Raw genomic sequence first — 103,424 nt, 5'->3', positions numbered from 1 at the left:
CATAGTAATAGAGTCATTTTGTCATATTGGTACGTTCCACAGTAATAGAGTCATTTCCCTTTTCAGTAAAAATCAACACATTTTTGCACACCTACTTTACTGTCTCTTACCATTTTCTCTTTTCATCTCTCTACCATTTTCATTTTTCACTTTATTCACCATTTATTTAACTTGTTAGAAATTTGGGCTTCCACATGACTAATTTAATGTGTATGGCTATCTTTCAGTTGTCCAATTAATGTGATCTATTAAAGATTAAAGTTTGGGCTAAAGTGTATTTATTTGTTATGGAAATAAGTGTAGATACCATAAAGTGATTTTCTATTTGATGAGGGACCGAATAGAAAATAAAGGGGTTTATATTTAATATAAATATAAGCTAGGGTTATAGTCCCCAGACGTCAGAAGAACATTCAATATCTCTGTATTCTCTCGGCAGACTATTGCGAAGAATGTCTTTGATCGTTTGGAAGATCCATAACCGCTGCAAAGCAATTCCACCGTTCAATTCATTATGGATCAAGGTACGACAGTTTATCTCCTTCTCCGTTGTTCTTGGTTAATCATCATAGAGAGCTTTATGTAATTGTCCACTCAATTATTACAACAAGTGGTATCAAAGCCACTCTATTGATGATATTTTGAGAATTTGGAAAAGGAGAATTAGGGGTTTTTTGTTCATATTTATTTTGTGAATTCATAAAATATAAGGTTTATGTTTTATGGATTCGGTTGTAAATTTTGATTGAATGTGTGCGCAAATATGCCGATGAATTCATGAATTGATTGTTAGGATTTGTTATTCAGTTAATAAAAGTCCTATTCTTTAGGATAGTCATCATATTTGATTTTATTGTTACCATCTTTTTAGCTACTGCTATTTCAATTTGAGTCGTTGTAATGCTATTATAAATAGCCACTTTGCACTTCAATAAATTATTCATTCCCTCAGATTCAATATCATATTGTGAGAGCTAATATTCCTACATTCTGGTATCCAGAGCCCCCACTGGGATCTGAGAAAAGAAAGCAGCAGCTTTTGAGTGAGTCACGAAAAAAATGAGTGAAGAGAAAAACTTTATGCAGCCCGCCATACCACGATTCGATGGTCATTACGATCATTGGAGCATGTTGATGGAAAACCTTTTGAGATCTAAAGGTTACTGGAGTCAAGTTGAGATTGGTTATGAAGAACCAAATGCAGGAGCATCGTTAAGTGATGCTGATCGGAAGAAACTGGAGGAATTGAGGACCATGGACCTCAAAGTAAAGAATTACCTGTTCCAGGCGATTGACAGGACAATTCTTGAGCAAATTTTGGAGAAAGGCACCTCGAAGCAGATATGGGATTCCATGAAAAGGAAATTCGAAGGAAATGCTAGGGTGAAGCGTGCATCCCTACAAGCACTGAGAAGAGACTTCGAGATTCTGGAGATGAAAGTAGGTGAAACCATCACCAACTATTTTGCACGGGTCATGATTGTTGCTAACCAGATGAGGAGTTATGGTGAGCAGATGAGCGAAAGCACCATCGTCGAGAAGATTCTTAGGACTTTGACCGAGAAATTCAACTATATAGTTTTCTCGATCGAAGAATCTAAGGATATTGATTCACTCACAATTGATGAACTGCAAAGTTCACTGATTGTGCATGAACAAAAGTTTCACCGGAGTCATGGAGAAGAGCAGGCACTCAAAGTAACAGATGAAGAAAGGAATGGTGGACGAGGTCGTGGGAGAGCTGTGTTCAGAGGAGGAAGAGGCAGAGGAAGAAGTCCCCAATTCTACAACAAAGCCACTGTTGAGTGTTACAAATGCCATCAGCTTGGACACTATCAATATGAGTGTCCAATGTTGCAAAAGCAGGCCAATTACGCGGAGATAAATGACACTGAAGAAATGCTTCTCATGGCTTATGTAGAGTTGCATAAAGCAAGTCGAAATGATGTATGGTTCCTCGACTCAGGTTGCAGCAATCATATGTGTGGAGATCGATCAATGTTTTGTGAGCTGGATGAAGATTTCAAGCAGATGGTTAATCTCGGAAACAATATGAAGATGAGTGTAGCTGGAAAGGGCTATGTGAGATTGTGTCTCAATGGTGTCACTCACAGAATAAGTGGAGTGTTTTATGTGCCGGAGTTGAAGAATCATCTTCTAAGTGTTGGGCAGCTGCAGGAGAAAGGGTTAGCCATTCTAATTCAGTCAAATGAATGCAAAATATACCATCCATCAAGAGGTTTGATCATTCAAACCAAAATGACTGCAAATAGAATGTTTGTTTTGCTATCTGGAGTTACTAATAAGGAAATGAAAGAGGAAGTATGTCTTCAAGCAACAACAAAAGATTTAGCTCAGTTATGGCATTGTAGATATGGTCATCTCAGCTATAAAGGCCTCAAGACTTTGCAGCTCAAAGAAATGGTGAGAGGTTTGCCTAAGTTCTCTGAGTCCAGCGATGTATGTACTGATTGCTTGAAGGGAAAACAACATCGAGACTCAATTCCCAAAAGGAGCACATGGAGAGCATCCCAGAAACTGGAACTTGTTCATGCTGACTTGTGCGGACCAATATCTCCGATCTCCAACAGCCATAAAAGGTATCTGATCTGCTTTATCGATGATTTCAGTAGAAAAGCATGGGTGGAGTTCTTAGCTGAAAAGTCAGATGCATTTGCTGCTTTCAAATTCTTTAAAAATTCTATGGAGAAAGAAACTGGTTTGGGCATTAAGTGCTTTAGGACAGATCGTGGTGGTGAATTCACTTCAAGAGAATTCAATGACTATTGCAAAATGAATGGGATAAAGAGGCAATTAACCAATGCCTATACCCTACAACAGAATGGCGTTGCGGAGAGGAAAAATCGGACAGTACTGAACATGGTGAGATGTTTATTATCTGAAAAAGGTATTCCAAAGACCTTCTGGCCCGAGGCTGTGAATTGGACCATCTATGTGTTGAACAGGAGCCCCACACGATCAGTGAAAGATGTGACTCCAGAGGAAGCTTGGAGTGGAGTTAAACCATCTGTAGAGCATTTCAGAATTTTTGGAAGTATTGCACATGCCCATGTTCCTGATGCTCGAAGGACCAAACTTGAAGACAAGAGCTACAGCTGTGTTCTATTAGGAGTAAGTGATGAATCAAAAGGGTACAAGCTTTATGATCCGGTATCAAGAAAGGTTGTGATAAGCCGTGATGTTGTATTCGAGGAGGAGAAGAAGTGGGATTGGGATAAGAGTTATGAAGATCAAATTCTGCCAGACTTGGAATGTGGAAATGAAGAAGAGCAAAATGTATCTTTTGGGTCTGGAAGAGAAGATGCAGATTCTGATGACGAAGTACTTCCAAGTGCAGAAAGTTCGCCAGAAGCATGTGTAGAAACTTCTCCAGAATCTGATAGCTTAGAAGCAGGCAAAAATCGAAGAGTTCCGGCATGGATGAAGGACTATGAAACTGGTGATAATCTTGGTCTCTCTGATGAAGACATTAATGTCAATATGGCTTTCTTTGTTAGTACAGATCCAATCATTTATGAAGAAGCAGTAAAGGCTGATAAATAGAGGGAAGCCATGGATTCAGAGATGGAATCAATTAAGAAGAATGGAACGTGGTCTCTAACAGAGCTACCAAGAGGAGCTAAAAGCATTGGGCTCAAATGGATATACAAAACGAAGTTGAATGAGCTTGGAGAGATTGAGAAGTATAAAGCTCGCTTAGTTGCAAAGGGGTATGCACAAGAATATGGAGTTGACTATGAGGAGGTGTTTGCACCAGTTGCTAGAATGGATACAGTCCGTATGATTCTTGCCTTTGTTGCACAAAAGGGCTGGAATATTTATCAATTTGATGTTAAGTCAGCATTCCTCCACGGAGAGTTAACGGAGGATGTCTATGTTGAACAACCAAGGGGCTATGAAGTGAAAGATGAAATTCATAAGGTTTATAAGCTCAACAAGGCGTTGTACGGACTCAAACAAGCACCCAGAGCTTGGTTCAGCCGGATTGAGTCTTATTTCCTAAGAGAAGGTTTCAGGAAATGTGACAGCGAGCAGACATTTTTCATCAAAACTAACAAGCTAGGTAAACGTTTGATTATTAGCTTGTATGTTGATGACTTAATTTATACAGGAGATGATGAGGCTATGATCTGTGAGTTCAAAGATTCAATGATGAATGAGTTCGATATGTCAGATTTGGGAAAAATGAGGTATTTTCTCGGTATTGAAGTGGTGCAGTTTGGTGAGGGGATATTTATAAGCCAAAAGAAGTATGCTCTGGAGATTTTGAAAAGATTTGGGATGGAGAGCAGCAATGAAGTTCAGAATCCTATCACTCCAGGGTCCAAGATATTTAAAGATGAAAATGGTGTGGAGATTGATGGCACCCATTATAAGCAGCTGGTGGGAAGTTTGATGTATCTAACAGCCACTAGACCAGACATAATGTTTGCTGTCAGCCTGATCAGTAGGTACATATCAAAGCCAACGGAACTTCATCTCATGGCAGCCAAGAGGATCTTGCGATATATACAAGGAACAACTGCATTCGGGATCCTTTACAGGAAGGAAGGGAATAAGGAGCTAATTGGCTTTACTGACAGTGATTATGCAGGTTGTTTGGAGGATAGAAAGAGCACGTCGGGTTATGCCTTTGTTCTTAGCTCAGGAGCTGTTGCTTGGTCTTCGCGTAAACAGCCAATTGTAACTCTTAGCACAACAGAGGCTGAATTTGTAGCTGCTGCAGCGTGTTCATGCCAAGCTGTGTGGATGAAGAGAATATTGAAGGAACTTGGCTATGAAGGCAGTGAAGGAACTACCATTTTTTGCGATAATAGCTCAACGATTAAGTTGTCCAAGAACCCGGTGATGCATGGTAGAAGCAAACACATAGATGTTCGTTTTCACTTTCTGCGAGAGTTGGCTAGAGAAGGAGTCGTGCAGTTGAAGCATTGTGGAACACAAGAGCAGATTGCTGATGTGTTAACGCCACTAAAGTTAGAATCTTTTCAAAGGTTGAGGGATCAGCTGGGAGTGTGCAATGCACCAGTAAACTAGTTTCTTTGGCAATCTAGTTTAAGGGAGGGAATGTTAGGATTTGTTATTCAGTTAATAAAAGTCCTATTCTTTAGGATAGTCATCATATTTGATTTTACTGTTACCATCTTTTTAGCTACTGTTATTTCAATTTGAGTCGTTGTAATGCTATTATAAATAGCCACTTTGCACTTCAATAAATTATTCATTCCCTCAGATTCAATATCATATTGTGAGAGCTAATATTCCTACATTGATAACTAAAGTAATTCTTAATTGTTGCGGAGAATCAATGGTTTATTATTGAGAATTAAATCGAGAATTTCCTTTTACAATTCGCGGTAGTAATATATGCCCTACTGCCACCGCATACCATGGATTATATATAAGGAATTGAGAATTGCTTCAATAAGGTATTTATGGAGAATGGATAGGTCACGCATATCTAGAATTTTTATGTGTTGAATTATGAATGAATTGAATTCTTGATTCTTGTATTCATGCGTATGCGAGAATTGTTATTTGGTTAACTAATTGTTTTTTTTTATGGAGCATTCATGAGAATATTATCTTTTATGCACAATTACGGAGAGAATCAATTGGTTGGGTTTTATTGGATTTATGGCAATTCAAATCTTGCTGAGACTTTGGTTGGGTTTTTTGCTATTGAGGTTTTCTCCCACTGTACCATTTGTGAAAATTGTGTTGCACGTACGTGTGGCTATTTCGGTAGATTAACTGAAAATTAAGATTTATGCATACGTTTATATGTTCTGTTGATTCGGATTATGTTGAGGATTTGCAAATTGTGTATTCTTGTTTGGAGTATTTGGAAGTTTGTTCTTGCTTATTTTGGTGAATCCATAAAATCTAGATTGTGTTTTATGGATTTGTTTGGCTATTTTTTATTTTGTTTTTTTTTTGGTTGTTATGTTCGTTGGTTACTTTCTTGGAAACATCAAAATTTGGATTTTGTCGATTTTAGTGAAAATCGGATTTGGAAAAATTATATGGAATCCCATTAGGAGTCAGCAATTTGTGATTTGCTGGGGAGCTATAGGCTGGCCGTCAGGATTCAGCGACTTGCTGAGTTCGCGAGGTGCGCGAACCCAGTAACTCGTTGGCTAGCCACTGTATTCCGGAAAATTATCAACGACTTGCTTGCAAGCGTTTGTATTCAGTTTTAAAATTTTAAATTCAATAATTTTGGTGCATCTCATGTTCCTTTTATTGATGTGTGTATTTTAATGCGGATATTAGGCGGCCCAAAGGAAGATTAATATTTGGCATGAGATACACACATACATTTGGTGATAAATACGTGACAATTATTCAATTTTCGTGTAAGTAGTGTGATGCCCAAAGGTGGACACTATTTGATATGATTTTATTGTCAGTATTTGATCACTATAAGGAGGTTACCACTTGCAAGTTCACATTACTGTCAAAAGACTTGATGTGGATGTTGTGCTCGGAACCTCATAATGTGTTACTAATATTCAAAATAGATTAGTCAAAACATGGCGTTGCCAAAGTAACCTCTCTTGTCTAGACTTCTTTATTGTGAATATTAGGACGGTGAAGTGTGTGTGTATTTTAATGCGGATATTAGTCGGCCCAAAGGAAGATTATTATTTGGCACGAGATACACATATACCTGTGGTGATAAATAGGTGACGATTATCCAGTTTTTGTGTAAGTAATTGTGATGCCCAAAGGTAGACATTACTTGACATGATCTTATTGTCAGTGTTTGATCACTACAAAGAGGTTGTCACTTGCAAGTTCATATTACTGTCCAAAGACTTGATATGAATGTTGTGCCGGTACCTCGAGATATTACCATTTTACTTGAATTTTATGATGTGAGCATGACAATTTATTTGATTTTGTTCTCTATTCAATTATGATGTTTACTTCTGTAGTTTCTTCCTACATGAACAATATGTCAGTGTTGAATGGGTCAAATTTTAAGGATAGCAAAGTTTATATTTTGATTGCTCTGGGTTGCATGGATCTGGATTATGCACTAAGGATTGAGCATCCTACTTCTCCTACAGACGATAGTACTTCTTATCAAAGGAGAAACTACGAGAAGTAGGAATACTCGAATCGTGTAAGTCTACTGATCATTAGGTGTAGCATGGATCTGGATTATGCACTAAGGCCAGTTAAGACCTTGCCAAAATTAAGGAACGTTTTGCGAAAACAATAAGGTTGAGACAAACATGCTTGATCTCAATAAAGTATATAAGGGCAAGGGCAACATAAGGGAGCACATTATGAAAATATCTCACGTTGCTTCACTCAAGCTTGAATTCTAAAGACTTGTTTGTGCATTTGGTGTGGCACATCTGGTCGACCAGTATCTCAAGAAACAAAGTAAAGGGTGTTAAGAAAAAATATATTGAGAATGCTTCTATGGATGTAGGTTAATCACAAAAGTAACAACAAAGATAATGATAGTTGTTTCTTTTGTGGTAAACATGGATAAAAAAAAAAAGAATTGTAAATATCACGCATGGCGTGCAAAGGAAGTTACAATTCTTGTTTTGGTCTGTTCTAAAGTTAATTGGATTTAGTCCCTAATGATATTTAGTGGGTAGATTCTGGTGCTACTACTTACATAAGGTTATCAGTGCAAGGCTGTCTGAGCCGCCGAAAGTCAATTGATGGTGAAAAATACATCTATCTGGGATGTGACAAATCGGTGGAAGTAGAGACTATTGGGCATTGTAGATTGTTATTAAAGACTTGAATTATTCTGGTTTTGAAGGATACTTTATTGTACAGTCATTTAGACTGAATTTGGTTTCTCTTTCTGCTTTGAACAAATTTGGTTTCTCTTGTTCATTCAGAAATAGTAAAGTCCTTCCTTCAAATAATTCTAGTATTGTGGGCACTGTTTCTTAAATGCATATAACAATTTTTGTATGCTCGATTATGTTACTTCATATTCAGAAGCTTTATATGTTGAATCAAAAGGGACTAAGAAAATTAAATAATTAGAATTTGGTTAATTTATGACACAAGTGTTTTTGTTATATCTCAAAATAAAGGATTGTGAGACTTGTGTCATATGTTGTATTGAATACCCTTATCTTTTCAGAACTTGATTTGTGTGTTTAATGTATCGAAGAAAAGCAGACCAAACTTAAGAAATTAGGTGCCAATAGAGCTATACATTTTAGAATTGATATATAAGGACATTTGTGGTTCATTCACTTCGGTTTCTTGGAATGATCAACAATATTTTATATCATTCACAAATGAATATTCTTGTTCTGGGCACCTACATTTAATCTATTAAAAGTCTGATGCTTTAGACAAGTTCAAAATATTCAGCCCCTGATGTTGAGCTCCAACTCAACAAAGGCATTAAGGAAGTCAAATCTGAACGTGGTGGCGAATACTAGGACAGAAATGACTGCTTAGGTGAACAATGTCAAAGATATTTTGTCTTCTATTTGGAAGAGTGTGGGATCGTCGTTTTGTATACCATGTTGTGATCTCCTAGCATGAGTGGTGTAGCTAAAAGACGAAATAAAACTCTTAAAGATATGTGAAGGAGTATGATTTATTATTCTTCGTAGTCGCATTCACTTTAGGGAGATGCATTAAAGACTGTAGCATATATTCTCACTTTGGTCTTCCAGAAAAATTTAGGGGTTTTTAAATTTTATGATCTCACAAAAGGAACTAATTTTTGGGACGAGAAATATAGTATTCCTTGAGGATATTAAGTTTGGGGGGAAGAATGTGTTAAGGAACATTACTTTTGAGGAGGAGTCTGTATAGACACCTACTACTACTTCTGACAATGATCAGGTATCAATTACTATCATTGAAGAAGAAGCATATTAAGAACCTCAAGATGATATTGTTGTAAACATTCAATCTCATGCGGATGATATCATTTAAAGTCAATCTCAACAACCTCAATTAAAACTCTCGTCAATGGTACCAAAATTTTTATGAAGTAGTTCTTTCATTTGGATCCAGAAAGAATGCTATTGATAGTTGTGTGTATCACAAGTTCAGTGGGAGCAAATGCATCTTCTTTTGTATTTGGAATCGAAAGAAATAATTTTCGATAAGGATATGTTGCACTAACACCAAGAATTTTCTCTTGAAGAAATTTGAGATGAAAGATCTTGGGGAAGCCTCTTTTGTATTTGGAATCGAAAGAAATAATTTTTCGATTGTCACAGAAAGGATATAGTGAAAAGGTGCCTAAAATATTTGAGATGCATAATTGCAAGTAAAGAAATACCCCTATGACTAAAGGAGACAAACCTAGTCTCATTCAGTGCCCTAAGATAAATCTTGAGATTTAGAAAATGCAGAAGGTTCCATATGCTTCGGTGATGGGAGCCTAAAGTGTGCTCAAGTGTGTATTTGACCCAATTTGGTTTTAATTGTTTATATGTTGGGCAGATATTTCAATAACCTGATATGGATCATTAGAAATCAACAAAACGGGTTATGAGATATTTATAGAGAACTAAGCATTACATGCTCGCATACAGAAAATCAGATCATTTGGGGAGATCTTTAGGCATTTTGATTCTGATTTTGTTAGATGTCAATACAGTAAATGATCCATTTTAGGTTACGTGTGTCTGTTGGCTGTAGAGTCATTTCGTGGAGAAGTGTTGAGCAAACACTTGTAGCTACTTCTGCCATGACAACAGAATTCGTAACTTGTTTTGGGGCATCTAGTTAATGAATATGACTGTGAAATTTTGTCACTAGGCTACATATTGTAAGGTATTGAAAGACCACTTAAATTATGTTGTGACAATAACTCTGCAGTATTATATTCTAAAACAACAGGAGCTTCCTGGTCGTAAAATAAAGGGTTCGGAATGGACAAATACATATAGAGCATAAGGGAATGGATTTGATTATTACAAATCCAATCATTAAGGGACTATCACCCAAGGTGTTTCATGGGCATGTAGCCCAAATGAGTGTTATGTTGTTTAAGGATACTTCCGTTCAGTGGGAGTAGTTTTGGTTATTGCTCTATATTGTGTTTTGAACATGTAGTTATAAAACTCATGTTATTCTCTGCAGAAATAAAGTGTTATATTTTGTCCATTATTTTTGGTTTGATCTCACTTTGGGAGGACCAGTTGGAAATAGGCATGTATGATCACATTGCATGAAATTTCCATGCTACACTCCATAATTGATCTGTTGTTGATTGTATTTGCATATGTGATTACTGATGGGTTTAATCATGAAAAAATATGGTGACTGCCCCTTTAGTACTATGTCGATATGCTTGATAATAGGATTGTTCGGAAATACACTATGTGATAGCACTTTTGAGCGCTCATTCGGTTTATACACATTTATTTGGTGTCATGTGTTGCCCAAGTGGGAGATTGTTAGAAATTTGGGCTTCCACATGACTAATTTAATGTGTATGGCTATCTTTCAGTTGTCCAATTAAAGTGATTTATTAAAGATTAAAGTTTGGGCTAAAGTGTATTTATTTGTTATGGAAATAAGTGTAGATACCATAAAGTGATTTTCTATTTGATGAGGGACCGAATAGAAAATAAAGGGGTTTATATTTAATATAAATATAAGCTAGGGTTATGGTCCCCAGACGTCAGAAGAACATTCAATATCTCTGTATTCTCTCGGCAGACTATTGCGAAGAATGTCTCTGATCGTTTGGAAGATCCATAACCGCTGCAAAGCAATTCCACCGTTCAATTCATTATGGATCAAGGTACGCTTCCGCTTTACAGTTTATCTCCTTCTCCGTTGTTCTTGGTTAATCATCATAGAGAGCTTTATGTAATTGTTCACTCAATTATTACAATATAACTCACCTAACACAATTTTTCTTAATCTCCGTCCGTCTCCATTACTATGGAATTGAGGGGAGTATTTGATTAAAATATGACTAATGCTATTATTGCATCACAAACTGGTAACGTTAGACCACACTCACTCGGTTCGCCTGAATCTCATTCAATGCCTGTTTTCTTGCCCGTTTCACCTGTATTCTTAGAGCATTCTAAACAAACTCATTAAACTCCCAAAAGTCATATAATTGGCCAGAAACAATAGATTTAAATGAGTAAACTTCACATGACCAATTGAACCTATCAAAACATGAGTTTATCAAGGGTCCTCTCCTTGTCCCCTACGACGAACACCATGTCTACTTCTCTCATACCAATTGTTGCCTAGTCGCTCTCAATAATGACCGAACATATGAGAGAAACGAAGCCAACACATACAAAATCTAAATTTCTTAAACGTCTAATTAAATAAAATATCAAAAAAACCATCATTCAAACTAACAATAAAGCCTAGACAACAAAAATCATACTCCCTCCGTCCCAAGATAAGTGAGCACAAACTTTTCGGCACGAGATATAAGGAAATGGGTTTTGAAAGTGGAAAGTGAATAATGTAAGAGAGTTAATAAAGTAGAGAGAATGCCAAAAAAGGAAATGACTCAATATAATTGAGACCTCCCAAAAAAGAATGTGAATCCCTTACCTTGGGACGGAGGGAGTATTATAAATTGTATCAAAAAGATAATTTCAATCTCATAAGGACAATATCCAAATTCAACTTCTCATTCGAATAGGAAACAACCACAAATAAAATCAATCCCCATAAAACTCAACTCAAAACAAAATAACTAAAATTAAAACTACAAAACAACCAAAGCACACCTCTCTTACTTGAAGCCTTCATCATACATCTTCTCGATTTCGCGCGCAAGCGCAAACGTTTCACACAAGGACGTCGGCCTTCGCAAGTGAAGTTCCCACTGGATCGGATCCTTGAAGCCCGATTCACATATGGAGACGAGGTGATTCTCCGATATCGACACACCCTTAATCTTGACCAAAAGCCTCTCGAACTCAGTCTGATATTCCATCACCGTGTTGCGTTGTTTCAGTTTACAGATTATTCCGAAATGATTGTCATGATATGTTGGATCAAACCTCTGTTTCACTGCTTCCATGAACTCAGGCCATGATTTCAGCAATTTGTGTTTTTTTTGGTAAATGATCCAATCCAGCGCCGGCCGCTCGAAGAGTAGTCCGACAAAGTGTAGACGGTGTTCTTCCGACGTTTCGTAATAGTCGAAATACATGTCAACCTTGAAAGTCCATCCCCACGGATCGTCTCCGTTGAATTTCGGAGGATCGAGCCGAAGATAGGATCGCTGCTCCGAATTGTTGGACTTTGAACTATCAGCATCAGCCATGGCTGAACAATTTTGATGAAGGAGAAGATTAGGGTTTAAAAAAATATGAAGAACACTTAGACTACCCCAGACATTGTCGGGCATTTCGGCAAACGGTTGGAGTGCCTCTTATGAGGTCATGTGAAATATGATAAATAATGAAATATAAAGATCTATTTAAGCACAAATGTTAAAAGGGAACAATCGTACATAGAGTTGGTGACCGGCGACGGCGGGTAGGTGGCGCAGAGGAGGTCGCACGCCGACGACCGAGAGCTGGATCTGATTTGTATGTGTGTATTAAGGCACCATCTTATTCTCTGTAGTTGGGCTTTCTTTTGGGCCAGTTCGTTTTGTTTAAATAATTCAGTTGGGCCTGTTTGTCTAGAAGAAGAAAGATGTTTTGGGCCTTTTTATTTGATTTGAGATTGCTTTTGAGAGTATGGCCCTTTTTTATTTTAAAACTGATTGAGCCTCTTTGTACAAAGAGGTCTCCATGATTAATTCTTCGGATTTATTTATGAAACTCAATAAATTAATCTCGTGAATAATTTATCCAAGTAATAAGACTTCTCGATTTATTTAATTAATTAATTCCAAGTAATTGAATCTTTTTGAATGTGATTGAAAATCCAAGCCTTAAGTCGAGATTTTAAATTCTCTGACTTAATTATCATGTAGAATTGAAGTCCTCTGATCAAAATAAGAACATAGGATACATAACTTCATTAGGATCATTCATATCATTCTTTATGAATGTTCTTTAGCTAATTATCTTTTAATATTCTTTCAAAAAGGAATTTGTTGAGGAGTTTTTTAATCTCCTAAGTGAATCTTTGCTTAGAGATTTTGGGTAAGTGATAAAGATATTGTTTTCTAATAAATATTTTGTTATATTGAGATCCCTATCTGCTTGCTATTCCGATGATTGAGGAATTGAAATCGGGCTTTGGTGCAACAAGGCAAGAAAATAAATTATTATTCCGTTTGGAGGTGGCGGAGGTGGAGGAGAAGCTCCGTTTGGAGGGCTTCCGCGAGCCGTTGCTGATGGGAATATTCCGCAACGTGCCGCCTTTCGTCCAGTAGTGCTTGCAGCTCCGGCAGAAATTTCCACACCCAAAGATTGATTAACGAAAATTTAGCAAAAAATTTGAGGGCATTTTTGGAAGATTGGGCAGCAGGCTCCTAATTATTATTCCAATAAAAAATAAAATAAGTGGGTCCCAGAATTATAACTTGTTTCATGAACACCCGAACAAAGAGCAATAAATATGGACAAAACAGTGAAACTAATGACTCTTATCACATTGCTATTTAGTTGGTAAAGTAAGAGAGAGAGGTACAGAGAAAAAATAATTAAAGTATTGTTAGTGGAGAATGGATACCACCTTATTAGAGAGAGAAAACTTTCCAAAATTAGAAAGTTCATATTCTTGTGGGACAAACTAAAAAGGAAAGAGTGCATATTCTTGTGGAACGGAGGAAGTAATTGTGAAAAAAAAGAGTTAGTAGAATATGAGTTCCATTTATTAATAGTAGTTAAAGTAAAATGAAATATTTATTGGGGAATGTCCAAATAAGAAAATATGAGACATTTAATAGGGATCGAAGGAGTACTAATAATATGGACCCACAATCCACTAACACAAATTTCACCCCTTTTTTTTCACTCTCTCTTACTTTATCAATTGCACATTGAAACTCGTGTCATTTATAACTTTGTCGTGAACGAAGATAGTATGTGTTGTTGACACTTCATTCCAAAAATCAAGTTTCTGGCTTAGCACAAACTGATCAAATCTCAGGAGGCTTTGGGAGCTACCTTTTTGGTATGAGCGAAGATATCAGCAATCAAACTGCTAGGGATAATAACCCTCAGAATACTAAGAATCCTAAACTTTCATGGATGATTGTGTTCTTGTTCAGCGTTAGCTTTTTGGGTCTCTTCACTATTGTACATCTTCGGAAGGTAGCATATTCTTATGCATTTGTTGAACAACTGAGAATCAAGTCGGTTCTTGACATACTGACTGAATTAACGTTGCTTCTGGTATTGGTTTCAGATCATGATCAATGATTATAGACTTACTTTTCCAAGTGGTACGGCAACAGCTCATCTCATCAACTGCTTTCACACTCCTAAGGGAGCCAAGTTAGCCAAGTTAGTCACTTTTCCATATTCTGTCCCATTAATTGTCATAAAATCACCAAATTTGGTGAAATTTTGGTTTGTCCCACATCTTTAAAAATTTGATATAGAAATGGCCAAGTTTCGAAATTTCGGAATTGTGCCACCATGATTTTTGTTGGGCAAATGAAATGTGGAGTTGGCACACGTGTAAAACTTTAGTGATATGGAATTGTTGGCAATTGAAACTAAAAAAAAATAGTATATTACAACTATCACACATCTATGTACAAAGAGAACTAATGTAAAAGAGAACTGAAATCACTATATAAGTCTCATGGGCCCCTACTCCAATCACCCATTGAGGTGGGTCATACTCTGGATTCATAGGCTCTGGTTGCATATAATCGGGATGCTACTGCGACATCCTTATATGTTTTGTGTAACCGTGTCCAACCAAGGACGGATCAAATGAATAGCTAGGTGGGGCATATGCCCCTCCTCAAATTTTTCTAGTAACATATAAATTTCTATATTTTTTGCTAATTTACACCATTTACTCACTAAATGCCCCTTCTAAATTCTTCAAAATTTAATCTATATATATATTTTGCCCCTCTTGAGATTATTTTCTGTCTCCGTTCTGTGTCCAACAGTTCGAGCACCCCCCACTCTATGACTTCGACGTGGTGGAATGTCTTGTGGTTCAAAAGGTATGACCACATCGCGGTGTTGGGAAGCCGGGTACTCCATGACATCGGCGTGGTTCGTAGACTGAAGGACATGCCTAGCGATTTCACGAAATCGTCCTATTCTTGGGTCTATTTCTTGTTCAGTAGTCATATGCCAAATCTCCTGAAAACCCTCAACCTAGATAAAAAAAATCATACAAATATCAATACGTATCTAACACATGAAAGCATATAGTTTAATATCACAAACTTACAAATAATCTCATCGAAGAAGCCGGCTAGTTCATCCCAGCAGTTGACCGTACCCTCCAGGTTGAGTTAGGTACGTCACTGTAATCCTGTTATACCACGCCATATATCCCGAACTCAATGGGATATTTATGGACATCGCCGCGGCATCTACGGTTGCGTGGAACCTTTCATACCTCATGTCCCACTCCCCAATGAAGAACTGATGCGTCTTTTCCCAATCATTACCCTTCTTACCACGCCGATCATTTTTACCCAAATGATCAGCGTTTTTGAGCAACCTATCGACTGATTGAGGAATCTCCTGGTACCGATTGAATTGTCTGCGCACGCGCCCAGCCTCATGCGCCTCGACATAGGCCCAACACACTAAATAAGTGTCACACATGGAGCATTGGTTCGCATCATTGCAGTAGTCAGGCAGTATGCGATCCACATATGGTGTCCACAGAAACTACGAACCAACAATGCAAACGCCAAATTAACAAAATAATAAATTCATAAATTAAGTCAACATAAAAATAAAATTCACTTGGCCAGGTGTAATCAAGGATATTTGATAACAATAATGCTCCACCGAAAATCTAGGAGCATTTCCTATTTGAGTAGTTCCTTTCCACCTATAAATAAAATTAATGTAAAAAAAACCCAAGATGCATAAACAAATAAATGTTTAAATACATCACCTAGCCCCACATGGTGTATACGGCTCGTGCACAGACGCTACTACGAACGACGACCTCAATGTAGGCATTCTTTCCCACGCCCAAAGCTGCAGAAGAATCATAGGCCCGCCCAACTCTTTCCTCTTGTGAACGGAAGCCTCACACAGATAACGATACAAGTACGATAAAGCTGCACTTCCCTAACTAATGGTGATCACTTCGTCCGGATCCTCAAATGCATTGAGCCACATAAAAGGAATCTTACACCCCGTGGTGTCTGGTAGAATTAGTCCTCCTAACAAGATTAAAGCATGGATATGTGCCTTTTGGATGTAGACATAATCAGGTAGCCCATCACCCAAAGGTATCCTCGTTTGATTGATCAGAGCGGTCATTAGCATACCGCCTTGCTTTGTCTCGTATGTTGCATCGGGTATCCATCCCAACAAACATCGGCACTTGTTGGGTCGATCGGGATATCCGACATGATGATCACGACCTGTGAAAACACGACCGTCCGCTCTCAAGCCCCACAGGAGTACTTGTACATCTTCTAGGGTGACTGTCGCCTCTCCAACCGGTAGATGGAAAGTATGTGTCTCCGGCCTCCAACGCTCAACCAAAGCAGTTATAAGCTCGTTGTCAACCTTCATCGACTTCCCACATTAGATCACGCCTCCAAAACCAAACATGTTAAGCCAATGCCTCACATTGGCATGAATATCCACATCCCATGTCTTACTTTCCATACGGCGAACTTTGAAAATATGTGATGTCCCTTCCGTTAGTAGTTTATTTGATATGTGTTATTTTTGAAAATATAGAACTGATGGATCTTCAGGTCCATATAACAATTGCCCTCTAGAACTTGAAGTTGCCATATAATCCTACAAGATATTCACAAAACAATAATTACAAACAAATCATATGCTAATTAAGCCTTGTTGCAGCAGGCTGATAATGCCTCCAAATGATCAATTAACAACAAGATGGCTAATAATGCATTTTAGGCCATACACTAATTTTATTAAGCCAAAATACTATGCAAATAAAGTGTGTTAAGGATATCAATCAACGTCAATACTGAAAAGGATGGTTAGGGGCCTATCCCAAAAATAAAAATTAAGAATCCACCCAATTTAACAATCCAATGTAAGGTGAATTACTCACATTAATTTCTGAATTTCGTTCAAAAATTGGAGACAAAAGACTTACCAAAAATCTCAAGATTCAACAATTTTTCTTCACTAATTGGATAAATTTCACAACTTCAATAATTGGATAAATTTCACAAACATATAGAATCAATTGCTTGCATATCATCAACAAAAATCCGTTACAATTAACAAAACAACAAATCATCGGACTAATTGAACAATTTCATCAAAAACCCTAATTTACAAAATCACCTAAAACCAAAACAAAAAAAGTCTATTATCAACGAATAAGTGAGGAATGTTGAAGGATTAAAGAAAACTTACCGAAATAAAACGGAAAATCGGAAGAAGTCGCCGGAAATCACCGCTAATTGCCGGATATCGTCGCTGCGCTTCTGCCTTCTCTACGCTGGGGTTTAATTCAAATTAAAGACGCGTGTGTGTTATGGCGTTTTAAGTATCGACGCATTAGCGTCATGCGTCTTCAAAAAAATTAAAAAAAAAATGAGAAACGCATAACTGTGATGCGTCTTTCTTTAAAACGTGTAACTATCATGCGTCTCATTAACGGAAGACGCATGATCCTCATGCGTTTCTCCCAAACTGGGAAGCTATAAAAAACGCAGTATTAAGATGGAATGGGAAATGTATCCTAGAACAAAAATAGAATTAACCCGTATAAATATTCTAAAGGTCCACAACTTATTAATATTAAAATTTTTACACAAAATTCATTAATATTTAAAATGATGGCCAAAACTCGCCTTTTATATATGTATAGATAGATAGGATTATTTTCATTCAACAAAAATCGAATTCAATATTAGAGGCCCAATTGTAAGCCCATTATAAATTAAGAGAGAATATTGTGAATTCAATAGATCATGATCGAAATTGAAGATATAGATGAATTAGGAAGAATGAATTGAAAAAAACAAATATAAAGAAATAATTTTTGTACACTGATTATGAAAACTAAGAACTTATTTTGAATATTATTTTTTAAATACTTTTTGAAATTATATAAACCATTAAAAATAGTGTTTTTGAATTTATTAAAAAATCTCAGTTAAATTAAACACCTACTAATTTATTTTTTCTAATTTTCCCTTATATAAAAATATAAAAAAGACCAAGTCTTCTCTGTATTATTATAAAAAGACATAAATGAGAAACAACTAATTTTTCAAGAGAAATTAATGCAACTTTTTTCCAATAAGTTGAATTGACGACTTTGCATACAAAGTCTTTGCCAAACTTCATGATCCACCACTGATAATTATTCTCTTTATTGTCATTAAATTATCTTACTTTTATTTTTTATTTATCCTTTAATAAATATTCTACTTGACATTATAAGTATGCACAACATAATCATCCTTGTTCTTCTTCATTATGTCCAATCAAGTTGCCGTGAAATCGGATATTTAAATCGAGAAAGTTATATGCATTTCAAAGTTATGAGATATTTTTCAAAAGTTAGTTACAACCAATTTGTTGTAAATTGACCTTAATATCCTTATTGACGTTTTTTTTATTGTATTGACATTTTGGAGTTGATGATCTAGGCCGTTGATTTGATATCTAATGACTAGTATTTAGTTACAGTTAGCAATTAAATATTGAATTAACAATATAACAATCTCCTCTATAAGTCAGATTAAAAGTCAATTTCAGGAACTAAATCAAATAAAGTCATATTTGGTGTCTCATTAATGGGAAGCTTCTCTAATCAACCTAACTTTTTGACTTGTATGTGAAAGTGATTAACCGTGAATTTATTTTCTGCATGCAACGTATAAGCTATAAAATAATGATTTTATGAATAAGATAAAATCCATATAATTAGATTACAATAAATACATAAATGTGTTTGAAGTTTGAGCACAGAAGTCTCAACTTTAATAAAAAATGAAAAAAAAACTGGCTACTTTAGTCAGCTTCCAATTGCAGAGGAGTGGTGGTCCAATTATTTTGCAAAATTATGTGAAATGAGTAAATTTTAGAGGAAAAAGAGACAGAGACTATTCACAAGGCATATAATATCGTTTTTGAGTAGCCATAATTGGACCACGAACAGTCCCTTGCATAACAGTAAGAGAATGGACTTTGACTTAAGCACAAATTCATATAATGTCGCATTGGGCTCATCTTAAAATCCTAATAATTTAAGATAATTCATCTCTTGTTTTAATTTTGGGACATTCATATCTTATTTCCCATTCATACATTTTGAAAATTAATTCCTATATTTATACTCAATAATTTTTAATGGGAATTTATAACTCATTTACCTACACAAAAAAGAACTTAGTCCCATACAAAATAATCAGTAATCAGTATTGATTTGATGAGTAATAAGGCTATGAGCCTAAGACAAAATAATAATATAATTTGAGAAAGTAGCAATTAAATAAAATCATCCTGACCTTATTGTGGGACGGATGAAGTATTAAATCTCTTTCGGTTTATTCTGTGTCGTGCTTTATTTTAACTCATCTTATTTCCCATTCTCTTAGTCATTATTGATAGAAAATGAAATAAACCTCGTTAGAAAAGGAATCAAACAACAAATGGAAAAACATGACCATTGGTTATTAATTAAGGGAGTAAATTAATTTTTTTTTTATAATTTTAGCCATCAACTATTTTCTGCAGGATAGGTTATTTTTTACAAAATTTAGAACACACTGTAGCTTCATACCTGAATTTATTTATTATAGATACTAAGCGAAACGACAGAAGTAGAAATTATAAAGGTAAAAAGAAATACAAAACACAACTCAAACATAAGCAGCAATTCAAGAAATCGCACAACTGAATTAACTTCCCCTGCGTGTTGGTGCAGCTCGGTTGCGTCTCTTCTTCTTCTTCTTCTTCTTCTTATATTTATATCCAACTCCAAAAAAGAATTCCACTAACCATAATGGCCTTCCACTTCTTATAATCATGTAACCAATTCCAATCCCAACTATGAAACCACTTCCGTATCCAATTACAACACATCGCCAACCAAATCCATCTATGAATTCATATTCATATTCATCATCATCTTCTTCTGCAGGCTGCATCGACTGCCCATCATCCTCTTTGCATTTTTTTGTCAATGGAAGTCCACACAATGCCAAGTTTCCAATGTATGAATCATTCTCGAATGTGGAAAACTGTTTTGTTTGTGGTATTTGTCCAACAAGATTGTTCATTGAAAGGTTAAATTTCGCAAGAAATGTCAACCTTGTCAATTCACTTGGAATTTTACCATCCAATTTGTTTGTTGACAGATCCAACGATTCGAGATCACTCAAGTTTCCAAGAGATGAAGGTATATGTCCTGTGAGGCTATTGTGTGATAGGTTCAAGTATTTGAGAATCTTAAGATTTCCTATGGAGGGTGGAATACTCCCAGAGAATCTATTGGAGGAAAGATCAATTGTTGTGAAGGTTTCCCAATAGTCTCGTAATTAACTGTTCCTGACCTTTCAAGCTGAGCCTCATCTCCACGTACCTTAGAAACTCATCATATTCATTTTCTACCGGCTCAATCATTGCATTGAAATTGTTGAAATATGTTTGAGGTAGAGAGCCTAGAAATTCATTATGGGATACATCTAAAACTTGCAACCGAGGAAACGGAAACTTGGTTCGTGAAGGAAACGACATGTTACCACCAAACTTGTTTGACCTCAGCACTAGCACTCGAAGCTCGCGTAGGCGTTCCATCCAAAAGGGAAATTCGTCCTGTATACTATCATTTCCAATGTCGAGACCCCTTAGATTTCGGCAATTGACTAAGAATTTGGGTAATCGTCCGTGGAATTTGTTATTACCCAAATTGATGGATATAAGACTACAATTCTTAAGAAAGGTAGATGGAATGGGGCCACTAAATTGATTTTCATTTAGATGACAGATGGTCAAAGATCTGCTCAAGTTTCCAAAGCACTGTGGCAGTCTTCCTTCCAAAGTATTATTTGAGAGAACAAGAATTCTAAGCCTAGACAACTTGCAGACGGAGAATGGGAGCTCACCTACAAAAGATGTATCTGAAAGATAAACAAGGATTTAAATCAAATACATTTATATCGGAAAAAGGCACATGTCTATCATCTGTATATGTAACATTTTGCAGTAGAGAGCCCATAAATGCAATACGAGCACATGTCTAAGGCATTGTTTTCCTACTCTATCGGTATTTCACCTGAAAAGTTATTGGTTGAAAGGTCCAGCTCCAACAAATTTTGTAGGTTTCCTATCTCTGGTGGGATGCTGCCTGAAAACGAATTATTAGAGAGATACAGATAGTCTAGGTTTGTGAGCAAGCCTGTTTCTGATGGAAGTTCCCCGCTGAATTCATTGTGTTGAATTTGTAGTGAGATTAGTTTTCTCCAACTCATGATGAAACGGGGCAATATTTCACCAGTCAGGCTATTAGCAGATAGTCCCAACTCAGATAAATTGCCCAGATTTGAAAAGGATGGCGGCAATGGCCCCGAGAGTGAATTCTGGGATAAATCTAAGTAGGTCAGCTTGTTACATAGGCCGAGCTCTCGAGGAATGGAGGAATTGAATCTGTTCATTTGAAGGCCTAGAGTTCGGAGATTCGTGAGTAGGCCTATAGAAGGAGGGATTATTCCTACAAATGAATTATTGTACAGCTCTAGATTTTGCAGGCTTGGAATAAGGCTTACTGAATCAAGAATGTTGCCAGAGAAAAAGTTGCTGACGAGGCGAAGATCCTTCAACTTGGAGAGGTTAGTGATATTTGGTGGCAGGGGGCCTTGAAAACCATTTCTAGTGAGGTTAAGATATTCAAGTTTGACCAAATTGGTGAACAATGATTCAGGAATTTGGCCTGTGAAGGCGTTTTGAGACAAGTCAAGAAAAGTAAGGTTGAGACATGTGGTTATGAAGTGTGGGAATTCCAAGGTGAGTTCATTGATACCAAGATCAAGGTGAGTTAGGAAAGGGAAAGTGGGAAATCGAGACCAGTCAGGAGTTTCAAAGTAATTGAAGCCCAAATCCAAGAAGCGCACCTTCTTCATATTGCCAATCTGATATGGGATTTCTCCAACCATCTGGTTCATGGAGAGGCTCAGGTATCGAAGCTCTGTCAAGCGCCCAATCTCTGGTGGAATGGCGCCGGTAAACTGATTGTCGGAGAGGTCCAAGAGAGTGAGGCTTGTGAGGTTGCCAAGAGCAGCTGGTACGGAACCGTGGAGATAATTCCCGTTGAGGCTGAAAGTGGTGAGATTCAGCAATGAAGTGAAATGGAACAGATCCAATGTCCCTGCAAGGCCTGCACCGTAGATATCAATCCCAGAGACAGATCCCTCGTCGTTGCAGCTAATGCCGATCCATCTGCAGTGGTTGCTGATGTTTTTGACGGACCAAGACTCGAGTGAAGCAGAAGATGATAGGCTGGATTTCCATCTCATCAAAGCCTCTGCTTCACTTGTGGCTGCTCCTGAAGGACACACATTTAGACACAGTGTTAGGAGAAAAAGATATTTAAGGAAAAGGTATGCTGTTTTCATGGCTGATGTTTTTGTCTATCTACTCTGCTTCATTTGCCTATTTATATGCAAACTAAAGAGTAAAAACTATAAACAAAATAAAAAGTTAAGACTAAAAAACACGGCAGAGTTTGGCGTGTTGATTGAATGGGAGACATCATTCTGTACAGGATTTTAATTTGAATCACATATTCTTTTCCATGGAATAGTCAAGCTCTTATATTGGTGATATGACTAAAAGTTGTTTACATACAATGATTCAAATTTGTGATTTATTCCTATATTACATTTATATTAAGACCACATGAGGTCTAATACTACAAATACTTTATTAAAACCATTTATAGTTTATGTTCAGATCACATGAGGTCTAATATATTATTCCCATATTACATTTATATTTAGAAAGTCTAATATTCAACAATTTTTTTGTAAACAAATTATAGTTTATTTTGAGAAGGCGTTAGGTGATAACTTTATAATAACAAATAAACTTTTTGCTCACAATTTTCAGATTAAATTTTTTTTTAATGAATGTGATATGGTGAGTTAAAGGAATTTTGTAAAAATAATATTTAATTTCTCGCGGAGTGAGGAAGTGAATATTTTGGGATTCGCACCAATAATATTTTTGGAGCCCCGTGAGTTCTTTTAGTTTCGTATGAACTTGAAATACGAACCTTGAGTAAGTAATCAAATGGATGTGACGATGAATTATTGTAGTACTTGGCATAACACCAAGGGACTAATTATTGTTGATTGCGTGATGGAAAGTACGTACATTGATTAAATAGTCATACTAGTGTAGTGTAATTTGTTTTGTCGAGAGAAATAATTTCTTCTTGTGGGAATTTAATTAAAGTACTATACGTAGTACTTAGTGTGTTTAAATCGAGGATTAATCTTGATAAATTTAGAACAACACCAAATATTAGTGTACTGCATTGGGCAAATTTAATACTCCCTTTGTTTCAAGATAAGCGAGCACAAACTTTTCGGCACAGGATTTAAGGAAATGGGGTTTTGTTAGAAAAGTGGAAAGGGAATAAAGTAACATAATTAAAGAGAAAAAGTAAGACAGAGAATACCAAAAATGGTAAAAAGGCACCACACTCCGCTCACATATCATTTAAAACTAATATATACACGTGGACCCATATTTCACTAACTTTTGTGTACCCACTTTTTTAACATTTTTAAAACTCGTGCCAGAAAAAAAATGAGACTCCTATTCGCGGACGGAGGGAGTATAATTTGAAATATTATAATGCTATATGAACATGTACTAAATAATATGGATTTGATTCATGTAGGTGATATTCCAGAGGAGATTGGTCGTCTAACAAATTTAAAAAGATTAGGCATGAGTTCCAACAAATTAAAAGGCTCATTGCCTGCAACTCTTTTCGGCATGACATCCTTGCAATATGTTGACTTTGCTTCCAATGAACTAAGTGGATCATTATCACCACAAATTGGAAACATGACATCCCTTCTCAGAATAGGCCTTGAATATAATAATCTAACCGGTATGAGCAAATCACTTGTTGATGCTTAATTTGAGCTAAGTTTATGATTTCTATCGTAATCCTATAGGTGAAATTCCAAAAGAGATTGATCATCTTACTAATTTCGAGCGATTAAGCATGTGTTGCAACAACATTAGTGGTTTAGTGCCAAGAGAACTTGGGAACTTGAGAACTTGATAGCCATGGTTGGTGTATACCTTTCCTATAATGCTTTAAGTGGTACGACCCCAACCCTTCATGACTTACTTTATTGTAAAGTTTTATTGCTGTTGTTGCTACTAAAACTAGTTTAAGTCGTTCAATTTTGTGTCAACATGAATGCGTCACATTTTCCCATAATATGATACTCCTTCCATTCCTTATTAATAGAGCCACTTTTTTTAGTCAGAGTTTAAGAATAATGTGTTAAACGGATGGTAAATAAAGTGAGAGAGAATAAAGTTAAAGAGAATGTTACTTTTTTCCAAAAATAGAAACTCAATTATCTTGAAACTTCTCAAGATAGAAAATTTACTCAATTAATATGGAAAGGTGGGAGTAACTACTACCATGTGTCATCCATCGGATCAATCAGGTATATTGATGTTAACTCGGTATAAATGAAAATTAAAGTTTATTAGTTATAACTAAATCATTATCTTGTCTCAAGGGGCCATTCCTATGTTTATAAAGCTTGCACAATGTTTTTTGTATATTCTCGCAGGTCCTATACCAAAAGAGATAGGTCGCATTTTTAATTTATGGGAGCTGCAGTTGCAACACAATATTCTAATAAATGGATCTATACCGAAGGAAATTGGGAACAAGACATCTCTTTCCTACTTACGGCTTTCCAATAATACATTAAGCGGTATGATATTTTCTCTTTCATTGTTCCACAAAGTTATATAAAGTACTCCCTCCGTCCCGCAATAGTAGAGTCTTATTTAGTTTTGACACGGGTTTTAAGAAATATAAAGAAAAGTAGGTTGATTAAGTTAGTAGAATATGAGTCTCACTTATATATATTAGTTTTATAATAAAATGTGGGTGAAATAAGTGGTGGAATGCAGGGCGTACTTACCATTTATGGTAAAAGTGAAATAAGACTCTTATTGTGGGATGAATCGAAATGACAAAATATGACTCTTATTGTGGGCGGAGGAAGTAATACATTGTGTCATGTTTTACTGAACCCTAACTCGTTTGATACAAAAGATGGGATATGAGAAGATATGTAAAACAAGATAAGAAATACGGGCTTCATGTCAAGATATGCAAAGATATGATTTTTTTCTGTTGTTGTTTGATAGAAAAGAAATTATCTAAATTTGTATTGTATATTAAATAACATGGCTTAACTTGACAAATTGGTGAGATACATAAATAAACAAGGTTAATGTTATAATTTTGGTAAGATTAGATAGGGCCCTGGTCTTATATTGGGCTTTGAGTTAAGCTTAACTATGATATCAAACAATTAGAAATGTCCGTATATAATTCTCTATCTTGGTATTACTAACTTATCAAACATGCCCTAAACATACATATATTAGTGTCACAACTTCCATGTTTTAAGTAGCATGATTTCATGTCTCTTTATATATTTTTGGATACAAAGTTGTACTAACTCATTGGATGTTATGATTGTCATTTCAAAATTTGTACGAGTACGTAGGTACAATTCCAAAAGAAATTGGAAACCTGAAACACCTCATTGAGTTATGGCTTCACGACAATAATTTAAATGGTATCATACTCTCTCTCTCTCTCATATGTCAATATGTCATTCTTGATCCCTGTTCAAAATCAATTTTCAGGTCCAATACCTTCCGCCATTGGGAATATGTCAGAGCTGGATTATTTAGTACTCCCTCATAACAAACTAATTGGAGAGATTCCATCATCCATTTGCGACTTGAGATTACTGACACTCCTCCATTTAGCAGACAATCATTTGGAAGGACAGATTCCAAAGTGCTTGGGAAACTTCAATAGTTCATTGTTGGCTCTTAATTTAGGTCAAAACCAAATCACAGCCCTTCAATCCACATTTGCAAAAGGTTGCAGTCTTCAGTCCCTTATTCTGTATGGCAATAAGTTGGAAGGAATAACACATTCCCTAATCAACTGCCAACGCCTGGAAAGCATTGATTTTGGTGATAATGAAATACGAGGTGCATTTCCTTTCTGGATGGAAGCATTCCCTCAACTTCGCGTCCTCGTCTTGATGTCTAACAAGTTGAATAGTACTATGTTGGAGGCTTCAAAGACCGAGCATCCGTTTCCAAAGTTGCAATCAAGAAATGCATTTGTTGGCTATTTACCTGATAGATATTTCAAGAATTGTGAAGGTATGATAGATGCCAAGGATAATCTGACACGCGTTTGGATCAGGAATTGAAAAGATTGTTAGATACGTTTACAATGATTGACTTATCTTCCAATAGATTTTCGGGGAATATTCCAGTTTCCATCGGCAATCTTAATTCTCTTAGATACTTGAATTTGTCCAGTAATACTCTCACGGGAGAGATTCCTGTGTCTCTTGGGAATATAAGTATTCTTGAGTCATTGGATTTGTCATGGAGCAGATTGAGTGGAAAAATTCCAAGTGATCTGACAGGTTTGACGTTTCTTTCGAAATTAAACCTATCAATGAATAATTTTGTGGGGCCAATACCACAATCTAAGCAGTTTTCTACGTTTCAGAATGATTCATACATAGGAAACTTGGGATTGTGTGGAGTTCCATTGGCAAAGCAATGTGAAACAACTGATGGAAAATCAGTGTTTCCTCCACAAGAAGATGATGATGATGAGTCAGGATTTATAGATGGATTTGGTTGGCGATGTGTCATGTTAGGGTATGGATGTGGATTTGTGGTTGGAATTGGAGTTGGTTACATGATTATAAGAAGGCCAAGATGGTTAGTGGACTTCTTTTTTGGGGCTGGATATAGTAATAGTAAGTTGAAGAGAAGAAATAGAGCAAAAGCAACAATAAGGAGAAGGTGATTCGAGACAAACAATTGTGCTTTTCTTGAGTTTCATTTGGAACACTAGCTGGTTGTGTCTATGATGTTTTGCAAATAATGTATCTTAAATTGTGCAATGTTGTATTTCTAAGTTAGGCTACTTTTGTTCATAAAATTGTACAAGCAACCCTTGCATGCAATCTGCACAGATGCTAAAAACTCAAATATTTCAATGCTCAAAATTGTTTTCTAATCGTATGTCTTAGACTTTGGACCAAAATATAACTCTGATATTTTGTTTCTCTTAAACAGAAATATCAGAAGTAATTGTTCAGAACTTGATGATGATTCTAACAATACTAGCCACTTCTGTTAAACTTTAATGTGGACTAATATGACTCACGTATTCTTGCCTTTTCATGCCCGTTTCACCTATATTCTTAGCACGTTCTAATCAAACTCATTAAACTCCTAAAAGTCATATAATTGGTCAAAAACTATAGGATTTAAATTGAGTAAACTTCACCTATCAAAACATGAGTTTATCAGGGGTCCTCTCCTTGTCTCCTACCACGCATACCACAATCACCATGTCTACATCTCTGATACCAAATGTTGCCTAGTCGCTCTAAATAATAACCGAACATATGAGGGAAACGAAGCCTAACACATACAAAAACTAAAGTTTCTAAATCTTCTATTTAATAAAAAATCAAAAAGGACCTCATTCAAACTAACAATAAAGCCTAGACGACAAAAATCCTATTACAAATTGAAACAAAAAGATAAATTCAATCTTATAAGAATTATATCCAACTTCAACTTCTAATTATAATTGGAAACAACTGCAAATATATTCAATCCCCACAAAATTCAACTCAAAACAAATAAAACAACCAAAACATACCTCTCTCACTTGAAGCCTTCATCGTACATCTTCTCAAATTCGCGCGCAGGCGCAAACATTTCACACAAGGACGACGGCTTTCGCAAGTGTAGTTCCCATCGAATAGCATCTTTGAAGCCCGATTCACATATGGAGACAAGGTGACTCTCCGATAGTGATGCACCCTTAATCTTGACCAAAAGCCTCTCGAACTCGGTCTGATATTCCATCACCGTGTTGAGTTGCTGCAGCTTGCAGAGTTTCCCTAAGTGATTGTCATGATATGTTGGATCAAACCTCTCTTTCACCGCCTCCATGAAACCAGGCCCTGATTTCAGCTAATTGTGTTTTTTTTCGGTAAATGAGCCAATCCAGCGCCGGCTGCTCGAAGAGTAGTCCGACAAAGTGTAGACGATGCTCTTCCGACATTCCGTAATAGTCGAAATACATGTCAACCTTGAAAGTCCATCCCCATGGGTCGTCTCCGTTGAATTTCGGAGGATCGAGCCGAAGATAGGGTCGCTGCTCCGAATTGTTGGACTTTGAATTATCAGCATGAGCCATGGCTGAACAATTTTGATGAAGGAGAAGATTAGGTTTTAAAAAATATGGAGTAATCTTTGTCATTGATGGTATGAAGAACACTTAGACTACACCAGACTTTGTCGGGCATTTTGGCAAACGGTTGGAGTGCCTCTTATGATGTCATGTGAAAAATGATAAATAATGAAATGGTGACATGTTATGATCAAATAAAAAATAATAAAGATCTATTAAAGCACAAATGTTAAAAGGGAACAACCGTACATGGAGTTGGTGACCGGCGACGGCGGTTTGGTGGCGCAGAGGAGGTCACAGCTTTTCTGACTTGTATGTGATAAGGCACAATCTTATTCTCTGAAGTTGGGCTCACTTCCAGTTTGTTTTGTTTAAATAATTCAGTTAAGCCTATTTTGAAAAGAAGAAGAAAGAAGTTTTGGGCCTTTTTATTTGATTTGAGATTCCTTTTGACATTTATGTCGATGTAAATTGAGATTTCAAGGTGGAATAAAGCAGAAAAATTGAAATTTTGTTATTTAATTAGCGGATTTCAAATTTTATGGAATATACCAAATTTTGATATGGCTATTTACCTTTAAAAAAATCGAGTCCCCTGTATAAGTCAAATTGTATATATTGATCGCTGCCCCATTTGTAAACCTTGGCCGTTTAATGTCAAGAAAACATTACCTTCAAACATTTACTTTCCACAATATAGGTGTCATGCCCCAATTGTTAGTTAGTCATCATGACTAACGACAATGGGAAATATTCAATCACAATTCTTCCTTCTGTTCGCCATTTATAGTTCCATTTTGACTTGACATGGATTTTAAGAAATTGTTTAACTTTATAAAGTAAAATGGAGAATTGAGTTAATGAAATGTGGGCTCAAATTTATATACTGATTTTACAATAAGACGTGAGTAATTATTTGGTTGAGTGTGATCCACATACCTAAAACATTTTTTCACTGATGGAGGAAATAATATATATAAAACTGATCCATAAGTAGATAATACATCAGGATTAATCAAATTTCAATAACTCTAAAACAAATAAAAACGAAATCAAATCCAAACGTACTTCGAATAAAATAACAAGCCAATGATTAGTCCAATATCAAAGAAAGATAGAAAATGGAATAATAAATCAACTATGACAAAAATGGAAAAATGAAGAATTGAAGTCCTCTGAGCTAAATAAGAATATAGGAAGCATAACATCATGGCGTAATTAGCTTTTAATATCTTTTAGAAAGAAAGATAGAAAATGGAATAATATCTTGGGAGATGGAATAATATGGAATAATATCTTAGGAGATGTCATGAGATTTTAATAATCTTTTAGAAAGGAATTTTATGGGGGTTTGATCTTTGATATAGAAAAGCAAAAGATATTATTCCACTTAAAAGCTAATCACGTCATGAAGAATCTCATGACGTAATTAGATTTTAATAATCTTTTAGAAAGGAATTTTATGGGGGTTTGATCTTTAAAATGGATCTTTGCTTAGAGATTTTGTGAAAGGATATTATTTTCTCATAAATATTTTGTTTTATTGAGATCCATCTACTTGCTATTCCAATGAGTGAGGAAATTGAATTCGGGCTTTGGTGGAGCAAGGCAAGAAATTAAATGACGGATAGCTTCAAAATTAATTATTTTGGATATATTATTTTGTTGTTGTTTTGAAATCTAGAATCTTTACTACTACTATTTAAGATAAGCATTGTTGTTAATTTTCTTGAGCTTAATTCGGCAGTCTCGCATGCTTGGGGCAATTAATGTGTGATGTTTTGCAAATAATGCATTTTAAAATTTGCAATGTTTGGGGTGTGATCATTACTAACTTTCATAAAGTAACAATAGATAGGTAACAAACCCAAGAAGGTTATCTTCATAAGCAGTCTTTCATATAGACAGCCACAATGTAGAAATGAACAGAACTAAGACTATAAATGGAAAGAGATTAATTTTTGTAAATGGACAGTTTTAACGTAAAATTAATAAATAAAAGAGATCTGGAGAGAAAATAAATAGAAAATGAAATCTCCTTTGGAGAAAGAAAATACTACAAATGAAAATAATAGATTAATTTAAAATTACGTTTTGTTTAACAATTAATACGAGCTTACATTACTGATTTTTTTAAGGAAAAAAAATTATAAATTATTTTAAAGCAGTTTCTACTTAGTCTAAAATGCAACACGAAAAAGTTGAATATGCTTAAACTTAGGTTCTGCCATAGTAAGAAATTTTACTAGTAAAATCATTGTTATGAAGTCGTAAATTTTTGTTTGCTTTCATGTTTCCAGTCTCCGAAGGCAATTCCCCACTAAATTTGTTATGATGTAAGTAATACCCTTCCAAAGAAGACAAGTTGAAAATGATTGCCGGCAAATGGCCAGTCAACTTGTTATCATTCATTGTTAACACTTCTAAATTATGAAGATGACCGATCTCTTGTGGAATAACTCTTAAAAATTATAATGGCTTGACAAAACCAATTTTTAAGAAAATATATTTTGGGTTACACTCGTATGAATTTGTTTTTGGGTCACTTCCAAAAGACCTCAAACTAATTGAGGTTGGACATGAATTATATGCACCTTCCAACTTCCCTCTGACACCCGATGTGGAATAGGTTTGTACTCATCACATATTTTGGAAATGAACTAATCACATACTCCCTCTGTCTCATAGTAAATGTCACACCTGGGAGATGTCATGAGATTTTAGGAGGTATTATTTTGTGTGTTAAGTGATGAGAGAAAATATAATTTTATAATTGACGTGAGAGGGAACTTTTTCAAAAAAATAAAATGTGACATCTTTTGTGGGACAAACTAAAAAGGAAAGTGTGACATCTACTATGGAATTAACTATTTTCAACCTCTTTTCTTTTTACTCCCTCCATCCCGTGATAGGCCATTTGAGTTTGACACAGGTTTTAATGTGTAATTGGTAAAGTAAAAGACAAGAAGAAAAATGTTAGCATAAATGGATATGACTATTTGTATGGGAACGGCGAAAAATGAAATATGGGCTATTTCTATAGGACGGAGGAGGAATTATATAACTTGACTATAGGTTGTTTATATACATAGTGTCAAGTTTGATATTTATTCGTATATGATATTTATATTAAAACGAAAAAAGAATTTTCAAAAAACGGGATTCCACACATACATGCTATGATGAAATGTTACGTGTACTCGTTTTATTTAACTAGTGGCTAGAGTTCTTTGGTTGTCTCATCAATCTGTGAATTATATTTTTAATTTATTTGGAAGACCAATATATTAGGGAATAGTATGTGAAGAATAATACCGTAGATACTAATAATAGAAATTCATATAGAGAAGTATGATAAATAAATAAATGGGCTGAGAATTGCATTGGTGAAACCCATCTTGGGTTTTAATATTGGGCTGAGATTACAATGGTGGTGCCCATCTTGGGGTCTTAATATTGAGCTTTTACTTTTGGGCCTCTGCCTTTATGGAATTATGTTAGTGAAAGTTCATTAGTACTTTGCAAAGTTTAGATTTTATAAGTATTATGATCATGATGTAAAACCTAGTTTGTAATTTTATCCTACTCCTGGTTGTTTTATAGTTGATTTTAAAAAAAAAACAGTACAAAATGTAACTTAGAAAAAAAATTTATATGGTGGGTGTATTTTGAAATTTGAAAATGGAATGCTTCTATATTTTAAAATTTCCAAAGTTTATACTCATCAATTTTCCTGCACGACAGATTTTATATTTCAAAATAAAAAATATTATAGCTTAATAATTCATAGAACTAATTATAAATATCAAACACAACCACAGAATTAGCAAATGAAAAGGTACAAAGAAATTGGAAACACAACTCACACAGAAGAAATAGTTCCAAATCAAACACAAGAAATCACACAATTCTCTTTGGCTTTGGATCAAGTTCCCCTGTGTGTTGGTGCAGCTCGGTTGCGTTTTTTCTTCGTCTTATATTTATAACCAACTCCGAAAAAGAATTCTACTAACCATCTTGTCCTTCCACTTTTTATAATCATGTAACCAATTCCAATCCCGACTACAAATCCACTTCCATATCCCATCACAACACATCGCCACCCAAATCCATCTATGAATTCATATTCATCATCTTCTTCTTCTTCAGGCTGCATTGATTTCCCATCATCCTCTTTGCATTTTCTTGTCAATGGAAGTCCACACAATCCCAAGTTTCCCATATGTGAATGTAAATATTGTATTTGCATTGAGAATATTCATCACACACTTCACAATATATACAAGGATTTCTAAACTAAACTAGGAAGGAGATAAATCAAGGATTGATACAATCCCTTGATAGAAGGCTATTAATAATACAATCAGAGACTTAAATCATTGCATTATTTTATGCTATCATCCCCCCTCAAGCAAGATGTCGGATGAGGTCCAACGCGTAGCTTGTCTCTGAAAAATTCAAACAAAGGACGATGGAGAGCTTTCGTGAAAATGTCTGCAACCTGTAAGGCTGATGATACGAATTTAGTCTCTAGCTGACCATTGGAAACAAGCTCCCTAACAAAGTGGAAGTCAATATCAATGTGCTTAGCACGTTTATGAGAACTCGGATTCGGACTGAGAAAGATAGCACTATTATTATCTGAATAAAGAGTCGGGCAAGAAGACAGCTGGACTTGAAGCTCACGAAGAAGTTGGAGCACACACACCATTTCAGAAGCCGTATTTGCAAGAGCTCGATACTCGGATTCACAGCTGGAGCGAGAGACCGTGGGTTGTTTCTTGGCACTCCATGATACTAGATTACCGCCAAGGAAAATAGAATAGCCATAAGTAGATCGTCTAGTTTCAACACAACGAGCCCAGTCGACATCAGAATATGCAACAAGAGAAAACGAAGAGCTACGTGTAAAACTTAAGCCAAAGGCTGGAGTGTGTTTTACATAGCGAAGAATTCGTTTTACCGCTTGAAAATGAGCAACGGTAGGATGTTGAAGATGTTGACTAACAAGATTTACTGCAAAAGATAAATCAGGACGTGTAATTGTCAGGTACTGCAGCGATCCAACTAATGACCGATATAAAGTAGGATCCTCAAATGGCTGGCCGTCCGTTGAAAGTTGGCAACCTGCAACCAAGGGTGTAGAGACAGGTTTTGACTCTTCAAGAGATGCTCGTTGAAGGATATCACGAGCATATTTAGCCTGGTTCAAGAAAATACCAGAAGAAGTATAAGTGACTTCAAGACCCAAAAAATAACCAAGTTTTCCAAGGTCAGTGATGGCAAATTCTTGATGAAGGCGAGAGATGAAAGATTTCAAGTCATCATAAGAATTTCCTGTCAGAATTATATCATCAACATAAACCAAGAGATATATAGTGGATGAGCCACGATTATAGATGAACAGTGAGGGATCAGAACGACTACACAAAAATCCAACATGTACAAGAAAATCACTGAGTCGTTGATACCACGCAAGAGGAGCTTGCTTTAGACCATATATCGCCTTTTTAAGACGGCATACATGATTTGGAAATTGAGGATCTATAAAGCCAGGGGGTTGTTCCATATATACTGGCTTAGATAGAACGCTGTTCAGGAAGGCATTTTGGACATCCAATTGATGTAGAGGCCAATTATTGGAAACAGCAATGGATAACACGACTCGAATTGTAGAAGCACGAACAACTGGACTGAAAGTATGACAATAATCAAAGCCCGGAAGTTGTGTGAAGCCTTGTGCAACAAGACGAGCTTTATAGCGATCAAGTGAGCCATCCGCCTTTAATTTCGTTCGAAAAACCCATTTGGATCCCACAACATTTACATCTTTTGGATGAGGAATAAGATCCCAACTGTCCTTGAGAGCCATGGCAGAAAGTTCCTGCTTTAGAGCTTCAACCCATTCTTGTCTTTTTAAGGCAGACTTGATTCCACGAGGTGTAATCACCGTCATGAGAGCCTGAAATAAACGAGTACATGCATAATTTGGTATATACTTTGGCTTGATGATACCTGCCCGTGCTCGAGTTTGCATAGGATGAGTAGAAGATACTCTTGGTGGAGGAACATGTGGATTCATCTCAATTGGAGGACCTGGCTCAATGATAGGATCGAGAGCTGACTCATTAACATGTTGATCGTTGATATCGGGCTCTTCTTGGTTGGGCTGTGACTGTGTCTCATGTGGAATAGCAGGCAACTCATGACTTTTTATTGGTAAACTCTGTGCCTCCCAATTTTATGTAAAAAAGAAATTACATCAAATGCAACATGACCAAGCCGAGAGTGCCACAGTTCAAAAGATGCTTTAGGCGTACGAGCTGCAACCAGAGCTGACTTTGTGTCATCCAACACGTACAAACCATCGACTGTCTTGAGCCAGAATGTGTTGATTTTCCCGATGCTGAATTTTGAAGCAATTATCAGTAAAAACCACATCAATAGGTAAATCTGTAGTTAATTTGCTCACTGAAAGCAAGTTTTTAGTTAGTCCGGGAACAACTAACACCTCAGACAGATGAATAAAATTATTCAAATAACAAGTGCCAATATGAGAGATAGGTAATAAGGCACCATTACCGACTACAACTGAATCTGAACCTGTGTATGATGTAGATGAGTGGAGTTGTGCCGGAGTAGGAGTCATGTGCGCTGATGCACCCGTGTCTAAGTACCAATCAGAGATGGGAGGATCAGAGGCAATACTCGATGCGGAGAAAGCCTCAGCAATGTTGGCCACAGGTGTGGCAGTAGCAATCTCACGATTGAATCGATCGGGACAAACGTTGGCATAATGGCCGGTTGTCCTGCATATTTGACAGTGAGGCTGGCGCTTTTGGCTAAAACCACCACGACCACTCTTTTTCGGACCTGAACCGCGACCACGAGACATTTGGTTATTAGAAGACCGAGAGTATGTGTGTGCGGTGAAAGCAGCTGGGGATGATATGTTTGGTTCAAGTGTTTGTTGAAACATGTCCCAAGCTTCAACATTGTTGAGAAGATCAGAAAATGATGGTAATGGGGACATAGCCATTTGAGTTGCTGAGAAGCTAGAGAAGTCAGAGCCAAGTCCTTTCATAAATAGATGGATTTTGTCTGTTTCATCAACGGATCGCCCAATTGCAAATAATTGATCGCAAACGAGTTTGAAATCTCGTCCAAATTCAGAGACCGAGCGACCTCCTTTCTTGATGGACTGAAGTTTTCCTTTTAGACGGAGTTCTCGAGCCTTAGATTGATGACTAAAAGTGTGCTCTAGTGCGAGCCAAACAGCGCGAGCGGTGGTGCAGCCGATCACCACGGACATTGCTTCCTCAGACAAGGAAGAGAATATGAGACTGACAAGTCTCTGATCATCAACACGCCAAGATTGGTATGCTGGATTTGGTGTTGAGTTTCCGTCAGCGACCACGTAAGTCGGTGGTGCTGGACGTGATCCATCAATAAGGCTAATAAGCCCTTGACCAATGAGAAGTGGGTAGATTTGGCTTCTCCACAACAAGTAGTTTGTTGATGATAATTTAATAGTGAGAATATGGATCAAAGTACCATATGGCAATGTATCAGAAGAGGGGTTTGAAGAAGCAGCCATGGCTTAAGGCCTATGAACTGAAGGAGAGCAGCAGAGAAGGTAGAGCGAGAAGAGATTTGGATTTCAGTATCCTAGGCTGATACCATGTGAATGTAAATATTGTATTTGCATTGAGAATATTCATCACACACTTCACAATGTATACAAGGATTTCTAAACTAAACTAGGAAGGAGATAAATCAAGGATTGATACAATCCCTTGATAGAAGGCTATTAATAATACAATCAGAGACTTAAATCATTGCATTATTTTATGCTATCACCATATATGAATCATTCTCAAATGTGGAGAATTGATTGGATCGCGGTATTGGCCCAACAAGATTGTTTATTGAAAGGTTTAATTTCGCAAGAAATGTCAACCTTGTTAATTCACTTGGAATTTCTCCATCCAATTTGTTCATTGACAAGTCCAACGATTCGAGTTCTGTCATGTTTCCAAGAGATGAAGGTATATGTCCTGTGAGGCTATTGTGGGACAAGTTCAAGTATTTGAGAATCTTAAGTTTTCCTATGGAAGGTGGAATACTCCCAGAGAATCTATTGGATGATAAATCTATTGTTGTAAAGGTTTCCAATAGTCTATTCAATAACTGATCCTGACCTTTCAATGTAAGCCTCATCTCCACGTACCTTAGAAACTAATCATATTTAATTTCTACTGGCTCAATCATTGCTAGGAAATTGTTGATATATGTTTGAGGTAGAGAGCCTAGAAATTCATTATCAGATACATCAAAAACATGCGGCCTAGGAAATGGAAACTTGGTTCGTGAAGGAACGGAAATTTTACCAACAAACTTGTTAAACCTCAACACTAGCACTTGAAGCTGGCGTAGGCCTTCCATCCAAAAGGGAAATTCATCTTGTATTCTATTATTTCCAATGTCGAGACCCCTTAGATTTCGGCAATTGATTAACGATTTAGGTAATCGTCCATGGAATTTGTTATTACCCAAATTGATGGAAATAAAGGTAGATGGTATGAGGCCACTAAAATGATTTTCGTTTAGGTGAAAGGCGAACAATGATGTGCTGAAGTTTCTGAAGCACTGCGACAGTCTTCCTTCCAAAGTATTATTTGAGAGAAGAAGATAACCAAGGAATGACAACTGGCATATGGACGATGGGAGCTCACCATTTAATTTGTTGGAAGATAAATATAAGACCTCCAGATTTGAAATATTTCCGATTGTGGATGGAATTGGACCTTCAGACAAATTATTTGAAACATAAAAGAAAGATATAAATCAAAATTTATTTATATTGAAAAATACGCATACATGAAATATTACACATTGTAACAATATGGCAGTTATCTGCATTAGATATTAACATTTTACAGTAGAGGGACCTAGGGGTGATCATTCGGGTTTCGGTTCGGTTTTTTGCCCAAACCGAACCGAACCCGAAAAACCGAATTTAGTTCAAAACCGAAACTGAACCGAAACCGAAAAATTGAAAACCGAATTTGAAAAATCGAACTAAACCGAAAAAACCGAAATTATATGAAAATACCGAAAAACAGAACAAATCGAAAAAAAAATATATACATGTATAATATATTTTATTTTATATATATATAAACTATATAATTAATAGAATATATGTATAATACATTATTATATAGAATATATTAAAAGAATATAGTATATATTATATATAATGTAATACATTAAATTAATAGGATATATATGACAAACACTGATTTTGCATGTTTTTAAGGGCTAAATTTGACTCGTTTTAAATTCCAATCATACAAATTATGTTATTAAATTGCATATGTTATACATTTGGTATTTTAATGTGTTTGTTGATAAATGATAGAAAAAGATAGAAAAAAAAAGGTGCAAAAAGGCCAAGGTGCAGCAGCCTTTGTTCGAGCCCATTCTTCCATCAGATTTGGAGTCCAATCAGTGATTTATGCATATCATTCTATTCCTCTTCGAAAGAGCTTCGCGTGGATATCTTGCAGGTCTCAATCGGAGTTCTATGGAGAAAGTTATGACTATTCTACGAACGTTGCGCAGTGCAGTAAAAGCTGGCGGGAATTTAGGCGGAAATTCACGGAAGAAAAAATAAATTATTATATTGTGAAGCCAAATCTCTCCCATATCTTGTAGACCACGAATATTATCAAAATAAACCTTTTTTCCACTCTATAAATACCTCTTTACCTAATTCATCATTCTTGATTCAGAGCCTCCAATCCTTCTCCCTCTCTACACCTTCTTCCATCACACAATCCACACATATAATCATTCATCTTCCATTGGAGCAGAGCTCTGCAGATCCAGGCAAGAAAGACTAGAGATTGAAGATTCAACCTTGGGTTTTATCTATTTCTTTCATGTCTCGTACTTTATTTGTAGTTTTTACTTGTCTATGAGTAGAACATCTTTTGTGGATTTTTTGGTGAAAATATTCAATTGATTTTCCTTGTTAGCTCTTGCTGAAGTTTTAACCCTGCTAATTGAGAAATGAGATGCAATCTCAGCCACTAATTCACAAGATTAACTTAATGTCAACAACTATCACATTATGTCAACACGAGGATATAATTGTCATTTCATTAAATTGTATTTGAAATCATTTTCTAAAATCCTCTCCAAAACTCTAGCTTCAAATCTTCAAATCTTCAACATTCAAATCTTCAAATCTTAACATTCAAATCTTCAAATCTTCTATTCTTCAAATCTTCAACATTCAAATCTTCAAATCTTCAAATCTCTTCAATATTCAAATCTTCAAATCTTCAATCTTCAAATCTTCAAATCTCTTCAACATTCAAATCTTCAAATCTTCAAATCTTCAACATTCAAATATTCAAATCTTCAAATCTTCAACATTCAAATCTTCAACACTCAAATCTTCAACATTCAATCTTCAAATCTTCAAATCTCCAACATTCAATAAAGTAACACTTATTAAAATGTCAACAACTAAAAAATAACGCTTATAATTCACATATCAATTCAGAAAATATCGAATATCAACAACTCGTATTAAAATGTCAACAACTAACAAATAATACTTACAATTCACATATCAATACCGATAATATCGAATGTCAACGACTCGTATTAAAATGTCAACAACTAAAAAATAACACTTATAATTCACATATCAATATCGAGAATATCGAATGTCAACAACTCTTATTAAAATGTCAACAACTAACAAATAACACTTGTAATTTGCATATCAATACCGAGAATATCGAAGGTCAACAACTAAAAAATAACACTTACAATTGACATATCAATACCGAGAATATCGAATGTCAACAAATAAAAAAATAACACTTATAATTCACATATCAGTACCGAGAATATCGAATGTCAACAACTCGTATTAAAATGTCAACAACTAAAAAATAACACTTATAATTCACATATCAACTACGATGTCAACAGCAAACATTATTCATGTCAACTACGAGTCAACAACAAACATTATTCATGTCAACTACGATGTCAACAACAAACGTTATTTATGTCAATTATTATGTCAACAACAACATTTTACAAATAATTAATGTCAATAACAAATATTTTCATGTCAACGACCTATATTATTTATGTCAACAACAACGTTTTACATATAATTCATGTCAACAACAATGTTTTACATATAATTTATGTCAACAACATTTTTCATAAAATTTATGCCAACGACCTATATAATTCATGTCAGCAACAAACGTTATTATGTCAACGAGCTATATAGTTCATGTCAAAAATAAACATCTTCATGTCAACAACTTATATAATTTCTGTCAACAATAATATTTTAGGCAATATTACAAACACCTTATCTACACAACTCGAAAATTCAGCAACACAATCGAATTAAAAGCTGCATCCATATATTTCACAAATTAATTGTAATTTGCTTTCGATTTTAGAGAAATTGAATCCACAGAATTAACAAATAAATTCACAAATTTTGAATTAAAATGGCAATCAGTAATTCGAACAGTAACCACTTCAAATCCTACCCTATCACACGCTTCTCTTACCTCACCTACGTAAATCAGTTACAGTCATCAATAATATACTCTATTATCTAACTCCTTTGCCAAAGCGAGATTCAATAATTTTCTCATCAATTAACTAGTGATCAATTGCAGTTATTTTAACTCATTTTACTTCATATCACTTCAAAGCAATTCCAGTAACACACCAAACAACATCACATAATAGCAACAAAGATATCAAAGATAAACACGGTGTTACTAGCAACTTACGTGCCTTGTGAATCTGGACAGACTGAAGCCGAAGAAGGCCCAGTTGCAGAGGGAGGCAACAAGGGAACTGGAACAGAGTATTTCAATGGTCAAAGCTCCAGGTGCTCTTCTACACGATCTGTCACTCACCTTACCTATCAAGGTCAAGGTTTCCAAACCGGAGACAGTGGAAAATCGTGTGAAGGAGTGAGTTCAGCTCACCTTCACTTTTGTTCACAGTTAAATAAGGTCCTTTGTACTCGAAGAGGTATTCGTATCAGTAGAAACTAATGATTCGACATTGCAACTTATCAGAATAGGAATTAATTTTGTTCATTACTGAGAAAATATCTCGTTTTCTGCATCTTCTTGAACTCACTGCAAGTTTTGTGATATGTTTTATATCTTTTAACAAGATACGAACAACTAAAATAGCGAGATTAGCGACATGAATTGTATATGTAGTTGACATTATATGTGTGTAGTTGATATTGATTATATAAGTAGTCTTAACTGAGGAATATCATCAAACACCTAGAGTGCATAGCTAGTCGGATAGAAATCCAAAATTTTCTCACCAAATCACATGCTCTGTACCTAAATCAAACAAAAAAGGACACATATACACTAGCCTAAAACTTAGTCCAAATCCAAAAACGAAAATCCTGCATACACCTTAAAACACTAAACATCATTGCTAAGATTTGCACATATAACAGGTTGGAATTTCAAACATACAATTGCTTCCACGAAATTTAGATTTCAGTGAGAAAAATAACAAATTGCATCACGCTATCATCGGAATCAGCAACTCCATGATGATCACAGATCTGACCTCGCTTACGCTCGCGATTCACGCCGGAGAAGGTGAATTCCCCTCCACCGCCGCTCGATTCAACAATCGAGATGATCTCCTGCTCCGGCGGCGGAGATTTCTAGGGTTTGCGGCGTGCGATTCTCCGATTGGAGATGAGGAAACCACCAGAGCCGTCACCATTTGTGAAACCACCGGCACCTTCGCCTTTCTGCTTCTTCGCCATTTTCTGATCATCGCGATGCAGCGCCGCCGCGACTTCGCCGTCATCGTTCGCGAATTTGATGGAAAATTTCTGAAGCGTATGTATCTGGTTTTTTGACCATTATACCCTTTCATAATAAATTAATCTAAAAATATTTTTTGTGTGGCAAAATCTGGACCACTCATTTAATAAAAATGAGTGGCTGTTATTGCATCTCATTTCTCATTTAGCCTAATAAATCTCATTTGATCACAACCCTATATATATATATACAAACTATATAATTAATAGAATATATGTATAATACATTATTATATAGAATATATTAAAACAATATAGTATATATTATATATAATACTCCCTCCGTCCCAATAAATATGAAACATTTGGTTTCCGGCACGAGAGTTTATGCAGTGTTGTTTTGTGAGTTGATGGAGAGAGTATAAAGTAGGAGAGAGGAAAAAGTAGAGAGAGTAATGTTTCCATTTTAGGAAACGTTTCATTTTTAATGGGACAACCCAAAAAGGAAAACGTTGCATTTCTAATGAGACAGAGGGAGTATAATACATTAAATTAATAGGATATATATAAAATATTTATATTTAAAATATAATTCAGTTTTTCGGTTATTCGATTATTTTTCCGCCCGAAACTGAATCGAACCGAAAAACCGAAATTTTGTATTTTAAAACCGAACCGAACCGAATTTCAAAATTTCGGTTTGGTTTGGTTCGGTTCAGATATTCGGTTTCCGATTTTTTTTCTCACCGCTAGAGGGACATCATAAAAATCAAAATGTCAGTTGTCAAGATGACCAATCTATCATGAAATAACTCTCATAAATCAGAATGTTTAAATAAAGTTAGCATAATTTTCAAATAACTCCCGCAAATATAACTATTCACCCTAATGTATGAACTTTTCAATGTCCGTGTTCAAACATATCTGGATTATTCATGTTAATATCCAGAGTAATGAAATTCAGGTCCAACTATAACATTATAGGAAATCATTACAACAAAAACAATTATAAAAATGATATAATATGCTATGTATTCTGAGAGTTATAAAAATGCCCAACAAGATTATTTTGATGAATGTCAAGTTAGATAGGGGATGAGAGCTCACCATTTAATTTATTGAAAGAGAGATCTAAGGAATACAGATTTGTAAGATTTCCAATGATGGATGGTATTGGACCTACAAACAATTTATTTAAAGTTAATTAAGGATATAAATCAAAATTCTCTACTTTTAAAAACGTAGATGCATAGCATTTTAATAGCAATTTATGAGTGCATTGCATTCTTTTTGAAAAGTATTTAATTCAAACTGATCGTTGCAAATTTATATATTGCCAAGGAATATAAAGCATTGTTTTCCAAGTTCCATGTGAAATCGGTTTATGACTTGAGGTATTTTACCTGAAAAGTTATTGATTGAAAGGTCCAGCCTCCACTAATATTGTAGGTTTCCTATCTCTGGTGGGATGGCGCCTGAAAACGAGTTATTATAGAGATCCAGATAATTGAGATTTATGAGCAAGCCTATTCATTGTTGGAGAGGTCCAAGTAAGTGAGGCCTGGGAGGTTGCCAAGAGCAGTTGGTATAGAGCCGTTGAGAGCATTCCCATTGAGGTTGAAAGTGGTGAGATTCCGCAATGCACTGAAATGGAGCAGGTCCAATGTCCCTGCAATGATGCAGTTGTAGAATATAAAACTTAGTGGTTAAGAAAAGTATATTTTTGGTTTTATTTATTTCCTAGTTAATAGAATTAGGAGATGGAAAAAATATTAGTTATTTTTGCTTATTATCTTTTTAGTTATTTTCTTTCTATAAGTTTAGGATTTTTCTTTGCCTATATAAAGACTTCATTGTTGATCTTAGACAGACTTTGAATATATATTTTTACATTGAGTTTTATACTCTGAAGTTCTCAATTTGTTGAGTTCTTTTTATCTACCAGTTCAGTCATTCTCATACCTCTCCGTTCATTTGCATCATGCAAGGTCTGCACCAGAGAGATCAATCCCAGAGACAGATCCCTCGTCGTTGCAGCTAATGCCAATCCATCTGCAGTGGTTGCTGATGTTGTTGACGGACCAAGACTCGAGAGAAGCAGAAGATGATAGGCTGGATTTCCATCTCATCAAACCCTCTGCTTCACTTGTGGCTGCTCTTGAAGGACACAAACAAAGTGTTAGGAGAGAAAGATATGTAAGAGAAAGGTATGCTGTTTTCATGGCTGATGTTTTTGTCTATCTACTCTGCTTCATTTGCCTATTTATGATCAAAATTATAATAATATATTCCACAAATATATCTGAAAACCTCTCCATTAACATTTTCTTAGTCAACTTCAAAGTGTATGATTTTCAGAGTGTTAATTGTAATGATGTGCTAAGAAGAAAAAACTGGCAACATTTAAATTTAAAATAATACTCCCTCGTCCCAATAAATATAAAACTTTTCCGCACGAGATTTTATATAGTGTTGTTCTGTGAGTTATTAAAGAGAGAGTAAAGTAAGAACGAAGAAAAAATAAAGATAGTGTCGTTTCTATTTTAGGAAATGTTTCATTTTTAATGGGACAATTCAAAAAGAAAAACATTTTATTTTAACGGGACACATGGAGTATTTTTATAGTCAATTCAAGTCAACTGCAAAGTGTAAAATTACCAAACTTTTGTTGCCCCACTGGAAAATGAGGGCAGTTGCAACTTGAACGCATGCCTAATTTTTATTTAAAAATCATTACAATTAGAGGAAGAATTACGACATAGTTTGTCGTGTGGAATGGTTAGTCGATGATAATGGGATAACAACTTTCTTGGAGAGAAATGATTTAATTTGAAACATAATTGACTTTACAAGACTTTAATGTGAATCACATAACAACTCTCGGTCCATGATTACTCTTTTTTTTTCAATCGACTTTTTACTATTTTTAATAATGGACTCCATGTTCCACTAACTCATCCCATAATCCACTAATCTTTTCTATCCACTTTCAATTACATTTCATAATACTCGATCGAGTCAAACGGTGTCAATCAATCGTGAAGGGACGGAGTAACCGTGTAAGTATGTCATAAGGTTTAGAACAACTCAACTTGATTTCTACCCTACAAGATTTGGACAGAAGGTCTTAAAGAATTGTTCAGTTCTCTGCCTATGATACGGTTGAATTTTGTTCCATTTTGAAATTGAAAAAAGTACACAATTTTCTTTCTTGCACTTCTTATGAAAACAATTCAAATCCCAATTATTAATCGATTTCCATATCTCATCACAACACATCGCCACAGAAGCTGATGGAGAAAACACATAACCCTAGCTTCTTAAATTCTAAAATGTATCAATAATATCTGAAACCGATTGAAAAACAATGCAATCCATTATTTATAAGTGGTTTGAAACCCTGATTCAGAAGGAAGTAACAAAATTACAAAAAAATAAGCACGCAAAACAAATAAAAGGACAATTTAGTAACTTAAAGGACGTCCGATGGTCCATCGAACATCATAGTACAACGATGACTTTGATTCCTCAACCTGTTCTGCCAGCATCACGTGAATTTGACGCCATAATTCAAGTCCTTCCAAACACAATCAACGTTTTTGGCATCATTTGCTGGAACTGCATCAAAATGCATCAACCATGTTTGCACAATTGATATAAAAGGGACCAAAATGGTTCAAAATTTTCTTTTTAGTACCTTAGTTTAGGTCCGTCCCCATTTGGATACAAGCATGAGACCCATAACGTAGAGCCAATCTCCAACATCATCAAAGAAGTTGAAGAATGCGAATCTCCATGATTTCTTTAGTAAGAAAGAACCAATAACTCCCCAGAATCCGAAAATAAAACCAAAGGCCATTGATATGCCAACTTCTTGCATAAAAGATAGGTTGTTGCTTTTCTCATCTGCGGGGTTTATCGTTGGCCCATTCTCATCTTTGCATTTTCTTGTCAATGGAAGTCCACACAATCCCAAGTTTCTCATATATGGATCATTCTCAAATGTGGAGAACTGATTGGATCGCGGTATTTGCCCAACAAGATTGTTTATTGAAAGGTTTAATTTCGCAAGAAATGTCAACCTTGTCAATTCACTTGGAATTTCACCATCCAATTTGTTTGTTGACAAGTCCAACGATTCGAGTTCACTTAAGTTTCCAAGAGATGAAGGTATATGTCCCATGAGGGTATTGTGGGACAAGTTCAAGTATTTGAGAATCTTGAGATTTCCTATGGAAGGTGGAATAGTTCCATTAAATTTATTGTAGGATAAGTCAATTACTGTGAATGTTTCCAATAGTCTCTTAATTAATTGATCCTGGCCTTTCAAGAAGAGCCTCATCTCCAAGTCATCTAGAAAGTAATCATTTTCAATTTCTACCGGCTCAATCATTGCTTTGAAATTGTTGAAAAATCTTTGAGGTAGAGTGCCCTGAAATTCATTATGAGACACATCGAAAACTTGCAACCTTGGAAATAGAAACTTGGTTCGTGAAGGAAGCGACATATTACCACCAAACTTGTTAGACCTCAACACTAACACTCGAAGTTCAGGTAGGCCTTCCATCCAAAAAGGAAATTTGTCTTGTATTTTATTATTTCCAATGTCGAGACCCCTTAGACTTCGACAATTAATTAAGGATTTAGGTAATTGTCCGTGGAATTTGTTACTACCCAAATTGATTGACAAAAGACTACAATTTTTAGAAAAGGTTGATGGAATGATGCCACTAAATTGATTCTCGTTTAAATGAAAGATGGTCAAAGATCCACTGAAGTTTCCGAAGCATCGTGGCAGTCTTCCTTCCAGAGTATTATTTGAGAGAAGAAGATAAGAAAGGTGTGACAACTTGCAGATGGAGTATGGGAGCTCACCACTTAATTTGTTGGAAGAGAGATATAAGGACTCCAAAATCAGAAGATTTCCGATTGCAGATGGAATTGGACCTTCAAACAATTTTTGAAAGATTAAAGAAGGGTAAACAAAATTTCTTGTATCGAAGGTTACATGGATGAATTTTACTCATTGCAAGCATATGTCTATTATCTTATCTTGTCTGCATTAGATGTTAACATTTTCCGACTCATTTGTGTCCTATCGTATCCATAGTATTTATGTTAGTATCCGGAGGAATGAAATTCATGTTCTAGCTGGCATGTAGGGAATCACTATAACAAAATGCTCTAGAAATGACATACTAATATTTTAGGCATTTTGAGATTTATATATTGGCATTACATAGTACTACTATGACATCTTGTATGTGAGTAAATATTCAAATGAATTATTTGCCCAACAAGATTATGCAAGATATTCAAGTTGCAGATGGAGGATGAGAGCTCACCATTTAATTTGTTGAAACGAAGAACCAAGTGCTTCAGATTTGATAGATTTCCAATGGTTGATGGTATTGGACCTAAAATTGTATATGCATATTATATGCTGTGAACTTATATATTGTAGATATTTTAATGGACCTTCAAACCATTTATTTGAAACATGCATATTAATGGACCTTCAAACCATTTATTTGAAACATGAGAAGGAATGAAGGATATAAATCAAATATCTTTAAATCTTAAATTGTACATGCATATTATATGCTGTGAACTTATATATTGTAGATATTTTAATGGGCCTTCAAACCATTTATTTGAAACATGCATATTAATGGACCTAAAATTGTACATGCATATTAATGGACCTTCAAACCATTTATTTGAAACATGAGAAGGAATGAAGGATATAAATCAAATATCTTTGAATCTAAAATTGTACATGCATATTATATGCTGTGAACTTATATATTATAGATAAAAGATTTAATTTTGTGAAATAAAATATACCACTTAAAGAATTATTCGATAGCGATAAGTCAGAAAGGCTTGTCATGTTCCCAACTTCGTTTGGGATTGCTCCACTGAGTTCGTTAAAGCCCAAACGCATCAACTCCAATTTATTCAAAAGACCAATCTCTTTGGGAATAGTACCTGTACAATTAATTTCAATAGGTAAGTGTAATGATCATAACATATAATGTGTACATAGATTCTTACTATAAATATAAGATCACACCTTTTAGATTGTTGTCATAAATGCGTAATCTCTTAAGGCTTGTAATGTTCCCAATTTGTACAGGCACATGTCCCACAAAGTTGTTGTATGACAAGGCAAGAATCTCAAGCTGTGGACATTCACCCAAACTCAGTGGTATCTCTCCCTCCAAACTATTATTGGATAGCTGAAGTTCTTTGAGTCTTGGAAGGTTGTTGTAGCTGCAAACCTCCTTTGGCAGGTAACCATGAAGAGAGTTTCCACTTAAATTTAGAGAAACAAGAAAAGAAAGATTTCCAATTTCTGGTGGAATGCTACCTCCGAGTCCCATATCCGAGAGATCCAAATGAGTCACCCTATTATGAGGTGAATCACAAGTAACTCCGAACCATGTACAAACAGAGGTTCCGGCGGTCCAATTTTTTTTCAATATATTGGAAGGATCTGAAGTGATGAGGGATTTAAAAGCAAGAAGTGGAAACTCATCAGTATAGAGTTGATTAGTAGTAGCAAGGCTAAGACAAGAAAACAATACAAGAAGAGGAAGTATGAAAAATGGGGAAACTCTCTCCATATTGTAGATGCAAAGAGAGCTATGTGTTGTGATGTTGGGAAATAAGAAGCCTAGGAGATGCCCTTTTATTCAAAACTAAAATAATATTTTCAAAAGTCAAGTCCCACTAAAAAATGAGTCGAGCTTTTCGGTTCAATTTTGCTCGCTTCGTTCTCCATTAATATCTCATATTATCATTTTCAGATTTCTATGATTAAATCTCTTTTACTAATTTTGGTTATAATATCTTACATTTCATTAATTCATTTTACTCAAATTTTATCATAAAACTAACATATACTCCATTCGATCCCCAATAGATGTCCCATATTTTATCGGTGCACATTTTAACAAATTGTTTGACTTTTTGAAAAAAGTGGATGGTAAAAAGTTAATAGAATGTGATCTTACTTTTATATATTAATTTAATAATAATTGTGAGTAGAAACCAATAGCAGAATATGGAATCCACTGACTTGACTGTGATTGGGGCTAAGAGGAAAAATTGGCTACTTTGAATACATTCAAAGATAAAATTATTGTAGCATTTGAAGTATAATGATAAAATAGTTGTTGCATTTGAAAAAATATTGGCTACTTTTCCATGTCAAGTTAACTGCAAAACGAGTGAAGCTCATGTAATCAAGTCCCACTTGAAGTATAAAGTCGCATTTGGTGTCTCATTATTTGAAATTAGGGAAAGCTTCTTTAATCAATTCAAACCAAACTTTTTTTGACTTGACGATGCGATTCACTATTTTGGACCTTGAAAGTAGAATTATTTTGGGACAAATTGTCTACTAATCTTATGGGCCTTTGTAAAATTAGATTAGTGCATGGAAAAGAAAATGACCCCAAGTTTGTATTCTAATCATTAGGCCTTGAGAAATTATTTGGTAAACAAAATAAAATTTTATTTTGGGTCAAATTATATGTTTATCTTTTGGGCTTCCGTGATATTAGATTATTAGAGCTTACAATCTCTTTGGGTGTAGTACCTGAAAAATCTTTCTGTCCACGACTAACTGAAAAACAATTTCAACTTGTATTTTCTGCCCTACAAGATTTGGGCAGAAGGTCTTAAAGAACTGTTCAGTACTCTGCCTATAAAACGGTTAAATTTTATTCCATTTTTTAAATTGATAGAGGAAACAAGTAAGAGGAAAATCCCACAATTCAAATCCCAATTGTTAATCGACTTCCATATCTGATGGAGAAAACACAATGAAATCCATTATTTATCAGTGGTTTGAAACAATACCAATTCAGAAGGAAGTAACAAAAGTATAATAAAAAAGCCTGGGAAACAAATAAAAGGACAATTTCGTAACTTAAATGATGTCCGATGGTCCATCGAACATCATAGCACAACAATGACTTTGATTCCTCAACCTGTTCCGCAAGCATCACGTGAATTTGACGCCATAATTCAAGTCATTCCAACACAATCAACGTTTTCGACGTGAATTTGACGTCATTTGCTGGAACTGCATCAAAATGCGTCAACCGTGTGTGCACAATTGATATAAAAGGGACCAAAATGGTTCAAATTTTTCTTTTTAGTAAAATAAATATTGGTTAAAAGTCGTACTATTTCCATATAATTTACTGCTAATAACATTTAATGAAAACTCAAGTCAACATCAAAATGGTAAGTTGAAGGTATGAAGTGATTAGTACCTTATTTTAGGTCCGTCTCCATTTGGATACAAGCACAAGACTCCTAACGTAGAGCCAATCTTCAACAGCATCAAAAAAATTGAAGAATGCAAATCTCCATGATTTCTTTAGTACGAAAAAACCAATAACTCCCCAGAATCCGAAAATAAAACCAAAGGCCATTGATATGCCAACTTCTTGCATAAAAGATAGGTTGTTGCTTTTCTCATATGCGGGGTTTATCGTTGGCCCATTCTTATCATTGCATTTTCTCGTCAACGGAAATCCACACAATCCCAAATTTCCAATATATGAATCATTGTCAAATGTGGAGAACTGGTTGGATTGTGGTATATGCCCAACAAGATTGTTCATTGAAAGGTTTAATTTCGCAAGAAATGTCAACCTTGTCAATTCACTTGAATTTCTCCATCCAGTTTGTTTGTTGACAAGTCCAACGATTCAAGATCACTCAAGTTTCCAAGAGTTGAAGGTATATGTCCTGCGAGACTATTGTGTGATAGGTTCAAATATTTGAGAATCTTAAGATTACCTATGGAATGTGGAATACGACCAGAAAATCTATGAGGACAGAACAATTGTTGTGAAGGTATCAAGTAGCCTATTCAACAACTGATCCTGACCTTTCAATGTGACTATCATATCCACAAAACTTAGATAATAGCCATTGTCGTCGTCATATTTTTCCTCTCTTTGCTTTTCCTCTATCATTGCTCTGAAATTCTTGAAATATCTTTCAGGTAGAGAGCCTACAAATGCATTATGGGATATATCTAGAACTTGTAACATAGGAAATGGAGGTTTCATTGGTGAAGGAAGTGATAAGTTGCCATCAAACTTGTTAGACTTCAACACTAGCACTTTAAGCTTGGGAAGGCCTTCCATCCAAAAGGGAAATTCATCTTGTATTCTATTATTTCCAAGGTCAAGACCCCTTAGACTTCGGCAATTTACTAAGGAATTAGGTAATCGTCCGTTGAATTTGTTATTACCCAAATTGATGGACAAAAGACTACAATTCTTAGTAAAGGTAGATGGAATGAGGCCACTAAATTGATTTTGGTTTAGATATGAAAGATGGTCAAAGACCCGCTGAAGTTCCCAAAGCACTGTGGCAATCTTCCTTCCAAAGTGTTGTTTGAGAGAAGAAGATAATACAACTGCGACAAGTTGCTGATGGAGGATGGGAGCTCACCATTTAATTTGTTGGAAGAGAGATACAAGCCCATCAGATTTGAAAGATTTCCGATTGTAGATGGAATTGGACCTTCAAACAATTTATTTGAATGATAAAAGAAGGATATAAATCAAATTTATAGTAACAATATGGCGGTTATCTGCGTTAGATATTAACATTTTACCACACAAAATCTAAATGTCAGTTGTCAAGGTGACCAATCTTTCATGAAATTATTCCCGTAAAATCAGAATGTTAGTTAGCATCATTTGTTAGGGACCAAAAAGTCACAAACTTAATGTATGATACCCAAAAAGAATTTTAGAACAAATATAAAGGGACCAAAATTGAACTTTAGTCTATCACTATTCACCCTAATGTATGAACTTTTCAATGTCTGTGTACTAATATATCTAGATTATTCGTGTTAATATCCAGAGTAATGAAATTCAAGTCCAATCTGCCTAGCTTGCATATAGGAAATTATTATAACAAAAACTATTATAGAAATGACATATGATGCTATGTATTCTAAGAGTTATAAAAATGCCCAACAAGATTATTTAATGAATGTCAAGTTGCAGAGGAGAATGGGAGCTCACCATTTAATTTGTTGGAAGGGAGATGCAAGACCAGCAAATTTGAAAGATTTCCAATGATGGATGGTATTGGTATTGGACCTACAATTAAAGTTAAATAAGCATATACTCCCTCCGTCCCCCATTAAGAGTCACACTTTTCCATTTCGGTCCGTCCCCAATTAAGAGTCACACTTCATTTTTACCATAAATAGTAAGTAGGTCCCACATTCCACTAACTCAATTCACTCACATTTTATTATAAAACCAATATAAAAAAATGGGTCCCACATTCCACTAACTTTTTCAACCAACTTTTCTTTACATTTCTTAAAACCCGTGCCCGGTCAAAGAGTGACTCCTAATAGGGGACGGAGGGAGTACTAAATAAAAGAAATCTTTACTTTTAAAAACGTAGATGCATAGCATTTTAATAGCATATTTATGAGTACTGGGCTGCATTATTTTGAAACAAGTATTTTAAGTCAAACTGATGATCGTTGCAAACTCTCAATAAAAAGAATAAGAAATCCACTAAGGACATGCCAAGTTGCAAATTAATACTACATTGCATGTGAAATTCACCTGAAAAGTTATTGATAGAAAGGTCCAGCATCTTCAAATTTTGTAGGTTTCCTATCTCTGGGGGGATGCTTCCTGAAAACGAGTTATTATAGAGATACAGATACTCGAGGTTTGTGAGCAAGCCTATTTCTGATGGAAGTTTCCCACTGAATTCATTGTCTCCAATTATTATTGTGTTTAGTTTTCTCCAACTCGTGATGAAAGAGGTCAATATTTCACCAGTCAGGCTATTCTCAGATAATCTCAAATCAGAGAGATTGCCCAGATTTGATAAGGATGGCGGCAATGGCCCCGAGAGTGAGTTACCGGACAAACCCAAGTAGATCAATTTGTTACACAGGCCGAGCTCTCGGGGAATGGAAGAATTGAATTTGTTCATTTGAAGGTCTAGAGTTCGGAGATTCGTGAGTAGGCCTATAGAAGGAGGGATTTCTCCTATAAATGAATTCTTGTACAGCTCCAGAAGTTGCAGGTTTGGAATAAGGCTTACTGAATCAAGAATTTTGCCAGAGAAGAAGTTGTCGGTGAGGCGAAGATCCTTCAACTTGGAGAGGTTAGTGATATTTGGTGACAGGGGGCCTTGTAACCTGTTGTTGGTGAGGTTAAGATATTCAAGTTTGACCAAATTGGTGAACAATGATTCATGAATTTGGCCTGTGAAGTTGTTTTCAGACAAATCAAGGAAAGTAAGGTTGAGACATGTGGTGATGAAGTGTGGGAATTCCAAGTTGAGTTTATTGAAACAAAGATTAAGGTGAGTGAGGAAAGGGAATGTGGGAAATCTAGACCAGTCAGGAGATTTAAAGTGATTTAAGCCCAAATCCAAGAAGCGCACCTTCCTCAGATTGCCAATCTGATATGGGATTTCACCAACCATAAGGTTGTCGGAGAAGCTCAGGTATTGAAGCTCTGTCAAGCGGCCGATCTCTGGTGGAATGGCACCGGAAAACCGATTGGTGGAGAGGTCCAAGAGAGTGAGGCCTGTGAGGTTGCCAAGAGCAGCTGGTATGGAGCCGTTGAGAGCATTCCCTTTGAGGTTGAAAGTGGTGAGATTCAACAATGCAGTGAAATGGAACAGTTCCAATGTCCCTGCAAGGCCTGCAAAGGGGAGATCAATCCCAGAGACAGATCCCTCGTTGTTGCAGCGAATGCCAATCCATCTGCAGTGGTTGCTGATGTTGTTGACGGACCATGTAACGCCCCACTTTTTCAAACCCTAATTTTCGGGTTATAAAATTTTTGCATTAAATGCCTTAAATGCTATGATATGTGAATTAATTGATGAGTGATTAATTGCATAGTGTCTATGTGACCTAATTGCGTATGGGAATTTTGATTGAGTTGAATAGTCAACTTGTTGAAATGTTGACGTGGCTATTGAATAGTCAAAGATGTGGAAAAATGATGTGGCGTTGAAAGGTCAATACGTTGAGAAAATGGAGTGGAAGTGAAGAGATGATTGATTTGAAAATGTGAATTTTTGATGCGGAGTAATATAATTGTGGGGAATTATTTTTCCTAAGGGATGAGTGAGAATTTAATAGGAGCATTATTGAAAAAAAATGTGGAATTTTCGGCCATCATATTTATTGGAAAAGAAATCCTATTTTTTCTTGGATTTAATTATTTGTTTGGGATAATTATCCAAATTAAATCCAAAGTCCAAATACTCTATAATTCCTACATGGAATTTTCGAAATTATCACCTTGGATATTCATGAGATTTTCGAAAATCTCATCTAGAAAGGAGGGAGGATTTATTTGTTATTTTATTTGATTCCTTATTTATTCTATTCCATGAATAAATATAAATATGCTAAAATATCCTAGCATATCTTGCCAAATCTAAGAAGATATTGCATATCCTAATTAAATTAGGATTTGAAATTCAAATCCCTTGGAATTGATTTTACACGCCACTTTTGGCTATTAATTGGGGAAGAATATTATTATTTTCTTGCTCCGTGATATATTATTCTACTCCGTAAAATATCTGAATTTAATTATAGGCTAAATAAATAGCCTATAATTTTCGAAATCCTCCTTCTTCTCAACCAATTCAACGCCACTTCCCCAATATCTCTCCCAAATCTTTTATTTAATTAATTATTGGGATATTATTTGTGACCCTATAAATAGGAGAGAAACCCTAACCCTAGAGATCAAAACCGGCGCTTCCCACTCTTCATTATTTTCGAAAATTACTCCCCCACTCTCTCCAAGTTTTCTTCAAGTTTTCTTCAAGATTTCTTCATCAATTGAGAAGAATTCAAGTGAAATTCAAGAGATTATTGAAGAATCAAGACTAATTCCTTGTTTCTACCGTTCGTTCTTTTGGAAAAGGTACTTTAATTATTGATCTCCTCTTCTTCTACCGATTAATCGGTGTTCTTGAGTCCACATGCATTTAGATGAGTGAAGGGGAAATAAATTGATGAAATTTGGGATGCATGGATGTGTGTGTGTTTTTGACCGTGTGTGTGTGTGTGTGCACGCCTCGGTCGGCGTGCACAAGTGTGATGATCGTGTGCGTATGTTGTGTGTGTGGAACACTCATGCGTGACACGATTTAATGGTGAATTTGGAGTTGTTATTTGAATAAAAATGATATGCTAATCATACCTTGATTATGATTGATGATTTTGAAAATAATCGATGGGAAAAAGGGAAACGTGAGATCATGCATGATTTGAAATCCATGATTTAAAACTGATTTGTGATACGCCTAATTTAAAGGTGATACTTCGCGCTCTCAGCGTGATAAACGAGGAGAAGAGAATTCTATCGAGCTAAACCTACGAGGTGGGCTTTCTTTTAAAATAAGGACATTGTCCTAAAATGATATTGATGAGAATGAAAGATATGTTATCATGCCTTGATTTGTTTTGTCGTGCCTATCCCTCGTGGCTATGCCACTATTGATTTAATCGAATTCGGATCCTTGTAGAGCCGCAAACTCTACTTGGGTTAGTGTACACCAATGTTAGACCGAGTGCTGGCGTACGGGTCGGCCGGTCTAGTGACCTGGATTGCGGCCGCAGTCCTTGTCATGTAGAATGAGGATATGGTAAACGTCTATGAGAAAAATGGTTGCGCGACCGTGATATTTGAGAAAGAAGATATTTTGGTGCCTCGGGTCTTTCTAAAGTTAAAACCCCGATGGACACTTGAAAATGGCATGATGATAATAACTATATTTGTGATAAAACTGTTTTCGGCAATGAGCCCATTGAGTATGTTTATCGTACTCAGCCCTGCATGTGTTTTCCTTATGTGCAGGTTGAGTGGTGACGAGCGGGCGGCGGTGTTGAGTAGAGAATAATAAGATGATCTGTTGGTACTTAAGGTGTCGTTGTGTCCTCATACATAGCCTCACTTCTTTCTTGGTCGCTTCCGCTATTGATTATGAAAAATGTGATCTTTTGTTGGGATAAATACTTCTATTCTTTCTTTTCGTGGGTATGTTTTGGAATATGAACAGTTAGAAATATTCTTTTTGAAGAACTTGGCTAAGCTTTTATTTCAATAAATCTTTTGATGGTTTCCTTTCTAGGGCATGATTCTTACTCTACTTAATTGTTCATTTAATGCTTTGGTCAAATCCCTTTCTATTGAAACCCTAGTTTATGATCTTTGATGCTTCAAGTCTACCTAGTTAGCGAACGCCGCATTTATTATACCCTAAATGGGCGGGTCGTTACAGTTGGTATCAGAGCCTCAGTTCTTTTCGCTCTGGACCCAAGAGTCTTGTTGTAATAAAATTTGAAAGTTGTATAAATTGATTAATGGATAATCGTTGAAGACTCAACACCGCAACTCGTCTCCGCTCAACCACGATGAATGAGGTAACAAGTATCTCTTGAATATTGATTTGAATTATGAAATATTGGAAGTTGAAGCGAATGGGAGATTGTTGTGATATTTGGAAAATTGTGATGATTATGCTTGCATGTGAAATTTGCGAAATGTGATTATGCAAAATAATGTTGTTATGCAAGTGATTATATGTTGAGACTGTTATGAGTTGAACAATAAAACTCTATGACAATTTTATGTGATTGTGATTTGCGTGAAATGTGATGAACGGCCTTTATGAGAAGGAACTTGAGCACGCTGCTATACCTAGTTGTAAGTCGTGTCTTGAATGAAAATTTTGTGATAATATCGAACTTGGAGGCACCAAATGCCGAATACGAGGCGAGCGACTTATGAGAACGAATTGCGAAGCGTTGAAACGCGAAAATATATATATACATATACACACCTTTTGGCACGGAAAGGAAATTCCGCTATTTCTTGATATGATATTATCTTCACACCTCCGTCGTTCGACGCATACACATATAAATATATATATCCATCGTACTCTCAGCATCAGTTGAAATCTTATATACTATTAATATTTTCTTCAATCCTTGTTCTGATGCTGAGATTTCTTTTGTAGATGCCTAATCATTATTACGCACCGATGCGCGACCGTTACGCGAAGAACAAGGTTTTCCCTGTCGAAACCTACCAAGAGTTTGAGTGGGATGGAAAGTCCTTTCTCCTAACCTACGTCACCGAATTCTACGATCGTTGGATGGATGCATACGCGTATGGAGGAGTTACCCATCACGCGGGAATCTCGAGATTGATCCACACTCTGCCGAGTCCTTGGAGCGAATGGACTGCCCAAGCTGCATTGCCATATACGTGGTTCAGTCCGCCGGAGTATAAGCCTCGAGGCGATATAATCGGCCTAATAGGAGTGCTACTCCCAGCCATGGCAGTTGCGAGGGATGGACCGCCGCTTAGTCCCCCAGCGCACAAGTATCCGCCAGGCCAAGCTCGCCGATGGAGGTATCGTCGCGATAAGGAGCCGCATGTTGATCGTGTCCCTAATAGGCCAAGGCTTAAGGCTAATGCGGCTAACCCTTTGATTATCCATGGAAACGTGGAGGATATGCGTGCGATCACTCCGCCGCCGCCAGATGTTGGTGAATATGGCGAGAATGAGGGACCAGACGAGGAAGGACCTGCTTTGGAGATGGATGAGGACGATGACCCCGAGGAGGATATGAACGATATCGACTAGGATTGATAATCGTGGAATATTTGTTTTGGCTTCCCCCATGTTTTTGGATTGATTTGTTGGTTTTCTACCTTCTGATTTTGCTACTCTTTTATTCTGCTGCTTTTGATACTAAGACCTCTTTGAGGCGACGTTTTTTTTTTATTAATATGCCATGGGGAGATATTTATTTTGATTCAATGGATTGCCTTTCGTACATGGTACAAATTATCTATCACTATGATAATATGCCATCACATCATGCCTCATACCGTAACACCATTCTTGAATACCTTATGACGCCCTGTACTCGCCACTTAAATTGTACGATTGCTTCTTAAGTGCAATTGCCTTGATGATATGGAAACATTGATCTATTTGATAACCTTGACGTAGCCAATTTTTGGTAACAATGTTGATTGACACTACTCTTTGCAATCCGTCTATTTGACGAACTTTTGATATCTTGCGCTTGGCCATATACTCTAAAACAATTGAACCATGAACCTTGTTATTCAACTATACCACGCGACTATTGTTGGAATCATGGAAATAATTCTTGTGTTGATAAATCAGAATGCCGCCAAGATGCCATAACCGTCAACCGACACCTCCACCTTCAAGTGAGGAGAGTGTGACGCAGTCGATTCCGACACCACCGCCTCCCCCACCCCCGGTTAATAGGGAAGTAGTGAAGCTGTTCTTGGAACAGAAACCGCCCGTGTTCGATGGACTTGGAGAACCGGCCAAAGCCGAATCTTGGATCCGTGCGATAGAACGTATCTTCGCAATCTTGGGATGCAATGATAGGGAACGGATGAGTTGCGTGACTCATCAACTAACCGAGGCAGCCGACTTTTGGTGGGATACAAGAATAAAGACCTTGACACAAGGCCAAGTGGAAGCAATGACGTGGGACGATTTCAAGACCGAGTTATACAACAAGTATGTACCGGAAAGCGAAGGCATCCGAATTCAACAATCTGACTCAAGGACGCATGACGGTGACAGAGTACGATCGAGCGCTCAACAGCATGACCCGATACGCCCCTGATCAAGTCGACACGGACGAGAAGCTGTCGGACAAGTTCCGCGAGGGACTAAGGTCCGAGATAAAGATGTCGTTGGCCAGTCGAGGGAGACTCACATACGCTAAAGCTTTGGCACTTGCGTTGGATATTGAGGCAGCAATGCCTAAGGAGAAAGCTAAGGAGATCGCTACTTCGTCGTTACCCCCACCGCACTACTCCAGAGAGAAACGGAAGTGGGATGAGCAGAGGAATTCGCACGATGGAAAATGACACCAGTCGAGTCAGCATCGATCCCATCACGGAGGAGGACAGCTTACGTCTAGCCAAAGAGGAGACTACCGACCTAGGGCACCACAATGCAATGTGTGCTCTAAGTACCATTTCGGAGAATGCCGATACCAGAACGTGATCAAGTGCTACACTTGTGGAGGAAACGGTCACTTTTCCAGAGAGTGTCCAAATAACGAAAGAGGATCGGGATCAAGGCAGAACGATCAGGGATCCTGTCAGCCAGCTAGGGCACCGCAGAATGAATCTGGAGGAAATCGCGACTCATCATCGCGACAACCACAACCTCAACGCCCCAGACTTCCTCCCCAAGCTAGAGCGTTCGCGTTGGAGCAGAAGAAGCCGAAGAAAGAGCAAGATGAACGCGAGAAAGGGAATTTGACAGGTATGGGCGAAATTCTCAACACCCCTGTTGTTGTGTTGTTTGATACGGGCGCGTCGCACTCGTTTATATCTGAACTATGTGTGCATACTTTGAGCTTGCCTACTAGCGAATCTGAACGTAGAATGATGGTGTCCTCACCAGTAGGAGGAATGATAGAAATATCTAGAACGTGCTCGAACATAGAAATTGTTATGGGAGAACTTAAGATAGTTGCTCACGACTTGCGAGTCATGAAAATGGAGGATATCGATATAATCCTGGGAATGGACTGGTTGACAACGAACTTTGCGACGATTCGTTGTAAGGAGAGGCAGATATCTCTACAAGCTCCGGGAAGAGAACCCACCATATACCACAGAATCGCGATGAACAGGCGAACCGTCATCATATCCGCGCTGCAGGCGACTGCAATGATGAAAAAAGGGCGAACTGCCTATCTTGTCTACCTCCATGGAGAGGAGAAGAACGAGGAGAGGATGGAAGATGTTGCTGTTGTGAAAGAATTTCCCGACGTTTTTCCCGAAGTGTTACCTGGACCACCGCCAGATCGACAATTGGAGTTCACGATTGACCTCGAACCGGGAGCTGCACCCGTATCCAAGGCACCATATAGAATGGCGCCAAAGGAGTTGGAGGAGTTAAAGATACAACTCCAGGAGCTTATGGACTTAGGTTTCATTAGACCTAGTGTCTCGCCATGGGGTGCACCAGTACTTTTCGTAAAGAAGAAGGACGGATCGATGAGGATGTGCATCGACTATAGAGAGCTGAACAAGTTGACTCTTAAGAACAAGTATCCACTGCCAAGGATAGATGACTTGTTTGATCAACTGCGAGGAGCAGGAGTCTTTTCAAAGATGGACTTGAGGTTCGGATATCACCAACTACGAGTTCGAAGGGAGGATATACCTAAGACTGCGTTTCGCACAAGATATGGCCACTACGAGTTTGTGGTGATGCCGTTTAGACTAACGAATGCCCCAACAGTGTTCATGGACTTGATGAATCGAATATTCCATCCGTACTTGGATAAATTCGTGTTAGTCTTCATCGATGACGTTCTAGTCTACTCAAAGAACGAGAAGGAGCATGAAGAGCACCTACGAATCACGTTGGAGACGTTGAGGACCGAGAAGTTGTACGCCAAATTCAGCAAGTGTGAATTTTGGCTAAAGGAAGTGAATTTTCTAGGACACATTGTGTCGGCAGAAGGAATCCGGGTGGATCCCGCCAAAGTTGAAGCCGTGCAACAATGGAAGTCGCCTTCAACACCAAACGAAATTCGGAGTTTCCTAGGTTTGGCAGGATACTACCGAAGATTCATTGAGGGATTCTCCAAGATAGCGAGACCAATGACGCAACAACTCAAGAAAGGAGTCAAAGTGAATTGGACTCCAGAGTGTGAAGCAAGTTTTCAACTCTTGAAGGAAAAGTTGACAACCGCGCCAGTGTTAGCTGTGCCCGAATCTGGAGTGAATTACGTAGTCTACACCGATGCTTCGAAGGTTGGATTAGGATGCGTATTGATGCAAAATAACAAAGTGATCGCTTACGCGTCGCGACAATTAAGACCACACGAGTTGAATTACCCGACGCACGATTTGGAGTTAGCAGCAGTGGTACATGCCCTAAAGATTTGGAGGCATCATCTTTACGTAGTGAGATGTGAAACCTTTACGGACCACAAAAGCTTAAAATATTTCTTCGAGCAGAGAGACTTGAATATGCGACAACGAAGATGGCTCGAACTAGTGAAGGACTACGATTGTGGTATTAACTACCACCCCGGCAAAGCAAATGTAGTGGCAGATGCTTTGAGCCGAAGAGATCATTCGCAAATATCTACTTTCCTAACGGAAGAGGAGAGCTTGATACGAGAGTTTAGCAAAATGCGATTAAAAGTGATAAGAGCACCCGAAACAGTGGAAGGACGAATTGCCACTTTGGTGGTTAAGCCAGATCTGAAAACGAGAATTGTTGCAGCACAACGAATGGATGCGGAACTAGAGGAAATCCGAGTTGAAGTAAGAACCGGTGAATCCGGAAAATTTAGTGAGGAGTCCGAAAACGCCCTCACCTTTGAAGGAAGGTTGTGTGTGCCAAACAACGAGGAGCTCAAGAGCGAGATCATGAGTGAAGCTCATGAAACTCCATACACTGCTCACCCTGGAAGTACGAAGATGTACCAAGACTTGAAAAAGTCCTTTTGGTGGAATGGCCTGAAGAGAGATATCGCGGCATTTGTAGAACGTTGTTTAGCCTGCCAACAGGTGAAGGCATTACATCAACGACCGCATGGAAAATTACAACCATTGGAGATACCCGAGTGGAAATGGGAGCACATCGCCATGGATTTTGTGACGGCCTTGCCGAAGACCCTAAGTGGGAACACCGCAATATGGGTGATTATAGATCGACTTACGAAGAGTGCGCATTTCATACCGATTCCGGTAACTCATGGATCGAGCAAGCTGGCTCGTATCTACATAAAGGAGATTGTGCGATTGCACAGAGTTCCAGTGACGATTACGTCCGATCGTGACCCGAAGTTCACATCGAAATTTTGGATTAGTCTACAGCGCGAGTTGGGAACGCAACTGAATTTCAGCACGGCATTTCACCCGCAATCTGATGGGCAATCCGAGAGGACGATCCAAACTCTCGAAGATATGTTGAGAGCCGTAATACTCGACCGCGGTGGGAATTGGGAGACCGTACTACCGCTAATAGAATTTGCATACAATAACAGCTTCCAAGCAACAATCAACATGGCGCCATATGAAGCCTTATACGGAAGAAAATGCAGATCGCCGCTCTATTGGGATGAAGTTGGCGAGCGACGGGTGCTAGGACCCGATGCAGTCGAGGAAATGATTGAAGTCGTACGACAAATTCGTGCTAAAATAAAGGAAGCTCAGGACAGACAAAAGTCATACGCTGACGTCCGACGGACCGACTTACAATTCCAAGCCGGTGATAAAGTCTTTCTCAAAGTGTCCCCGTCGAAAGGGATAACACGTTTTGGTGTGAAAGGAAAATTGAAACCACGTTTTATCGGGCCTTACGAAATTCTAGAAGGAATAGGACCCGTGGCCTATCGATTGGCGCTACCGCCAAGTCTTGCAAACGTGCACAACGTCTTTCACGTATCGCAGTTGCGAAAATGTGTTCGATCCAAAGCATGTGATTCACTACGAAGAAGTCGCGTTGAATTCCGACTTGAGCTACGAAGAGAGACCCCAAATGATCTTGGACCGAAAGGTTCAGAATTTGAGAAATAAATCCATTGCTAGCGTGAAAGTGCTATGGAGGAACCACGATTATGAAGAAGCCACATGGGAGCTTGAAGACAAGATGAATGAACTGTACCCGGAACTTTTTCCATGAGGTACCAAATTTCGGGACGAAATTTCTTTTAAGGGTGGTGGAATGTAACGCCCCACTTTTTCAAACCCTAATTTTCGGGTTATAAAATTTTTGCATTAAATGCCTTAAATGCTATGATATGTGAATTAATTGATGAGTGATTAATTGCATAGTGTCTATGTGACCTAATTGCGTATGGGAATTTTGATTGAGTTGAATAGTCAACTTGTTGAAATGTTGACGTGGCTATTGAATAGTCAAAGATGTGGAAAAATGATGTGGCCGTTGAAAGGTCAATACGTTGAGAAAATGGAGTGGAAGTGAAGAGATGATTGATTTGAAAATGTGAATTTTTGATGCGGAGTAATATAATTGTGGGGAATTATTTTTCCTAAGGGATGAGTGAGAATTTAATAGGAGCATTATTGAAAAAAAATGTGGAATTTTCGGCCATCATATTTATTGGAAAAGAAATCCTATTTTTTCTTGGATTTAATTATTTGTTTGGGATAATTATCCAAATTAAATCCAAAGTCCAAATACTCTATAATTCCTACATGGAATTTTCGAAATTATCACCTTGGATATTCATGAGATTTTCGAAAATCTCATCTAGAAAGGAGGGAGGATTTATTTGTTATTTTATTTGATCCCTTATTTATTCTATTCCATGAATAAATATAAATATGCTAAAATATCCTAGCATATCTTGTCAAATCTAAGAAGATATTGCATATCCTAATTAAATTAGGATTTGAAATTCAAATCCCTTGGAATTGATTTTACACGCCACTTTTGGCTATTAATTGGGGAAGAATATTATTATTTTCTTGCTCCGTGATATATTATTCTACTCCATAAAATATCTGAATTTAATTATAGGCTAAATAATAGCCTATAATTTTCGAAATCCTCCTTCTTCTCAACCAATTCAACGCCACTTCCCCAATATCTCTCCCAAATCTTTTATTTAATTAATTATTGGGATATTATTTGTGACCCTATAAATAGGAGAGAAACCCTAACCCTAGAGATCAAAACCGGCGCCTCCCACTCTTCATTATTTTCGAAAATTACTCCCCCACTCTCTCCAAGTTTTCTTCAAGTTTTCTTCAAGATTTCTTCATCAATTGAGAAGAATTCAAGTGAAATTCAAGAGATTATTGAAGAATCAAGACTAATTCCTTGTTTCTACCGTTCGTTCTTTTGGAAAAGGTACTTTAATTATTGATCTCCTCTTCTTCTACCGATTAATCGGTATTCTTGAGTCCACATGCATTTAGATGAGTGAAGGAGAAATAAATTGATGAAATTTGGGATGCATGGATGTGTGTGTGTTTTTGACCGTGTGTGTGTGTGTGCACGCCTCGGTCGGCGTGCACAAGTGTGATGATCGTGTGCGTATGTTGTGTGTGTGGAACACTCATGCGTGACACGATTTAATGGTGAATTTGGAGTTGTTATTTGAATAAAAATGATATGCTAATCATACCTTGATTGTGATTGATGATTTTGAAAATAATCGATGGGAAAAAGGGAAACGTGAGATCATGCATGATTTGAAATCCATGATTTAAAACTGATTTGTGATACGCCTAATTTAAAGGTGATACTTCGCGCTCTCAGCGTGATAAACGAGGAGAAGAGAATTCTATCGAGCTAAACCTACGAGGTGGGCTTTCTTTTAAAATAAGGACATTGTCCTAAAATGATATTGATGAGAATGAAAGATATGTTATCATGCCTTGATTTGTTTTGTCGTGCCTATCCCTCGTGGCTATGCCACTATTGATTTAATCGAATTCGGATCCTTGTAGAGCCGCAAACTCTACTTGGGTTAGTGTACACCAATGTTAGACCGAGTGCTGGCGTACGGGTCGGCCGGTCTAGTGACCTGGATTGCGGCCGCAGTCCTTGTTATGTAGAATGAGGATATGGTAAACGTCTATGAGAAAAATGGTTGCGCGACCGTGATATTTGAGAAAGAAGATATTTTGGTGCCTCGGGTCTTTCTAAAGTTAAAACCCCGATGGACACTTGAAAATGGCATGATGATAATAACTATATTTGTGATAAAACTGTTTTCGGCAATGAGCCCATTGAGTATGTTTATCGTACTCAGCCCTGCATGTGTTTTCCTTATGTGCAGGTTGAGTGGTGACGAGCGGGCGGCGGTGTTGAGTAGAGAATAATAAGATGATCTGTTGGTACTTAAGGTGTCGTTGTGTCCTCATACATAGCCTCACTTCTTTCTTGGTCGCTTCCGCTATTGATTATGAAAAATGTGATCTTTTGTTGGGATAAATACTTCTATTCTTTCTTTTCGTGGGTATGTTTTGGAATATGAACAGTTAGAAATATTCTTTTTGAAGAACTTGGCTAAGCTTTTATTTCAATAAATCTTTTGATGGTTTCCTTTGCTAGGGCATGATTCTTACTCTACTTAATTGTTCATTTAATGCTTTGGTCAAATCCCTTTCTATTAAAACCCTAGTTTATGATCTTTGATGCTTTCAAGTCTACCTAGTTAGCGAACGCCGCATTTATTATACCCTAAATGGGCGGGTCGTTACAGACCAAAACTTGAGAGAAGAAGAAGATGATAGGCTGGATTTCCATCTCATCAAAGCATTTGCTTCACTAGTGGCTGCTCTTGAAAGACACAAACACAGTGTTAGGAGAGAAAGATATGTAAAAAAAAGGTATGCTGTTTTCATGGCTGATGTTTTTTGTCTATCTATTCTACTTTATTTGCCTATTTATATGCAAACTATGAGATGCCCTTTTACACAAAATTAAAATATTATATTTCAGCAGCAATAAAGAGTAAAACCAATAAACAAAAATAAAAAGTTACGATTAATAAACACGGCAGAGTTTGGCGTGTTGAATGGTTAGAAGATGATAAGGGGAAAACAACTTTTTGAAGAGAAATGATTGAATGGGAAACATAAATGTGAATCACATATTCTTTTCCATGTAATAGTCAAGCTTTTTTATTGGTGATATGACTAAAAGTTGTTTACAAACAATGATTCAAATTTGTGATTTATTCCTATATTACATTTATATTAAGATCACATGAGGTCTAATAGTACAAATACTTTATTGAAACCATTTATTGTTTATGTTCAGATCACATGAGGTCTAATATATTATTACTATATTACATTTATATTTAGAATAAACCATTTAAAGTTCATTTTGAGAAGGCGTTAGGTGATAAGCTACATGGAAAATAACTTTATAATAACAAATAGACTAAAGTTTAAAATTGGCCGCGTACATTTGCCTAAATAAACTTTTTGGTCCTATACTGTAACATCTGCAATTTTTGGATATTAAAATTTTTTATGAACGCGATATGGTGATCAGTTAAAGGAATTTTCTGAAAACAATATTTAATTTCTCGCGAAGCAAGTAATTAAATATTTTGAGATTTGCACAAATAATATTTTTGGAGCACGATGAGTTATTTTAGTTCTTTATGAACCTAGCGAAATACGAACCTTGTGTAAGTAATCAAGTGGATGTGATGATGAATTATTGTAGTACTTGGAGTAACACCAAGGGACTAATTATTGTTGATTGTGCGAAGGGAAGTGCGTACGTTGATAAAATAGTCATACTTGTGCAGTGTGATTTTTTTGTTGAGAGAAATAATTGCTTCTTGTGGAAATTAATTAAAGTAATATACATCCCTCTGTCCACGAAAATTTTTCCCATTTTTCCATTTCCGTCCGTCCACCAAAATTTGTCCCATTTCACTTTTACCATTTTTGGTAGTAAACCTCATATTCCACTAACTCATTCCTACTCACATTTTATTATAAAACTAATATATAAAAGTAAGACCCACAATCCACTAACTTTTTCAACTCACTTTCAATTACATTTCTTAAAACCCGTGCCCGGTCAAACTAGGACAAATTTTCGTGGACGGAGGGAGTAAGTAATAATCAACGTATTTAAATCTGAGGATTAATCTTGAAATTTATATTTGGAATAACACCAAATATTAGTTGGACTGCATTGGGCAATTTAATATTTTTTCGTTGGGAGCGGGAGGGATGTAGCCAGAAATTCTACATAGGCGGTACAAAAATATACATAAAGATATTTTAATATATTAAAAAAAGACAAAAATAAGGATATTTAAAAAAATTTAAATCGTTTTCATTCGATCGGAGTGGTTTCGATAGTGAAGGGTGGGAGAGAGAGAGAAAGAGAAAGAGAGAGGAGCGATATTGAAGGAAGGGAGTACTTTTTTGTTGGACCTTTTTTTTTTCTTTTTGATTTTTTGAGTTAGGCCTCTTTCTTTCATATCACTTTGGGCTCTTTTTGGGCTACTAATTAAATTGGAGGAATAAGATGGGCTGGGATTTTAATTAGTTAGGCTGGAAATAAAAGTTCTTGGGCCAGTTTTATTAAATCTTTGGGCTTTTTCAGTTAAGTAATAGTGTAACCATATTATATTTTCCCAGTCAAGTCCCATTGTAAAAATGAGTCAAGGTTCTGCAATCAAACTTAATTGTGGAGTGTGATTGGGGCTAAGGCAGAAGGTACAAAGACTATTAACAAGTCTTGTTTAGTGAAACTTTCCATTTTACATAGTATATAGTTTTTATATTTAAAGATTTTAGATATAGTTTTTTTTCTTCCTTTTTTAGTACTATTATGTTCGTACCCTCAATTCAAAAAGTCTAGATCTGTCACTGAGTGAAACCAGCCACATGTTGTTTAGTCTTATTATTTGAAAATTAGCGAAACTTTTGACTAAGTGTTTTTAAATTAATCTTCAGCCCATATACCGTGAGATTATTTGCTGCAGCAATATACTCGTAGAAAATAGAATATGTATAGTCATTTTTAATTAATCTTCTGCATTTTAACCGTGAGTTTATTTGATGCAACGAATTAGCAAAATATTACTAATACAGTCTCCGTTCAAGGAGCGAAAATATCAATTTATTGTTTATACTCACTTCATTGCATTTCCTAAACCCTTCATTGCATTTCTTAAATGTGTACCGAATTAAAAAATAATATTTATTCATGATCTGATGTATTAACTTTCTTGGAGTGTGATTGGGGCTAAATAAAATAAACTGGCTTCTTTTTAGAAGAGGAATCTTTTTCTAAGTCAAGTGGTGAAAATTTTTCAAAATTGTGTTGTGAAGCGAGTGGTGTCCTAACCTTTTTGACTTGTCGGTTCAACTCATTAATTATTTTGGGTATTTAAAAATATTTGGTTAAGAAAATACTCCCACTGGGAAAATTATTTTATTTTGGGCCAAATTACCTGATACTAATATTTTGGGGATTTTCGAATATTAGAGTGGTCATGGAAAAATATAAATGAGCCAAGTTTGTATCTAAACATAAGGCCATAACTTTTGCTACACGACTCGATTTTACGGAATATCATGATATTTGCATAAATTTAGAAATGTATAACGAAATAGTGAACACAACTTAAACACACAAAAATGAAGAAAAAGTTAAAAACAAAATCGACACAACACAAGCAAGAGTTCCAAATTAAACACTAGAAAAGCACACAATTATCTCTTTGGTCTTCAATCAAGTTCCCCTATGTGTTGGTGTAGCTCTGTTGCGTCTCTTCTTCGTCTTATATTTATATCCAATGCCAAAAAAGAATTCCACTAACCATATTGGCCTTCCATTTCTAATAATCATGTAACCAATTCCAATCCCAACTACGAATCCACTTCCATATCCCATTACAACGCTTCGCCAACCAAATCCATCTATGAACTCATATTCATCATCTTTTTCCTCTGCAGGCTGCATCAATTTCCCATCATCCTCTTTGCATTTTCTTGTCAACGGAAGTCCACACAATCCCAAGTTTTCCATGTATGAATCATTCTCAAATGTGGAGAATTGATTAGATCGCGGTATCTGCCCAACAAGATTGTTCACTGAAAGGTTCAATTTTGCAAGAAATGTCAACCTTGTCAATCCACTTGGGATTTCTCCATCCAATTTGTTCATTGACAAGTCCAACGATTCGAGTTCTGTCATGTTTCCAAGAGATGAAGGTATATGTCCTGTGAGGCTATTGTGGGACAAGTTCAAGTATTTGAGAATCTTAAGTTTTCCTATGGAAGGTGGAATACTCCCAGAGAATCTATTGGATGATAAATCTATTGTTGTAAAGGTTTCCAATAGTCTATTCAATAACTGATCCTGACCTTTCAATGTAAGCCTCATCTCTAGATTTGCTAGAAAGCTGTCATAATCTAATTCTATTGCATCTGTCATTGCTTTGAAATTCTTGAAATATGTTTGAGGTAGAGAGCCCACAAATTCATTATAGGATACATCTAAAACTTGCAACATAGGAAATGGAATCTTGGTTGATGAAGGACGTGACATGTTACCACCAAACTTGTTAGACCTCAACACTAGAACTCGAAGCTTGGGAAGACCTTCCATCCAAAATGGAAACTCATCTTGTATTCTATTATTCCCAATGTCAAGACCCTCTAGATATTGGCAGTTGATTAAGGATGTAGGTAACCGTCCTTCCAGTTTGTTAGTTCCCAAATTGATGGAAATAAGCCTACAATCCTTGGGAAATGCCGGTGGAATCAGGCCACTAAGATGATTCGCGTTTAAGTGAAATATTCTCATATCTTCACCAATGTTTCCAAAGCATCGAGGAACTATTCCTTCCAATGAGTTATTTGAGAGGAGAAGAATATCGAGCGATGTCAAATTGCAGATGGAGGATGGAAGCACACCATTTAATTTGTTGGAAGAGAGCGATAAGGCCCCTAGAATTGAAAGATTTCCAATGGTGGATGGTATTGGACCTTCAAACAATTTTTTAAAAGATGAACACGGATAAAACTAAAATTTCATTATATCTAAAAGAAGACATGCATAACATATTACTACTAAATTCAACTATTTTACTCATTATAAGTATGTCTGTTATTTGCATTGTCAATGGTATTCATTCTTAAACATTGTGCTTAACATTTGCGAGGAATGCATTGCATTCATTCATTTTTATCATTATGTTTAACATTTATGTGGAATGATATCTTCTTTATCAACTAAGACTACTCTACTGTTTTTCTAGTAAAATAGTAGGTATGTTTTTAAAGGAAAAAAAAAGAAGATAAAATTAATTTCATGCATTGTATGTTTCATATTAGTCCTATATATATGATGCAATATGAAAAAGTGGAATAAACATAACTAAAAGTTCAACAATTTGAAATCTTACCAGTGAAAACATTATTGTCAAGGTATAAGTCTCGAAGTGCTTTCATGATCCCGATTTCCGAAGGCAATGCCCCAGAGTATGTATTACTTGACAGTTGAATCCCTTCCAAAGAAGTCACATTGAAAATGGATGTTGGCAAAGGCCCTGAAAACTTGTTATAACTCATGTCCAACCACTCCAAACTATCAAGATGGCCAATCTCTTGAGACATGGTTCCTATAATCAAAATGTTTACAAAAAGTTTGTATGATTTTTACATACAAAAGTATTGGGGAAATATAACTTGCCATCGTTTGTGTTAGCATAAGCTTTAATGCAAGTTAATTTTCAATATAACCAGAATTTACACGTTAACATACAGCTATTATGTCATAAATTTAAAATCATGTCAAATAATTTAGCCTCACTTAACAATGTACCAAGTATTGGGACATGTGAATGTAATAATTTATTTGGAAAACATACACTCCTAGTTAGTTATTTGAATTATTGGATCATTTTGCCAACATTTGTTGATTTTACTCCCTAGAAATAATTTCAGGCATTTCAAATATGTATGTTTGTTAGTTGTGTCTTTCAACAACATTTTTTAACATGTGATTTTCGTTAGGGTATGAGCTTGAGTACAGCATGATGTTACTAAATTTAAGGCTAAGTGAGTAATAAATCATACCACTTAAAGAATTATTCTTGATCCGTAACTGGAGCAGAGTCGTCACGTTCCACATTTCTCTTGGGATTGATCCGCTAAGTTTGTTATCATCCGACCACATCATCTCCAATTTATTAAGACCACCAATCTCTCTTGGAATATTACCTGAAGAATAACGATATCATGAGTAAAACGGATAAGTTTGTCGATAAAACTTGACTGACAACAAAGATATACTATCTCCAAATGTGGTCAAGTTTCATACCACTTAAACTATTACTGTCAAGCCATAAGCGGATAAGAGCCGTCATGTTCCCCACTTCTTTTGGGATGGATCCGCTAAGTTTGTTGGACCCTAAATCCATAAACTCTAAATTACTAAGATGGTCAATCTCTTTCGGAATAGTACCTGGACAATAATAATGAAGTCATGAGACATTTATATTTGATGATAATAAAAATAGTATAGGGTACTAATCTTTGTTTCCAACCTGATAGATTGTTCCAATGAAGGTCTAATTTTTTAAGGCGTGTGATGTTACCAATTTCTTGAGGCACATGTCCACCAAACTTGTTGTATGACAAGTCAAGAATCTCGAGTTGTTGACATTCACCCAAGGTCACTGGTATCTCTCCCTCCAAATGATTGAAAGTTAGCTGAAGTTCTTTGAGTCTTGGAAGTTTGTTGTGGATGCAAATGTCCTTTGGTAGGCCACCATGAAGACGGTTCCAACTCAAATCCAAAGAAACAAGAAAAGAAAGATTTCCGATTTCTGGTGGAATGCTCCCATTGAGTCCCATATGCGAGAGATCTAAATAAGCCACCCTATTATAACGTGAATCACAAGTAACTCCTAACCATGTGCAAATAGAAGTTCCCGCGGTCCAATTTTTTTTCAAAATATTGTCAGGATTTGAAGGGATGAAGGGTTTGAAAGCAAGAAGTGCAGATTCATCAGTATTGATTTGATGAGTAGTAGCATGGCTAAAACAAGGAAACAATATTAGTATGAAAAGTAGGAAAAATGGGGAAACTCTCTCCATGTTGTCAATGCAGATTGCTAAGAAGAAAACTATTTATATTCAAAGCTAAAAAAAATCTTTTCCAAGTCAAGTCAAGTCAACTACAAAGTGTGAAATCAGATAATTATTTCAGCAAATCAAATTGTTAAAGAAGCTAAAGGTGAAAAAGTTATGGGAAATGTGTCTACACCATTATCCAGTCATATCAAAGTGGAAAAATGAAAAAGCTAAAGGTGGAAAAGTAAAGGAAAATGAGTAAAAAGGGAAAGTGCGTGCACACCATTAAGCCAGACAAATCAAAATGGGCAGAAAGGAGAAAGGCAGAATACAAAAGAGATAAGATGAAGCAAAAGGAAGAAGATAATGCATGTAATCTTTTTTTTTTTAATCAAAAATCAATTATTTTGAACAAAAGAGAGAGAAAAAAGCATTACAGTATATCACTGGTGAAGCCCATGTTGGGTTTTTAATATTGGGCCTTTGGAACATTAAGGGATTGTGGAATTGTCACCTTATTTATCTTTGATATTCCAATATATTTTACTCCCTTCCTCCACCATTTAAAGAACCTTTTTGCCATTTTGATTTATCCATAATTTATACAACCATTTACTTTATTTCACTTTAGTATACAAACTCCACATTCCACCAACTTTTTAGGCTCACAATCCAATATAAAACTAATACTCCCTCCGTCCCAAAAAATGTGCATTTGGGTCCGGTTGCCATTTTGATGATAACCCGACCGCAAGTCCAGCTTAGTGAACACCCTTGCCTTTCCCAGCTCATCGAAGAGCTCGTCTGCGGTCGGAATCGAAAAATGGTCTGGTACAGTGGCTGTGTTTATATAAATGATGGATACAATGATGCATTTCGGGAAAGAATTGATAAAAAAGTCACAATGTGTAACTGATAACTATGCATTACTCTTGCATTAAATTAAATGAAATAATAAAAATGAAAGAAAGAAATTCAACTATAAGTAAAATCTTGATTACGATTGGGACAACGAGTCTTACGACGAGGCAGGGCTGCCTTGGTGGACCGGGCCTGCACGAAAGTATAGAGAGTATTAGCCCCAACCTTTCTAATCACAGAGTCAAAAAGGTTGAGGATAATTGAAGACCTAGCTAATTCATTCATTTCAGCCTTTTTCTCAGCAGACATATTTTCAGGAAGAACCCCTTCAATTGCTTTGAAAAGCTTTTGTTGAATCAAGACACATTTTACCTTCTGTTTCCAAATAACAAAATCATTTTTCCCATTGAAGGGGACAATGCCAACTGGCTGGGTCATTTTGAGAAAGATCTTTACACACACAAAGAACCCACAACACCAAGGGCAAAGCAAGCAACTCTTCTTTCCCAGATAGTGGATTTAAACAAGTACTCCCTCCGTCCACGATTAGGAGTCCCAGTCACTTTTGCGCACCCGTTTTATAGAAATAATAAAAAATAGTTAAAGTGGAGAAATGGTAAATTAAGAGAGAGAATAATGTTGACAAGAGTCTTCTCAACATTATTCTCTTTTTTACTTTACCATTTCTCCACTTTAACTATTTTTTATCATTTTTATAAAATAGGTGCGCAAAATTGACCGGGACTCCTAATCGCGGACGGAGGGAGTAACAGAATCCACTAGGAACAGATATGCAGAGATTTTTCATGCAATAATATCACATATGCAACTAGCAGCAAGCACACACGCACAGGAAGAAAAACTCAACGTGATCCCAGATACACTATTATCAAGTCAGGGGAGTTCCTCCCTATCTGTCACGTGTACCCCGGCAAGAGGATTTCCCAGTTCACAATCACCCCAATGGGGCGCAGGGGGTCACTCAAGGCGGTTAAGGCACAAGGTGGATAGGTAATTCACTCAAGACACATAAACTGAGCTCTGAGATACACACCTTGAGTAAGAAAAGAAGAACAAGCAAGCAGCGGAAAAGAACATGCAAGAAAACAAGAGCACAGAACCTAGACCGCGGCCAGCGGTTACTACCAGCAACAAAAGCCCAAGCCTAGGGTTCTAAGAAAGCAGTAAAAGAGAGGTTCAGCAAATTTACCAGAGGGGGAACCCTATCGTTAAGGAGAACCCGACTATACCTGAGAGCCTATACCGGAGGCTTGAGCTTTACTCTGAAGAGCCCACCTCCTTTTAATTTGCGACCCGGCGTGCCTAAGTGATCCCCCCGTGGCTCTGATACCACTGTAGGGATCAGATCACTTAGGATTCACTAATTACCGAGACCTCTTTTATTGATTGGTTCTGAGATGGCTCATCTCAGAGGTACAAGCCAATACAACAGTGGTATCACGATTACACACTAAGTATGATACAAGAAGACACAATCCGAAACCCTAGCTCTAGGTAAGTCTTCAACCAGACTCAACACTTAGCTCCATCTGATTTATCACCAGCACACTTAGTAGAAAGATTAGTCACACAAGAAAGATGATCCCGAAGGATCAAAGAATAAAAGAGACTAAAAGTCAGAGAATCGGGCCACGAGTGGCTCAGGTCACAGCAGTGACTGCACTAGGCCTCAGACCTCCCCAATCCTCACAGCAAGTCACAAAGGAGAGCACCGTTGAATAAACTCAAACCAGAGATCAGTGGACTCACCGGTCAATAATCACCACGGCCTTCTCACGCGCGGACAAGCCCACACAACTCAGAACGTTACCGCGAACAAAAGAACCCTCAAAACACTCCAAGCACTTCGGGATTGGTCACAGACAACACAGACCAAACCCTAGATAGAGAAGGAAACCGAAGAAGTTGCCTAACACTCAATCTACACCGGTAGAACTCTTAAGAACTGAGAATCATCGGTGGAACAGAGAGCTCGAAGGAGAACTCCAGCTGGATACGCCGGAATCTTAGAGAGAAGGGAGAGAGACGACGGTTTCTGAGAGCAAGAGAGAGAGAGAGATTGAATCGAATAAGTGAAGCCAAAAGGCCTTCTCTCACTTAACAAACACACCTCACATCCGACGGTTGTGGAGCTTGATCCGCGTGGAGTTGCCAGGTGGCGCACATCCAGCAGCCCTCACAAGGAAATGGGCCTGACTTAATTTGGGCCATCAATTAATCATATGGGCTCAGCATAGGGCAACCCAACCAATTAATAATGGAAGCCCAAAACAAGGAGTCCAATAAATCAACAAAATTACTCACAGGTACTATTCCAATAGAGATTGGTGCCCTTACTAATTTACAGTATTTAGACATGAGTTTCAACAAGTTTAGCCAATACATGCCACGAGAAATTGGGAATTTAAAAGGGCTTCAATCCTTGTACCTTAGTAACAACAAGTTATGTGGTAAGATCCTATTTCATGCTCTTACATTCCTTACATTTGTTTTGGGTTGATTGATTTGATGCAATTTACTCACAGGTAACATTCCAAATGCGATCGGTGCTCTTACTAATTTACAAAATTTGGATGTGTGAACAACTTTAGTGGCCATGTGCCAAAAGAAATTGGAGATTTGAAAATGCTTAAGTGGTTGAATGTTCGTACCAACAAGTTAAGTGGTATGAACTTATATTATGCTTTTACATTTTCTCATTTGTTTTGGCTTGATTGATTTAGTGCAATTTACTCACAGGTAGTATTCCAAAAGAGATTGGTGCTCTTACTAATTTACAGTATTTGAAAATAAATTTCAGCAACTTTAGTGGCCTAAGTGCCAAGAGAAATTTGGAACTTGACAATGCTTCAAATGTTGTATCTTGGTAACAACATGTTAAGTGGTAAGATCTCATGTAATGCTCTTACATTCCTTACATTTGGTTTAGCTTTAATTGATTTGATTAAACTTACTTACAGGTAATATTCCAACTGAGATTAGTGTCGTCACTTACTTAGAACATTTGGATATGAATTTCAACAACTTCAGTGATCATGTGCCACGAGAAATTGGGAACTTGACAAGCCTTCAGTTGTTGTTCCTTAATAACAACAAATTAAGCGGTTAGATCGTATCTCATACTCTTATAGTATTTGGTATATATGATTAGGCTTGATTGATTTAATGCAATTTATTCTCAAGTAATATTCCTACAAAGATCGGTACCCTTACTAATTTACAATATTTGTATATGAGTTTCAACAACTTCAGTGATCATGTGCCACGAGAAATTGGCAATTTGACAATGCTTCAGTGGTTGAACCTTCATACCAACAAGTTAAGTGGTAAGATATGATGCTTTTACATTCCCTACATTTTTCTCGGTTTAAACTTTAATTGATTTGTGCAATTTACTCACAGCTAATATTCCAAAAGAGATTGGTGCTCTTTCTAATTTACTGTATTTGGAAATAAATTTCAACAACTTTAGTGGCCAACTGCCAAGAGAAATTTGGAACTTGACAATGCTTCAATCGTTGTACCTTGGTAACAGCAATTTAAGTGGTAAGATCTTATTTCATGCTATTACATTCCATCCATCTGTCTTGACTTAATTGATTTGATGCAATGTAATACAGGTCATATTCCAAAAGAGATTGATGCTCTTACTAATTTACAGATTTTGAGCATGGGTTTCAATAGCTTTAGTGGGCACGTGCCAAGACAAATCCAAAACTTGCCAAAGCTTCAAGAACTGTTCTTGGAAGCCAATTTAAGTGGTAAGATCTTAATTATTTGCTGCTTCTTTTTTAGGCTTTGATTCGAGTGTACAACTTATAATTTTAAAGCCATATTCCATTTAATTTTTTGATTTTTATGCTTTATATCTTCGAATATATACCTTTTTAAACAATAAATATTTATTTTGAATTGATGTATATACAAATTTTCATATTACATGTACAAACTTGAATATAGTTGGAATTGATGCATATCCAAATTTTCATATTACATGTACAAACTATAGACCATTCGTTGTTTTTATGAATTTGATCCGTATGTCGTGTAATATAATCTTTCAGGTCCGATAACATCCACCTTTGTGAATCAATCAGGAATGGTTTTTTTGGGGCTAGGTCTCAACTTCTTCAATGGAGAGATTCCACCATCCATTTGCAACATGACATCCCTCCAAATCCTCTATTTATCATACAATAATTTGGAAGGGCCAATTCCAAAATGTATGGGAAACTTGAGCACATCTCTTTTAATCCTCCATTTGAATGCAAATAAACTTTGTGGCCTCATCCCATCAACATTCACAAAGGGTTGCAGTCTTCAGTCAATCACTCTGAATGGCAACAAATTGGAAGGAACACTACCCCAAACCCTAGTCCACTGCCAGGGTTTGTTGGGCATCGACATTGGTAATAATGAAATACGACATGCGTTTCCCTTTTGGATAGAAACACTCCCTCAACTTCGCTTGCTTGTCTTGAGGTCAAATAAGTTCAGTGGTACGATGTTGGTGGATTCAAACTCAAACACGGAGCGACCATTTCCAAAGTTGCAAGTCTTGGATGTATCGCAAAATGCATTTGTTGGCCCTCTACCTGATAGATATATTAAGAACTTTCGAGGTATGATAGATGCAAAGGAAAACCAGACTGATGATGGAGCAAATTTGTTTCTAAGTTTTATAGACTTGAAACTCACATTGAAAGGATTCGATCAGTTATTGCTGCAATTGTTGGATACCTTTACAACTATTGACTTATCCTCTAACAGATTCTCTGGGAGCATTCCAACTTCGATAGGGAATATCTCTCTCTTAGATACTTGGAATTTGTCTCACAATACCATTGTAGGACATATACCTTCATCGGTTGCAGGTATGAGTTTACTCGAGTCGTTGGACTTGTCTTCAAACAAACTAGATGGAGAAATTCCGAGTGGATTGGCGAGGTTAACATTTCTTGCAAAGTTAAATCTTTCGATGAATAATCTCGAGGGACAAATACCACAGTCTACTCAACTGTCTACATTTGGTAACGAAACATATGTGGGAAATTGTAGGATTGTGCGGATTTCCATTAACGAAGCAGTGTGAAAGAATTGATGTAAAACCTATGCTTCCTCGAGAAGACGGTGATGATGAGTCTGGATTTGTAGATGGATTTGGTTGGCGAAGTGTGGTGATGGGGTATGGATGTGGATTTGTAGTTGGAATTGGAATTGGTTACATGATTATAAGAAGTGGAAGGCCAAAATTGTTAGTGAAATTCTTTTTTGGGGTGGGATATAATAATAGTAAGACGAAGAGAAGAAATAGAGCAAAAGCAACACCAAGGAGAAGGTGATTCAAGACAAAATTGTGATTTCCTTGTGTTTCATTTGTAAATCTAGCATGGTGGTTGTATATACGATGTTTTGTAATTATGCTTTATAAAATATGCAATTAATGTTGCGTAACCAAGGTTGGCTACTTTTGTTCAAAACCTTATTAGTATGTATACATATTGTTTATTTGTGTAAGGCCGGACCAACAATTATAATTGGATCGAGCAAAAGTAAAATATTTCAATGTTCAAAATCAAATATTTCAATGTTCAAAATTGTTAAATTCCAAACTTATGTTAGACTTTGGACCAAGATATATCTCTTTCTTAAACAAAAGAATTTGTTCAGCGCTTGATGATGATTTAAATGACTTGTTTGTATCTAAAAATACTCGCAACTTCTATTGAAATTAAATGTGGACTAATATGATTGATGGTACCATATAAGTGGGAAGACTTTACCGGCTCCTCCATAATGAAATGACAATGATTGTGGCACTCCAATTTTGAATATTATTTCTACTTTCACATTGTTGGCTTGATTTAATTTTAATATTAGCTCACATAATTAGATTTTGTCCCCATGACTACGATTGTGGTAAACGTTGAATATTATTTCAACTTTTCAATATCATGTTCAAACCTAAACCACATATATATTTGTGGTTGCAATATGGCCAATAACATCCCCATATCTTAACTAAGACTAAATCTCACATCTTTGATGAAAACATGAAGGGCGAAATGGTTAGTTCATATATTTGAAGATGATTTATTCGAAGTAATTTTTTTAAGCAAATCTTTCCCCCCACTTAAAAACTCAAAACATTTTATCTTCAATTTTTCCTAACTATTTTCCGCAACTAATATTTCCACCAGTACATTGCATAAAAGAAAATAAACCTGTTTTAAATCTGTTTATTAGACTCCAATTATGCTCAAACTTTCATATAAAAATGTTAGTTTTAGAACTTCAGAATTAGCATTATAGAAGTCAAGCCTAATGGAGAGATCTTCCCAATATATCATTCTTCCACTCCTCCTCATACTTCTACAAAACTCTTTGTTTTTCTGCTCAGCAAATACCAATTTCAACACAGATCTTTCTTCTCTTCTTACCTTGAAATCCCACATAACCCCAAACCCTCATAACATACTCATCAAAAATTGGACCTCTGAAGCCATTGTATGTAGTTGGATCGGAGTTACTTGTGATTCTCGCTATCACAGGGTGACTCGGTTGAATATATCTTCCATGGGCCTTGTAGGAACCATCCCACCTGAAATTGGGAATCTTTATTTTCTCGTTTCCTTAGATATGAGTGAGAATTCGTTTCATGGTCCTATCCCTCCATCAATTTTCAACATGTCAAGTTTGGAAGTTTTGAATTTGAGGAATAATAGTTTGTCTAGTAGTCTACCATTTGATATGTGAAAACACAATTTGAATAGACTCAAGAGACTTCGTATTTCTTACAACGAGTTGTATGGGGAAATACCATCGAGTTTGGATCAGTGCTCGCAGCTTGAGCATCTTTCTCTGCAGAGCAACAAATTCAGTGGACATGTGCCAGTACAAATTGGAAACTTGACCTTTCTTCAAATATTATACTTGGGGGCCAACAACTTAAGTGGTTAGCTCTTTAATTTATTTCCCTACTTCACTTCTTTTTTTAGGCTTTATTTTCCATGTTTCTTACTTCTTTAATCTCTAGCTAGGGTTTATAAGGTAGTGATAAAATGCAAACTTATATATTGTACAAACTCAAAATTCTTCAACACAACTTAAACATTATTTTAATAAAATATCAACACAGTGTAAAATTTCAAGATTTTAATGTCAACACAGTATCAACACAATATCAACACAACATCAATCATTGACTACCGTTGAAATTATGTTAACATTTTCCTGTTGATGTTTTTTTTTGATCTGTTGACATTTTTCAATGGTCCAGATCATAGTTTTGAGTTTGTACAATATTTAGAGTTTTCATTTGATCATATTCCAGAGTTTATATCTAGGAAGATATATTTATTTAAATACTAAATCTTAATTGGAATGGATGCATATCTAAAATTTCATATTACATGCCATATAGGTAGATTTTAGTTGATAAAATTATACGCCCTTAATTTTAAAAAATAATTTGCGCTCTTATTAATTTATTACCTTTGGTAGGATCTTATCTCTCCGTTCCCAGCTTCCAAGATATGCGTCCCACTTTGACCGAACATAAGTTTTAAGAAATGTTATAGAACGTGGGTTGAAAATGTCAGTGGAATGTAGGCCATATTTTTTTATATTAGTTTTATAAAAATATGTGAGTTAGTGGAATATGGGGTCTACTACCAAGAGTGGTAAAAATGAAGTGGAACAATTAATATGGGATATACCAAAATGGAAAACTAAGACACATAATGGGAGACGAAGGGAGTATTTTTTTTTTATTCTTATACCGTTATCCATGAAAAATAGTCTTATTTGTGGACCATATAAGTTTTACTTTGATAAAATATGAGAGAAGAAGAGAGAATGTATAAAATAGGAGAGATAAAGAAAAATGTGATTATTTCTATAAATAAGAATAGAACTAATTTGGTGGAAAGACTAAAGTGAAAAATGTGTATTGAGCGAGAAATAGAAAAAGTGATGAAAATGTTTATATAAATAGTAAAATAGAAATAGAACTAATTTTGGTGTACAAACCAAAAAATAATGAGATTATTTTTGTTATGAAAAATATTATTTAGACAAAATTATAGATTCAAATAGCAATGTAAACGCATATAGAAATATAAATTTGTGATAATGCATTGTTTAATGACGACTATAAATAGATCATTCGTTGTGTTAATGAATTTGAATCTATATGTCGTGTAATATAAATTTTCAGGTCCAATACTGTCCACCTTAGTGAATCAATCAAGAATGGCTTATTTAGGGCTTGGTCTCAACAGCTTCAGTGGAGAGATTCCACCATCCATTTGCAACATGAGATCCCTCCAAATCCTCTATTTATCATACAATTATTTTGAAGGGCCGATTCCAAAATGTATGGTGAACTTTAGCACATCTATGTCAATCCTCCATTTGAATGCGAATAAACTTAATGGCCTCATCCCATCAACGTTTCCAAAGGGTTGCAGTCTTCAGTCAATCAATATGAATGACAACAAACTGGAAGGAACACTACCCCGGACCCTAGTTAACTGCAAGGGTTTGTTAGGGATCGACATTGGTGATAATGAAATACAAGATTCATTTCCCTTTTGGATGGAAACACTCCCTCAACTTCGCATCCTTGTCTTGAGGTCAAATAAGTTTAATGGTAAGATGTTGGTGGATTCAAACTCAAACACAGAGCGACCATTTCCAAACTTGCAAGTCTTGGATTTATCACATAATGAATTTGTTGGCCCTCTGCCTGTTAGATATATCAAGAACTTTCGAGGTATGATCAATGCAAATGAAAACCAGATTGATGATGGTGCAAATTTCTTCCTAAGTTTCATAGAATTGAAACTCACATTGAAAGGATTGGATCAGTTATTGTTGCGATTGTTGGATACCTTTACAACTATTGACTTATCCTCCAACAAATTCTCTGGGAACATTCCACCTTCTGTAGGAAATCTTAACTCACTTAGATACTTGAATTTGTCTCACAATACCATTGGAGGACATATACCATCATCTCTTGAAGGCATGAGTTTGCTTGAGTCGTTGGACTTGTCTTCAAACAAACTCGATGGAGAAATTCCTAGTGGATTGGCGAGGTTAACATTTCTTGCAAAGTTAAATCTTTCGATGAATAATCTCGAGGGACAAATACCACAGTCTACTCAACTTTCCACATTTGGTAACGAATCATATGTGGGAAATGTAGGATTGTGTGGATTTCCATTGACAAAAAAATGTGAGGGGAGTGATGGAAAACCAGTATTTCCTCAAGACGAAGAAGATGGTGATGAGTATGGATTTATAGATGGATTTGGTTGGCGAAGTGTGGTGATGGGGTATGGATGTGGATTTGTAGTTGGAATTGGAATTGGTTACATGATTATAAGAAGTGGAAGGCCAAAATGGTTATTTGAGTTCTTTTTTGGGGTTGGATACAATAGAAGTAAGACGAAGAGAAGAAATAGAGCAAAAGCAACCACAAGGAGAAGGTAATTCAAGACAAACATTGTGATTTCCTAGTGCTTCATTTGTAACTCTAGCATAGTGGGTGCATATATCATGTTTTGTAATTATGCTTTGTAAAATATACAATTAATGTTGTATATCTAAGGTTGGCTACTTTTGTTCACAAAAACTTATTCATATTTATACTTTGGAACGAGCAGAAGTATAATATTTCAATGTTCAAAAAATTAAATATGAGCTGCAACCACAGAGCCATTTCGTGGCGTCCTGGATGCCTTCCCTTTTAGTATAGGGCTAGGACAAATGGAATGATTTTCCTCACGATTGTTTATCCTAGAAGAAAACCCAGCACTTTTACCATCAAAATAATATCCAGTTTAAGATTACAAAAAGGGGAAAAGGAAAGGTGCTGCAGCAGCACAGTGAGGTTTAGGGTGTTATGTAGATAAGTCAGCAGAAAACATGTGCGCGAATGACTTATATTCAAATGATAAGGTACACACCTAACATTTAATTTTCCTAGAGTCTGCTCCTTGATTGGTCCAACAGTGCCATCCCTTGAGATCATTGATTTCTCTTGTTCATTCTTAAAGGTAGCACGGCCACTAGAACCAGCAGGCTGTGACGTTGAATCTAATTTGTTGGTGCCACCAGAAGCTCCTGACCTAAGGAAATTGTTTCCAAAAGTACTAGTGTCATCATATTAAATTATTGATATAACATGGAGATTAGTACGCCAATGACTGAATGGATAAGGATGGTAAATGCAGATCATAAGAAAAGCAATTTGGAAGAAAACAACAGCAGTGGTAACAACAGAGCTCCAAAGATGATGGTACTCCAAAGTTGCATCTATAAGGATAGGGAATTTAATAAAATCAATTTCCAAAACATGCATGGGATAAGCATCACCTAATAAAAGCAAAATACAGAAAATATCGAATCAAAAGCAAATAGAGATTGACAAGCAGCACAGTTGCAAGTAACACAGAGATTTTGGCTCATATAATGGAATCTAACCTAAAACTTTGCGTGGAATCACTGGACTGCAGGCTAGATTCGCTATTGAGCTTAGGATGCATGGTCCTCTTCAGCTCCACATCATTGTCAACAGATCTCGGAAAGGCTGTACCAAATGTGCGTTTCCTTTTCATTTTCTTATCCCAACTGTCTCCACCAGCAGGTAACCTCCTTATCTCTTCCTCGCCCATCTCAGAATCCCCATTGCGGTCCTTAAGCAGATCTCTTTCTTTTGTCATTGTCAAAGGCTGACGTAGTACTCCATTATTTCTGCATTCAGCCTGAGAATGGGAAAGTGTAGCAGACTGTTTTAACCAATAAGATGAAGAGGAATAGCTAAACTAAATAAATAAATAACAATAAAATTGGTGAATACTGAAAGAGGACATATACAAAGCAAATGAGTGCCACCAGAATTAATTATGTAGATAATTCAAGTAAAAGTGGCTGTCAAAATTTCAGCTAAATCATAATCACACTCTATTACGTCATTATGCAGAATTACTGTCTATATTCAATGTAGACGTGAGTACATGTCGCATTGTTATTAAAGGCAATTAAAAAGCATTTATTCCTTGAGCTTGGTCTTGCTAAATCCATATTAAGAAGTGCATAACGAGAGTGTCTTTTCCAGTACCAAATACTCATAAAAAATGTCAAGATTAAGAAACAAAATCGCAGCATTACTAATACAAAATGATGCTGTGAATGAGCAAATGCAGAGTACAAGTAAATAATTAATGCAGTTAATACCCTGGTTTCTGCCACTGATGTCCGTAAGCGCTTATTCAATCCACCATCGTTAGGCCGATCATCAAATTTATGACTTCCAAACTCCCCTGTGCTCCGATGCATCAGTGATTCAAGGTTGAACCACTAGACCATTCATGCATCGGCATCTCATTCCGTTGTTGCTGCTTCTTAGATGACATGGTTTCAAATTTGTTTAACTTATTTAAATGTTCCTCCAATTTTTTTTCTCTAGAACTGCCAGAAACATAATAAATTTTAGAATAGAAGAGATACACGGAATGATGTAAAACATCATACAAATGCATTAACAGAACGGTTTCATCAGCCAAAACAAGACACAAAGATGCACAAAACTAAATTTTTATCAAAACATCCATTCAACAAGATGATTTCAAGGAGGACAACCTCGTTTGGAGTAACTGTAAGTTTACCTGGCTTTAACACAAGAATCGGCAACGCTTGCTCTCAATCGCTTCAATTCCTCAAGGGCATTGGGAGATGGATTCTTTACATGAACCAAACGAGTTATCTTCTGAACTACTGCCAACAAATCCGAGAACCCTCCTTACATCACTAAATTGTGCATGTTTTTGATCAATTAAAATTGGATCCAACGTCAGACATTGAGATAATGTACTTGCATCTCCTGAAGATGATGTTGCACTCCCTCTAGTATTCGCCTTCCCAGAAGAAAAGTTTCTTCCCTCGATTCCATCTCTGAAACTTGTCGACCTATCCAAAGAGGAGGCAGAATAACCCCTTTGCCCATTATGGAAGTTACCAGCAAAACCAGAGTCTGGGCTGGCCGAGGTCAATTCAAATCTTGCATTCCCAGCCATTACTAGGGTGAAATTCTCATGTCTTTGGATCCATTCCCACAAGATATTACGAGTAAAAAACTATCAAATCAAGAAAAGAAAAGGAAAGTCAAAACACCAATCAACAAAACAAAAGCAAGTACGCATTGATTGAGGAATGCAATCCACCAGCCACAGTGAAGAAACTCAGAGACAAGTTCTACAAACAATTCGTAAAGACATTCATTCAACAAGTAGACAGCCTTCTAAAACGTCATAAAAATACAAGTGCACTTAGTTAAGTTGGCAACAGAAAAATACAATCTTCATATTAACAGAACCCTAAGCACTTCATAAAAACAGAGGCATATTAAGTTAACTAACTACACAAAACAAAATCCAACAGTTAGCTACAAAACAATGCAAAATGCAATCTTCTTCTTCATTAATAAGCAAACAAAAGCTTAAATTCAATACTGGTTAGCCCAATTAAAAAAGAAAAGGGAGCAATCAAACACACCACTAGCCACTAACACCCACGAACTCCAAGAGCATAAATTATCAAAATTAGGTCCCAAATATCACACTTATTAGTGAATTAACACATAAACCACTAATCAAAACACTTCAAGTTCTCATTCCCATGCTCAAAATCCATAATTGAGCTAAGTGATAAATTAGGGTTTATTCGCAATTCAGCGCTTCCTCAAAATTAACTGAAATCACAAAGCTTCTAGAACAATTGAAGCAGAGAGGTACGAGCTGATCGAAGAATCTAACCTGCATTCATCAACTTAGAGGGATCGAAGTGAGAGAAACAGTGGAAAACGAAGCAGAGAGAAGGCTGAAGCTCGAAGAGACAGTCAACTACGACAGTAATGACACTTCTTTTTTTTGTTTCTTTTTAGATTTTATTTTTGTAATTTGGAGGTGAGTTGCGGGCCCCACTTTCTCAATTAACGATTAGTTAACAAAATCAATAGTAGCACGCAAATTTAGAGCGTGCATATGGTGCTCTTAGCTAGGAGCAGGGACTGTGACACAGGTACAGTGGGTACCTTGCTCACTACTGTGTTTTTGCCAACAGCACGTCTATGCTCTTAGCTAAGAGCACCGTCGTGCCAAAGGCAGAGCACGAGCAGCGATGTGACATGCTCTGATTGGCCGTTGGTTTATTATTTCATATTTTTTTTTAATTCAAAAAATATGAAAAATTCAGATTTAATAAAAAAAAATATTTTTCCACTTCCCAATAAAACATATTCATTTTTTCCACACTTTTAATTTATTTTTTTCATTATTTTTATTCCAAAATTCATACTTTCATCTATAAATTCCTCCATTTCAACACAAATAATCACACTACACCAAACAACTCTCTCAACCTCAATTTTTAGGATTTTAATTAGGTAATTTTTAATTTTTATGATTTTAATTATGTAATTTTTAATTTTTAAAATTTTAATTATTTAAATTTTAAATATTTATTAATTTGTAATAGTATTTTGAGTATTTTTAATGTATTTTAATATTATGGAAATGATTTTAATAATTGAAGTATTTAAATTGAATTATAGAATGGTGGGACCCTTGGACATGCTTTTATAGAAGAGTATGGATATGGGTATTATACTCTTACGTAAGAGTAGAGAGTAAAAGTGGATCCAGATCCACTTCCATGCTTTGCCATGACTAGTTTTCATTTTGCTGACTTCAAGTACATATTGCAATTATGAATACCGAGGGATAATTATATTATTCAAATAATTATCGTTTGACACAATTTTTTTTTAAATTTTTATAAATAATAGTCTCTCCGTCCCATAAAAGTTGAGACAAAACTTTTGGGCACGGAGATTAAGAATTTATATTAAATAAATAGGAGAGATGAAAAAAGTGGGAAAGATAAGAGAGAGTAAAGTAAATGATAGAATAAAGTAAGGGTGATTAGATATTTTGTGTTTTGTTAAAAAAGGAAATGACTCAACTTTATTGAGACGGACTAAAAAGGAATACGACTCAACTTTTATAGGACGGAGGGAGTAAAAGATTTCCATTCAATAGTATATTTTATTTTGTTAATTTTATTTATTTATTAGTATTATTTTATATTGATATAAAAAGTGTAATTATTATTTTATGTTTTTGAACATTGCAAATAGTTATTGACAAAGTTCAATTATGGACGGAGAAATCCCACCGAGATAATTTTTTCATTTATTTCCACTTTAATTTATCTCAGTTATTTCGTCACTATTCACACTATCAATATATCAAGCATCTGGAGTGCATAGTAACAACTGCCCTTTGCTCCAAATCAATTGTTCCAGCACTTCCAATTACTCGTGGGGATTCTTCTTCTGTTCGCTTTTCTCATCCAGTCTTTTCATCAAACACATGGAGTTCGGAATTCTATTAGCCTTTCATCGAATACCTGAGGTGTGAACTGTTCGATTGAATTATTTCATCGAGCACATTGTTATCTGCACTTCTGCTTGATTGAGTTGGAAACCCAGTCTTGACTCTTTGAGACATTTGTTAAGAATCGGAACATTAAACACTATTTAACCAAATAGTAATACGTAAATGAGCTTATGCTATTAGTTCGACTTAAGATTATTCATGGAAATTCATACCGAATATTATTTTTTCTACACATTTGCTGTTTTCAACCAAACATGTTCACATTTGTTTAGAGCTTTATGAAAGGAAACAGTATAGAGACGTAGGATAAAAATGGTAGATGTATTAATATTAATTATAAATGAAATCCATCTCATTAAAGAAACAAACTACAGACAGTCGGACTAAACTTTGTAAATAGATCAAAATGGAAAAACATAGATTACTGGTTAATGAAGGGTTACATTATAAATTTTCATAATTTTACTCATCGTTTTTTTTAGAATAGATTATATTTTTCAAAATACAGAGACTACCAAAACAACAGAAATAGGTAAAAAGAAATAGAAAACACAACTCAAAAACATAGATCCAAATAAATAAAAAAAAAAGACAAAGAAATCACACAATTCTCTTTCGCTTTGAAGCACTATTGCGTCTTCTTCGTCCTATATTTATAACCAACTCCAAAAAAGAATTCCACTAACCATGTTGGCCTTCCACTTCTTATAATCATATAACCAATTCCAATCCCAACTACGAATCCACTTCCATATCCCATCACAATACTTCGCCAACAAAATCCATCTATGAATTCATATTCATCATCACCTTCTTCTTCTGGCTGCAACGTTGTCCCGTTATCGCATTTTACTGTCAACGGAGCTCCGCACAATCCCCAATTTCCCATATAGGAATCATTCTCAAATGTAGAGAACTGATTAGTTTGTGGTATTTGCCCAACAAGATTATTCATTGAAAGGTTTAATTTAGCAAGAAATGTCAACCTTGTCAATTCACTTGGAATTTCTCCATCCAATTTGTTTGTTGACAAGTCCAACGATTCGAGTTCACTCATGCTTCCAAGAGATGAAGGTATATGTCCAGTGAGGGTATTGTGGGACAAGTTCAAATATTTGAGAATCTTAAGATTTCCTATGGAAGGTGGAATAGTCCCGGAGAAACTATTGGAGGATAAATCCATCGTTGTGAAGGCTTCCAACAGTCTATTCAATAACTGATCTTGGCCTTTTAAGGTGACTATTATATTCACAAATTGTCGATATCCCATGTCGTCAAAGTTAAGAATTGGGTCATTTCTTTTCTTTTCCTCTATCATAGCTCTGAAATTGTTGAAATATCTATCAGGTAGAGAGCCAACAAATGCATTCTGAGAGATATCTAGAACTTGTAACTCCGGAAATGGGAGTTTGGTTGGTGAAGGAAGTGATATGTTACCACCAAACTTGTTAGACCTCAACACTAGCACTTTAAAGTTGGGAAGGCCTCCCATCCAAAAAGGAAATTCACCTTGCGTTCTATTATTTCCGATGTCGAGACCCGTTAGGCCTTGGCAATTGATTATATTCAGGTAATTGTCCTTGGAATTTGTTATTACCCAAATTGATGGATATAACATTGCAACCCTTGGTAAAATTAGATGGAATGAGGCCACTGAGGTGATTCATGTTTAGATGAAAGATTTCCACGGATCCGATGAAGTTTCCGAAGCATATTATTTGAGAGAAGAAAATAACGAAGGGATGACAAGTTACAGATGGAGGATGTGAGCTCACCATTTAATTTGTTGGAAGAGAGATACAAGCCCCGCAGATTTGAAAGATTTCCGATTGTAGATGGAATTGGACCTTCAAACAATATGTTTGAAAGATAAAACAAGGATATAAATCACATTAATTTTATTGAAAAATACACATGCATGACATTTTACTCTAGAGAAACAAGAAAAGAAAGATTTCTGATATCTGATTTCTGGTAGGGGACCCTGAACAGAGTTCCCTCTCAAATGTAGAAAAACAAGAAAAGAAAGATTTCCGATATCTGGTGGGATGCTACCTCCGAGTCCCATATACGAGAGTTGCAAATGAGTCACCCTACTTTGAGGTGAATCACAATTAAATCCGAACCATGTACACACAGAGGTTCCACTCGTCCAATTATTTTTCAAAATATTGTTAGGATCTGAAGTAATGAAGGATTTGAATGCAAGAAGTGCAGACTCATCTCCACTGATTTGATTAGTAGCAACGAAGCTAAGACAAGAAAGCAATAAGAGTAGGGAAAGTAGGAAAATTGGGGAATTAACTCTCTCCATATTGCAAACAAGAAGCCTAGGATATTATGCCCTTTTATTCAAATCAAAAATAGAATACATAATGAAGCTAAAACATATAACCACATATTTTCCTGTCCTATTAATGAAAAATGCAAAATGAAGCTAAATGAAATAAAGCCATGTATATTCTTGTCCTTTCAACGGAAAATGAGTCAATTTTGGAGGCAGAAGTGACAAAGACAATTCAAAAGGTGTCAATTGCATAATTAAGCAAAATCAAATAAAGCCACATTTTTTTTTTTGTCCCATTAATAGAAAATGCATGATGAAGGTAATCAAATAAGGCCACATATTTTATGGTCCCATTAATGGAAAATCAAATAAGCTTTTCAAATAAACTCCAGACAAGTTATTGTTTGTGTTTGGATCGAACAATAGTTTGATATTGTCCGCTGTGAGTTAAACCTGCATAAATTTATTTTTGGATTACTCCCAAAAGACCTCAAACTAATTGGGGTTTGACAAGAATTGTATACACATTCCAATTTTCCTCTGACAGCCGATATGGAATAGGTTTGCACTCAACCGTTTGTGTCACATATTTTCTGGAAATGAACTAATCACATTTTTTTCTATAGACTTAACTATTTTCAACCTCTTTTTTTTATATATAATTTGACTAGGGTGTTTATATGCATAGTGTCAAGTTGAATAGTTATTCGTATATGATATTTATATGAAAACAACACATATATGCTATGAATCCTATGATGAAATGTTACGTGTTCTCCGTTTTATTTATAACTAGTGGGTCTCATCAATCTGTGAATTACTCGAAATTTAATTTATTTGGAGGACAGTATATTAGGGAATAGTATGTGAAGAAATAAGAATAATATCCTAAAACTAATAATAGAAATTCATATAGAGAAGTATGATACAAATTGAATATATGTATATAAATGGCCTGAGTATTACATTGGTGAAACCCATTTTGGGTTTTATTATTGGGCTGAGATTACAATTTTAATGCCCATCTTGGGTTTTAGCAATGGGCTGAGATTACGAGCTGAGCGAAGAATCTAACCTTCATTATTGGACGAGATACATTTGCAGATTTTGCAGAATTACAACATGATTTTTAATTTATTTTTGGGTAAATTGCTTCTTATGGATTGGGTAAAGCGAGAGAGTGGTAGCACGACGGAGCTCACCTCTGGCATCGCATAGGAGTATAAATTTTGAAATTGAAACAACTCCAAATTTGAAATTGAGCACAACCACAGAAGTAGAAACAGAACTCAAACACAAGCTCTCATGACATCCAAAAACGTAAAAAAAAAGTAATCCGAAACAACCAAGATTACGAAGGTATGGCAACTTGCAGACGGAGGATGGGAGCTCACCATTTAATTTGTTGGAAGAGAGATACAAGCCCAGTAGATTTGAAAGATTTCCGATTGTAGATGGAATTGGACCTTCAAACAATATGTTTGAAAGATAAAACAAGGATATAAATCACATTAAATTTATTGAAATATACACATGCATGCCATTTTACTCATTGTAACAATATGGCGGTTTATTAGATATTAACATTTTACAGTAGAGAGACCACATAAAATCAAAAATGTCAGTTGTCAAGATGACCAATCTTTTATGAAATAACTTCCATAAATCAGAATGTTCGAAATAAAGTTGAGCATATTTTTCAGATATAAAAGTTTTGGCGAAAGTATCACTACTCACCCTAATGTATGAACTTTTCAATGTCCGTGTTCAAACATATCTAGATTATTCATGTTAATATGTTATGAAATTCGGGTCCATCTGTCTAGCTTGCAAATAGGAAATCATTATAACAAAACAATTATAAAAATGAGATAATATACTATGTATTCTGAGAGTTCTAAAAATGCCCAACAAGATTATTTAATGAATGTCAAGTTGCAGAGGAGAAAGGGAGCTCACCATTTAATTTGTTGGAAGAGAGATCTAAGTACCCCATATGTGAAAGATTTCCAATGGTGGATGGTATTGGACCTTCAAACCATTTATATTAAATATAAGAAGGATATAAATCAAATTTCTTTACATCTAAAATTGTACATGCATATCATGTTGTGAACTAAACTAATACTACATATTCTAGATAAAAGCACCATTTAATTTGTCGGGACACTTATTGCCATAACTCATAAGTATAGATTCTCAACTGCGGATGGTACAAGTTTGGGTCATAGCCATAACTCATATGGTAATATCCCGAGGAACAAAATTTGTGTTCTAGCAAAATATTCTATGTAGGAAATTACTACAACAAAATATTCTAGAAATAACATACTACCTCTGTCCCTGAAAATTTGTCCCATTTTTCCATTTCCGTCTGTCCCCCAAAATTTGTCTCATTCCACATTTACCACTAACTCATTCCTACTCACATTTTATTATAAAACTAATATATAAACGTAGGACCCACAACCCACTAACTTTTTCAACTCACTTTCTATTATATTTCTTAAAACCCGTGCCGGGTCAAAGTGAGACAAATTTTGGGGGAGGGAGGTAGTAACATTTTAGGTTTATATTGAGATATTTATATGATGTCACTTACTAGTATGAGATCTTGCCCGCGAGTAGCTATTAAAATCTGGTGTTCTTTATACTTTTCATGTGATATTTTCATGAGATCTTTCATGAAATAACTCCCATAAATAAGAATGTTTAAATAAAGTTAGCACAATTTTCAGATATAAAAGCGTTGGCGAAAATATAACTATTCTCCCTAATGTATGAACTTTTCAATGTCCGTGTTCTAACATATCTAGATTATTCATGTTAATATCCAGAGTAATGAAATTCAAGTCCAATCTGCATAACTTGTATATAGGAAATCATTATAACAAAAAAATGACATAATATGCTATGTATTCTGAGAATTATAAAAATGCCCAACAAGATTATTTAATGAATGTCAAGTTGCTGAGGAGAATGTAGCTCACCGTTTAATTTGTTGGAAAAGAGATATAAGAACCATAGATATGTAAGATTTCCGATAGTAGATGGAATTGGACCTTCAAATCATTTATTTTAAATATAAGGATATAAATAAAATTTATTTACATCTAAAATTGTACATGCATATCATGTTGTGAACTAAACTAATAGTCCATATTGTAGATAAAAGCACCATTTAATTTGTTGGGACGCCATAACTCATATGTATAGATTCTAAATTGTGGATGGTACAAGTTTGGGACATAGCCATAATTCATATGGTAATATCCCGAGGAACAAAATTCGTGTTCTAGCAGGCATGTACGGAATCCCTATAACAAAACATTCTAGAAATGACATAATATTTTAGGTTTATATTAAGATATTTATATAATGTCAGTTCATATTAGATCACTATTAAAATTTGGTATTTGGCCAACAAGATTACTCAAGAGGTGTCAAGTTGCAAATGAAGGATGAGAGCTCACCATTTAGTTTGTTGGAAGAGATATCTAAGGCACTTAGATATGAAAGATTTCCAATGGTGGATGGTATTGGACCTACAGATAATTTATTTTTAATGTTAAATAAGGATATAAATAAAATTCTTATACTTTAAAAAACGTTGAGGCATAGCATTTTAATAGCACATTTATGAGTACTGCATTGCATTCTTTTTAATTCAAACTGATGATCGTTGCAAACTGTTAAAAATGTAGAAGAAATTGGATGAAGAAACCTCCATCAATGGAGGATGAAGAAATTGTGAAATTGGGGAAAACTATCGATAGAGAGAGTGAAGAAGGAAAAGGGAAAATTTCACTATAGACTACATTTTTATTAATTGGTGATTACAAAATACAATGAGATGCCTTATATAGGCTAAAAACTAAATGCTAAACAAACTAATTAATCTTAACTAACTATACTAATCAACCTAACTAATTACATTTTATTTTCAATTTCAACAGTCCCCCTCAAGATGGAAGCAAAACAATGGCTACCATCTTGACAACAAACATCAAACTACATGAAACATCAAAATGATGCATCAAACTACAAAACTAATTCACCCAAATTCCACGCATGGTTGAGAACCTGAGGTGGAGCAACTTGTGATTGATCAAATTTCAAAGTTGATCTCAACTCCTCTTCGGCAGAAACTCCATCTTGAGCATCCAGCTATAATGCATACTTCTCAATGAATTCTATACCAACTCCTCCTTAATAGTCGTCTCTTTCCAGAAATTCACACTACCAGCATATAACCAACACATTATTTCTCTAAAGCTTCACAGATACATGCCTTCAATCCTTGAGTAGGCTCATCACCTCTCTCCAAACGACCAGATCAATCTCTACACAGGAAACCAATTCCCAATGCTATACCATGACTCTTGCAAAATTCACCATGAACACAAACAAATGTCCTTCCAAAACACCAATTAAGAGGGATCAAACAGAGCCAAGGCTCTTACAAGCATATCAACCCTACCACCTCACATCTCAATCTCAGAGACAAACGGTGACTCGATACCGAAGGCGGCAACGGCGCCGTGAAATGAAGACATTGCCGCCTACGAAAGTTCAATCGGCTGACATCTGCTACACAAATGCAATGTCGCAGCGATGCCTACTTAAAACCTCTCCGGAGATGAGCTGTATATGGCGAGGGGGCAAACAAAACCAAAAAAAAATCATCCGACACAATCGGAAAACAGAGATGGATCTGAAAACATATTCAGATTCAACAACAAATTTGAGAAAACATATTCTCAAAATGAAAAACTCAACCGATTTTAATCGGAGAAAGACAAACTTGGATCATACAAATCCAATGAACAAAGGATACAAACCTGAATCATACAAATCCAGAAACAAAGGATGCAAACTTGGATCATACAAATCCAATGAGTAAACGAAAACGAGACAGAAAACAGATCCGAAATTTCAGATCGGCGGAAATTAACGCCGAAAAGAGAGAAAATAGAGAATGGGAAGCAAAAAAATAACCAATTCAAACAACGAACCGATTCAAACATCTGAACTGAAAAATCAGAGAGATTTGAAGAGAGAAATATCAGAACCTGAAAAAGGATCAACCGCAAATGCAGAGCGGGCAAATTCTACAGCAAACCTCACCAAACAACAACTGCAGTGAGCCGAGCACATACTCTCCGGCGACAAAGCAGAATACCGAAAAACACCAACCCTAGATCTATTGAAATCAAACGAAAAATCAACAAAAGGATATAGGAGATAGAGGTAATCAGAGGTGCGCAGCGGATTTTACGCTCTAATACCATGTTAAAAATGTAGAAGAAATTGGATGAAGAAACCTCCATCAATAGAGGATGAAGAAATTGTGAAATTGGGGAAAACTATCGATAGAGAGAGTGAAGAAGGAAAAGAGAAAATTTCACTATAGACTACATTTTTATTAATTGGTGATTACAAAATACAATGAGATGCCGTATATAGGCTAAAAACTAAATGCTAAACAAACTAATTAATCCTAACTAACTATACTAATCAACCTAACTAATTACATTTTATTTTCAATTTCAACACAAACCGTCATTAAAAAGAATAAGAAATTCACTAAGGATATGCCAAGTTGCAAATTAATAAGTATGTTGCATGTGAAACCATTATTGCCAAGGAATATAAAGCATTGTTTTCCAAGTTCCATGTGAAATCGGTTTATGACTTGTAGTATTTCACCTGAAAAGTTATTGGTTGAAAGTTCCAGCCACCTTCAGACCATTTATTTGAAATGTAAAAAGGATATAAATCAAATTTCTTTACATCTAAAATTGTACTCCCTCCATCTCAAGGAAGATGACCAATTTCTTGGGCGGCACAAGATTTTATGTAACTTTATTTTGTGTGTTGAGAGGAGAGAGTAAAATAATAGAGAGATAATAAAGTAGAGATAAAGGTGTTTCCACTTTAAGTAATGGGTCATCTTAGTTGAGACAAACTAAAAAGGAAAGTGGGTCATCTTCAATGGGACGGAGGGAGTACATGCATATCATGTTGTGAATTAAACTAATGCTCCCTCCGTCCTAAGATAAGCGAAACACTTCTTTTGGGCACTAGATTTAAGAAATTGATATTTAAAGAGTTAAAGAAGAGAGTGGGTGGAGAATAAAGTAAGAGAGATTATTTTATTCTAAAAAGAGAAATGACTCCCTTATAGTGGGACATCAAGAAAAATATGACTCGCTTATCTTGGAACAGAGAGAGTACTCCATATTGTACTCCCTCCGTCCACCATTTATAGAGCCCTTTTGCCATTTTAGTTTATCCACGATTTATAGAACCATTTACTTTATTCCACTTTTAGTATGCAAACCCCACATTCTACCAACTTTTTACACTCACAATCAAATATAAAACTAATACTTTAAATGAATCCCACATTCCACTCACTTTTTCCTTTTTACTTTTTCTTCACAAAGTCAAACAATTTCTTAAAATTCGTGCCGAGTCAAAAAGATTCTTTAAATCGTGGACGGGGGGAGTAGATAAAAGCACCATTTAAATTGTTGGGACATATATAGCCATAACTCAAAATATCCCGAGGAATATAAAGCATTGTTTTCCAATGCAATAGGTATTTCACCTGAAAAGTTATTGGTTGAAAGGTCCAGCTCATCCAAATTTTGTAGGTTTCCTATCTCTGGTGGGATGCTGCCTGAAAACGAGTTATTACAGATATCCAGATACATAAGGTTTGTGAGCAAGCCTATTTCTGATGGAAGTTCCCCACTGAATTCATTGTCTTGAATGTGTAGCCAGATTAGTTGTCTCCAACTCGTGAAGAAAGAGGGCAATATTACACCAGTCAGGCTATTCTCAGATGGTGGCAATGGCCCTGAGAGTGAATTACAGGATAAATCTAAGTCGGTCAGCTTGTTACACAGGCCGAGCTCTCGGGGAATGGAGGAATTAAATCTGTTCATTCGAAGATCTAGTCTTCGGATATTTGTGAGTAGGCCTATAGAAGGAGGGATTTCTCCTATAAACGAATTATTGTACAGCTCTAGATTTTGCAGGCTTGGAATATGGCTTACTGTATCAAAAATGTTGCCAGAGAAGTTGTTGCCGAGGCAAAGATCCTTCAACATGGAGAGGTTAGGGATATTTGTTGACATGGGGCCTTGAAAACCATTGCTGCTGAGGTCAAGATATTCAAGTTTGTCCAAATTGGTGAACAATGATTCAGGAATTTGGCCTGTGAAGTTGTTTCCATACAAATCAAGAAAAGTAAGGTTGAGGCATGTGGTTATGAAGTGTGGGAATTCCAAGTTGAGTTCATTCCAACCAAGATTAAGGTGAGTTAGGAAAGGGAAAGTGGGAATTCGAGACCAGTCAGGAGTTTCAAAGTAATTGAAGCCCAAATCCAAGAAGCGCACCTTCTTCATATTGCCAATCTGATATGGGATTTCTCCAACCATCTGGTTCATGGAGAGGCTCAGGTATCGAAGCTCTGTCAAGCGCCCAATCTCTGGTGGAATGGCGCCGGTAAACTGATTGTCGGAGAGGTCCAAGAGAGTGAGGCTTGTGAGGTTGCCAAGAGCAGCTGGTACAGAACCGTTGAGATAATTCCCGTTGAGGCTGAAAGTGGTGAGATTCAGCAATGTAGTGAAATGGAACAGATCCAATGTCCCTGCAAGGCCTGCACCGTAGATATCAATCCCAGAGACAGATCCATTTGCAGTGGTTGCTGATGTTTTTGACGGACCAAGACTCGAGAGAAGCAGAAGATGATAGGCTGGATTTCCATCTCATCAAAGCCTCTGCTTCACTTGTGGCTGCTCTTAAAGGACAGAGACACAGTGTTATGAGAGACAGATATGCAAGAAAAAGGTATGTTGTTTCATGGCTGATGTTTTTGTCTCTCTACTCTGCTTCATTTGCCTATTTATATGCAAACTAGGTGATGCCCTTTTACTCAAAATTAAAATAATATAGTACTATTCTCCAATAGAATTATTTCAAAGTCAAGTCAACTGCGAAGTGTGAAATTTCCAAGCTTGTGTTGCCCCACTGGAAAATGAGGGAAGCTTGGTGTTTGAAGGGGTAGAGAAGTAGAAAACTGGTCAGCTTTTGCACTCGCAAAGGAAATATCACACGAATAATAACGTAAACACCGAAACTAAAAATTAAGAGTAAAAATCGAAATGAAAAAATAGGCCAGCTTTGATACAGGCTCAGCCCGAAACTAATTATAATCCGTATAATTAGATTATATAAATTAACTCTAACAATAAAGATTCAAACGTGTTTGAAATGGGTAGACTACGAAACAGTGAGCATGTCGGAGAATTGTAGTGCCATAAACCAGAAGAAATTGCCGGCAAAGCTTAAGGACCCTGGAAGTTTCAACATATCATGTGTCATTGGTGACGACAAACACACGAAGGCACTTTGTGATTTGGGGGCGAGCATCAACTTGATGCCCCTATCCTTCTTTAGGAAGATGAAAATCGGCACTCTCAAGCCGACTAGAATCACGCTCCAAATGGCCGATAGATCTGTCACCTATCCTGAAGGGATCATAGAAGATGCGTTAGTACGGGTAAATGACTTTATATTTCCCTTTGATTTTGTCGTGCTTGACATGGAAGAAGATAGGAATGTGCCGCTTATCCTTGGTCGGCCATTCTTAGCGACGGGGAAAGCATTGATTGATGTTTCAAGGGGAGAGCTTACCCTTCACATGGGCACCAAGCACCATATATTGTCCATCTACAATGCCATGGGGAGTCCTAAGGTGGAAGAGCTTGCTATGAAGAAAGAGTGCAAAGTTGTGCAAGTTGTACAGGTTCAGAAGGATCAAATGGTAAAGCCCAAGGTCGAGAATATTTCCTTACCACAATGTCTATTTGGCCCATGTGGTGGATTGAGTCATTGCAAAGGAAGACAGAAAAAGCTTAAGGAAGTGAAAGACAAGAAAGCAGAGGCATCGAGCTTACCCGAGTTTGAGCTGATATCAAATGATAACATTGTGAAGAAAATATGGTGGAAGAAGAGGTTGGCAATATCATACTTGTCTAGAAGCGAAGAAGAAGCCAACATCCTCATTAATGGGGAAATGAAATGATAAGCTGTGTGAAGACGTCGAGCCAACGACGATAACCAAAGGCATTATAGGGGAGGTAACTTTTAGATTATTTTCGATTTAGTTTGCCTATCATATAAGTCTCCCTTCTCCACCAACTTTTCAAACTTATTCTTTGCATAGCCTTGAATAAGTTTGGGGAGGGGGGGGGGGTGATATGGTGGATAGTGAGCCTTATAAGGTATTTTACTGCTTTATTTTTGTTACAAATTGATTAGTTGTCTTTTGTTGCTCTTATTTACGTTTTAGGATAGATTTTTTTTGCTTTAGACCTCCATGAGTTGTTTTGGTTTTGGGTTGTTGTGGAATTGAATTTGAACTTGTTTGAATTTTGGTTTCTTGGGGTAAAGACTAGTTGTTAATGATAAAAACTTCATCTATCTTTTAAGCTATCACGGTCTTTGACTTAAGAGTTTGAGTAATAGGTGCATAAGTAACGAATTGCTTGTTTGCCTTGATTCATGCTATTACCCGAGTGAGATTTGAGCCAAAACTTCGTTTCTGTGTGATTTATCATATGCTTGTTGTTGTTGCTAGAACTTGCTCCTGATCATATTAAGTCTACATAGTGAATGTGAATTTAGGAGATGACGTTAGACATTTTTTGTTTTCCCCTTCACAAATGTTTATATTTTTGTCTTAATCCCTAGTTAGCCCTCCTAGCCTAAAAAGTATTCCAATGTCAAATAATTGTTAAGTTACCGTCAAGTGATAAGCCTACAAACTTGGAAGCACATATGGGGCGTTGTAAAAATAAAATAAAATAATGGAGGTATAAGCTAGACGAAGTCTAATTGAAGAAAAAAAAAGAAAAAAAAATAATAAATTTGTGGAGGTATAAGCTAGACGAAGTCTAGAAAAGTTTTTGGTTGGGTTTCTAAATAAGTGGGGACCAGATGGGAGGAAGAAGTTTGACAAAGTCTTACTTATCTAAGATTTGTATTGGGAAATGGTGTTTTGTTGGGAGTTGTAGTATGTGGGTATTTGTGCTTCTCATACTTTTCAGCCACTTAAGCCTAAATGTTCCTTACCGTCCAAAGAGCCACATTACAACCTTAATAAAGTCCTTTCTGATTTTAGATTCACATTCACATTATAGTAGAGGAGAAGTTTGATTCGGAGCAAGCCTATGGCAAACACTACTTGTATTTTGATTTGAGAGTATTATTTCTATACATACACTTTTGAGAGTGACACATATCTTGAGAGAAGCATGAATCCAAGGTGATATACGAGTTAGTAGTAAAAGTGCACTCGACGGCTTGACTTGATAGAATTTATATTGTGATATGCTTTTTTTATTCCATATTCTTTGAAACAATGATGATGTCTAAACCCCTTTCAATCCAAGTCTTCTATTAGTTCTAATTCTTCATTGCTCGAGGACTAGCAATTATTTAAGCTTGGGGGAGTTGACATACTTGGATTTTACATGGTTTTAGAGGGTGGTTATGTATGAATTTGATCATATTTTGTCTATTATTGAACATGTTTATATCTACTTCTCTATTATGTTGGTATGTTGACCATTTTGTTAAGAATGTGTAGAAAAAGGTACAAAATATGTGGATGTGCAGCAGCCTTGCTTTGAGACAATATTTACTGGAGATTTTAAAGTCCAATCAGCCTATAATGCATATCAATCTCTTCTTCTTCGAAAGAGCTTCGCGTGGGTATCTTGCACGCCTCAATCGGAGTTCGGTAGAAGAAGTTATGGCCGTTACAAGACCACTAAGCTATCCAGAAACTTACACGCGGCCGGGTGAATTTTTACACTGTAAATTCACCCGGCCAGGTACTGTAATTCTGCGCGGAAATGGCCAGAAAGGGGTCGAAAATGACCACCCGGCCGGGTGAATTTTGCTCTTTATAATTCCACCCGGCCGGGTACGCTATTTTGGCGTATTCTTTTGCCAAAAACGCGATTTTTGATGGGAGATTAAGGGGAAAACGCCTAGGGTTCACATTCATTCGACACATACCGCCTCCATCACTCACACAAACCCCCAAGAACACTTTGAGAAAGAGAATTGAAGATTGAAGACTTCCAATCGGAAGATTGAAGTTGTCATTCCATCGATTCATTCTCACAGGAGTATCTTAATCTTTTATCAATGTATTTCATAGAATCTTTTGTTTCAAACATGGTTTTTGTGAAGAACATGAGTAGCTAAACACCTTTTTGTAGAATTCTTGGTGAAGATGCATTAATTTCATAGTTTTTTTCCAATTGATTTTGTTCTTACCTTGCTCTTGTAGTTATTTGATTATTCTTGGATTTATTCCTTTCAATTGCTTGATCACCACTTGATTGTGTAGGATTAATTAGATTAATCGGGAGATGAAATAAATAATCTGGAAATAGGAATAATTCACACCTTAATGCAATAAAACTCGGGAGAGTTGAGGTTTTGAGTGCGGTCTTTGACCTAATCGAGCTTTTGGGAGTTAGGGGTTTTAGGATTAGAAGGGGACTTCAATTCTAGCACCTAATCTACAGGTTTCTCACCTCGGGAGGGGGTTTAATCTATAATTGTGGTCGACTTAGTAACTCTAGAGACACCAAAAGGTAAGGCAATTTGATTGGATAAGAGTTTGGAATTGTGCATCGGATCCTTGAGTTCTACAATTTTTCTCCATATTATCTTTTCACCCCGTGTTTATTTGCTTTTACTTGTTTATTTGCTTACTATATGCTTTTATTAGTGTTAGAAAAAAACCAAACTTTTCTTGATTCTCTAGATAGTAGTCAACATTTGTTCGTGGTAGTTAAGTTGATACAAATTTGTCTTTGTGGGATACGATACTCTTGCTTGCTAATTGCCACACTGTCCCCGTACACTTGCGGGTACTACTTGTGTTAAATAAGTCGAGTCAAATTTTTTGGCGCCGTTGCCGGGGACAATTTTGTGTCAATATAGCTTAATATCGTGATAATAATAGAGATTACTAATCTAGATTTTATTTGCTTTATTTTTATTTTTATTTTTTGAGTTCTCTAATCTTTGTGTTTCCTTGGGCAGGTTGTATGCACACGCGTTCTAAAGGTCCACCTTTAGAGCCAATCGATCTTGAGATCGAAGCATCCAACAGGAAGAAGAACGCACAGAGGAGGTTAAACCAAAGGATTCGGGTATCTTCACCCGGTCATAGGCGTCTACCTTCTCCTATCCAGAGAACTCCAGTACCTAGTCCATCTCCACTTCCGTCACCCATACAGTACGAGCCGCGGTCTCCAATCCTAATGGCGGACGAGGAGAACAACACTTTTGAAAACAACAATGAGAATCCCGTTATTCGTCAGCTCCGTGAGCAGATGGCCAACATGCAGAGGCAGTTGGATGAGCAGAATGCGAGACCACCAATTCAGCCCGTGCAGAATCTGTATGCATATAGACGGGTTAACAATCCACCAATCAATAATGCCGGAATTGCGGCCAACAGCTTTGAGTTAAAGCCGGGATTGATAAACAGGGCAGAAGCACATGCATTTGGTGGAACAGGTTCAGAAGATGCCAACAAGCACTTGACCAAATTCATACAAATCAGCAACACGGTGAAGGCTAATGGGGTCTCCGATGATCAGATTCGCCTCAGATTGTTCCCTTTTTCTTTGAAGGATGACGCTAGGGATTGGTATGATAGCATGGATCCCAACTCGGTCGATACTTAGGATGCAATGGTTGAGCTCTTCTTAGATAAGTACTATCCACCGAGCGAGGCACTAAAGCGCCAAGATGAAGTCATCTCTTATGCAATGCATCCTCAAGAGAATATTCACGAGGAATGGAAGAGATTCAAACAACTGATGAAGTGATGCCCCAACCACGGGTTAAGCCCGGGGCAACAAATCGTCACTTTCCATAGGGGAACCACTTCGGAGGCAATACGCGAGTTGAATATGAGCGAAGGGGGGTCACTCCTTAAGTTGGGAGAAAACGAGGCATTAGAGGTGATTGAGAGGGTGGCATCCAACGATGATGGGTGGAAGAATGAGAGAAGCAAAGCCTACAGGGTGGCGTCCGCATCGGATGTTGACAAGATGAACATGATGTCCAAGCAGCTGGATTTCCTGACTAGTAAGTTTGGCTATATGGAAACAGAGCCAACCGGGCTCGAAAGTGAAGCGGTGAATTACGTGCATCAAGGCGGCAACAATCAGAATTTCAACAACAACTACCGCCACAATCAAGGGGGTGGTAACTTCAGCAACTTTGGGAATAGAGCACATTCCAACTTGTCTTATGGGAATCTTAACAATGCCCTACAGCCACCTCCGGGGTTTCAAGTGTCGAATGGACAAGTCGTTGAGCCGAAGAAGAATGAGCTTGGAGATGTCTTGATGACGTTTATGAAGCAGACAGGGGAAATTATGGCCAATTCTGATAAGAGACTGAAGCAGGTAGAGACAGATGTGCAGAGATTGAGTATTCACATGAAGAGCATCGATACTCTGATGAGCCAGATTTCACAGGCTATGGGTATTCAACATCAACCGGGCCAGTTTCCCTCATATACCATTGTCAATCCCAAAGACTGCAAGGATTGCAAAGCCATCTATGCGACCATTCAACCTGATGAAGTGGAAAGAGAGGTGGATGAAGTGACTGCAGAGGATAATGTTGTTGAGAAAGAGAAGAAACAACCTGAACCACCTTGATTGGAACCATATACTCCTAAGATACCGTTCCCTAGCCGAATCAAGAAGAAGGTTGTGGATGAGAAATTTGAGAAATTGTTGGACATCTTTAGGAAAGTGAATGTGAATATCCCACTGGTAGAGGTTCTGCAACAAATGCCTATGTATGCAAGGTTCCTAAAAGACGTGATCTCCAAGAAGAAAAAGTGGGTAGACTACGAAACAGTGAGCATGTCGGAGAATTGTAGTGCCATAATCCAGAAGAAATTGGCGGCAAAGCTTAAGGACCCTGGAAGTTTCAACATATCATGTGTCACTGGTGACGAAACACACGAAGGCACTTTGTGATTTGGGGGCGAGCATCAACTTGATGCCCCTATCCTTCTTTAGGAAGATGAAAATCGGCACTCTCAAGCCGACTAGAATCACGCTCCAAATGGCCGATAGATCTGTCACCTATCCTGTAGGGATCATAGAAGATGTGTTAGTGCGGGTAAATGACTTTATATTTCCCGTTGATTTTTTCGTGCTTGACATGGAAGAAGATAGGAATGTGCCGCTTATCCTTGGTCGGCCATTCTTAGCGACGGGGAAAGCATTGATTGATGTTTCAAGGGGAGAGCTTACCCTTCACATGTGCACCAAGCACCATATATTGTCCATCTACAATGCCATGGGGAGTCCTAACGTGGAAGAGCTTGCTATGAAGAAAGAGTGCAAAGTTGTGCAAGTTGTACAGGTTCAGAAGGATCAAATGGTAAAGCCCAAGGTCGAGAATATTTCCTTACCACAATGTCTATTTGGCCCATGTGGTGGATTGAGTCATTGCAAAGGAAGACAGAAAAAGCTTAAGGAAGTGAAAGACAAGAAAGCAGAGGCATCGAGCTT

General features: G+C 36.4%; 4 protein-coding genes, 3 long non-coding RNA genes and 8 pseudogenes across 9 annotated transcripts; 4 read left to right on the top strand and 11 right to left on the bottom strand.

Moving 5' to 3' along the window:
• Window positions 1–11,618: 11,618 nt before the first annotated feature.
• Window positions 11,619–12,552, bottom strand: LOC125223971 (uncharacterized). Its single transcript, XR_016135844.1, has 2 exons — window positions 12,476–12,552; window positions 11,619–12,288 (listed from the first exon to the last, which is right to left on the bottom strand). It is a non-coding gene; the product is annotated as an uncharacterized LOC125223971 (long non-coding RNA).
• Window positions 12,553–19,827: 7,275 nt separating this feature from the next.
• LOC125195195 (receptor-like protein 32) lies at window positions 19,828–22,690 on the bottom strand (annotated as a pseudogene). Its single transcript, XR_016135843.1, has 2 exons — window positions 21,355–22,690; window positions 19,828–21,199 (listed from the first exon to the last, which is right to left on the bottom strand). The product of XR_016135843.1 is annotated as a receptor-like protein 32 (transcript).
• A 1,273-nt stretch (window positions 22,691–23,963) lies between these two features.
• LOC148932029 (receptor-like protein Cf-9 homolog) lies at window positions 23,964–27,195 on the top strand (annotated as a pseudogene).
• Window positions 27,196–27,927: 732 nt separating this feature from the next.
• LOC125219964 (uncharacterized) lies at window positions 27,928–29,003 on the bottom strand. The gene is made up of 2 exons (XR_007176268.2): window positions 28,849–29,003; window positions 27,928–28,607 (listed from the first exon to the last, which is right to left on the bottom strand). It is a non-coding gene; the product is annotated as an uncharacterized LOC125219964 (long non-coding RNA).
• A 3,521-nt stretch (window positions 29,004–32,524) lies between these two features.
• Window positions 32,525–36,839, bottom strand: LOC148932028 (receptor-like protein 9DC3). The gene is made up of 2 exons (XM_089063990.1): window positions 36,465–36,839; window positions 32,525–32,823 (listed from the first exon to the last, which is right to left on the bottom strand). Exons 1-2 carry the CDS (start codon window positions 36,817–36,819, stop codon window positions 32,525–32,527), a joined length of 654 nt encoding a protein of 217 aa, XP_088920116.1. The 5' UTR covers window positions 36,820–36,839.
• Window positions 36,840–40,953: 4,114 nt separating this feature from the next.
• Window positions 40,954–43,658, bottom strand: LOC148932027 (uncharacterized). Its single transcript, XR_016135170.1, has 3 exons — window positions 43,427–43,658; window positions 42,868–43,133; window positions 40,954–42,643 (listed from the first exon to the last, which is right to left on the bottom strand). It is a non-coding gene; the product is annotated as an uncharacterized LOC148932027 (long non-coding RNA).
• A 1,163-nt stretch (window positions 43,659–44,821) lies between these two features.
• On the bottom strand, window positions 44,822–48,101 carry LOC125201409 (uncharacterized). The gene is made up of 4 exons (XM_089063991.1): window positions 47,541–48,101; window positions 47,312–47,455; window positions 46,810–46,881; window positions 44,822–46,411 (listed from the first exon to the last, which is right to left on the bottom strand). Exons 1-4 carry the CDS (start codon window positions 48,091–48,093, stop codon window positions 45,168–45,170), a joined length of 2,013 nt encoding a protein of 670 aa, XP_088920117.1. The 5' UTR covers window positions 48,094–48,101; the 3' UTR covers window positions 44,822–45,167.
• Window positions 48,102–49,451: 1,350 nt separating this feature from the next.
• On the bottom strand, window positions 49,452–57,625 carry LOC125190872 (uncharacterized; annotated as a pseudogene).
• Window positions 57,626–67,627: 10,002 nt separating this feature from the next.
• On the bottom strand, window positions 67,628–71,371 carry LOC148932026 (uncharacterized). The gene is made up of 5 exons (XM_089065628.1): window positions 70,620–71,371; window positions 70,394–70,537; window positions 70,150–70,293; window positions 69,477–69,692; window positions 67,628–69,057 (listed from the first exon to the last, which is right to left on the bottom strand). Exons 1-5 carry the CDS (start codon window positions 71,170–71,172, stop codon window positions 67,799–67,801), a joined length of 2,316 nt encoding a protein of 771 aa, XP_088921754.1. The 5' UTR covers window positions 71,173–71,371; the 3' UTR covers window positions 67,628–67,798.
• A 3,503-nt stretch (window positions 71,372–74,874) lies between these two features.
• Window positions 74,875–77,372, top strand: LOC125202146 (receptor-like protein 54; annotated as a pseudogene).
• A 982-nt stretch (window positions 77,373–78,354) lies between these two features.
• Window positions 78,355–79,144, top strand: LOC148932025 (uncharacterized; annotated as a pseudogene).
• Window positions 78,856–81,640, top strand: LOC148932024 (receptor like protein 27 pseudogene; annotated as a pseudogene). Its single transcript, XR_016135781.1, has 2 exons — window positions 78,856–78,985; window positions 80,249–81,640. The product of XR_016135781.1 is annotated as a receptor like protein 27 pseudogene (transcript).
• A 185-nt stretch (window positions 81,641–81,825) lies between these two features.
• LOC148932023 (uncharacterized) lies at window positions 81,826–84,967 on the bottom strand. The gene is made up of 5 exons (XM_089065629.1): window positions 84,852–84,967; window positions 83,706–84,173; window positions 83,275–83,508; window positions 82,522–82,802; window positions 81,826–82,166 (listed from the first exon to the last, which is right to left on the bottom strand). Exons 3-5 carry the CDS (start codon window positions 83,374–83,376, stop codon window positions 81,830–81,832), a joined length of 720 nt encoding a protein of 239 aa, XP_088921755.1. The 5' UTR covers window positions 83,377–83,508; window positions 83,706–84,173; window positions 84,852–84,967; the 3' UTR covers window positions 81,826–81,829.
• A 2,084-nt stretch (window positions 84,968–87,051) lies between these two features.
• On the bottom strand, window positions 87,052–88,889 carry LOC125199083 (receptor-like protein 20 pseudogene; annotated as a pseudogene).
• Window positions 88,890–95,273: 6,384 nt separating this feature from the next.
• Window positions 95,274–96,566, bottom strand: LOC125199081 (uncharacterized; annotated as a pseudogene).
• Window positions 96,567–103,424: the final 6,858 nt, after the last annotated feature.

Source organism: Salvia hispanica, chromosome 2, assembly GCF_029641045.1.
Source record: "Salvia hispanica isolate PSC_SH4W2 chromosome 2, Shi_PSC_v1, whole genome shotgun sequence".
NCBI classification, from domain to species: domain Eukaryota; kingdom Viridiplantae; phylum Streptophyta; class Magnoliopsida; order Lamiales; family Lamiaceae; genus Salvia; species Salvia hispanica.
This window is presented reverse-complemented; position numbering and strand designations above follow the sequence as displayed.

What these genes read in the sequence shown, in the direction of transcription:
- LOC148932028 (XM_089063990.1), bottom strand. Translation starts at nt 36,819, where the DNA reads ATGAGGCTTACATTGAAAGGTCAGGATCAGTTATTGAATAGACTATTG. An exon ending in CACATTTGAGAATGATTCAT is followed by an intron (nt 32,824 to 36,464) that starts ATATGGTGATAG and finishes ATTTACATTCAC; the next exon opens with ATATGGGAAACTTGGGATTG.
- LOC125201409 (XM_089063991.1), bottom strand. Translation starts at nt 48,093, where the DNA reads ATGGAGAGAGTTTCCCCATTTTTCATACTTCCTCTTCTTGTATTGTTT. An exon ending in ATCGAATAATTCTTTAAGTG is followed by an intron (nt 46,882 to 47,311) that starts GTATATTTTATT and finishes ATACAATTTTAG; the next exon opens with GTCCAATACCATCAACCATT. An exon ending in TCGTTTCAACAAATTAAATG is followed by an intron (nt 46,412 to 46,809) that starts GTGAGCTCTCAT and finishes AATTGTTTGAAG; the next exon opens with GTCCAATTCCATCTGCAATC.
- LOC148932026 (XM_089065628.1), bottom strand. Translation starts at nt 71,172, where the DNA reads ATGGAGAGAGTTTCCCCATTTTTCCTACTTTTCATACTAATATTGTTT. An exon ending in TCATTGGAACAATCTATCAG is followed by an intron (nt 70,538 to 70,619) that starts GTTGGAAACAAA and finishes ATTATTGTCCAG; the next exon opens with GTACTATTCCGAAAGAGATT. An exon ending in TGACAGTAATAGTTTAAGTG is followed by an intron (nt 70,294 to 70,393) that starts GTATGAAACTTG and finishes GTTATTCTTCAG; the next exon opens with GTAATATTCCAAGAGAGATT.
- LOC148932023 (XM_089065629.1), bottom strand. Translation starts at nt 83,376, where the DNA reads ATGCATCGGAGCACAGGGGAGTTTGGAAGTCATAAATTTGATGATCGG. An exon ending in CATCAGTGGCAGAAACCAGG is followed by an intron (nt 82,803 to 83,274) that starts GTATTAACTGCA and finishes TCCCATTCTCAG; the next exon opens with GCTGAATGCAGAAATAATGG. An exon ending in GATTCCACGCAAAGTTTTAG is followed by an intron (nt 82,167 to 82,521) that starts GTTAGATTCCAT and finishes CAATTTCCTTAG; the next exon opens with GTCAGGAGCTTCTGGTGGCA.